The 125,674-nt window shown below is 45.2% G+C and overlaps 7 protein-coding genes and 1 long non-coding RNA gene across 10 annotated transcripts; 4 read left to right on the forward strand and 4 right to left on the reverse strand.

Moving 5' to 3' along the window:
* Positions 1 to 22,597: 22,597 nt before the first annotated feature.
* On the forward strand, positions 22,598 to 24,283 carry rxfp3.3b (relaxin family peptide receptor 3.3b). The gene has a single exon (XM_085464980.1). It carries the CDS (start codon positions 22,727 to 22,729, stop codon positions 23,882 to 23,884), a length of 1,158 nt encoding a protein of 385 aa, XP_085321106.1. The 5' UTR covers positions 22,598 to 22,726; the 3' UTR covers positions 23,885 to 24,283.
* An 80-nt stretch (positions 24,284 to 24,363) lies between these two features.
* On the forward strand, positions 24,364 to 28,824 carry LOC146706766 (uncharacterized). 2 transcript variants are annotated; one of them, XM_085464981.1, is made up of 6 exons: positions 24,364 to 25,668; positions 26,016 to 26,198; positions 26,533 to 26,624; positions 27,003 to 27,197; positions 27,286 to 27,358; positions 27,608 to 28,824. In XM_085464981.1, the coding sequence occupies exons 2-6, from the start codon at positions 26,048 to 26,050 to the stop codon at positions 27,664 to 27,666; spliced, it is 570 nt and encodes a 189-aa protein (XP_085321107.1). In that variant the 5' UTR covers positions 24,364 to 25,668; positions 26,016 to 26,047; the 3' UTR covers positions 27,667 to 28,824. The 2 variants fall into 2 exon arrangements, with proteins under 2 accessions (XP_085321107.1, XP_085321109.1); XM_085464983.1 differs by lacking the exon at positions 26,533 to 26,624 and having other exon boundaries at positions 24,364 to 26,198; positions 27,608 to 28,823.
* Positions 28,825 to 46,029: 17,205 nt separating this feature from the next.
* On the reverse strand, positions 46,030 to 54,598 carry calml4b (calmodulin-like 4b). The gene is made up of 4 exons (XM_085465286.1): positions 54,544 to 54,598; positions 51,700 to 51,840; positions 50,487 to 50,675; positions 46,030 to 46,430 (listed from the first exon to the last, which is right to left on the reverse strand). The coding sequence occupies exons 1-4, from the start codon at positions 54,596 to 54,598 to the stop codon at positions 46,333 to 46,335; spliced, it is 483 nt and encodes a 160-aa protein (XP_085321412.1). The 3' UTR covers positions 46,030 to 46,332.
* Positions 54,599 to 56,022: 1,424 nt separating this feature from the next.
* Positions 56,023 to 62,466, reverse strand: LOC146706768 (ceroid-lipofuscinosis neuronal protein 6 homolog). Its single transcript, XM_085465287.1, has 8 exons — positions 62,299 to 62,466; positions 61,087 to 61,207; positions 60,740 to 60,838; positions 60,463 to 60,651; positions 59,834 to 59,889; positions 59,462 to 59,584; positions 56,841 to 56,969; positions 56,023 to 56,480 (listed from the first exon to the last, which is right to left on the reverse strand). Exons 1-8 carry the CDS (start codon positions 62,376 to 62,378, stop codon positions 56,333 to 56,335), a joined length of 945 nt encoding a protein of 314 aa, XP_085321413.1. The 5' UTR covers positions 62,379 to 62,466; the 3' UTR covers positions 56,023 to 56,332.
* Positions 62,467 to 63,488: 1,022 nt separating this feature from the next.
* On the forward strand, positions 63,489 to 68,756 carry fem1b (fem-1 homolog b). The gene is made up of 2 exons (XM_085464984.1): positions 63,489 to 64,254; positions 66,566 to 68,756. Exons 1-2 carry the CDS (start codon positions 64,007 to 64,009, stop codon positions 68,199 to 68,201), a joined length of 1,884 nt encoding a protein of 627 aa, XP_085321110.1. The 5' UTR covers positions 63,489 to 64,006; the 3' UTR covers positions 68,202 to 68,756.
* A 2,902-nt stretch (positions 68,757 to 71,658) lies between these two features.
* On the reverse strand, positions 71,659 to 107,152 carry LOC146706770 (integrin alpha-11-like). 2 transcript variants are annotated; one of them, XM_085464986.1, is made up of 30 exons: positions 107,010 to 107,152; positions 100,808 to 100,919; positions 94,442 to 94,551; positions 94,003 to 94,094; positions 93,365 to 93,479; positions 93,162 to 93,289; positions 92,657 to 92,805; positions 91,922 to 92,066; positions 91,643 to 91,808; positions 91,388 to 91,458; positions 88,299 to 88,443; positions 87,731 to 87,879; positions 87,468 to 87,611; positions 85,832 to 86,035; positions 85,604 to 85,734; positions 84,817 to 84,989; positions 81,677 to 81,816; positions 81,480 to 81,590; positions 78,582 to 78,667; positions 78,285 to 78,489; positions 78,109 to 78,207; positions 77,377 to 77,453; positions 74,676 to 74,759; positions 74,476 to 74,572; positions 74,283 to 74,396; positions 73,798 to 73,881; positions 73,599 to 73,709; positions 73,350 to 73,445; positions 72,496 to 72,609; positions 71,659 to 72,365 (listed from the first exon to the last, which is right to left on the reverse strand). In XM_085464986.1, the coding sequence occupies exons 1-30, from the start codon at positions 107,056 to 107,058 to the stop codon at positions 72,285 to 72,287; spliced, it is 3,582 nt and encodes a 1,193-aa protein (XP_085321112.1). In that variant the 5' UTR covers positions 107,059 to 107,152; the 3' UTR covers positions 71,659 to 72,284. The 2 variants fall into 2 exon arrangements, with proteins under 2 accessions (XP_085321112.1, XP_085321111.1); XM_085464985.1 differs by having other exon boundaries at positions 73,798 to 73,884.
* On the forward strand, positions 79,712 to 96,226 carry LOC146706771 (uncharacterized). Its single transcript, XR_014921630.1, has 3 exons — positions 79,712 to 79,743; positions 88,393 to 88,526; positions 93,936 to 96,226. It is a non-coding gene; the product is annotated as an uncharacterized LOC146706771 (long non-coding RNA).
* A 9,805-nt stretch (positions 107,153 to 116,957) lies between the features above and the next one.
* LOC146706772 (sperm axonemal maintenance protein CFAP97D1) lies at positions 116,958 to 120,069 on the reverse strand. The gene is made up of 5 exons (XM_085464990.1): positions 119,144 to 120,069; positions 117,824 to 117,904; positions 117,601 to 117,719; positions 117,317 to 117,500; positions 116,958 to 117,144 (listed from the first exon to the last, which is right to left on the reverse strand). The coding sequence occupies exons 1-5, from the start codon at positions 119,234 to 119,236 to the stop codon at positions 117,055 to 117,057; spliced, it is 567 nt and encodes a 188-aa protein (XP_085321116.1). The 5' UTR covers positions 119,237 to 120,069; the 3' UTR covers positions 116,958 to 117,054.
* Between the last annotated feature and the right edge of the window lie 5,605 nt (positions 120,070 to 125,674).

A 125,674-nucleotide genomic window follows, 5' to 3' on the forward strand; every position in this document is an offset into this window, starting at 1 on the left:
ATGCAGCCGTCGTTCTGCGGCACAAAACCTTTGATTATTTTCCCATTCTCTCCTTTCTGTCTCTTGGACTCTTCCTCTGCCAGCTGCTTCTTTCTCTTCTCAGCCTTGGCCGCCTGTTCTGTCCGAGTTTTGTTTTCCTTCAGCGCCTTGATGAAGAGTCCTCGGAAAGTCCTGATGGTACCGAAGAGTTCCTCCAGTGACAGCTGATTGGCATCTTCACGTAAATAGACAGCCAGTTCACCCTTTTTCGTCTCAATCGTGGCGAATCTCTCGTTTAATTCTCCGAACAACTCCAGATTTGCCTCGAGAACTTTTGCATACTGCTCCTTCACAATAAACGGCAACGGTCAGAAAACTGTTGCTCCACGTCCTGCTTACTTGCCTAAGCTTTCATCGCCCCCACATGTGGGCAAATACACACCCCCTTTACGACATCTACCAACACTTTACAACAACACAAAAGACAACAAAGCAGGATCAATTTATGGAGCACAGCATATTACATTATAACATAAAATAATGAATATTATAACTAGAAAGTCAAATTAAAGATCACAGCAAAATGTTGGCCTAAACTGTCTAAGCTCCACCACTGGCCTCCAGAGCTGCAAATATGCTACATTTGTTACAAGTATCATTACTGCTAAAGGAGGCCGAGGAGTAACTAAACATCTGACACAATGAGCAGGAAAGTGCAGGAGGGACAGGTGAAGAGGCCATGCTGCTAGCGAGTTGGCTATGAGCTAAGCTAGCGTACAGACACAGTAACTGAATACTTTGGCTATAAATTAGGTAGTGAATACACAGAAATGTGCTTCGGATGAAACACGTGAGGATTATACTATGAAAACAGAAGTTATAGTTAACAGAAGTTTTTAATTAAATTGCTATGCAGATAAGCTACTCAAAAACAGCACTGTGTATTGGAACAGGAAGTAATACTCTACTGCTCGCCTCTGTCAGTGCGCTCCAAGGGTGGTTGTGGCTACAATGTAGCTGCCATCACCAGTGTGTGAATGGGTGGATGACTGGATGTGTAAAGCGCTTTGGGGTCCTTAGGGGCTAGTAAAGCGCTATATAAATACAGGCCATTTACCATTTGCAGAGAGATGTGTTTGTGGTTGCATAGGGAAACGGGTGATCCATGCAGTGAAAGAAGGGCCGGGGACAAGGACAAGGGTGTGCTGGAGGGATGAAAGAAAACTGAGATGGGGATAAAAATGTAAAAAATAAACTGGGAATATTGTAGTTAACGTATTAGAAGAGAGTGACTGTGTTTTAGCTGTTATGGCATCACATTGCATTAGCAATTTGACATAATCTATTGTTAATCAATTGCAAATGTTAATGCAAGAGTGTCAGAGCAAGAGAAAGGAAAAAGGGGAGTGAAGTGGATTCTTTTCTGGAGTGAAGAAAACTGACTATGGTTACCGGTCTGTCTGCAGTGTACAGGGTGAAGAGGAAAGGGGCGAGCACTGTTCCTTGTGGGGCCCCCGTGCTGCAGACTACCACCTCAGACACACAGTCCCACAGCCTCACATACTGGGGTCTACTGGTGAGGTAGTCAATAATCAACGAGGACAGCTGATGGTCCACTCCTGCTCCCTGCATCTTCTCCCTTAGCACTTAAGGTTGGATTGTATTCAAGGCACTGGAGAAATAACAGCGCACCTGGTGCTCTCCAGATGAGAGAAGCCCCCAATGCAGCAGGTAGGTGACAGCGTCATGGGTACAGATGGTTTGTACCGTGTCTTCCACTCTTGACACTTAGCTCCAGCTCTACAGCCCCGTCTCCTCCGCCGTAACTCCCTGGGGATCTCTGGTCTTTCTCTGGGGTGAATCAGCTGGTTGCTAAGGGCTAACAGCTGATCCCGGGTGTAAACAATGGAGCCGATGTTTGAGATTGCTCTCCACATACTGGGGTTAAACAGTCTGTATATGATCAAATAACACAGAAATAACTTCAAGCTGTTTCTGGCTAGCATTCTTGTGACAGGTTACATGGAAAAAGTGAAAAAAGCAAGGAAAAGAAATTAAATAATTTAAAAGAACAGAAGTTGGTCAGAGCTCCTGTAACTGTAAGCCTCTCCCAAGGTGCCATCAGGGACAGCCTCGAATTGAAACTGGACAATCGCTTGTTGATTGACTCCAGGATGTCAGTAAAGTGGCAGGTGATGATGTGCCGAGGGAGTTTGCCTGGCGACATCTTTTCGATGACTGCGTCTCAATTTTGGCCGTGGAAGATGCGCTCTGGGTCATCATCACTCTGTCCTGGAAGCACTGATTGATGAAACCGTGGAGAGCGTCTAAACCAGGGGTCAGCAACCTTTAACACCCAAAGAGCCATTTGGACGCGCGTCCAGTGTTTTAATGTCTCTGGTTTTATTGCTTGAACGTAGGTAAAATGGTAGATTTGTGTGGTTAAAATCGCACATTACACCCACAAACATAAACGGGCTTCGATTCAGGTCTGCTGTCACCGAGCTGATGATGTGTTGGGGGAAAACTCTGTAAAAAACCCAGGAGAAATAAAGACACAATGAGACAAAGTTACTTTCTTTATCAAACGTGTACACGGGTGAGCTGCTAAGAACAACTCACACCATGCACAGTGGCTTGGTAATTTTTATAGGCACAGAGCACAGAGACAGTGAGAACAGGATAACAAATAATAAACAGATAAAATAAAACAACTCCATATATGGTGCTAGTCTCGTCAGCAGAGGGCTAGGGAAGATAAAACAATCTAAAACAATATGTCCCAGAAACAAGATGTGTTTGCTGGGAAAGTCTAAAAAGATAATTCTAAACTAATCTAACCATAGGGAGAGGGCAGACAAAAGGCATCTTTATACATTTAAAAGAAGGTAAAGAAACAGAATCATTTTTCCTGTAACATTCCCTCCTGTTTTAACTTATTTTAAATGTATACAACAATTGTCTGTGAAGGTTATTTATTAAGTATCTTAAGCAATTTTTTAATTTTCAAAATGTCAGCATAGCAGAAATGGAAGTCATCTGGTCTAAAGAATAAAACAAAAGAAAATAATAAAAAGAAAAACATAGTAAATGAAAATCATAGTAAATGAAATAACAAGTGGAATAAACAAGAAAAAATAATAAAACTAAAACTACAAAAAATAAAAGATAAACCTTATATTTTAAAACGAAAACTACAAAAAATAAAAGGATGAAAACTAAAATGAAAACTTTGTATTTAAAAATGATGAAAACTTCATATGTAAAATGAAAACTTCAAAAAAAATACAAGGATGAAAACCTTATACTTAAAATGATGCAAACCTTAAATTGAAAACTTTATATGTAAAATAATGAAAACTTCATATTTAAAATGAAAACTTCAAAAAATAAAGGATGAGAACTTCAAAAAATAAAAGGGTGAAAACCTTATATTGTACCTGCATAAACTACTAATGTGTTAATCAGTGCATGATCACTTGAAAAAGGCAGAAGTCATTTTTAATCACCACGTCATTCATTAGCAGTTATTACAAGTTCTCCTCTAACAGAATTGCAACGGGATGCTGTTCTTCTTTAGGCACGGCAACATAAGCAGTCATTGTAGTTGTTATCATCTTTGAAATCATTACTCTTAGACATGGCGGTGTAGCTGCTCCAGATGTGTGGTCAGTGACATATTTTTGCAGAATGGAAAAATTCTGCAAAGTTTCATAAATGTCTCCTCCAGTTTCGTATCCATCAGGGATAAAAGTGCAACATGTTTCCCCGATCAGCTTGCAAACTCCTCCTTGTGATGCTGTTAGCAGGTCTAGTGTCAGTCTGTTCTGCAGCACCATCGTTCTGATGGCCTGCTGTTCTCCTGCTAAGGCGGTTCCCAGGGTCTTAGTCAAGTTGATGTGTCGTAGCAGAGCATATCGGTTGATTTCCACATGATCCCGCACCTCGGCAACTCCAATGCCGGGGATCAAGCTCTGTAAGAATTTCACTCCTCCTCAGATGCGAAACTCTGGTTCCTTTACTGCTTGGTGCCGTCCGTGCACATCCTGTCTGGTAATGAGTCTTTGTTTGTAGTATCATTCGGTAGCTGTAGTTGGAGCGACAGTTGAGGCTCATCAGTGTCGCGTTACTGGCACAGGTTTCGTTGAGTGAACAGTCCATACACTTCCTCTCGTTCCTTGGTGGGCAGAAAGTGTATATGTATTTGCATAGCAGTCAGTTTTATTATTCCAGTAAGCTGTAGTGTTCATAAACTGCCACCAGAAATTAGTGGCATAGCCATGGGGAAACTTGGTGTACTTTCCTTTGTCATACAGTGTCTGCCTTTTCTCCATATAACGTGACTTGTTGTCCCTCACGGAAGCAAAGGTGAGGAGCCCGGCCATGGTCAGGGCCGCTGCAGTTGTTAAGAGCCACCACCTCATGACGACGGGACACACCCTCCTGTCGCGAGTAGACCCCCCCGGCCAGGAAAGCTGACCCCTCCACCGGGCGAGATCACAACAAGTGGGCAAGCCTGCCGTCAGCTGTGTTTAGATGGCTTCACTTACTGGCTCTGATGGATGCAAGATGGTCGTTCCGCTATTTTGCAAGCTCCAGTTTTTCCTTTGGAGCACCTTGATCAGAACCCAGTCACCGGGCTGTGATCTGCAAGACACTTGATAGACATCATTACATTCTTCGTCATTTACAATCATCTCTTTATTTTCCTACAACTTAGACATACATTTTGCTACTGAAATTGTATCTGCCTTTTTCACTGGGTAGATTTCTGGCCACTTTGAGAATACATCTATAACCACTAGGGTGTATTTTTACCCTTGGCATTCATTTAGCTCAAAGTCCATATGGATTGTGTGGTCTCAGGTTTCCCTGAGCATTATATTTTTGACACGTCATGCACGTTCTGACAAATTGTTTTGCTGAGGTTTCAAAATTTACAGTGTAGAATTTACAGTGTAGAAATGAGAGTTGACAATACTGGTCAGTCCCCCCGTTGACAAATGCGTACAGCCATGAGTCACTAATGCCGCCATTTTGTGGAGGAATTTTGGCAACACTAGCTTGCCATAACACATCATTAAGTCGTTTGTCAGAACTGCACCGTGTTTTAGCCATTTTGCCTGCTCTGCTGTGCTTGCTGCTTTTGTTCATTTTTCAACACATCCAGTGGAATCTGATGTGTGTTTACTGCCATCAATGTGATGTTTGCCTGTTGTGCCGCCTATTTTGCTGCTCTGTCAGCAAAATTGTTGCCTGTAGTAATGAAAGAGTCAGTAGGCGTTGTAAGAGGTTGGCATGCTGGTTTGCCAGTTGGTGTAATCATTCCTCTGGTTTTCCAGATTTTTTGCAAAATGATGCACAGCAGAGAAAACATACTGGCTGTCTATATAAATGGTTATTTGTTTATCTTTGTGTATTTCACATGCGCAACAATCTCGTGTGAAGTGACCTTCCTCTCCACGGTTCTAGCAGGCGTTGTCTCTGTGTTATCTGCTGTTTCTGCGTGGCTGTCTGCGGCCTTGGTGTTTGTGACTTTGCTCGCCTCTCTGTTCCTGATAGCCACCTGCGAATTAGTGTTTTAGTCTGTTGTCAACAGTCAGCCTTATTTTTAAGTTACAGAATGCTTCTCCCTTTTTTTGTTTTTTGTTTTTTTGTTTGGGAGAATAGATGCAACTCTACATCTTCACTTAAGGCAGTTTTAGATAATTTCTAGTTCTTCAAACAATGCATGGATCTCACACATTTCAAACTTTCAAGTTAGGGTTGTTTCCCATTTATACAAATATATATATTTAACTTTGCATTGCTCACAGCTCATAGCTCACAGCTCTAAACCTAGGCATTTTTCAATCATATGCCTAATCACTATGTGTCACTGTGATTCTCAAGTATGGTCACAAGTTCGTTTAAATTCGTTTCCAAAACCAACAAAATAATCAAACAAAACCAAAAAACATAAACGTGTCAGGACACAAAAGAAAAAAGAAAAATGCTGCCACCCGAACAAGGCAGAAGTCTGCATATGTTGGCTTTTAATAGCATGCAGCTTGTAACATGGTAGACTAATGTGCCTGTGTTAATTCAGCTCCATATTATTGTGTGAAGTTGCACTGGGTTGGGAGTGGTTTTGTGTGTGTCACATTTTTGGTGAGCCAATGGCTGGAATGGGGTTGGACTAATTAGAGGCAGGTGTACTTGATTGCACTGATACACTGGTCTACTTATAGCCCACACTACAACCACTGCTGTGTTGTTTTGTCTCTCTGTGCAGGCCAGGGCCTATTATATGCCACAGCCTAAAGGCAGCAGGGTTGCAGAGGCTTGAGTGACCACTGACTATATGCTTGCAGGGTGGTGGGTCTCCAAGGACAACTTCTAACCCTGTTAAAGGCAACATGTGGAGTGCAACTTGGCCGTGTGGCATAGCTGGCTCTGGCCTTGGGACTGTGTGTTTTTATACAATTCATAAGTGGGACACTGGACTGTTTTATCTTTTATCTCTTGATATATTTTTCATCAATAAATTATCTTTTAGAATTTTATTGACTGACATCTTTTTGCCCACGACTGAGACGGTTGGTCAGACCTAGAGTCTTTCTTTGGGTGTGTTACAGCAGCTTCTGCTCTAAAAGAAACAAATAAAGAAAAAGAAAAGAAAATGTGTAACATGCTCATCAGCTTAGCAGTGTCTACATATTTAATTCAGCTTCTCAATCCTGTAGTTGTAGCTGTTGTCTACAGGGTTTTGCTTATTGGTTGTTATTATAGGTGTGCTCTATCTCAGCAATGTGTCATTCTAGGATGATAAGTTTCAAGCTGGTCAAGTGCCTCTATGCACTTCATTAGTTTAGTTATTCTCTGTATTGTCTTCATCTCACATGTCATTACACTGAGTTTCAGCAAACCTTAAGCTTGATGCAGACTACTGCTTAACAATTATCCACCTCACATCATAACCGATTAAGGTGCCTCTTCATATTAATATTATGTCATTGTTAATATTATACCCTTTGTCTTATATAACAGCAATAGCATATTATAATATTTTATCAGTGTGTACCACTATACTACTACTGAGCCAATTTGATAGTTAGGATCATCTTATTCAGCAAACAGATAATTTAGAATTCATCCAATCTGCGGTCACATTTGTTCTCTCTGTTGCATGGCGGACCAGGCAGTTCTATTATAATATTATTTATATTTTATTTTGTATCCATCAAGGGCTTCAGATGACCTGCAGAATCATCCTTTTCCCAGGGTGGAGACAGTTACCTTTTCACACACTGTCCTTGGCTGAACAATGACACAGCCTTAATATACCTTATTTATTTTATTAAAATATTTTCGTGTGAATTATTTGCTTTATATTCATTTTATACATGCTGGGCATGGTCATCATGCCAACTGTGTTTCATTGTTAATATCACTTTACAGGTTGTTATCCTTGCTATTATTAATTTCAAATACTCTAAAGATCATTTCTACTGTAATTTTCCCTTTGTTTATCTTTATTTCGTACTCTGTTCTCCCGACTGTTTATATTTTGTTTTCTTAAATCTCTCAGTTTACAGACACTGTTTTTGTCCGGCGTCTGGACTTTTCTTTTCTCACCACTGCTCGTCAGCAGGAATGAGTTTTAATTTCACTTGCTTGATTACCCGTCTTATTTATGTATTTACTTATTTTTGTTTAAGTAATATATACACAATACAGCTGCTATCACCTTCGCTTGTATTAGAGACGAGAGTGGTTGCTCACACGCCCTTCTACTTTCGGACTATTTCCAAAAGCGGTGTGAACTTTACGAGACGGAACTCGACCGTTCTCTCAACTCACCAGCACGTCAGTGAATAGCAGTAAAAGAAAAACACAGTAGGAGCAGCTCAGTCTCTTATTGGACCGTGAAAATTCAGCTTGCTCCGTTAATTAAAACAATACACACACACACATTCACATTCACACCTATTCGCGCAATCGGAACCCTTATAATAAGGGGAGCTGCCAGTCTTTCTGTAGACGAGCTACTTATTCCCTAGACCCTGTCTAGACCCAGCTGGGGGAGCTACCCAGAGCTCCAAACCTAACCCACAGAAGTGGGGAGCTTCCAGTCGACGAGCTCCAAGCTACCAGCCGATGAGCTACTTTAAACCCACAGAGGTGGGGAGCTTCCAGTCGCGACGAGCTACTTTCGCTATTTTAAATTCCCTGAATTTAAAATACGCTTTTACGCAAGATTGTGTCAGTGTGTCTGTATCTACCTGGTCGGTGTCGCCGGGTCTGGTCCACCTCGATCGGGCCCCACCACCGTGGGTCGCTTTCTAAGACGTTGGCCAAGACCCGAATTTAACGCTCTTGGTCTTTTTCCACACACCTGGTGTGTGGGCTGTCGACAGGCGAACAACGTGGACTGGTCACGGAGATGGGACACGATGGAGGCGCTCCGGCTCCGAAGGACCAAGAAATGTTGGGGGAAAACTCTGTAAAAAACCCAGGAGAAATAAAGACACAATGAGACAAAGTTACTTTCTTTATCAAACGTGTACACGGGTGAGCTGCTAAGAACAACTCACACCATGCACAGTGGCTTGGTAATTTAAATAGGCACAGAGCACAGAGACAGTGAGAACAGGATAACAAATAATAAACAGATAAAATAAAACAACTCCATATATGGTGCTAGTCTCGTCAGCAGAGAGCTAGGGAAGATAAAACAATCTAAAACAATATGTCCCAGAAACAAGATGTGTTTGCTGGGAAAGTCTAAAAAGATAATTCTAAACTAATCTAACCATAGGGAGAGGGCAGACAAAAGGCATCTTTGTACATTTAAAAGAAGGTAAAGAAACATAGAATCATTTTTCCTGTAACATGATGTCATTCACCTTGGGCGATTTAAACAATGATAATTATGACAAGGGGAACCTCTCGCAGTAAATAATACAGTTCAAGACTCACTGCTAACAGTTCAATGTGTGTATTGCACACATCCGGGGTCCCAGTCTGCTCTCACACACCTGGTCCAGGAACTTTTTTTATGCAGCGTTTCATGTCCTTGTTGGCGTCGCAAGCTCGTCCATCTTATTCACCAGCAATCTGACGTTACCAGTCACTACTGACAGGAGAGCAGGACGAAATCTTTTCCTCTCCAGTCATCCTGCTTTCCCGGCTCTGCAGCCGTGGTAGTTCCTCTTGATCATCGTGGGGATGACGTGCTGAACGCCAGCACGGCTATGCCATCTGAGTCCCAGCAGCTGTAGCCAAAGGAGCAGAATGGCGTCGCAGTCATCACAGAGGAGTTGTAGTTTTAGGAGAACTGCGTTTCCAAGTGAATAAAAGATTACTTGACTGTGCAAGAAGTATGAACTAAGTAGTGGAAAACAAAGAATAAATAAAAGGAACAAAAAAGAGTGAAGTAGCTTTAAAAAGCAGAGAGCATGCCAGACAGGCTGCCGTCCGAGACGAGTGAAATTCTGTTCAGTGCTCAGTTTCATCTGGAGCTGCAAAATGCAGTCGAAGCCTGGCCTGTCATCGTGGAAAATGATAAGATTCTTATATAGCGCTTTTCTACTCTCCCGGAGTACTCAAAGCACTGTATACAACATGCCACCTTCACACCCATTCTCGCAAGCACTTTCTCTATACTTAGTGCTTTCTAAGAACATTCACACACATTCATACTCCGATAAATACATCGGAGAGCAACTTGAGGTCTTGCCCAAGGATACTTGACATGCAGACTGGAGGAGCCAATGATCGAACCACCAACCTTCCAGTTATCAGTAGGTGACCTGCTCTACCTCCTGAGCTACAGCCACACCAATGCGGTAGGCACAGTGAACAGTGTGCTGTGGAGCGGGCCACACACTCGGACATATTATTAGATCTGGCTGTGTAAGCTGTCGATCCAGCCAAGTATTCTTGTCTGTTTCTTCTGGTGAGGTAATACTCAGGTACTTTAGTAAAGGGTCATTAGGTAATTTGAGCATTTGTTCAGGTGTAATGAAAGTGGGAGTGGCCTCGGTTTGTGGTTTGAAGTTGACACATGGTGCAGTTTGACCTTTATTGTACCCACTGTCTGTTCCTGTCTGATCGACTCCTATGATGAAATAAAAGGATGCTTGGTCTGCTGAAGAATGGGTTTTGAGTTTTAATAGTCAGTAGTAATGGGTTCAGACCAGTACCAGTCCCCAACTGGGGCCTAATAAAAGAAACTATTACTAATCTTTACCTTACCAGCTGTTGGTTTTGTTTGTGGGTCCCAGTACGCTGGCTGGAAATGACCAAAAGTTATGAGTTGCTGCCCTACGTTGAGGAAGGTCTTGTTCACAAGTGAGCAAGAGGGGAATGAGAGATCGACGGATGGATTGGGACTGGAGCTGCAGTGATGAGCCGCTGTACCAGTCCATCATGGTGAAGTCATTCAAGAGGGGCTCAGAGTAGAACTGCTACTCGTCCACATCGAAAGGAGCCAGATGAGCTGGTTCGGGCATCTCGGAAGGATGCCTCCTGGATGAGGTGTTGCGGGCATGTCCCAGGACCAGGACACACTGGAATTCCCCTGGATAAGCTAGAAGAGCGAGGTCTGAGGTTTTCTGCTCAGGCTGGCAGCCTCCACGACCCAGCTGCAGATAAGTGGGAGAAAATGGATGGTATAATTGTTTATATCAAATTTACAGTATTGTTTTGGTAATAGTGCGATAATGCAGCTCGATTGTCTAACTTGAGGTCTGTTCTGTAGCAAATCCAGAAGAAATATGTTGTGGAAAGGAAATCGTTTGCTTGGAGGACACCAGGAGTTCAGTGAAGATGGTCACCTGCAGGTTCAAGCTCATTGCATCTCCAACCCACGTCCACTCAAGGGAAGTTAAAGACTTTCTTCTGCACTTACTTTTGGATCACAAAAATCCATGACAGTCATTCAGGCAGTAATTCCTGGACTGGAAACAAGCCATCCTTAAGATATTACAGCATGCCAGCTCCTGTGTTTGAATGCAAAACAAATGTGTAGTTTACTCTAGAGACAACCCATATGGAAAAAACCTTATAAAAGACTTCCGTCAGATGTGGCCTACTTCATATAGTGAATCATATAAGGCTTCTATGATCTACTCATGAAAGTGGCCACTTTCTCATCACTTTCATATATTGTTTTAGGAAGTATCCAAAACATACAAGTTTCATTTATATAATTTTTCAAGGGGTCTTATATCTGTTTTCACTCTTATATGCTTTTCATACAAGTTTCACACAAGACGGATAAAAACTTTATAAGATTTATATAAATCTTTTCCATATGGGAATAAATACTCGTGTGTGTGTGTGTGTGTGTGTGTGTGAGAGAGAGAGAGATTAAAAATAACAGTACAAGTAACTGAACAAACTGTAAGCGGCCTGGGAGATAAGAGGTAAACAAGGCGAGTGCTGTACCACTGATGCCAATAGATGCTTATCTGTGGAGAAGGATGCGGTGGGAGCAGCTGTGAGGTCAAGGAGAATCAGCTGCAAGCAGAGGATCATTAGTGATTTTTACTAGAGTTGTTTCTGTACCGTGAAATAAACGGAAGCTGAACTAAAACTGTCCATACAGGTTATTTCCAGTGAGATGATGATGATGATGAACCTGTGCAGCCACTATTTTTTCCAGAACTTTGGCTAAGAAAGGCAGATGTGAAATTGTCCTGAAATTGGTTCACAACCTTCCAATCTAAACATTCTTTTTCAGTATTGGGGTTATTATTGCAGTTTTAAGAGAAGATGGAACAGAACCAGATATAAGAGAGGAATGTATTGGCAATCAGTGGACCAAGAGAGGGGAGTGAGAGTTTAGTAAGATTAGTGGATCAAGTTTACACAATGACTTTAACTTAGTAATTATGGAAGATGGCTGAATTATTGTAGGAAGTTCAAATTTGGATAGAGAGGATGACAGTTGAGTAGGACAAAAAAATGCAGATAGAACAATTGACTATATCACAGGACGAGGCCAAGTGTTGGTGAAGAATCTCAGAAGCTGCTGTGGAAATATATTTGTTTGTTGTTCAGCAGAACAGTGTCCAGTATGTTGGCTGATAGACTTTTTGCATTTGCAAATAAAAGTTGGGCTGATTTTAACTCATTTACAGGATTTGTTGTTAATTATTCTGTTTGAATCATACCTACATACATAGTGTTTTGGGGTTTTTTTTTTTCCTGTCCCGTTTGGCTCTTTTGCCATCAGAATTATTGTCTAAAGGCAAAGAAAGATGCCCAATGGATTTACTTTACCAAATTGACCATCCCAGCCTTGCCATAATGGTCCATTTGATTCACCTTTTATTGTTTATTTTATTTATTATTTTCACTTGCTAGATACGGGACAGACTTGACTGGGGGAAAGAGAGGAAAAGAAAAACAGCTGAGAAGAGGGACGGGGGAGAAGGGCAAAAAACAAAAACCAACAGAATAAGCAGAGAAAAAAAATGCATATATTGATCACCTGTTGAGAAAGGGGGAAAAAAGCAAGCAGAAGAAAACGAGAGCAATACAATAAACAACATCACAATGATATATGGGAATATGACAGTAAATACTAAATGTTAAACATTATTGTGCAGCACATAAGATCAACAGAACACAGTGTGCTTTGAGGTAGGAGCCAAAAAGGGTGTAGTTTGTGGGTGTGATCACCCGTGTGTACACCTGTGAGCATGGACGCGCTTGTTTTTTGTTTTTTAAAAGGTTTCTCCATGTAATGATCTGCTAGAGGGTGTGGGGGGGCCACAGCCCCGTCCTCCAGGGTATGAAGCAGGTATGGAGGAGATCAAAACTCCAGACATCCAGAGGCCCCCAGAACACAAGAGACCAAGGAAGACCAACAGAGGGGCAGCCGCGCCACTGTCCCAGTAAGAGCTGAGGAGAGTCCCAGATGAGGGCTCACTCAGCAGCCGCGGAGCAGAAGCCAGGGGGAGTTGCAGTGACGCGCCCGTGAGCTCCGCCGGCAGCCAGCCGTGCCTGAGTGACCGAGCCCCAGGCCGAGAGGCCGGGGGCACCCCACCTCCGAAGTGGCCCGAGCGAGCCCCAGGCTCCAGGCCCCAACAAGCGGCCGCCAAGGAGTGAGCCGGTGTGTACCTGGACGCCCATCCCCGGACACAAAGAACCACCAACGCACCGATGTCTGAGGGAGTCCGCCACTGGCAGGGGGAGTGGTGGTGGGTGGAGATAGGCCTCCAAACCTTGGAGGGCCTGAGATGTCCCCAGAGAGGTGGCGCCTGACACCCAACCTGACATATAGACACAGACATACAGGCACACACAGACACAAACATCCATTCCCACCCTCATGCTCTCATATGTACTTACTCCACACTCAACCAACGTGGAGACAGACATAAAGAGACGTTGTACACACGATCACACTCCCCAAGCGTACTCTACAAACCGGGTCTAGGTGCCCCCGCCCCTGGAGGGGGGAACTGCACCCAGACCCAGGTGGTGTTTCCCTTTTCCCTGCGGTGGGGGGAGGCAGACCGCCCCGACTCCGCAGCAGCAGGAAGGCTCCACACCCCAGACCGCAGTCGGACGGCCAACTCCTCCTCCTAGCCCTCCCGCTCCAGCAGGCCGCAGAGAATGGGGGTGAGAGAAGACTCCAAACCTCCCTCCACCCGCTCATTGTAGTGTTGATGCATGTTTGTTCTAAGGTGCAATTAAAACCCAGGAGGGCATGGAGCTACCTGCCAGAGAGCAGCAGGTAAGCGCATAGTCCCTCCTGATAGCCCTCAATGTCTAAGTGTATTTAACATTGAGAGGTGGGCAACGACGCCAGGGGTGGGGTGTACACCCTGATGGTACTTTGGACTCCGTGATTGTGCCCACCCCCAAGATCCTATATGTATGTGTAATGAGAGTGTGAGTAATGTGAATGTCTAAGTTGTGGGATAAAATTGAGGCAGAGGCAGCCAGAAGGGGACAGAGGGGAGGGGGGGGTAGCCTCCTCTGCACCCTGGTGACATACCCCTACTCCAAGGCCCTGCATGTGTGGGTGGTTGTGGTGGAGCGGGAGGAGGGAGGCAGCTGGAGATGGGGAGGGAAGGAAGGGAGGAGCAAGTGACTCCTCCCTGGGGCCAGCTCCCCCGCTGACCCCAGTAGGCACTCCCACACTCCGCGACCCGCCAGGGAAAGGGGGCCCAGGCCCATCCAGACCGGGGCCCAGTGCAGCAGCGCCTCCCGGCCCCACAGAGCCCGGGACAGTCCACCCAACCCCACCACAGAGGAAACTGCACCCACCCCACCATCCACTCATCTTCCAGACTACATGAGACAATAGATGACCAGGCTGAGATCTTCCTCCACCTCTCCTGTATCTCCCCCTCCTGCAGAGAGAGTTCCTGAAGACAGACACTTCACAGTGTCCTCCGGCAGCTTCAGGTGGGTTTTGATGAAGCTTTTTACCGTGGTCTCCGCGTCCTCTCCAGCGGCTTCTGGAATACCAGAAAATACCAGATTATCACGCATGCTACGAGCTTGTAGATCGATAACTGTTTCTTTTATTTTTTTATTTTCTCTATTGAGCTGGGTAACATTATCTGTGAGACATTTCACCGACTCCCTTAGCGTGGCATTTTCAGCAGCGAGCGTTTCCACCTGCTGCTGGCTGAACTCCAGGGATTCTCGCAAGCATTTAAATTCTCGGTGAAGAATCTCCACCAAGGACAGCCTTGCGTCAAAACTGGACAATCGCTTGTCGATTGACTCCAGTATGTCAGCAATATCTTTGCCGGCTGGCGATGTTGTGCCGGGGGAATCTGCCGGGCGTTGTCTTTTCGACGACGGCGTCTCAGATTTGGCCGGGGAAGCTGCACACGGGGTCTTCTTCATCACGAGATCCTGAAAGCACTGATCAATATAATCTTGGAGAGTCTCTAAACTCTCCCCGTTGTTCTCCAGGGTGTTGGAGATTATTTAGACAAATATTGTTAGTTATGAGACAATTGATAAGTGTATTTGGTAAAATTGAAGCTTAAATGAATTTGTTCAGATCTAAACTACCATTTGCTTTAATTTTCCGCCAAAATCTCCGGCGTCTGACGTCAGTTACAACATGAGTCGCTTACCTTGTCCGTCACTTCCGCTTACCTGTCTCTCCTTCCTCCTCACACAGTGTTTCTATTAAGTGTTGTACCAGAAATATAAGAAAAATCATAATTTGATTTTAGTTGCATTTCTTTTGTGTGTAAGCAAAATTAAAAACGTTAATTTACCACAAATTGTTAATAAAATATGAAATGTTTCAGTGGGTATTGCACCCCAGAAAAATCAAGGCAATGAGTATGCATAATCATCATCAACAGCCTGATCATCAGGAGAGTTCACTCGTGACATAAACAAGTCTGACACAGAGCAGGCTTAATGGCTCCGCTGTCACTGTGAAATGAAGTTCATGACTCCAAATTTGAACAACGGGAACTGTTTAAAGTGGCCCTCAAAGTCCAAGCTGTGCATTTCTGATGAAGCAGAGACTTTGGGCCCTGCTGTCAGTAACTTCCCATTTTGACAAATGCTTGTTGGATCCAGAAAAAAACAATTCTGATGGCTCAAACTTTCACACAAGCTTTAAGAAATAAAACTTGCTTCAAGGGTCTCCGTCTGCAGAAGTTCTTACTTTGATATAAAAAAATCTCAAGCTTTTGCATACAATTGATTTCACTTCACTTTGGTTTTATTACCTCTAACGTACCCCGTATTAGTCTTTTATGAGACTTCGTGGACAGAATGGTTTCTTTATTCGGCTGCTCTTGCAGAGCCACACTGACCCTGTGCACGTCGATCTCTGAATAAATTTCCTCAGAATTTAGCCTCCGGTAACTGAAAATGCCAGAAAACTGATTACAACCAGCAGTTTGAGATGATGGGAATATAAACTAAAGACAAAGGCTGTTTAAATGAGCGTGACATGTGTTCATGCTAAAGCCTTGTTTTTGCTCACGTGTTCAGAAACCCACTTTCTCTGTTGCATTTGCAGCATTCTTGCCCTCACTCTGCAGCACCAAACAACCAGGCAGCCAAGAAACTGAGAGTGTACTCTGTAAATTGCATTGTTCTGAGGGGGAGTGTCCTTTCTATTAGCACAGGAGCTCCATAGCAGACTAAATAAAAGTCAACAGCCATAAGAAGACACTTTAAAACTCCAACACAGGCTGCAGGCTTTAAAAACACTCCCTTCCTCATTTGTAATTCAGCAGCAGACTAATGAGCTGAAATACGTCCAGTTAGATTCCCTCCTGACGCAGCAGATCGCCTTTTAAAACCTCTGTTTGTTCAGTGTCCAGCATCGCATCCCTTTGTTGCTTTAGTGGCCTGATCTTCCCGCCAGCGACCGTTAAAGTTGCACTTATCCCGGATCAGAGTCTTCAACTGCACCTTGGGCGTCTTTCGGGATAAGAGGTGTTTTATTAACCCTCATTTAAAGGAGCCGGCGCCGAGTGCCTGCAGGCAGAGCAGAACCCAGGTTTAGAGATGTCCCTTACCTGCACTACATGCAGGTAGTTGTACTGGGTGTTTGAAGAAGGCTAAGCATGCTACAAATGTGGTTGTGCTGAACGGACTGTAGAAAAGCTGCTGGGTCAGGACATAAGCCCCGCCCCCAAGATGATTTACTCATCACATGCTACCTCACCTTTGGGAAGGCTCTCTGTAAACCTTGTTCTAGTTCATCCCAAAGCTGTTGTGAGGTCATGTACAGGTTTCTATTGTAAGGAAAACAAACGAAAGTGGAACTTCCACCATAAATGTGGAAATTCGTTGTTTATAAAAGGGCTCAAGACAAAGCAACCAGATTGTTCTCCACATAAGGACTGAGAGGAAATCTCCTCGTGTCCTACTGCAAAATCAGCCTGAGTCAGTATTTATTCCAGAGGTTGAAGAGCGGGACAGGAGGCGTCTGACACCCACTGAACACGCTTTGTGTGTCAGTGTTAAACTCTTCCTGTTCAGCAGACGAGTGGGCAGCGAAGCAAGCGGAACACGCTGATACCTCATTAAAACGGGGACACAGGGTTCATCGGGTGAAGAGCTGCTCTAATAATCCAGAGTCAATGATCCAAATGCACAAATCCCTAATTACTGATTTTTAATTTGAACATTTTCATATGCTCTCCAAAACACCAGGAAGCCAATCTGAGGAGATTTAATTGGCAGCTGTGACAAAAAAAACAGTTTGAGGAAAAAGGACAACTCGGTTGTTTTTGTTTGGATTTTTCTTTGGGGGGGGGGGTCAAACTACATCACAGACTTTATAAAACATTATGTGAAATTTTGACCTATTCACTTTAAGGAGATGATATAAAAAATAGTTAATTACATTCTAACAGATATCAACTGATCTTGATAAGCCTGATATTTAAGTGTGAATCAAAGTTAGAGTCAGGGTACGAATCACAGTTTGGACATGTTGTTAAATGCACATATTTCCCATTACATATAAATAAATATCCCAAATGTTACTTGAGACCAGTATGTTTTTCTACCTGCAACTGTTTCCTGGATCGAAGCTATGAAAACATTTAAGGAATAGCTTCATTTTGAGTAAAATGAATTGAACTTCCATGACTGACCAACAGGTGGCAGTGTTACGGGCTATAATAAAACGTGCATATACAAGAAAACAGCTTTTGAATAACTGCATGAAAGAGCTGAAGTCACATGAGGCCGTCTAGCTAAAACTTCTCCACAGTGAGGTGAGAAACCGAAGCATCACTGTGGCCTGTGAAGGCTCTCAGTCATCCACGTCATTGTAGGAAGGAGCTTGGAAAGGAAAGCGTCCGGACTTCTTTAAGTTTCCTTGAAAACGTTTCATCCGAGAAGCTTCTTCAGTTGTCAGAGGTGTGCAGCCGGTGGTGGAGGGTCCCAGATTAAAACGCTGTGGGTGTGTCCCCCCCAAGTGGGTCACAATCAGCCAAGGTTTCAGGTGAACCCACTCTGAAGCCTAGCCCCACCCTATCATGTGATTTCCACTCACCCAGGCTGTGAGTGGCCTTTAGTCCGGACACTTTTCTTTCCAAGCTCCTCAGATCACCGCAGCTTATTGCTGCTGAAGAAGCTTCTGAATGGACTCTGTTATTCCATAAACTTTCTCGTGAAAAACACGAAGCTCCGCCCCTTCTATAAAGGGAGCTACAGAGCTCATATTTCACAGTAAACTGAAGCAGGTCCAGTGTTCATGCATACTTACTTACTTGCAAACTTCCAGGCTGTGCGGTCGGATAAACGTCATCCTCGGCTGTGTCAGACCCTCCCCGAGGAGACGAACCTCCTGAACTGGTGCCTGGATGCTTCCGCACAGAAACATGAAATGTGCATAAACTACGTACAGTAGGACTGTTTGCCAGAACACCGGGCTAATGTGAATAACGAAACGATCATGTGTACATGTAATGGTGACCGTTCAATGAACAGCACTCACCGACGCATCACCCTCCCTACCCCGGATCCAACGCCACCTCCAACGCTTACCTCCCCCATGATGTGGACATCGGGTCAGCTGGAGGCGCAGTCAAAGATTGCAGCGGTCCCAGATCAGATGTACACACTGGAACTCTTTGCCATGTTGCTGTCTGTGTTTATTGTGCTATGGTGTGTTGTATCTGTGCATTCCTGTATTATCCTTCTGTGTTACACATTTCGATGTTTTTTCCTCGCTACCTGGCCTGACCTGTCTCCCCAATGTGATGTTTGTGTATTGTATGTACGGTCGGAGGTCTGTCATCTCGGCTGTGGGCAAAAGACCTGCAACTGACAAATAAAGGCTATCTCATCATCATCACTGTGGGGCGAGGGTGTAAACACGTGGATTCAACTCTGGAGTCAGAAGTTGGTCTCAAGTCTTTTCTTTTAACATAACGTACATTATGGGATAAAGGAGAATCCGATCAATGGCCATCTTTGTTGTGGCTGTCTGTTGCATTATCATTTCCTGCTCAGTGTTTTGTTCTCTTGATTTTTCACTGAAATAAAGCTGCAGCAGATAGGGATGGGTATCGAAAACCTGTTCTTGTTGAGAACCGGTTCCCACTGTTTCACTTCCTTGGAATCGTTTGCCATTTTTGCAAACTATTCCCTTATCGATTCCAGTCGCCCCGAATGACGTCATCATGTTGCGGAGCGTCATTTACCTGGCAGGAAACACGGCGCCTAACACTCAAAAGTTTGGTCATACTTTACGAGAGATATTTCATTTAAGGGAGGAAACACTACGAATATGCAAAAGCGTTTGCTCACCTGGGGGGCTCTTCAACTGGTGGGGGAGATTGTCACATCTTGCAGGAGCTTTCCTCTCTTCAGGAACTCTCTCTGCAGGAGGGGGAGATACAGGAGAGGTGGAGGAAGATCTCAGCCTGGGTGTTTATTGTCTTATGTAGTCTGGAAGATGAGTGGATGGTGGGGTGGGTGCAGTTTTCTCTGTGGTGGGGTTGGGTGGACTGTCCCGGGCTCTGTGGGGCCGGGCGGCGCTGCTGCACTGGGCCCGGTCTGGATGGGCCTGGGCCCCCTTTCCCTGGCGGATCGCGGAGTATGGGGGTGCCTACTGGGGTCAGCGGGGGAGCTGGCCCCAGGGAGGGGTCACTTGCCCCTCCCTTCCTTCCCTCCCCATCTCCAGCTGCCTCCCTCTTCCCGCTCCACCACAACCACCCACACATGCAGGGCCTTGGAGTAGGGGTATGTCACCAGGGTGCAGAGGAGGCCACCCCCCCCCCCTGTCCCCTTCTGGCTGCCTCTGCCTCAATTTTATCCCACATGAAGGAACCTTTAAAAAAACAAAAAACAAGCACGTCCATGCTCACAGGTGTACACACGGGTGATCACACCCACAAACTACACCCTTTTTGGCTCCTACCTCAAAGCACACTGTGTTCTGTTGATCTTATGTGCTGCACAATAATGTTTAACATTTAGTATTTACTGTCATATTCCCATATATCATTGTGATGTTGTTTATTCTATTACTCTTGTTCTCTTCTGCTTGCTTTCTTTTTTCTTTCTCAGCAGGTGATCCAGGTGATTGGTATATGCATTTTTTTTTCTCTGCCCGTTCTGTTGGTTTTTGTCTTTTGCCCTTCTCCCCATCCCTCTTCTCAGCTGTTTCTCTTTCCCTCTTTCTTTCTCCCCTTCTTTCCCCCAGTCAAGTCTGTCCCGTATTCAGTAAGTGAAAATAAAATAAACAATAAAAGGTGAATCAAATGGACCATTATGGCAAGGCTGGGATGGTCAGTTTGGTAAAGTAAATCCGTTGGGCATCTTTCTTTGCCTTTAGACAACAATTCTGATGCAAAAGAGCCAAACGGGACAGGCAAAAAAAAACAAAAAAAAAAAAGCATTTGCTCACAAACACGCGATGACCTTAAATGAATGTCGTGTTTTTAATTCCGCTCCGGACTCGTGAATCTCAACCCAGCAGCAGCGGTAACGTTTGCACGTCCTCTCCCGTTAATGCGGCAGGTAAATAATCAACTAACAGCATATTATGTTAGCGCGATCTGCCTTATTACAAACCTGCCATTACTGTGCATTTAGTGACCATGATGAGAGAGACAGAGTCTGGCTCAGATGCTGGCAGTTCTCGCTGCAGTCTGCCGGTAGCGTCTCCTTTCAGGCCGGGATAGACGAATGTCACCGAGCAGTGACTCAGTTTGTGGTCAAAGGTTTGCACCCGTTTGCCACAGCAGATGATTTTCAGTAAGTGAATGTGTTTAATTGTAGGCAGGGACATTACTGAATATTCTTGTGTAATTGCTACAGAATAATTGATGTTATACTTTGTTATTGCTACAGAAGAATATTTATTTTATTATTTTACATTTACATTTTTTTTCCTGGGGACCCTGTGACACCCATTGAAGAGCCGTAGGCTGGATCTCTTAAGATCTCACTGTTGGGTTTGTAAGGCCATGTTACTCCTAAATGTCTGTCTTGTCCAAAGAGAAGATATAAAACAAAGTCCTAAGCTAATCAACCTTAGTGTTCTCCTTTTTTTTAAAAGAATCGAATCGTTAAACAGAATCGAAACTGGAATCGGAATCATGAAAATCTTATCAATACCCATCCCTAGCAGCAGAGCTGGTGACGTTCCTCTGAGTGTTCATGCCGGGCTGTTAAATCCTCCTGTGTGTGTGGGGGGGGAAGCAAAGCTCCCACAATCTGGGGTGAAATCGATGAAGCCTGCTGGCACCGAGCAGCTGGATCACAGGAGCATGATGGGAAAATGTTGCTGTGTGCCAGCTGGCTCGCTGGACCCTCATCTTATCTATGCGTGGATTCATTAACTGATGAACATGTGTCAGGTAAGTGAGCCACTTAACCGCATGTAAGCCAGGAAGTGGTTTATTTATGGCAGCTTTTATTGGCTGCTGAGCACGTCCTGCATCATCCCGTTACAGTAACCATCGGACCCGTAACGGGCAGGTTTGGAAGGACTTGGAGCGCAGAGCACATGGACAGATAGGGTGGCATCGAGTCATTTCAGTAACACAAATTTACGCAAAAATGTACACATCGAACACGCGCCTCCTTCGTCTTAAACAACAACGTTTCAAATAATTATTCAAATCCATTCAGGCTGAATAATGAATGAATTTCGAGTTTGTACAACTCTGCCGACAAAGTTTGGAAGCTGAAATTTTAAATTAGAACAGAATGCAGTCATTTGTAAATTATCTGAAATTATCTGACTTGAAATGAAATGCTGAAAGGCAGAAAATGTGACATTTATGAAGATGTTACTGGGATGAGTGTCTGGAAAACTTTCTCTGGTTCGTCATAAATCATCAGGACTGACTTCACGCCAACACGAAGCTGTCTAAAGAACCAGCGGAGGAACCACGTCGGTCCGTCTGAAAGGTTACAGAGACAGAAAACATGTGCTCAACCTTCCCAGGACCGACCAGCCAACAGCAAAGACCTGCAGGCCGTTTGAGTCTCGTCACATCTGCATCAGACGAACAGCGTTTCATAAAGAGAGCGTCCAGCAGCAGCCGCGGCGGTGGTGCTGTGATGGTCTGGGCTGCTCTGCTGCTTTAATGAATTAAATCTGATTCATAAGAAGTGTCGGCTCAGAGACGGCGACAGCTGCGCGTTTCATGTTCGTCCTAGAAGACGCGCTGGAGAGGAAGTCAGTGTCTCTGCTCGGAGACTGGATGGACGTTTTTTCCTCTCACTGAGCTTTTTAACCTCCGTGAAACTTTGCCTCATCTTAGCTTGAAACAAAAATAACTCATTGGCTGCTGTAGCAGGAGTTTAAAGTGATTTTCTTCTCGAGGTTTTACTGTCATAACGCATTCAGAATAAGAACTAATAACTCAGGACGATGAAAATAATATACTGCCAATAGTGTGTGTGTGTGTGTGTGTGTGTGTGTGTGTGTGTGTGTGTGTGTGTGTGTGTGTGTGTCACCCCACCGTGAGCCTCGTGCACCTGCTGACAGCTAACAGCGCATCAGTTTGTTTGTTTTTTTTAGTTGTTGTTTTTGTTTGGGAGGAAGCTAAAAAAACACTGAGCGCGCGTCTCTCTCTCTCTCTCTCTCTCTCTCTCTCTCTCATATAAATATCAGGAACCGCCTCCGCGGGCACCAGCAGCATTTAAAGCGCGTTGCGCGCACACGGCCCGCCAGTCTACCCTCGGCGGCCGTCGGGACCATGCGCACGAGGAGCTCCGGGCAGCTCGCCGCGCCGGCACCCCGTCTTGTGCCCTCGCGCGGGACGTGACGCTCACAGGCGGCATGGCGGAGCCGTGGAACCAGAGCGCCGCGTGGAACCGCTCCTCGGCGGGCACGAGCCGTTTCAGCAGCCTGGACGACATCGACGTGCCCGCGGACGGCTCCCCGGCGCTGCGCATTCTCATCTCGGCAGTGTACTCGCTGGTGTGCGCCGCGGGGCTGTTGGGAAACTTGCTCGTCTTCTTCCTGATGAAGGCGCGCGGCGGCCGGAAGAAGCGCTCCAGCATCAACCTGTTCATCCTCAACCTGGCCGTCACGGACTTCCAGTTCGTGCTCACGCTGCCGTTCTGGGCCGTGGACACTGCGCTGGACTTCAGCTGGCCGTTCGGCAGCGCCATGTGTAAGATAGTGCTGACAGTCACCGTCATGAACATGTACGCGAGCGTCTTTTTCCTCACGGCTATGAGTGTCACGCGCTACTGGTCGGTGGCCTCGGCGCTGAAGGACCGGACCCGGCGGCGTGTGTGCCCGGTGCGGTGGGTTATCGCCGCGCTATGGCTGTCCGCGGCGCTCGCGTCCCTGCCCACGGCGATCTTCTCCACGGTGAAGAGCGTTGCCGGCGAGCGCCTGTGCCTGCTCGCCTTCCCGGATGGCCAGGCGTGGCTCGCGCTGCACCACCTGCAGAAGATCCTCGTGGCCTTTGTGTTCCCCATGCTCATCGTCAGCGCGTGCTACCTGCTGCTGTTGCGCTTCGTGCGTCTGCGCAGCATGAACAACAACCAGGTGAAGCGCAGGTCCAGGGTCACGCGGTCCGTCACCATCGTGGTCCTGTCGTTCTTCGTGTGCTGGATGCCGAACCACGCCATCACCTTCTGGGGCGTGCTGGTAAAGTTCAACGTGGTCAACTGGGACAAGACCTTCTACATGGTGCATACATACGTGCACCCGGTGACCGTGTGCCTCGCGCACACCAACAGCTGCCTGAACCCGGTGCTGTACTGCCTCATGCGCCGGGAGTTCCGGAAGAAAATGAAGGACCTCTTCTGGAGGATCTCCTCTCCCTCGGGGCCGAGCACGTGCCACCTGCGGCCGTTCTCGGGGACGGTAAGGGCGGAGCCGGATGACACGCAGGTGGCCATCCCGCTGAACAACGTGGAGACGGAGAACTGCCGCCTGTCGGTGCTCACGGACCAGTGCGCCACGGACGCGATGCGCAGGTGAAGAGATGGATGGACCGCGCCGGGCTGCAGAGGACGTGACGTGTTTTGCTCGACGGGCGGCTCCGGACTTTTGTGACTTTGCATCAAAGGGATTTATAAACGCTCACAGTCTGAAGCTGTGGCGTGGACAGAGAGCGGGGCCGTGCGTAAATACGCGGCGGCGCGTAAAAGCGCACAGAACCATCTCTGTCCTGAGACGTGTTCAGGATCAGTTCTCTGTGCAGACTTGATGCTGGGGGTTGTCGGGTGAGGGTCATGCTGCTTCTGCTGCTTCACGCGTTCTTCTCTGGAGTGTTTTTGGCGCTCGTGGCTGCTGTGTGTTCTGTAACTACATGAATGTAAAAAAAAAAATCTAAAGAAACCTTAAAAACATGTTTCAGAATAAAAGTATTAGTGTTGGCATCAGTGTCGTTGCTGTTTGGTGACCGCGGACAGGCAGGGGAGGGGTCCGGTCCACTGACTGCTTGCTCGCTCACATGACTCACAGGCGCGCGCTTGCAGTTCCTCTCTCTCCATCTCGGCAGTGTTCATGGAGAGGAACCAGGGAAACGTCGGAAACGCTGATAAACGACCGCGCTGTGGACTTTCTGTGACCCCGCATATGTTTTATAGTGTGGATAGTTTCCTTTGCCGGTGACGGCAGCAGTAATTAAAACCTGATGTCTGGATCCATCAGCGCGCACAGCCTCTGCTCTCCACACGGAAAAGTACTCAGGATGTTTTCCTCTCAGAACCCACGGGAGCTGGGAGGTACTGGATCCTGAGTTTAGAAGCGTCAGATTTTCTGCCGAACCGGGGATCATGTTCTCTGTCCGTGTTTTCGCTCCGTCCGGTCCTAGAAGTCCTCGTTCGCTGTGAATGCGCGGAAGGTTTTGGACCTGAGCAGAAATCTTACTGAAGCGCATCACATTAAAATCTGGAGCTTAATTTCAGGTAACATACACAAGAAAGGCACAGACGTGACATGAATTTAACCGTGTAGATCACAGCCAGCAGAGAAAGATCGGGTCGTAAATATGGAAAATCAAATTCACATATACACATGAGTCTCAAATAAATGATTTTCATTATAATTGACCATAAAAATGACGCGTGTGACCTGATGTCCAAATGTGCTTGTTTACAATGTAACATTTGCTCGTGTTGGGCTCTTTGCTGTCTCGGCCCCTCTGCTCACTGAGATGATGCTCAGTGTTACTGATAACCTCAGCTGCCTCATTTAACCTGTTGTTAGTGAACTCTTCTCTTCCCGGAGAAGCAGTAAGCATGTGAAAGCTTCAGAATCAAACGTGAGGCGTCTGCTTGGGATCATTGATGTTGCCGATCAAAACACGAGTGTTTCTAAAGCCGGGCTGAGTCCCACACTTTGTTTCAAGCATTTAACCCCCGATGTCTGAACTCTAATACAGTGAAGCTCTCAGACTTTACTGCACACACACACACACACACACACACACACACACACACACACACACACACACACACACACACACACACACACACACACACCGCCTGGTTTCAGATATGGGGCTAACTGTGGATCTTTAGTTTAAACGTGTTTGAATGATCGCTCCTGGACTTTACCCACTCAGATGTGTTTCAGGTAGATTTCTGCTCATGTCCACACACACCTGTCCTTCAAAGATGCTTTCTGTCACTTCCTTTAAAAGATGTTTAAAACCTTCCAGATGAACTAAAGCTGTGAACAGAACCCGAAGAAACGACTGCTGTGACTTTTGAGCTCATATCTCAGATTTGAACAGAGTTTCTCTTCAGAGCAGCGAGGTGAGCGGATCGATCCAAGTATCTATAGCACTAATACCAACGCTGGTATCAGATCAGTATTTTTTATTTTAACACTGCCACTTGATGTTCATTTGATTTTAAATGAAAAGTGATCACCAAGCCTGCGGTATGAAACACATCTGAAGCTTCCTAAAGGCCTGTTTTACTGTGTGAACTCACACTGTGTTACGAATTTTCAGATTCATGACGATCCAGCTCATAAATCATGACTCTGCCTTATAAAGGCAGCTGTAGGGAGAGCACTGAGCTACTGGGATCTGTCATACTGTGTGTCGCATCAAAGCCAGAATGGACTACTTGCACTAACACTTCCGCGTTCTATGTAGTCCTGCTCCAGTGCTTCCGGTGCGGTTAAACCATGGCGACGTTCTACACTCGATGCCTACAAGAGCTCCCAAAATTGAACATCACCGATGTTCATCGGATTTGCAGAGTGACGACTACCCCCGCCAGCAAATTAGATAAAGGATTTAAGTTATATGCTGCATCATATATACACAACTACGAAGGTAAGAAAACGTAAATTAACCGACAAAGAAACGCTAGCTAACGTCAAATGCAAACACTACGTTACTCCGCTATGTCCTTCATTTGATGTCAGTTCTCTACATTACATGTTTTCTTAAACGGTGTTTTATGTCGTCCTAAACTATAGTTGAGGTTTTCTTAACTAATGTCACTTTTGTAGTTAGACACTGTTATAATGGCGTTAGGTAGTTGGCTAACTATGGAGGTAGTTAACTACCTAATGCTACTCTTGCTAAGTGTAAAATATATATGTTTAAGACATGCTGAAATGAGTAATACAGAAATAATGCTAATGGTACTTGTATCTTTATTCAGTGTCCAATAAAGACAGGTTGTCAGGGGAGGTCGGTGTGAGAGCCCTGTGCTACAGGTCGATGAGGAAGAGTGAGGCACCACACAGACTAAGTGTAGGCAGGAAGCTGTGTAAAGTTGTTAATCCCCGTTCTGTGGGGTTCAGTTCATTTAAGCATTAGTTAAGTTCATTCCTAAAGGCCCATCAACTTGAATGTTTTCCTTGTCTCCCTGCTTTATCACTCCTAATTTGACTAGTCAGATAGTTAAATCAACGTGTGTTTGGGTGATCAGAAACATTTGACAACAAGTTAATACTGCAAATATACACAATCTAAGTTATTACAGTTATCAAGCATGGTTAAGTTGTTTTAATAGGGAGAGAAGGAAACACTAAGCATTCAGGAGGGTGCGTAACCATAACACTGAACTATGTTCCTGTTCGGCTCTTCCATGATGATGTTACATTTTTAATTTTCGTTCTTTCTTCTTAGATTAAGCTTCTGGATTCATCGCCGGTGATACTGACACATAGCCAGGGCTCCTGTGTGGCAGGCGCTGTTATGTGCAATCACACAGTGGCACTGCTCTTCCAAACAGCACACTACTCACAACTCAGAGTGCCGGTTGTCCCCCCTGTGCATAGCTGCACGGAATCTGAACAGCAATGGCACAAGCCACGGACAGTGGTAATTTAAATGAGGTTAAAGTTTTTGAATTAGTCCATGTTTACATATGAACAGCAACACCATCCATAGTAAATGTGTCTTCTGTTAGGGTGTGAGGCCAGGACCCATCAACTCCATGATCTTCACTAAGCCAGTACCAGGACGGCCCAGACTGGAGTACGGTAATTAGATTTGTAAAATTTGGTTTCACGTGTTACAAATGTATGTTGCTATTTTTTTCATACATACATGTGTCAGAATAGGTATTAATTTACATACAACATTACACTTTCTGAAGACGGCTAACTCAGTCATGTACATATACATCCCAGTCTCTAACGTATGCACCACTGTTTTACACCTTTTAGTTTAGTTGTTGTTCAGTATAACAACCTTCTTCCTTACATTATTGTCATTGATGTTTTCTTTAGGAGTGGCTTCTACAGAGGCATGGTGGGTCCGTTACCAGATCCCTGCTTGTTCAGAATAACGGAGGCATATGCAAAATTTAATAATGAGGACAGGCCACTTGTGACCACAATGAACATGAGACCTGACAAGCCCCTTGTGGAAAGTGCCTTTGGGCTGGTGCAGGAGGGCAGTGTTCTGTCATATCAGCAGCCGGTTTTGACAACCCGGTACATCACGCTACACCGCGATGCACCACCAACACCACACTTGCCTCTGGAGGGGTATGACATCTTGCCATCAGATTGTGTGTTTGTGTGCTCAGAAGAAGAGCTTCTGCATCTGAAAAGCTTGTCTGTAACTCTGGAAATGGCTCACAAAATAGAGGAAGCTACACGTGAGCAAAGCTCTTCGTCTGAGTGGCATCAGCTCCGCAGGCCCAGAGTGACTGCCTCTAGGTTTCGGGAGGTGTGTCACGTCAGAGGCCAGAGCTCGGCCGAGTCACTAGCAGAGCGTATATTGAAGGGAACAAGGCAGACAGCAGACATGAGGAGAGGAACTGAGATGGAGCCTGCAATAGCAGCAGAGTATAGTAGGCTAATGAATGTTAACTACTCACCCTGTGGTCTGGTCATTCACCCCATTGCTTGCTGCATCTCCTGATGGTGTTGTTTTTGACCCCAATGAATACCCCCAGTTTGGCTTCGTCGAATTCAAATGTCCCAATGTACAAAACTTTATTGACTGCAAATATGTGCAGATGGAATGTGGTACCCCTAAACTAAAAAAGAGCCACGCATATTACTGGCAAGTGCAAGGACAACTGCTCATCAGTGGGATGCAGTGGTGTGACTTTGTTGTGTGGGCACAAGAGGACTACCTAGTGCAAAGAATATACATGGATACAGATGTGCACAATGCAATCAGAGAAAAGGCAGACTATTTCTTTTTTTACATATATATGCCAAGATACCTGTGTTTGAAAAAATGAACAGTGAAAACATAGCAAAAAGAAAAACAGATCCTTCAGGCTGGCTGGAACAAAATAACTGATGTTTTATTTTCAATATATTTCATGAATTCTTTTGTTGTTACCTTTATGTGACATCAATAAACTGTTATTTAAGCAATGGCATCAATTTAATTTTTAAAAACACACATTAAAACGTTGAATTTGTGCAGAACTTATTTACATGGTAAGTATTTAAAACTCCATGCCTAGCATACTGATATACATTTAGACAATAACTGAACTGTAGAAAATGACAAATGGTATTTTTGATGTTCCAAAAGCTCAATGTCACTTATGATTTTAAAACGATTTAGTGATTTACTTTATAATTTTGATAAATAGTTTTGTTGAATCTGAATAGTAACATAGTAGTATAATTAAACAGTATTATTAACATTAAACATTTGCAATGAATTTGAATTATCAATAACTGAAACTCAACTATCAGCACTCAAGTACCAGTTCTGTAATCAAGTATTGTCAGCTGAGAAGGAAGAAATGCAACTGTAGTGGCCTCAGCTGCAGGTCATTTTCCATAAGTTACTGGCACTGGTGTCTTGGGAAAAATCCATCTTGTCTCACTTAACCCATTTTTTAACTAATGCTGTGTTCTGGTAATTTGACAGCATACATGCCACTGCAAACAGTTGGTTGATATTATAAACATGTGACATGGTAATGATGCTATCAAAAAGTTTGTTCTGTTTGATCCTCCTAATGACTCGCTCCACATGTACCCTGAGTCTGGCTATGGCCTGCGTCTCCTTAACCTGGTATGCTGGCATCTGCTTCTGCTTAGATAGAAACGGTGGGCAGTACACTTTGCATTTACAACAATCAGTGATTAGGAAGCCCTTATCTACCATCACTGCCATGTCTTCAGTCAACTTCTCAGCAATGCCTGATTGTTTGAATAGTTCCTTGTCACTAACCGAACCAGCATACAGATTAGAGATAAAAGTAAATATCTATTTTGTTTTCATTAAGACTGGAAAAACTTTCGAAATTTAACTGATGGTGACCTTGGTATATTTTAAACAGTTAGCTTGAATAGAACTTAGATGTACCTGGTATAGAATCGGATGTCAGTGTCGGAGCCAGCAAAACGCTGTAACCCAAATTCTCGCTGGACACGTAACTCCTGTATTTCCTTCCTCAGAGTCTCCACGTCTTTGGACAGGTCTTCTGCAGCTGATGCAGATATGTCCAATGCAGACGGCTCAGGGACTGAGCAGTAGTCATGATCTCTTGTAAGACTTTGCTCTTCTTGATCGTCAGGAGGAACTAGTTCAGGGCGTCGCTCCGTTCTCTCCCAAACACTACGCCGCGGTGGTTCAACTTTATAGCCATTCCACTCAAAAAGTGTTGGTACAGCACCTTTAATAAGCCTCCTTCGACCATCGAGGGTTGTTGGCTCTATGAGTTGATCACTGGCAAAGTGTCTGCAGCAGACCCTGGTGTGAGAGGTGATCGTGAAATGATCCCGGCGTATGTTTACCGGCCATTGTCTTCTCAAGTCGGAATGGGTCGGAAAGGCATGAAAACTTAGTATGCCGTTAAATTTGGCTGAAGCCGAACAAAATAAGACACAGCAATGCTCGGAGTATTTCTTCTCCTGTTTTTGAAAATGTTCTGTTTTAAATACTTTCCTTTTTATACTCATTCTGAAGCGACATTAGCATAGCTACCGATAGATAAGCAAACGTACCGGAAACGCACAAGCGGTACTATTTGGAAACGGAAATACGTCACATGCCCTAGTGCAAGTAGTCTATTTGCAGTAGCACACAGCCTGCAGGTTCCAACAGAGGAAATGTGTGAAATGTGGACGGGCGATGTGAAAATTGGGACACTGACAGGATTTCTAACGATGTAAGTTTCTGATCGTTCATTGTTTTGTGCTCTGAGAGAAAGCTACTCTCATACTTTCTCTTTTAGTCCAGCAAACCTTCTGTTTTTTTCTTTCTTTCTCTTTTGTTCTTGTTCAAAGTACAGCTGACAGCTGTTTGGAGGTAAAGTCACAGACGTTAGTTCTTCACATTCTGCTGACACAGTAACTGAAGCTCTTCTCAAACAGGAACCGTGACGAGTATGTCTGTGGTTTTATACGTCCTCAGCTATAAACTGAGATCAGAACACTCAGAGAGACTCAGTAGTGGGATGAAATTCATTCACTGGGACGAACAAAGAAGACCCGATGAAGCAAGCGGTCCACCACAAAGATCCAAAGCATGGAGGAGGTTTTAAAAAAGGAACACATGCAGTAAATGTATTCCTACAGATAGAAGCTGGGGTGGTGTCATAATTTAAAGAAGAAAAACTCGTGCTTAAACTTCTCAGCATATTGAAACACTGACGTCTGAGCCGCCTCCACCTGCTCTGATTTCAGGCCTGTCTCCCAGGAGGCCGGCACGTAGTGTCGCGCTGATCTGTTAAATATTCTTCATTTTAACATCCGAAAATGTGGATTTTTATCCAAACTGTTGGCCTTACTGAGCGGGCTCTGCTAATCATTAACAGTGGTGGTTAAACAGTGAGTAGTTTGGGAGCTGAGATCATTAAAGAAGTCGTGACTGAAGGTGTTAAATTTTGCCTTTACTTGAACTCCTCCTCTGACACAGACAATTTATTTTGCCAGGAACATTTGAATCTCAAGAACAAAATGTTCTTTTGCAAGTGTCCTGATGACAATTGGCAGAGCTCCATTAGGTTAGTGATTACATAAACTAACCAGTGAGATAAAGAATCTGGATGCTTTCTCATTCTGGGTCTGGTCTCGGTGGTCTCAGGCTTCACCTGTGGACAGTTTTCTGATTCCAGCCAGAAGGAGCTTTGAACTTTGAACGACCGTGTCAAAGATGATCATGAGCTTTAGTGACAGCTCGAAGAAATAAGTCTCAGAGCTGAAGAAGGTAACTTGTTCTGACTTTTATAACTTAAATCGGATATTATAGTTGTAAGCTGCCCTAGAGCTCCCTCTAGTGGCTGCTTTGGGTTCGGTTACTTTGGGAAAGGAAAAAATGAGAACGTGAAGAAGAAATAAAAGATGGCGGAAAGTGATACCGTAATGTTATCGTTCTAAGCTGATACGGACCTTAAAATGTTGTTGCCTTGGACAAGATATGTCTGTAAGTATGAGTGTCGATAAAATAACTATTATCTTTTGTTTTGTGTAAAAATGGTACGATAATTTGTACATTTGAACGTTTTATCTTGTTAGCTTGCAGTAAGAGTGTAACAAGCTAGTTTACAATGTTAGTTAGCTAATACAGTATTTTGTACTTTCAGTTTTACGACGGTCAAAGAGAAGGCAATGGTCAGAGGCCATTCTTCAATAAATCAGCGCAAAAAGGAAAATAAGTCTGGTTATTGGAGCATCGTTATCTCGCTGTCTAGCTGGTGAAACCAAGAGACTCAGGGCGAGGACAGCACATAACTTCTGTAGACCTCCGACTTAGGATTGTATCAAGCACAGAAAAGGTCCCAGTGAGCACAGCGGCCTCCGTCATCCAGAATGGGGATAAGAGATAAGGGCTTTAGTCAGGGAGGTGATGGCCACTCTGACCGAGCTCCAGCATCGCTCCTTAGAAAGAGGGGAACCTTCTTGAAGAACAATCATTTCTGCAGTACTCCACCAATCAGGCCTGTCTGGTAGGGTGGTCAGATGGAAGTCACTCCTCAGTAAAAAAAACACATGACAGCCCACCTGGAGCTTACCAAGAGCCACCTGAAGGACTCTCGGAGCGCGAGAAACAAAATTCTGGTGTGACGAGACTGAGATTGAATGCCGAGCATCGTGTCTGAAGGAAACCAGGCAGAGCTCATCACGGCACCAACAGGGAAACACGGTGGTGGCAGCATCATGCTGCGGGGATGTTTTTCTGCAGCAAGAACGAAGAGACTCGTCAGGGTCAAAGGAAAGATGAACACAGTAATCTGCAGAGATGTGCTTTCACCGTTCACCTGACTTTATCTGAGTAAACTAAAGAAACTCTTAAATACTCTGGAGACAATTTCCTGCATTATCAGGTGACGCATTTGCACAGGCGAGCAGCCTAAAGTAGCGTGATAACTGTCATGGCTGAGTAGCAGGTGTGTTTGTGGTAAGGACCCGAGGGTGATGAGGGAAGTGGAAACACCTGGAAACACAGCTGACACAAATGCACCTGAACGCCGCAGGGGAAGTACAACTAAACACACTGAACATGGACACACAAGACTTTCAAAATAAAACAGGAAATATAGTGGAACGTAGACATGCTGTCCCTTCCGGGCGATCGTGGCTCAAGAGTTGGCAGTTCGTCTTGTAATCGGAAGGTTGCCGGTTCGAGCCCCGGCTTGGACAGTCTCGGTCGTTGTGTCCTTGGGCGAGACACTTCACCCGTTGCCTACTGGTGGTGGTCAGAGGGCCCGGTGGCGCCAGTGTCCGGCAGCCTCGCCTCTGTCAGTGCGCCCCAGGGTGGCTGTGGCTACAATGTAGCTGCCATGTGTGTGAATGTGTGGATGACTGGGTGTGTAAAGCTCTGTACAGATACAGACCATTTACCATTTACATGACGACACATGACAGACTGCACAGGGAAAGACTCGTAAATCAGGAGACAAAGAAGAAACAGAAACTAGACTAAAGCTCAACTAAACTCTTCAGCCTTAAATGAGTAAGCTTCAGTACTTTCCACGTTACCCTGTGACTGCTGCTGCTCGCTCGTCTCTGTCATAATCCTACAGACTTTCTAAACAACTTGTTTGTTCTTGATGTAAATCCTCATAAATGATGGATTGGTATTTCTAAATAAAGTATAAAAATGTCGTAAAATCTCGGTGTCGGTAATAAAGTGCAGATGATGAAACAGATATTTGAATGTTTGTTTTATGGTTGAGACGTGCAGCGCTAGGATGTCAGCTGATTGGCTTAGTGTGCTGTTACATAATGATGGTGATGACGTTTGTGCAGCGAGCTCCAGGACGTTACTGTTTCTATGTTTCTACGTGAGCTCCGCCCACCCCGGCCAAAGTGGTTCGCTATCTTCACCCCAACACATGTCACATTTCCCTCGAGCCGTTGGGCAAACTGAACCCCGCCCCCTCTCGGTGACCTCGGCGATCCAAACCCTCCACGGGGCGTCTCAATGCCTTTTTATATTCACAACACGGCGCGAGGAGAAGCTCTTTCATCAGAGTGATTCACAAACACCAGCGCTTCGTTAACACCGCGCTGATGCATGAAGCTCGCGCTCTCATCCATCTCCATCTGCTGAGCTTCAGCTCATCCCTCACTGCAAAGTGCTTTCAGCTGCTGGAGCCTAATCACTTCTAAAGCACCAAATGATTATTACAACACCATGTTTCATTTCTTTGTAGCCCAGAGCAACGTCTCAGCCTTCACCAGTCATTGATGCTGCACGTCAGGTTGATGTGGTGGCTTTCCAGCTAAAGCACTTCAAGACAGACATAAGAAGTTTTTTGAAGGAAAATGATGAAGGCGTGGGTGAAGAGGAGGCGGAAAAGGACTTCACAAAGTCAGGATGCTGAATCAGAGACTGTGAGAGCTTCTAGCATGTTCATCGTGACAGATTCACTCCCGCTCGCCACTTTCTCGTCAAACTGAAAAATAAACTCATTGTTTTAACGATGTTATAAAAACGGGGAAATATCCACAAATCTGTCGCGCTGCGGCAGAAAACCAGGCTTAAACAGCAGCACGCCGATTGGCTCTCCCTCTCATTGATGTGTATGTTGAGTAATATCCTCACTTACATTTTGTTGTGCTTCCCAGAGACACGTCTGTCAGTCGGCCATAAAGAAGATGTTTAGAGGCTCGTGCACTTTGTTATGTTCATATTTTACTGCACAGACGGGTTTGTGTGAGCAGAGGAGGATTATTAAAAGACTCAAAGAAAATAACAAGCGAATGATGAAGGAGGTGATGCTGCGAAGGCAGGTGGGAGCAGCTCTGTATCCAGCAGCGACGCAGCACAACACCTGTCTGCAGGTGTTAGCCTGCAGCTAACAGCCAACAGTGACCCACGATGACTGTGTGACGGGCGTCTGTGTGGCGACAGGATGTAGATGCAAACACAAGTAACTCAACACGGAAACGAAATTACAAACAGGAACGGGAAAAGCAAATACTGGAAAACATGGAAGAAGAGAACATTTAAACTTCCATCCATTCGCTTCCGCTTATCCTTTTCAGGGTCACGGGGGGCGCTGGAGCCTATCCCAGCTGTCACAGGGCGAGAGGCGGGGTATGTCCTGGACAGGTCGCCAGTCTGTCGCAGGGCCAACACACAGGGACAGACAACCATTCACACTCACACCTAGTGGCACTTTGGATTATCCAATTAACCTATCCCCACAAGCTGCATGTCTTTGGACGGTGGGAGGAAGCCGGAGTACCCGGAGGGAACCCACGCAAACACGGGGAGAACATGCAAACTCCACACAGAAAGACCCCGGCCTGATGTTGGAATTGAACTCAGGACCTTCTTGCTGTGCGGCAACAGTGCTAACCACCGCGCCACCGTACTGTTCATTTAAACTTTATTAGCTTAAATGAACAGAAAACTGAGGTGATTGTGTTTGGTCCCTGTGACCACTGCAACTTTGGCCCTTTAGAAATGTATTTTCTTTAAAAAGCCTTTGTGAGGAACATAGGAGTGATCTCTGGCTCTAATCTAACGTTTGATAAACAGATTAACGCTGTAATCAAGTCCAGTTTCTTTCATCTTTGGCTACTTGCAAAGTGAAACCATGTTTCAGAGACTCTGAGAGAGCTGTTCATGCCTCGACTGCTGTCTTTACTCTGGTAAGATAAGATAAGATAAGATAAGATAAGATAAGATAAGATAGAACTTTATTAATCCCTCGGGTGGGTTCCTCTGGGAAATTCGATTTCCAAAAAAGCACAGCACCGACAGAAGTTACAGAGTTATACACACACACATATATATAAATACAGAGACAATATAAATAAAATATACGAAGGGGATAAATAGAATAAATAGGAATAAAAATAAAAATACAAGTGAATTGCACATTTCAAGTATTGAGTCTATTGCACCGTTGACTATTTACAAAAAGTATTGTACAGTGAGGTGAAGAGGCACTACAGCTTAGTTGTTCCCTCCTTTGTCCTCCTGTCTCCCCTCCCTCTCCCCTCCAGAGAGGAGTTAAACAGTCTGATGGCGTGTGGGACAAAGGAGTTTTTAAGTCTGTTAGTTCTTGTCTTGGGGAGAAGCAACCTGTCACTGAACAGACTCTTCTGATTGTTAATGGCCGTGTGCAGAGGATGCCCAGCATTGTTCATAATGTCCAGCAGTTTCTTTAATGTCCTTTTCTCTGCCACTGTCACCAGAGTGTCCAGCTTCATGCCGACCACAGAGCTAGCCCTCCTGATCAGTTTCTCCAGCCTGGATGAGTCCTTCTTTGCTGTGCTGCTCCCCCAGCACACCACAGCATAGAAAAGTACTCCAGCAACCACCGACTGGTAAAACATCCTCAGGAGCTTCCTGCAGATGTTAAAAGACCTCAGCCTCCTGAGGAAGTACAGTCGGCTTTGGGCTTTTTTATACAGGTGCTCTGTGTTGCATGACCAGTCCAGTTTATTGTCCACCCACAGCCCGAGGTACTTGTACTTGTTGACCACCTCCACCTCCTCCCCCTCTATCTGAACCGGCAGTGGACCTTCTCTGGACCTCCCGAAGTCCACAACCAGTTCCTTAGTCTTTGAGGTGTTGAGTTGCAGGTGGTTTGTGTGACTCCATGCGACAAAGTTCCTCACCAGACTTCTGTACTCCTCTTCCTGATCATCCCAGATACACCCCATGATGGCTGTGTCGTCTGCAAACTTCTGAATGTGGCATAATTCAGAGTTGTAGCAGAAGTCAGAGGTGTACAGGGTGAAGAGCAGAGGGGACAGCACAGTTCCCTGTGGTGCTCCTGTGCTGCTGACCACAGTGTCAGACGTGATGTCCTTCAGCCTGACGTACTGTGGTCTGTCGGTGAGGTAGTCGGAGATCCAAGCCACCAGGCAGGGGTCCACCTCCATCCTGTTCAGTTTTTCCTGAAGCATACAGGGCCGGATGGTATTAAAGGCACTGGAAAAGTCAAGAAACAGGATCCTGACTGTGCCTTTTCCCCCATCCAGGTGTGAGTGGGCTCTGTGTAGGAGGTACAGGATGGCATCCTCCACTCCGACACCCGCCTTGTATGCAAACTGTAGTGGGTCCTGGGCATGTTGTACCTGTGGTCGGAGGAGGTTGAGGAAGAGCCGCTCTAGAGTCTTCATAAGATGTGACGTCAGTGCCACCGGTCGGAAGTCATTCAGCTCATTGGGCCGGTTCCTTTTGGGGACCGGGACGATGCAGGATGTCTTCCATAGGGCGGGCACTCTCCCCAGTCGCAGACTGAGGTTGAAGACTCGTTGTAGCGGCTCCCCAAGTTCAGCAGCACACGCCTTTAGCATCCTAGGACACACCTTGTCTGGGCCTGCTGCCTTTCTGGGGCGAAGCTTCCTCAGTTGTCTCCTGACCTGATCCACTGTGACACTGGCAGATGATTGGGAGGAGGGGAGGGGGGGAGATGTCTTGCTGCTGAGAGAGGGATTGGAGGAGGGGGGTGTCATGGTGTCAGGAAGGGGGGGAAGCGAGGGAGGTAGGAGAGTGGGGAGAGGACTCTGTAGTGAAGGTGAGGGTGGGGGGGTTGTGGGCTGGTCAAACCTGTTGAAGAAGTTGTTGAGTTCGTTTGCCTTCTCCACAGTCCCCCCCACTGTGCTTTTCTTGGTGTTGTGGCCTGTGATGGTTTTCACACCATTCCAGACCTCCCTCATGTTGTTCCTCTCCAACTTCTGCTCCACCTTCCTCCTGTAGGTGTCCTTTGCTTCCCTCAGGCAGCGTTTCACCTCCCGCTGTGCTGCCTTCATCTCCTCCTTCACTTTGCTCCTGAAAGCCTTCTTCTTCATGTTGAGGACAGCTGGTGTCAGCCTGCCATCAGTTAGCCATCTGCAGCTGGTCCAAAATGCTGCAGCACAGTTACTAACTGGTACACGCAAGCAAGAACACATATCTCCCACACTGGCATCATTACACTGGCTGCCAGTTAGTTTTCCATTTGATTTTAAGATTTAATTATTTGTTTTTAAGGCGTTGCACGGGTTAGCACCCTCATACCTTTCTGATGTTTTGAATTGGTACACTCCTGCAAGATCGCTCAGGTCTGCAGGTCAAAGCTGTCCTGAGGTCCAGATTAAAGCACAGAGACCAGGTCTTTGCTGGGACTGATCCTAAACTGTGGAACAAACTGCTCCTTCACATCAGACACTTTCAAAACCCGTCTGAAAACCTGCTTTTACTCCTTGGGTTTAAAACAAAATGAGTTTGTACGACTTTTATTTGTCTTACTTCTCACTGACATCTTCTCATTTTATTCTCCTTTTCCTACTTTGATCAACAGAGAATAATTCATCATAATCCAGACCCGTGACATCACCTCTCACATCACGAGACAGCGCATTAATATTTTGTTTTTCTGATCGCTGATATGTATTGATAAAGTATTATAAAATAAATGGATGAATAACTTAATAATCACATGAAAAATGAGAGATCTGGAGGTAATTTGATTGACACATGTAGATTATATTATGTTTACAAGACAGGAGGGAGGAGAGGTGGAGCAGAGAGGAGCATTTCACAGAAGGACAGTTTCCATCCGTCGATCGTCTTCAGCCCGGGCAGGTGGCCAGTCCCACAGGAGCTGAAGCTCTGAGAGCAGAAAAGGTCAAACACCGAACCGAATATTGGAAACATGCAGTCTCACATATGACTAATGCAAAAACACGAAGGTCTGAATTTTCCTCAGATTGATCATTCTGGTCAAAAACAGCCGAAAGACGCCTGATTTCACATGCAAACGATGAAAACATCAGCTCAGCGGCTGATCCATAAATCAGTGGGAGAAGATTTATTATTATGCATCGTACTGCTTTCAGGCCGGAGAGCAAACTGTGCACGACACTGTGAGAGTCCAGCGCTGATGTAAAGCCCGGCGCAGACGCCGCACGCCTAATGTTCCTGCTTCAGCACCGGCGTTTTAATGCCCTCAGAGCGCATTAACGCCCCTCAGCTTCATCAGCACGTCAGCAGCGTTGAATCCTGCTGCTGAGGCCGCCAAAGCTGCTGCAGGCCGATGATGGATGAACAGTCTGAGGTCAGGAACGCATCACGGCGCCGGCACGCTGAGACCAATCAGAATCACCGAGCCGGAGAGTCTTCCTTCAGCCGCGTCATCAGCCTCCTGCGTCTGTAGTGAAACACTCTGTGTGTCGTTCTCATAAACCACATGGGCGCTGTTATTTGCATTTACCATGTCAGACCTTTTGACAAACAAAATTCTAATGAAAGTGAGAACATGTAAACTGTTACATCTTTCAGAAAATGTTTTGAAATTGTGGTGCACAGTTCAGAATAAATGTTTTTCAAGAACCATTGCATCTTTTTAGTAAATGTTTATTTCCAAAAGAAATTTCTAGAAGTTCAGAACAGTAAAATTCCCGCTTTTTAGAATGAATTAGAAGATAACTCTTACGTAGTTAAACTAAAATACTCTTTGAGAGTTAATATATAAACTCTTAACACCAAGTGTTAAATTATCAACTCCAGACAGATTTGGTGTTTAACACTAAATCAGAGTTAACGTACCAACTCTCCAAAAAGAGTTAAATTAACACTCTCTGGTGTGGACCCATATAGACACTTTAATAGTGTTGAAATCAAATCCGACAGTGTTAATTTGGACATGCTGGATTTGCTGTGTAGAAGTGAAAAAACATTTTCGTTAACAGAAATAAAAATAAAAACAAAAAAAGGAAAACTAACTAAAACTGTAATGTGTGTTCACAAAACTAAAATTAACTGAATTTATAGCAAAAATGTGTTTAGTTTTCATTGATGTGTGCGTGTCCTACAATAGTCGAGGGTGAAAATGAAGTTTAGTTCCCAGATTTTTTCTTGCTGTGTCTCATTGTGCCAGCAGGTGGCAGCACGTTAGTCGAGTCGTCTGTGTTGCTCCGTCCACGCGCAGAATCATGTCAGGAGAAAGCGCCAGAGTCCAATTTGGGATTACTTTGAATATGACTGTGTTTTGGATAAAGCAAGTGTCTTGTAGTGGAAAGAGACAAATTATGAGGGACATTTCTAAAGGGAAAAAATCCCACAAACCTTAAAGTGAACTTGAAAAGCTCACACAAGAAGGCTAACCTAGCTTACCTTGAGAAGGGAGCACACTCAACCCTCATCCCAGAAACAGAAGCTAACCCAGGCAAGGCAGCGTGATGCATCCCGAGACAACAGGACGGGGACATCTACACAACTGTGAGTCAATCACCTTCAAAAAGTTTATCAATTCACTTGAACCAAAATTAGGAACACCCGGTGCTGCGAGAGTTAATAGTCTCATTGGGGCCAATATATACATTTTATAGTTGCCTGGTATCAATGGTTGTTCATCTGCCCTAATTTATTTATTTATTTATTTATTTATTTAAAGAACCCATAGGTGGGAATGTGAGTTGTCTGTCTCTGCGTGTTAGCCCTGCGACAGACAGGCGACCTGTGCAGGGTGCAGGGTATGGTAGCTGGAATAGCAACATACCCAAGGATGAGCAGAAGAGCATGACTGATATGATGAAACTGGGATTTTGTTGGACTTAATTTTTGCAAACAACTAAAACTATAACTGAAACTAATCAAAACTAAACTGAAACTAAGGATTTTCAAAAAAAATAAAAACTAAACTAGCAAACAAATGGTAAAAACTAATTAAAACTAATATAAAATTGAAAATCTGAAGTCAAAACGAAATAAAAATAAAAACTAATGAAAATTGCAAAACTATTAAAACCCTGGTTGTTGCCTTCCGGCTGCCGTTGTAGAGTACCTCCAAGGAAGACTAAAAGACTCCAGGTTTCTTTTATCCCCACTGCATCCTGTCACCTTAATGGCAAACAAGTGTCCTGTGACTTTCTATCACTATTATTGTCATTATTATTTAATATTATTGTTCTGTTTACTTTTATCCTGCTGCTAAACTAATTTCCCCTTGTTGGACAATAAAGAATCTGAATTGAATTAAATTAAATTGAATTGGGAGGTGAAGAGGTGAGGGAGGTGAGGGAGGGGCGCTTTATCAGGAGGATTTGCTGCTTCTGGAGCCACAGAGCAGAAGATGCGATCCCCCGACTTACCTGACAGACACTTTTCAGCGCACTGACGCCGCCTGTGCCTCGTGCAAACATGCTGACAGTAACACACACAGTGAGGTTTTGTGCAGATATTTGGGTCATATTTGGAAATAGCTGCGTCACGCTGACGTCACTGGATGGAAGGCTCCGTATTGCGTTCTTCTTTGCATGTAATCTTGCAGATGAATGTAATGTGCGAGTTGTCTGTTGTTACACCATGTTCGGACTGTTCTGTGACCACGGCAGATACAGAGCTGAGAATATTCATGAAGACAAGCTGGTGAAAGCCTGCAGACTGCTGCTGTGTGACCTCGCTGCAGAGTTAAAGGTTGTGTGAATTTATTTCACATTCTTACTTTGAATGATTTCTTTGACGTTTTCTCTTTCCAGGGTGGAATGATTGTACAGTATACATCTTTAATGAAAAACAAGAAGTGTGTATAAGAAATTGAATTTATTTCTCTGCTGTCAAACGCAAACTGTCATGGCGAGTGAGGTGAGCCGTGTGGAGGAAATGAAGGAGGATCCAAATGCAGGCAGTCGTGAAGGTGTAAAGGTGGTTTATTGAACATGAAAGTAAATACAAACGGCAAATGGAGCTGGAACTAAACTATACTGGGATCAACTAAACTACAGAGCACAAACCTTAACGAGAACAACCAGAAGAGACTAACGGCGGACAGCAGGGAGAACACACGGGTGAGACATGGTAGATACACAGATGAGGCAGGGTGGAATACACAGACGGCCCAGCAACTACAATGACGGAGGACATGACTTAAATACACCCAGAGAAACACAGGAAAATTACACACAGGTGGTGGACACAGCTGGGAATGATCAACAAGACGAGACAGAGGTAAAACTGAACACACTCACATGAGACCCAGACCTTCACAATAAAACAGGAAATGAGAACACCACACCAAGACGCAGACCTGACACTGAGAGACAGACAGAATGACACATGGAACCTGAACTAAACCAAACGTGAGATACAACCGAGAACAAATCCTTAAACATGAAACTCAAATAGTAAACATCATAATCATCATCATAAACACAACAAGAGAACAAGAAAACAATCCCTGATGCAAACTAAAACCAAAACATAATAACCTCAAACATGGAATAACAAAAACATGAAACTCCACATACTGGGTCCAACGGACCCAGACCCGTGACACAAACAGGCTCAAATATTCACAAACACTCACTTTCATCTTTAATAAATGGAGCTGAAGGTTCTACGGTGTCGGTTAACTTCTCGTAGGTGATCGTGGTTGACACTTTAAATTAAAAGCATTTGTTTGACAGCACTCGTCGGAAGGACTCGGATCTTCTCTGAGGTTCTTGGAGTCGTTCTAAGAAGATGAACTGCGCATTTCCACAAGTTGTGAAGGTCTGTGAATCATTTCTGAACAAGTTATTCAGATGTGCCACTTTATGAAAGGAAGAAGACCCAAACTGTCACACCGTCACAGTGGCGCTTCCACAGTGAAGCCAGTCTCACATCTCCATGGACTGACTAAGAAAGAAGCTCCTGCTCCAAAATCAACGAGCTCATGTGGACGAGCCAAAAGTTTGATGGTCAGACGAGACAAAGATGGAGCTGATTGGAGGAGCAAAGGTGAGGCTTTCAACCCTGAGAACACTGCAGCTGTGACGCATGGCGGTGGCAGCATCACGCTCTGGGCCGTGGTTCTGGAGTGATGAAGGAGGACGGACTCCAAAATCTGCAATTACACCTCAGATCAGCAGCTGGACACAGGCGGGTGTTCCAGCAGGACAATGACCCCAAACACACATCAGAGCTGGTTTTGGATAAAGCAGCTTAGCATTAAGCTTCTGGAAGGTCTTTTCAAAAGTTTATGGACTACACTTAAAGTCGGGTCGGTACCAGGAAACCAACTCATCTAAATGAATCCTGAAAAAGAAATCATTAAAAAAAATGACATTCATGCCCACGATGAGTGACCACAGCTGTGTGCACCATGTGCTGCTGCAGTGTGACAGCTGTGCAGCTGGTGAACATCAGCAAAAATAAATGGAACTCAGTCCGAGACCAAAATAACTGAAAGTGCTGGGAAACACAGTTTTGTTCATGCATCACTCGATGCCTGACTAGTATCACCTTTCGTGCGAGCTATGCTTAGGCTAGCCCCTCACCCAGGACTGATTTGGCTTTGTAGATCCAACCAGGGGCAAACGGCCCCAACAGCAAAGCTCCTGGGAAGACTCGGGCACAAACACCTGGAGCAGGTGGATGGAAGACGGACATCTGGGCAGATCTGCTGGGAAAAGTCCGTCTAATTAACTACAGTAATTTACTTAAGGACCACAAGCAAGAGAAGCCATACTGTCCCTCACCTCCATAAATAAAACTGAATTTAATCCATTCACACAATTGAAACATGTTCTCACAGCGTTGGCTTTTCAGCTCGACTCAACTGTGATTTTAAAATCCACTCGATTCTACAAACCTGCGCCCTCCGGTGACTGCAGCATGAGCCGAGCTTCGTCACACGATAGGGAGGAATGCAGCGCAGAGAGCGGCCGAGCGCCTGTGTGGGTGAACTGTCTGATAATCAGTATTAATGAGGGCAGAGACAGCAGGCCGGTGAGGCCTCGACGTGACCGTTAGTGCTGAAAGTTATTCAGCCCCGCTGCAGACAATTTGTGGGTCAGAGTGAATAACAGCAGGCGTGCAGTACGATGCAGATCCAGCACTTCTGGAGACAGAAGAGTGGAAAGGAAAGTCGAGCGCCGTCATCCAAACATCCGTCACAAACCGGCTCCAAAGGACTCTGACAGAGCAATGCTTTCAAACCTGTGTCCTCCTCCAGCGATTATATAAGAAATGTCACTGTGAATTACTAGAGGACGGTTACGCAGGTTTGTCTCGACTGCAGCCAAACCTGCCTGATGGGTTTTCCATACATAAAACTCTGCTAACAGGAAATGACAGGACGGTTTAGTGTGGAATATTCTCCTGAGGAAGATGATTGAAGCAGTGCGCTGAGTCTGGGACTGTGTCACAGCTGAATTAGCCTTTGATTACCGAGCACCAACCTCCAGGGTGCAGAAGTAAAGCAGCAAAAGCTGCACTTCCTCTAGTGTTTGAGTTTCACTGCTTTTTTCACAGAAATCTTTCTTTGTCAGGATTTAAATCCCGAAGGACTTCCTGTTCACAAACACACTGATGTGGGAAAAACAAGCAACAATGTGCCGAAACCTGCCGTCTGTCTGAGGTCACCGTACGACAAAACAGTTTAAATACTGTTGGGTTTATGTTCGAATACTTTGTTATCACGTCTTTATCTTTATGCCGTGTTCTTCTTATTACCATCTCGCTCAGTCCCTCACTCAGCACCTGACGTCCAATCAGCCTGCAGCCAGTCGTACCTGCCCCGGCTTCTGCTCCACTTTGACCAAATAACCAATTAAAGGATCTGTTTGTCTGATTGTAACCCACTTCCTGCAGCCCTCGACCTCCTTAACACCGATCCTCAGTAATCTGCCTCGCTCATCCGTCTGCATCAGCCTGCTGGCATCTGGCAGCCAGACGACTCAGCTCAGCTACACCCTGCTCTCTGATCCAAATCGGTTTCTTCTGCCTGGCTCTGATATTCTCTGATTTCTCCCTCTGAGTTTCTTGTCTTTTTTGGCTCGTTGTGCCTGTAAAAGAACTTTATAGTGTCAAAAATATGAGTCAAGACCAATAAGCAGTTATAACATCAGGCAAGTTCACTTTGTGTGCTGGAGTTACAGAAATACTCAAACAGGCAGCCCGAGTAACACCGGCCGCTACAAACACACCTCGGTGACCCCTGCACAGGCGTCCTCTCTGTCAGCTGTTTCCAGGACCTCACATTCTCACATTCAGAGCCGACTTCACGTCCCTGTTAGAGATGTTCCTCTGACTATTAAACTCTGGCTGAATCGATGCTGATTAACTGATAAAGTCTTTACAACAAAACAAAATCAGGGGCAGTCCAGGATAGAGACATGGAATGGAATAACTTCCTCTGAGCGGAATAATCTCCCAGCTTGACTCCATTTAGTTTTTCTTTTTAAAAATAAATACACGAAAAGATGAAAAGGTTTTCTGTTTCGTGCCTCATCATCCTCTTCATTTGATACTGACATGAGAAATGATCACAGCTGATGTTTATCTTCTCTCTTTGATGTAGGCCTATTAAACGTCTCGATATCTTTACAAAATATTAATCAAAGTCCCTCTGCTCATCAGTACTTCTCCTGACAGCCTGTTTGCAGCTTCTTGACTTTTCTGCACAAGTGTCACCTGATCACTCACTTTTACATAATCCAGCAGCAGCCGTGCTGCTCTGGTTCAGGTCTGGAGCTCTTCCTGAGTTATTCTCAGACTGAAATTTGGGGTTTGGTGCCATCTCTGCGTCGGCCAGCCTCTCCGGACAGGTGGAGGCTGCTGACATCAGTGGGTTTTTTTTTGTTTCATTTATATTTATTGTTAGAGTGGATACAGTGACGGGTGAAGTGAATGCACTGGTTATCTCCTGTTTGCAGGTGTCAGGGAGCAAGAACCTCAAAGCTGATGTTAGAAGGCGGCGTCCAGATTCCCGGGTCTCAGTCCAATCGTGCATGTGTGAGACGTGCTGGACAAAAACCTCGCAGCTTACAGGAGGTGAAGCATCTGTCGGTGCAGATACCACAGCACACCCTCAGCGTCCACGCCTCAACAGGTCGGCTCACCAAAGTGTCATCGTTTATTTTCCAGTCGTCTTGGTTTTTTCTCCCAGGTCCTCGTGGAAAATGTGGAACACACCATCTGTAAGTTTGACGGTATCAGTCTGGCAGCGGACTCACTCTCTTTGTCCCCAACGAATCAACTCTTTGTTTGTTCCAATTATAAACTATTTTGAGTTTTGTGGGGGGGGGGGGTTTAAACTTGTAGTTACAAAAAAATTATAATAAATTGGGAAAACTGATAAAAGTTAATGGGGCCAGTCAAAGGTGTCAGTTTTACCATCCCATCCCAGTTCCTGCTCCGTTCCAGTGTAAGAGCAGGAACACCCGGAGTGAGGGAACAGACTCTCCTCTGACTGATGTCAGTTTGTGCAAACACAGCGACCTGAGATGATGATGGTGATGGTCTCTACGATGAGACACTTGGCTGCCAGTTCATGTGAAGTTAAAGTAAAGCTTGAAGTATAGCAACAATAATCAAAGGAGGCAGCATGTTCTGAACAAAAGGTTTTATTTTTACTGTGTGTTGTGCGTCAGATGGTCCCTTTGTTTTCTTTCTCTTCTAATAGAAATAAGGCGGCTGCTCTTCCAGCTGCAAATATTCCTTCTCACCAGTCAAGCCTTTTATTTGTCACATGCAAAGTTTGCAGCTGCAGTGAAAGACGGACCTGCCTCCAAACGTCTGACTTTATCTACACTCTGACTACGTGGAGACGCTTGAGCACAGTGTCGTTGTTTCGACAGCAGAGAGGATGTCAGTTGTGACGTCAGTGCTTTCTGTGGCAGCGTGTCGCTACTTTAGCGAACTGCTCGCAGTGGACCCGCCCATCTGCTCCAACACCCGCCTCCTGCAGCAGCTCGTCCACTGAAAACACAGACACAGCTATCAATCACAGTTAACTCATTTGTTCCAGATGTAATAGAAACCTGTAGAAAGTGTGTATCCATTCTTCTCCCTGTCAGCAGCTCCAGTTTTAGAAAAGCAAACCAATCATCAGCTTTTGTCTGTGATTAGAAGGAAATTCTGATATTTAGTTTTATATTCTGTTTCAGGGCCATAAGTGTGTGCATTCATGTCACATGAATGAAGCATATTTATTCTGATCATTCAGGTTGTCCTGAATAAAATGATGGAAATTAGATGCCAATTTCTTTAAATAAAGTTCTCATTAAAACCCTTTACAGAGAATTTCACAGGTCCCACATGACGGCGGGTGACAGGGTATCAGTATAAACTCAGCCTCCTACAACATTTCCAAGAACCTCGCCACCATGCTAGCTCCCCACCAACTCTACCAACACGGTCCAGAAACTTGCACTGGATCCAGATGAAACCATTGTGTCCTCTGATGTGGTCTCAGTCTTGTATCCCTACAACCGAGGCAGCAGAGACTGTCAGGAAACAACTGCAGACAGAAAACAGAACCAGCTTCACCCTGATACACCTCCACAACGAGGGTTTTTACAGACACAAACATGGATGTGCCATGGGCTCCCTGGTGTGTCCAACCTTTGAAATGGTAAATGGTCTGTATTTGCATAGAGCTTCACAAGTCGGGACTCGAACCGGCAACCTTCAGATTACAAGGCGAACTCCCAACTCTTGAGCCACGATCGCCCGTCGTTTACATGCAGGAAGGGACAGCACCTAGCCGATGATACCGATACATGGACGACACCTGGGTCAAAATCAAAACCCAAGAAGTGGAATCAAATCTGGATAGAAACATCAAATACACCAGGGAAGACACAAAGATAACAGTGCCATGAACACTGAGGACAATGGAAACCTCAACACTGAAGTTTACAGAAGCCCACACACATGGACCAGTACCTCCTCTCTGACTCCCATCACCCTCTGGAACACAGACTTGGAGTAACAGGACCCAACACCAGGCAGAACATGTTCCCTCTAAGCCTGAAGGGAGAAAGAAGGAACGCACACGTAAAGGAAGCATGTGTAACATGTGGCTCTCATCAAATCAGCAAAGATGCAGAAAAAAGAAGATCAGACACCAGCTATGGAGGATGAGAAGGGCAAACAGAACAACGCTTCATCCCTGATGTAGCAGGTTTATCAGAGAAACTCAGGAGAGTCTCAACATCCCAGTGCACTTCAGACCACGCTACACACTCAGACACAAACTAAACAGCGTAGTGTAGCAGTGCAGTGAGGAGTGCTCAGACACTGGAGACACCAAACAGCCTCTCGATAAAGCCGTGGCATTTATGAAGAAGTCTTCACAAACTAAAGGACGTCATGTTTCCTTCTTTTTTCCAGCTCCAGGACCTGAATGACTGTGAACCTACATGGATGTAAAGACATGAAGAGTGGCTCGAGATTTTTGCAAAGCGCTACACAACATATGTTTGACATTGAGTAATAGATCCTTTCATTGAGTTTTCATAGAAAGTCATATCTGTTCATAAATGTTGCCTTACAGCCTGTGTTGGGTTTTTTGGCATCGCAGATGAAACTGATAACAGCCGAGTGCTTGAACACCACCACAGGAGAAGCTGAAGCTGCTACGTTATTCAGCAAAAATAAATATTAATGTAATATGCTGTTAAAAAAGTAACAGCACAGCCAGGCCAAATGCTGAAGTTCTCCAAATTCATCAGTTACAAAAAGTATTTGAAGGTTTTCTATGATGTCTTTTTCTTCCCTCGGTGGGATTTTGGGGCTCTTGGTGTTTCATAACCTCCATCTCTTCTTTCTGAGCCATTCCTTGGTGTATTTGTTAGCGTGCTGAGCATCATTATTACTTTCAAAGTTGGACTTTTGTTTTAACTTTCGGACAGATAGCCTCACGCTAGCTTCAAGCACTCTTTGATATGAAAGAGCATTTCTTCCATCGGGCTCCACAGTTGTTTTTGGATTTCAGCGCCTTTAGTCTGCGCTAAAAACATCGATGGTCTGTTTCAGCCAAACAAGTCTATCTTTAATTAGTCGTGCAGAGCGCTTTCTTCCAAAGAGGCGGCTCTTTGGAAGCACAGTGTGCTCAGTGCAAAATAGTTTTGCAGTAATATTCTTCTAAATGAGGACAGGCTTCATTTGTTTCTCTTTTATTTGAAGTATCACAAAACATGCTCTCCTCAGTCGGGTCAATGGTCCTGGACGACTCATGACTCTTCTTACAGTGGACTCGTCCATTTCTAATAACTGGGAGCATTTTTAAATCTCTTTCCTGCTTCTCAACCTTCTCTTTAGAGAGCCTCAGAGAGCTACTTAGATCAAGAAATGATGACATAAAATACTTTAATTACCAATAAGACCGACATGTTTCATGAGCTTTTTGACTGAACTTAAACTAAACCAGCCATTTCTGTAGTTTTTATATTAAACGTTTCAATAACTATTAGCATTTTTTTAAGTTAAATTGCATTTTAGCGTTGCACTTTTTTGACCCGTCAGTGACTTGGTGGATGTGTTGATCAAACATGGCAGTTCTACTAACAGGCCAATCATTTAAACAGAGATGCAGCCAGTTTGTTTCAGTAATGATGAAAGCAACAGAAAGAAAGAAGGATGGATTAGTGTAAGGTGTTCCCTCTCTCTGGAAACGACACAATCATTCAGATGGATTAGACGCGTCCTCAGGGAAATGACGTGTTCTGATAGGAGCTCCTTAAACGACCTTTTATCAGCAGTTAAAGTGGAGAATGGGAACCAGTCAGACGAGTGCAAACCAAAACCCTGCAGGATGTGGAGAAGAACACAAAATATTATGAACCTCCTTATTGCGGCTCCTCCAACCAACGGCCGCGGCAGGCTAAACATGAGGACACAGATGACGCGCAACAGGAAACACATGAGATGCACTTCTGTACTATTTGCTCCTTTTATTCCACATGGTACTGTCCACTATACGAATCAGCACATGGGATCAAACTATTAAACAAATGCACAGACTGCACAAACAAAATAACTGCAACTCACAAAAAATTCCCCCAATTACTACACCAAACTACAACATCGGCCTGTGGCATAAATTAGTGCATAAACCATACATCAAGTTACAGTCAAGCTGACTCAAGCTGCGGTCGACAGAAGGTTTCCCCTCATGCTCACCCTACTTTTCTGCTCATCAACATCAGGTGCGGTGAACAGGTGAGTGCAACCACATTTACCACCTAACACACCCATGAGTCACGCCCGTGCACCAGTACAGTGATTGCATTTAAACCAACCCACTTAATCAAAAAAGGAACAACTCATATGGCTCCTACACTCCTCGTGTTCATTCCACATGCATAACAGCACGCATTCTTCTTGCTATGTGAGGCTTCAGGTATTAAAGTCTACAGAAACAATCTCGCTCAGCCATCTGTGGGCAACAAAGAAGCAAAATGCTGAGTTGTTGGTTTGTGATGCTGCAGAGCTCTGTTTTCACTGTCACCAACTTCTGTGTAGAAATGGATTAAAAGTCTGAAATGCTGAAAACTGCAGAGCTCAATGAGCAGTAACTTTGCTGCCTGTAACAACACCGTGCACGAGGATTCACTTCCACTTGTCAAAAGCATGTCTTTGTCCTGTCTTCCTTATATCACAGCAGATGGCCCCGCCCCTCCCTGAACCTGGTTCTGTTGGAGGTTTCTTCCTGTTAAAAGGGAGTTTTTCCTTCCCACTGTCGCCAAAGTGCTTGCTCATAGGGGGTCATTGTTGGGTATATCTCTCTATGTACTATTGTGGGTCTACCTTACAATATAAAGCACCTTGAGGCGACTGGATTAACCCTCTCAGGCTCAAATTAAGTTTTTGTTGCTAATGCACAAGAGAATACCTGCAGTGGTACTTCTGAGTAAAAAAAACTCATAAAACATGTATGTGGGGTAATCGGGTTGTTAGTTTTTAACTGTTGCAAATCTGCAACGCCTGCCTCGAGAGGGTTAAATGTGAGTGGTTTTAGGAGACACTCACCCTCTTTGTCTGTCAGTTTCTCTCCCAGCCCGGTGAGTTTGGCTCGCAGCTCAGAGGCCAGGATGAAGCCTTTCTGCTCCTTGTCGGCCATCCTCATGGCCTCCAAAATCTCCTGCTCTGGCGCCTCCTGCTGGAGCTGCCGGTGCATGATGCTCAGGAAGGTGGAGAAGTCCAGCTCTCCTTCCCGGCCTGTGAGCAGAAAGAAAACAGAGATCTGCTTTTACTGGCACAAAGAAATGAGGCCACTGCAGGAGAAGGGAAGGGCGGGGGAGAAAGTACCACACAGTGTATATGAAATGAGCAAACACTAAAGCAATAAAAGCAAATGTAAAGAGTGTGGCTGTGAGGTAGCTGCTGACGATATGCAGTTAATTAACCAGAACACACACAGCTTCCTCCAGGCTGATCTCAGTGTGTATGAGAGAAACAAGGAAAAACAAATATCACCTCCTTTATGGAAACAGACACAAATATCAAAACTACAGCAAATTTAAAATTACTCCTCAAACTTTCGCAGCTTTCCAGGAAATCTACGGTTCAGGGGCGCTGACATGGAAACAGGAGCTTCGTTCAGGCTTGCTGTCTTCTTACAACAATGACTGAATAACTTTTTCTTGATCTCAGGATATTAAAATCTTTATCTTCAGGTAAATCCATTAATCTGTCCACATTGGATTATTTATCTCAGCCCCTTCTGTCAAACATGATGGAAATACCAGCCCAATCTTGCATATCAGGGTCTCATTCCTCTGCCACGTCCTCCACCTGACCCAGCTGAGAGACCTGATCTCAGGGATCTGCCCCGGGGTCTCCAGTCTTTGGAAAATAAGGTGAACATTATCCAAACAGTAACACTCTCCTCCAGGACCTCCACAGCCTCTCGTGAGCATACGGGGGAAAGTGGAGGCCGAGAGAATCAATCATCTGCGTCTCCGACAACTTTTCACATGTTTTTGACTCCGTTGGTGCGGTGAGGAAGATGAAGGCAACACAGGGGACAAAGCAAGCAGGTCAGGTTTGATAAACACAAATGGAGCCATTAAGATCACATGAGGTGATAAATGCTTGGTTTGCTCACTGAAATAGCTGCGCTGCTCGTGGGCTGGTGAGCTGAACTGTTTCATTTCAGCACTTTCCCTGATTTGAGTTATTACTGCGTCACCTCAGAAATCAGAAATAAGGAGTCGGAAGGATGATTTCGGGAATACTCTACCCATGTTGTGGCTCAGGAGGTGGCGCTGGACCTCGGAAGGGGTGGGGCTCGACCCAAGGCATCGCATCACTGTTATCAGCTCCTTGGCTTCGATCTTGCCTTTCCGCTGGCGGTCGTACAGCGAGAAACACTCCTTAAACTCTGCGGACACATGAACACGTTATACACATGTGCAGGAGTCCACATTGTTGCTTTGTCATGTGGACAGAGCAGGATCAGTGATGTCAGCAGGTCTCAGCCTGAGTGCGTCACCTGCTGGGAGAAGGTGGATGATGCTAACAAGGTGCAAAGGAAACTAAAGAGCAACTTCAGCCTTCACTCCTGAGACAAACGTGTTAAACTTCACTCACAGCTCCTCCAGAGGCAGCGAGACCGATCGGACACGCGTGCCCGTCCCATCTGCTGCAAATGAGCCTCAAAGGCGCCTTTATCTTTCTGTACCAAGGTTACATCTGTTCACATACTACAGTGGATGCAAAAGTATTCGGCCCCCTTGAACTTGCCCACAAAGAGTGTGGCTGTGAGGTAGCCCCACTTTGCAGTTATTTATTTGTACAAAATGTATGATTTGTGTTCCATTTCTCACGTGTGCACCACTTTGTGTTGGTCTTTCACCTGGAATTCCAATAACATTGATTCATGTTTGTGGCTGTAATGTGACAAAATGTGGAAAAGTTCAAGGGGGCCGAATACTTTTGCAAGCCACTGTACATACTATGTAATACACAGCCGTGCTTCACAGGACTCTGCATTCACTCCAGCCGAAGAACCTGTTTTAGCACCAATAACGTGCAGTGATGTCTTTATCTGCCTCATCACTGTGGAGGAGTTTTAGTTGCGTCGCCTCATTGAGGTTTGCAACATCCGCTCATGCACAGCTCTCTGAGCTCTGCAGCAGCTCCATTCTTTCCTTCTTCAGTCGTTCTGTTGCAGACCTGCTGCTGTGCTGGGATCTTTGTCCTGTTGATGAGCCGGTTTGGTCCAAGCTTCAGCTGTGGGACACACGGCCTCACACTGACTCTACAGAGGAGCTCATGGTCCACTCAGATCATCGTCCCTCCTCCACCGTGCTGACGGCTGTATGAGGTCTTTGGTTTCTTCAAGCTGCTGAAGTCTTGTTCTTTGTTTACATGCAGCTTTGATTCAATTCAATTTTATTCATATAGTGCCAACAACAGTCACCTCAAGGCGAAGATCAAGATGAAGAACAACATCACAGCGATGTGTTGTATCAGAGTTATTTCTTGTTAAATCATATTTCTCATTCAGTTCAGTTTTATTTATACAAATCACAACAACAGTCGCCTCAAGGAGCTTTATACTGTAAGGTCGACCCTACAATAACACATACAGAGGAAACCCAACAATCATATGACCCCCTATGAGCAGCACTTTGGCGACAGTGGGAAGGAAAAACTCCCTTTTAACAGGAAGAAACCTCCAGCAGAACCAGGCTCAGGGAGGGGCGGGGCCATCTGCTGTGATTGGTTGGGGTGAGAGAAGGAAGACAGGATAAAGACATGCTGTGGAAGAGAGACAGAGATTAATAACAGATATGATTCAATGCAGAGAGGTCTGTTAATACATAGTGAGTGAGAAAGGTGACTGGAAAGGAAAAACTCAATGCATCATGGGAATCCCCCGGCAGCCTACGTCTATTGCAGCATAACTAAGGGAGGATTCAGGGTCACCTGGTCCAGCCCTAACTATATGCTTTAGCAAAAAGGAAAGTTTGAAGCCTAATCTTGAAAGTAGAGATAGTGTCTGTCTCCTGAATCCAAACTGGAAGCTGGTTCCACAGAAGAGGGGCCTGAAAACTGAAGGCTCTGCCTCCCATTCTACTTTTAAATACTCTAGGAACAACAAGTAGGCCTGCAGAGCGAGAGCGAAGTGCTCTAATAGGGTGATATGGTACTACAAGGTCATTAAGATAAGATGGGGCCTGATTATTTAAGACCTTGTATGTGAGGAGCAGGATTTTAGGCTTTGAAAAACTAAAACGTGCTGCCTTGTTCTTTTTAGAGAGACGAGTCTTGTTTGTTCAGTCTGTTTCTAGCTGCACTGTCACAGATTTTAACCTTTAACCTGCTAACTGAGGTCTGCAGAGTCTGAGATGGAGCTCTTGGGACTTTTGGTGTTTCACAGGCTGGATGCACATCGAGAACACATCCTGTGACCTCAGCTGAGATATTTCCAGTCCACTCTTCCATCCTGTCAAACTGTTTGACACTTAAAGACATTTTAATGATTTTAACAACTCAAACAAGAAAAGCCACTTCTTCCCTTTCCATTGTTGTGTTTGGAACATCAGGGAAATCTCACGATCTTCATCTTTTAATGACTCTTCCCAGCTGATTCGACTGTCATCCACGCAGACACTAAGTTTGCTGAAAACACTAAACTGATTGTAAAATGAGTGAATAAAAGCTGCATCTGTGCATGTTCGCCTGTGTCAGAATAAACTTGTGTCCCGTGGGAAGCCCTGACGGCAGTTTAACAGACTGGAAGATGAGAAACCACCAAACACAAGCAGACTGAAAATCAGTGTTTGGATGCAATACCTCCTCATTAGCAAACACTGCGCTCGGACCCTCGCTGTCTGATCGCGTTAGCGGGTCAGGGAGGTCAGCTGAACTGGAACAAGCGCTGCTTTGTGCCGCAGCGGCCACACAAGACTCTTCTGTCTGATTAAAGTCCTGCTGCCTGTGGCTGAAATAATAACCTGTCCTTCCTGCTGCACAGAGACCATCACGGTCAACGCTTCGTCATCTGAATGCATCAGTTTAAGTTCCAGCAGTAAGCAGCTGTGTCAGGACAGCAAGGGCACACGTGTCAGCATCTTACCGTTAATCTGATCCTGAGTCAGGAACTTTGCCTGGAATGAAAGCAGGAACAGCATTAACAGAAATCTGGACGACAGCGTGAAGCTTCAGCGGGGACGTTATCTCACCATTGTGTCTGCTGTTGTGACGAAGCAGCCGGCTGTCAGCGCTCAGGAAAACTGATCCACGCTCTGAAAGATGAGGAATGTAACGGGAGCGGACGGCGGATGCTGGCTGGGACAGCCAGGCTCATCCCTCTGCTGCTGAGGTGTCGCGTTTATGTTTGAAAGCATATATATTTAATATCACACATGCTGCACATACGAGCAGCTGAAAGCCTCCTACACACCTCTGTTCACCTCTGACCCACGTGACCAGGGTCAGAGGTGAACAGTCAACACTGGAGGACTCCTGAACGCCTAAAAACTGCTGCAAAATCAACAATTATTTGAAACAAAATTCAGTTTTCATTAGATGGAGCAGATACTCTCAGAGAGTCGATGCACAGGAGCAGAAAAGGATTAAAGGTTAATATTATTTCTAGAGCTACACATATTTTTTTTTATCTTAAATCTGTAAAATGCTGTTTAGTTGGAAACCTGTGAATTCTTCTGTCTAAAGACAGACTCGGTGAATCGCTCACTGTAGGTTATTTAAAAGTAGAATGGGAGGCAGAGCCTTCAGTTTTCAGGCCCCTCTTCTGTGGAACCAGCTTCCAGTTTGGATTCAGGAGACAGACACTATCTCTACTTTCAAGATTAGGCTTCAAACTTTCCTTTTTGCTAAAGCATATAGTTAGGGCTGGACCAGGTGACCCTGAATCCTCCCTTAGTTATGCTGCAATAGACGTAGGCTGCCGGGGGATTCCCATGATGCATTGAGTTTTTCCTTTCCAGTCACCTTTCTCACTCACTATGTATTAACAGACCTCTCTGCATTGAATCATATCTGTTATTAACCTCTGTCTCTCTTCCACAGCATGTCTTTATCCTGTCTTCTTTCTCTCACCCCAACCAATCACAGCAGATGGCCCCGCCCCTCCCTGAGCCTGGTTCTGCCGGAGGTTTCTTCCTGTTAAAAGGGAGTTTTTCCTTCCCACTGTCGCCAAAGTGCTGCTCATAGGGGGTCATATGATTGTTGGGTTTTTCTCTGTATGTGTTATTGTAGGGTCGACCTTACAGTATAAAGCTCCTTGAGGCGACTGTTGTTGTGATTTGTATAAATAAAACTGAACTGAATGAGAAATATGATTTAACAAGAAATAACTCTGATACAACACATCGCTGTGACGTTGTTCTTCGTCTTTATCGGAGCTCTTATCGCGGTGTGCTCGTATAAACCATACTCTGAGCCTGAAGCCTCTCTCTACATGAACTGAGGTTGTATTAGAGCACGCTGCTGAATTTAATACATTGAGGATGTTTTTGAGGCATAACTCCTCCAAATTAAATTAAAAAGAAGGTTAAATTAAAAGATCTGAGAACTGAGACTTTGGGTATTCAGATACATTTACTTGGTTCAGTTTTATTCACATATATATCCACGCATATTTAAACAAATATTTGATTTTATATATTTCAGCTGCATTTTTCATGTTTCTTAGGGAAAATCCTTGAGCGTGAGCTGAGGAGAATGAATATTTTTGGTGGTTTGTGAGCTGCTTTCAGTTTTTGTATCCCAGTAATAAACAGGTGGAAAAGTGTGGATGCTGTGAGGCTGTATTTCTAATATCCAGTGAAAACCATAAACAGTTTCATCATGGCGTTCCTGTGATTCTGCGACAGATCCTCATTCTTCTCCTTCTAACTCCGTCATATGTGGCTCATCTGGTGGAGGTGGAGCGTGTAGACGGTGCAGGGCCGTGGGATGTAGATCAGTCCGGGGACTGTCGTCCTCAGGATGCTGTCGTTCCACAGACAGGCCACCCAGATCGCCACCAGGATCAGAGCTGCAGAGAAACTATCAGCACAGAGTCAAACAAAGGACGTCTTATTTGCAGTTTGCAGGAAGGCAGCAACCACTCAACAAGCAGTTGGGAAATGCTCATTTTCCCCAGCGTGTCACCAAACAGTCGCCTGTGTGAGCGGAGCTTTGGGCCCACAGATGGAGAAGAAAAGGGTGGAGGACAGTGAAAACGAGCCGTCTGCGTTAATGATGTGAGATGTTGTTTTAACTATTATTGATCCTGAGAGCCTGAATGAGTCGGTGTATTACCAACTTAACCTTGAACCTTTAATGTTGGTCGACTAAAAACCTGAAAACATAATTATTTATGTTTCCCAGTTTGCTCATTCGCTGCGTTTTCTCTTTTTTTTTTACCTGTAGAACATGAAAAGCCCATCACTGTTGAGAAACAAGCCCCGCCTCCTCTGATGCATCACTGTAGTGGTCATGGCGAAGAAGGTGAAGGTGAAGAGGATGAAGGTCTGTCCTTCTGTGATTAAATACCTGTCGCCAGGGACAAAGAGAAGCATAACCAATCAGCTCAGTGGCTCCATCAGGTGGCCGGTGGGTGAAGTCGCCCTGCAAACGTCCACTGGTGTAAGCAGACCAAGCCGCTTCAGGGATCATTTCAGGGGAGGAGCCAGTCGCTGTTTTTCTATAGGTGAGTGTGAGGAAGCTTCCTGCCATGTTAAAAATGTGTTTTCCACTCAGTTTCAGTGTAATTCTAACTGACCAGAGTGCAACATAAGTGCACATCGGGCAGTTTTCCACCGTGTGTGTTTCAGTAAGGTGACCGTATTTTGATTTTCAATAAATAGGACACTTGGACCAGTCATGAAGAACTTTAATAACACTGTTTCATATTTAAACTATGCTTTCTCTGTACGGTTAATGAATGGTGACATAAAAAAGGTCATATAGGCTTTTACAAGTCAACGAGTGCAAAAAAAGAGGACGGTCGGTCACCGTAGTTACAGTGAATCACAATCGTTTGAAACTTCCTGCATCCGCCAGCAACCTTTTGCTATCCAGCTGCAGAACGCACTTTGTCTCCGTCACACTCAGAGGTCTGAGGCTTTCACTATTTGTGTGTCAGAAAAATGATGAATTTTAGGTTTGTGTGTGAAAACAGCCATTCACCTGTTTGATGCGTTTATGTTGAAGGGAGCAGTGAACTGAAAAAGTTGCTTTAATTTAACAGCAGAGAACGAGCAAAGGTTTAAAAACTGCAACCAGCAGAAGCACAAAGTAAAACACTCGTTTGGTATTTAAAGGTCTGAGTCGACCTTCACTCGCTTCTTGAATTCTGTCCTCACTGCATAAACCAGGAAGTCAGCAACACCTGAGAAGCAGCTAATCAATTATTACTAACAGCTGGAGGTGATCACACACACGCACACACACAGCCTCAGGTGGTCGGGTATTGTTCTTCAACTATTTACAGGTGAGTTCAGCTGTTACCTGGTGGGAGGACAGCCAGCAGATTAAAGCAAAACTTTCAAATGTCTGAAATTCAACATAATGAAGATTTAACTTATAAGAGTTCTAATTACTGATATTTCTTTATTAAAACTCAAAATATCCACGATTATCTGTGACTTCAGCTGTGACCTGTGATTAAAACAAATATTTAAAAAATGATAATATTATTTTATCACTTAGCTTCAGTCCAACTCGGCCACCACAAAGGTCATTTTTGTCCATAAAGAAGCAAATATGGCGTCTTAAACCAAAAATAAAAACATGCTTTTATTTTATACTCACGCACTAGTCAAAATTCATTCTGTATATTTTTCACGTCCACGCGTCTAAACTGTGTGTGTGCCGCTGTGATTGTATACTGGGAGAATATTTCATGCTCTGTAACTTCAAAGCTTCTCCGTTGTGTTCGTTGTTTCTGCTGCTGGGAGCCACCTGACCCCTGAGCTCTTTAGATCTTCTTAATTATGAATGAATTTAATTTTGTTCTGCCTGGCTGGCTGTGTGAGTGAGTGTCTCAAAAATATGGAAATGTCCTGGAGTAAAGTCGAGAATGAGCCTCTGCACGTCTGACTCTCACACAATACACAAACCTCTCACTGCAGACTAAATGCAGATTTATGTACCTGCTGCTGGACTTTTTTAATTACTACTTTCAGCCAACACAGGTTTCACTTGGTGCCTCCATCTGTTAGCTACTTTGGGTTTAAATAGAAAACTCTGTGGTTAATGTTCCTCTGAGATGAAAATAACAGCTTATTTGATGCTCAGTCATCCAGGTAAGGAAATCCCAGAAAGCCCACTGAAGACGCTACGTCCAGTTTTCAGTGGGAGAAACGGTCCGTCACTCATCCAGGTGACCTCTTGGTGTTGAAACATGTACCTACAGGCCAGTGGCCACGCCTTCAATGATGAGGATGTAACATCCTGGACAGGGAGGAACGCTGGTTTGAAGGCGGAGTCAAGGAGGCCATTTATGTGAAAAGGGTAGAGACCATCTCTGAATGGAGGAGGGGGCCTAAGGGTACATCTGTCACCATCTTACAATGCTGGCCATTGATTGGTGGTCAAGACAGTTTGCATATTATTGATCAAGGAAGTGACCTCACAGCCCATTGTTCCTTCAGTGGGCTGGTTTCAGTCATTATGCAAATGTCCTGTTTCTAAGGTTGGAAAGCTGCAGTCAGCTGAGACTGAAGACGTCACCTGATGATGACGAAGCGTTGATGATGTGTTTTCGATGTCTTGGCTCTCACAGGGCAGACGGACGCATTTCATCAAAACTGGCAATTATTATTCCAAGTTGCTCTTTTTCTTTAAAACTCTGGATTAACGTTGCTGCACGTCTGTAAGCTGCTTTGCAACCCACCTCCAGCCCTTCACATGCTGTTTATGAGCTAAATTAGTATCAGTAAAACCTAAAAGTAAGTTTTGTTCTTCCCTCAGATATTTGCAGGGACTGAACTTTAAGCACGGACAGAGCATGTGCAGAGGATGTTGTAGTAAAGCAGACTGACCAGTAGTAGGCAGCGTTTGGAGCGAGTAGCATCCACGCTGACGGTGGCATCCTCTCCTCCTGCTCCCTGCGACTGAAACAACCATTGAAGAAGAGCACGAGGACGAGGAAGAAAGGGACGTACCTAAGGAGGAAAACGATCCTCGTTACAAGAATAAATGTCAAACATCGACATCGTCTGCTCTTTTGTTGAAAAATCGCTTTTCCTTTAAATTCAAAGGAAAAGCGATTTTTCAACAAAAGAGCAGACGATGCATTTGTTTTTGTCTGTTTTGCAACATTTTTCTGCACTTGTGCTTAATTATAATTATACATTTTTGTCCGCATGTGGAGTCATCGCTTAACACAACACAACAGCTTTTTCTCTTCTTACCACATCATGTGACCAACAGTGTCATCGTAGTGAAACAGCAGCTCAAAGACGTCGACCTGAAAAACACAAAAACTTTATGAACACGAATCAATTTTATTCATTTATTTGTTTTATTTCTCAAATAGCAGATGATGCATCAGTCATTCAACTGTTTCCCCAAGTTCAGATTCACATGTGTCCTCGGGTCTGCGGCGCTGTTCGTCCATCTGGAAGGTTTTGGTGTCAGCTGTCAGATTTCTGCTGCCTTCTGTATGAAGATCAGTGGAGGTTTCTTACATTCTACTTTCTCTGAACCACACTTCACTCACCAGCTTAGACTGAAGGATCAGAATCAATGTGTCAGAAACAGACCTGGAGTCCTTTAAATTCTCACTGTGTTGTTGTGCATTCAGTTCAGATTGTAATGGGGACGAGCTGAACTCTGTATCAGGAGAACAAGTGTTCAGCTTCCGTTTCACTAAATCTGACTCACACCGAGGGAGGATGAGGAGGAGGAGGAGCGGTTCGGTTCTTACAGAAGGATCTCAGCTCAAGGACCCCCTCCTGAGCTCAGATGTATATTTTCCCACCGTTCACGGTCCGGGGTCCTCTCACTGTTTGTTATTCGGTCTTTCGAGTGCAGCACCTACCAGGGCCGAAGGTTTGAGGTTCCTCATTATTGGATTCTCTCTAACAGGCAGGTGCAGCTGGTAACCAATCAGCAGCAGGCGTCTCGTGATGGAGTCTGCCACCAAGTGAAGGGTGGTTCCCATGGAAACGGCGATGATGCCAAGGCGGACGGCGAGGCCCGGGAGCATCCAGGGGCTGCGTTCAAGCATCTGAGACGGAGCAAAGTCAATTAAAACTCAGAAAATCGACACCAAAGGAGTTCGTCATGTGGGATAGCCTGAGGCGCGTCACAGTTACTTTGAGAAGTATGAGCGGAGCCGTGACGTTGTACAGGAAGTGGAGATGGTCTGCAACCCCAGGATGCTGCAGAGGGAGCCAATCGGCAGGGAGGACGAGCTGCCAAAAACAAGACACTTCATGGTTAGGTTTTCCCAACATTATTCCACTAATGCTTTATTATTATAATAATAATTATTATTATTCCAATGCAGATGAGCGAGGTGGCGTCTTAATGAAAATATAGCGACGACTGAAAGCGATCACGTTTCAGCAGCAGAACAAAACAGATGCTGAATGTCCTGTTAGGCTCCCTCTGGGTGAAAATAGAAAGTCCCGAAATTAAGCGCTAGTCATCGTTTTGTTACCATGACGACAGGACGGCCAACATCCAGGATCCAATTCTGGAAGGTGAAGCTGAGCCAGAGGTCTAGGTGGAAGCGAGGCCTCGGCAGAACCGCCTCCACCTGCGTGGAACCGGCCGAGCGGCTGCAGGACACAGAGACGAGCGGAGGAACGTAAACGCACCGTTAACACAGAAAAAACATAGAAGCAGCTGAAACAGGAAGACGGGAAAATGGGAGCTCGGTGATTGCAAAAGGTGAAAAATGTCTCCAGCCTTCACAGGTTACGGACGTCAGGAGGTCTGAAACAACAGCACAGAGCCTGTTTGAAGGGAGGCTGCAGTGGACTCTGACTCTCAGACTTATACGAGCTTATACTGACTAGTTTAAGAGAATGGGTCGTATGAATAAAAAGAGCTTGTCTTCCATTGAAGTTAAATTGATATTCAGACCTGTCTGAAATCTCACAGAGCCCTCGTCTGGGCGCACATGCTGGACTGATCTCAGGAGCTGAGTTATGGATGTGGAGCGGGCTCCTGAGGTAAACTGGTCCTGGATGAGGGCCCAGAGGGCCACACAGAAGAAATCAAGTGCCCTGACCCTGGAGCCAGGACTGGGGAGGAGGGGCCACCTTTCTCTGGGCCAGGGGTGTCAAACAAAAGGTCTGGGGGCCAAAAGTGGCCCAGCAAAGACCCAAATCTGGTCAAATGAACAGCTCTGGATGTGTTAAAGCAGACGTAAGTGTTGGTTTTAAACATTTTTTACAAGTTTTACAGAAACAGACAATCAACTAACAGAAGTTCCTGTTTTTTCACAATCGAAGAAGTTTATTATTTTCATCATGAGGCACAGTTAAAAATGTAGTTTATTTCTCACACGTTTTAGAGTTGTGCTGATAGATATTTCTTTCATTTACTACAGCAGCGTTTCTTTATCATGAGGTGTTTTCAGGAAAGTCGGACTAACAGGAGGCCCTGAGCTGAATCTGGAATACTTTTATGAGCCCTGAGGAGAACTCAAGGACATGGACGAATAGATGGATGCAAGGATGGATGGCACAGTTTAGAGGTTAAAATTTTCATCTAATCTCATGAATTAATTAGTAAATAAATAAATTAGATGTTTCTGTAGAGGCGTCTGCAGATGTCTTTTAATCATTGGTCCAAAGCTGTGACATTAATTAAAGGTGAATAACTGATTATGGGTGGGAATTATGAGAAATTGAACTGCACAAACCTGCACATGAAAGCTGCTGCACGCAGAGCTGGGTTCTCTCTCTTCCTCGTGGACGTCTTCGTGTCTGTCCGTAAAGTCATATTCTCTGCGTTATTGTCCTTTTCATTCCCACCGAGGTGTCAGTCCCACAGCGAGCACCGGTGCTCCAGAAACGGTTTCTCTTCATCTGAAATAAATCAAAGCAAATGATTTCACCAGCACAAACACAGAGCTTCTACAGGAAGTCCATCCATCAGGTTAATCTGTCAGCAGATTAGCATTAATCTGCACAAACCCCCCTCCCAGTTTTTATTAGATTAATCTGGTTTAGATGAGCTGATCTCAGAGCTTATGGTCCTGGAGTTCAGTGTAAAGAGATAAAACCTCAAAAACATGTTTTCATTTTACTGAAAAGGAAAAAATGAACCTGCAGCATCTGACTGAGCAGAGCTCAGACTGAGCTTGCTCTGCTGAAAGTCAGCACTTTGTAGTTTGAACTGCTTTCAGGTGACATCAGGCTGACTGGGACAGTACAGCTATAGCTCATCTTTTCACCTGCCGAGTGAAAGTAAAAAACCCAAACTTTGAAACCACATAATCACAACTACATTTTTTAAGCAGTCAAACAGTCTCAAAATGAATCTGCCTGAAATGCAGCATAAAATCAGGGAATGTACAGAACATAACGGATTAATGGCCTCTCAAGAAAAACACCACACTCACACTTTAATAAGTGTTAGAGAAAAAAACTGTATGGCAATTAATAAGAAAGAAATTGATTAATGACACATATCAAAAATTAATAATATAAAAATTGCAAATTTACCACAACTTGACACAAAAATTTAAAATAAGCAAAAGAAAAACTGGAAGATTTCCTTTTTAAAAATGTGAAAAATAATAATAATAATAATAATAATAATAATAATAATAATAATAATAATAATAATAATAATAATAACAATAATAATAACAATAATAATAATAATAAATTATAGGCAATTTAAAAAACAAACTACGAAATATATGAAATATTTAGACAAATTTCAAAATAATCTGAAGCTTGGGAAATTAATGGCAAAAAATATCTATATAATTTTTTTTTTTAATCTTAATTTAAAATTCAAGTTAAAGTCATTATTTTATACTAAACCAATTCAAATGGATATCTCGTGATTATCCTGACGGTTTTTGTTTTGATGAGCAGATGCAGTAATTGACCCGGACCAGAGGGTGGCGCTGCAGTGCAGGCCCTCTCGCGGTGAGCAGCAGAAGAAGAGGCGGGAACAGAAGTTGCTGGAGAACGTTCCTGTCGGAGGTGTTTTAAAGCGGAAACTTCCGTGAACGCTGAAATCAGCTGTTTGTTTCTGAGTGTTTGACGCTGCGGGACGTCGTTTTTATTTTCAGCAACAACAGGAGGTGTCATTTATCTGACCTTTGACCTCAGACACGCTTTGGAAGCCGCTCGCTGACGTTAGCAGTTAGCCGTCGGAGCTAACCGGTCCACTCGCTCTGCTGCTGCCCGGAGACGCACACCCAGAGTCCAGTGCTTATAGTCAAACCAGCCGGGACCTCTGAACGTTTCCTCCGGGGCTGTAGGTAGGACAGAGCCGTTTCATGTCACCCCCGGGGCCGGTGTGGACTCTTTAATGGGAGGCGGATCGCTCCGGGGGAGTGGACGCTGTCAGTTTGGAAGAACGCGGAGCTCCTGGCTTCCTCTCGGGCTCTCATGGAGTCTCTGGCCGGGTATGTGTACAAGGCTGCCAGCGAGGGCCGAGTCCTGACCCTGGCCGCGCTGCTGCTGAACCACTCCGAGGCGGAGACGCAGTTCCTGCTGAGCTACGTGACCCACCTGAGCGGCCAGAGGTCCACCCCGCTGATCATCGCGGCGCGGAACGGCCACGACAAGGTGGTCCGGCTCCTCCTGGACCACTACAAGGTGGACACCGAGCAGACCGGCACGGTTCGGTTTGACGGGTACGAGCTCACCCGAGGCTACCTGCGCTCCACAGCCAGGTTTATTACTCAGATATCACCAGTTTCATGAAGTCAGGCAGGACAGAGGTCACGCAAAACTCAAAGTGTTTGTTAAAAGAAAAACCGAGTTTACAGAAATTCGTCTGATGTAGTTTGACTGGTCCTCACCTGCTAACCTGCTGCACCAGCTTATGTCCACAGCAGCTTTCATATAGTGCCCTAAATAAGTGTCAATCAAACTAATCTTGGGAAATGAATAAACTTAACAGAAGTTAACAGAAACAAAACTGGTGCATTTGTGAAAAAAGGGTCAGAGGTTAAAAATGGAAAAAGTCTGACATGATGATGGAGAACTAATAAGACATTTTTGTTGGAAACAGTTTTAGAGGATGTTTAAAAAGGACAATTATTACATTTTACAGCTGTTAGCTGCTGTTAGTCTGCATTAGTGAAACTGTTTGAAATGGATCTGTCGTTGTTGGAGGAGGAGAGCGGGATGATGAAGGCGTACATGTGTGAAAGTCATAGTATGGTCTGACAGCGGTTTGTGGTGTTTGGGGATAAGTCGTACTCTGTGCGGGCGTCTCTGATCACATACATAAAATGTGATCAGGTGAAAAGACGATTTCCATCTCGGCCACTGTATTCCACTTCCACACGCTGCGAACCATATATACCGTATATTTTAATGGATTAATTCTAAGTTGATTCAAATTCAAATTTTATTTGTCACGTACACAGTCATACACAGTACGATATGCAGTGAAATGCTTGGACAACTGCTCGTGACCTAAAGAAAACAAAAAAGGAAAAGGCTATGAATAAGATAGGAAATAAATATGAAAAATTAAAAAGGGTAAATTTAACTAGGAAGGAATAAAATATAAATTAAGGTTAAAAATGAAATAACTGTACAACACAAATTAGAATGAAGGGTAAATTTAACTGGGAGAATAAGATAAAATATATAAATTAAAGTTGAAAATAAAATAACTGTACAACAAAATACACAATATAGAACTATATAAGAATGTATGAAGAAATATAAATATATATATACACAATAACAGCAGCTGTACAAGTATTAACTGGAAATGAAGAATATAGTGTCCAGTGTTGTGCGATCCACATTATGTCTTGTGCAGTGCAAATATGCTTAAAGTGATTTAAGTGATGAAGTGAAAACAATGTCCAGAAAGTCCAGTGTGTGTAAGAACTGTATGTGTGGGTCAGTACTGTGTGGTGGTGTGATTGAGAGACCGTATCGCCTGCGGGAAGAAGCTCCTCCTCAGTCTCTCTGTGTTGGTCTTCAGGGAGCGGAATCGCTTTCCTGACCTCAGCAGAGAGAACAGTCTGTTGTTGGGATGGCTGAGGTCCTTCACCATCTTCCTGGCCTTGGTCCAGCACCGCCTGCTGTAGAATGAGTGCAGGTCAGGGAGGGGTGATGCGAACACATCAAGAGGATATATATGAATACTATAATCTGGTTTCTATCAAATACTCTAAAAAAATGAGGTACTGTATGTTTACCGTTATATAAGCGATCTGTTTCACTTCAGCGAGGTCTGCCTGTAAACGTGCTGTTAAATGTTCTTCAGTGCTTTACGTGATGAGGCTGAAGGCTCGGTTAGATAATCAGAGCACCTTTGAAGTGATAAGAGAATCCGGATCACGGGGAAAGACCAGGTTTCTGTTTCATTTTAAAAGCATTGAAACCAAAAGCTTCATTCAGCGGCTCTTTACCTCAGCAGAAGGTGTTTGCTTTTTAAATTATTCCTCGTTTAATGAGCAGTTTGTCAGGAAACAGATGAGCAGCCTGAGGGGTCGACATGCTGCAGGTCTGCTGCCGCTATCCAAACGTGACGGTTCAGAGTCTCCGTGGAACGGCACAAAGACCGCGGCGTTTTATCTCTGATGGTTCAAACATCTCGTGGAGGTCGACAGATGTATTCAAAGCATGTCTGTGTCCTCTGGTCCTCAGTCATCAACGTCACAGTCAGTCCCACTGTGTGCTCTCTGCAGTAAAGGAAGAGGGCGCGCTTGATTCATAACCAGACAAAAGAGAGCTTGAATTTTACTGAGATTGTTCTGTTTTCATGAGTTTTGGTAAACTGACACCTGCTCTACGTAAACGGCTTTCATTTAGAAAACACTGAATGGGTGAAGGACAGAACTCCTGAAAATTACAATTCAACCAACAGTTGAATCTGTTTTTATTGTTCTTGTAGTCGTTACTGTCGTTGTTGTTTGAATCGTGACCATTTAACCGGAGGATGATGACACGTTAACGTTTGTTGTCTCTGGCCTGCAGCTACGTCATCGACGGTGCCACGGCGCTGTGGTGTGCAGCCGGCGCAGGACACTTCGAGGTGGTGCGTCTTCTGGTGAGTCACCACGCCAACGTCAACCACACCACCATCACAAACTCCACCCCCCTGCGAGCCGCCTGCTTCGACGGGCGTCTGGACATCGTTCGCTACCTGGTGGAGCACAACGCCGACATCAGCATCACCAACAAGTTCAACAACACCTGTCTGATGATTGCCGCCTACAAAGGCCACACGGAGGTGGTGAGGTTCCTGTTGGAGAAGGGGGCGGACCCCAACGCCAAGGCCCACTGCGGGGCCTCCGCGCTGCACTTTGCAGCTGAGGCAGGACATCTGGACATTGTCAAAGAGCTGATGCAATGCCAGGCATCCATGGTGGTGAACGGGCACGGCATGACGCCGCTGAAAGTGGCGGCGGAGAGCTGCAAGGCTGACGTGGTGGAGCTGCTGCTGGCGCACGCCGACTGCGACCCTCACAGCCGCATCGAGGCCCTGGAGCTGCTGGGCGCCTCGTTCGCCAACGACAGGGAGAACTACGACATACAGAGGACGTACCACTACCTCCACGCGGCCATGATGGAGCGCTACCGCGATCCAGACAACAACATCACCAAGGAACTGTTCCCAGCCGTCGAGGCTTACGGAGGGCGCCGCGAGTGTCAAACGCTGCAGGACCTGGAGGCCATCAGGGTGGACCGCGACGCCCTGCACATGGAGGGACTGATGATCCGAGAGCGGATCCTGGGCTCGGACAATATCGACGTGTCGCATCCGATAATCTACCGTGGCGCCGTCTACGCTGACAACATGGAGTTTGAACAGTGCATCAAGCTGTGGCTGCACGCCCTCCGCCTGCGGCAGAAAGGAAACCGCAACACGCACAAGGACCTGCTGCGCTTTGCCCAGGTGTTCTCGCAGATGGTCCACCTGAAGGAGCACGTGTCAGCCGCCGCTGTCGAGCAGGTGCTGAGTTGCAGCGTTCTGGAGATTCAGCGCAGCATGGTTCGCGTGGAGGCCGCCGCTGAATCCGAGCTGCCACAGGCCATGGAGAGTTACGAGTCCAACGTCTTCACCTTCCTGTACCTGGCGTGCATCTCCACTAAAACCACCTGCAGCGACGCGCAGCGCGCCGCCATCAACAAGCACATCTACGACCTGATCCAGCTAGATCCGCGGTCACGCGAGGGCGCCTCGCTGCTCCACCTCGCCATCAGCTCCACCACGCCGGTGGATGACTTCCACACCAACGATGTGTGCAGCTTCCCCAACACGCAGGTCACCAAGCTGCTGATCGACTGCGGCGCGCAGGTCAATGCCATCGACAACGAGGGCAACACGCCGCTGCACGTCATCGTCCAGTACAACCGGCCCATCAGCGACTTCCTCACGCTGCACGCCATCATCATCAACCTAGTGGAGGCCGGCGCGCACACGGATATGACCAACAAGCAGAACAAGACGCCGCTGGACAAGAGCACGACGGGCGTGTCCGAGATCCTGCTGAAGACGCAGATGAAGATGAGCCTCAAGTGCCTGGCGGCGCGCGCCGTCCGGCAGCACCAGATCACGTATCGCAACCAGATCCCCAAAACGCTCGAAGAGTTCGTGGAGTTCCACTGACGCCGGACGATTTTTAAAAACGTTTTTCTAACAGTTCACACGGTGCTGAGGTTGGCAGCTCAGATCGTTTTTTGAGCATTTTTTTATAAAAAAAATCTTTTTTTTCTTTTCGGCAGCACCAGGCAGCTTCCTGTTTTGCCTTACCTCTCTGCCAGGAAGCTGCCGCCACGTCGCCGCGATTGTGTAAGAAGAAATGATCGGACCGAAGGAACGAGTGCCTGAAGAGACGCCGCCGGACGACCGAGCTCAACCACCAATCAGCCGTCGCGCAGAGGATTATTTTTTAATTGGAGAGAAGTTTTTATTGGGGTTGTTCCTGACTGTGGCGGGTCGAGGCTGAATTCAGACGTCTGCTTCATCACGTTTGAGTTCAACTTTTTCTTCTGGCTCTAAAGAAACTGTGCGGACACTCCTGCTCTGAATCCTTCCACGCCCTTTTATTTATAGTTGTGGGTATTTATTTGGGCAGCGTTCAGCCTTTTTCTCATCAGCTGTGTCGGGTTTTGTTTTTGTTGTTTTTTTAATGAGATTTCTGATAAAATAACTGCAAATGAGCTGCTTTGACTTCCTCTCACTGTCTGAGAAATTCTAAAAAGAAACAGCATAAAAAATGTCAAAGTTTAGTGTTAGAAAGAAAACAGACGACCTTTACACGGAGTTTCATCAGATTTGTCTGAATGCAGATTTTATGTCCCGATAAAGTTAGTTTTTTTTTTAGTTAATGGTTAAGTACGTGCCAAAAAGCCTCCGCCGAGGGTCGAACTGAGTCTTGAAGCCCAGATTCAGTTGAAGTGTTCAAACCGACGTCTCTCCTGCTGTTGTAGAAATCAGCAGGAGTTACACTTTGATGCCATAACGTGACAAAGTTTTATTTTATTCTAACTTTTGACACCAGGATGTGAAAAGTGAGCCAACAAAAGGCTCGTCAGTCGGTCTCTTACGGTTTAGATAACGAGCACATCTCAAGCTCGCCGTGATGGATGTTTCTCCACGCTGACTCTTGGGAAGCTGCGAGCGTTTCGGGGGCGGGGGACTCGACTGCCGGCGGCCTTCCGACTGACACGTGGGGAGCTGGTGCGGCGTCGCCTGGGCGTTAATGACCATATCTGCGTCACCCTTGCGCACTCGCAGACTTGAAAATTGACCGAGGCGTTGGGGATCTGCAGAACCGCCCGTGGAATTTACTGTAATGTTTTGGCGTTTGTTGAAAGCCTCTCGTGTTGGTGAACGCCCCGCTGCAAGAATCAAAGATTTTAAAACTGGATCTGAAACCAAACAAGGAAAAGAAATCAGTTTTGAGTGCAGGTTTCAGATTTCTGCATCGTAGGCGTCACCTCACCGGGATCAGCAGTGCCTTTAAGTAAAACGTCCGGATAATCCCGACTCGCATCCAGTCTGATGGGCCGTTTCTGGCTTTAAGTTTTAATATGAGCGTCGTTAAAGTGAGTGGTTGAGAAATAAATGGTAATCTTACTCGGTGCTATCGTTTAGCGGTGTGAGACTGGAGTCGGCGGATTAATTTTCCAGATCTGGAGCAGGATCCTCCAGGAGGGACGTTAGAGGATGAAGGTTTTGATCGATGCTCTGCGGGCGTTTTTTGCATTCCTGCCGGATGTTGAATATCGACGCCGCGGCGTTTTATTTATCTGGGAGCAGGTCCGACTCTTCTCACATCCCTCCCCTACTGAAGCTGCCTGTCACTTTATAAACACCTTTAACCCAAACGTCACGTTCGTGAACATTTGTGCTCAGGTCGTTGAGCTTTAGATGCTCGCTAAGGCCCGGCCTGTTTGGTCCAAAGTGAGGATGAGACGTTTGAGAGCAAAGCTGTGGATGCTCCAGCAGAGGCCCGCTCTTATTTTCCACACAGGTGCCAAATCTCACCTGCTCTCATGTTTATTGCAATAATATGATGTTCAAATGTAGACCTGAGGTGGGAATGGTGTGAGATTTAGAAAAGTTTCCTGCTGATGTTTCCTCCTGTGTTTAACATCAGACTTTATTATAACACTTGGGAGGACGGCCAAGCGTTCGGGTTGTTTTACTCTGTTTGGGAGCGCTCGCACCTCAATTGACCGTTAAACATCAGGTTTAACAAGCCGATCATGGTGGAAACTTTCTCGAGGCTCTTCTTGGGCCACCGTTTGGCGTCCTGTAATCAGGTGTTGGAGAGCGTTTGCTCTCCTAATAAAACTCCAGCTTTTATTACCCATGTGCTCACAGGGCATTAGTCTGTGCCATCCACAGAGCTCGTTCTGTTTAATTCATTTTTAATTTCTTACAACTATCATTGCAGGAGTGTTTGTGTCCTGGTGGGACCTTTTTTTTCATTAAAAGCAGGTTTCTGTGGCTGAGATGAAGCCAAAGATGCTCAGTGTGCCAGGAAAACGTAAGAGATGTCAGCTGATGGGTACTTCCTGCGGGGTGAATGCTGTTAAATTAAAGTCTTCTGTCTGAGCTCAGCTGCTGTGTCCTGTTGTTGATTTCTTTTCCGTCTTTGAAATTGAAACTGCCAAAATTCAGATGAGTAAAGTGTCCAGGTTCAGGACTGCGGGGTTCCCAGCAACCACCTCAACGTGAGGAGGAAGAGCGGCTGAACGCCGAGCTCTTCAGCCTGTCTGAGGAGGAGCCTTGTGTCTGCGATGGCCGCCTTATTTCTGCCACTGGGCGGGAAAATGCAAACCACGAGTAAGATTGGAAACGATTCTGCAATCATTCAAACGTCGGGTGTTTCAAACTTTCAAGCTGCTTCTTTATAAGATTTCCAAATGTTTAAGTCGGAACTTCATTGCACATCGACGTGCGGGAGAACGTGACACAATCCCAAATTTCAAGGATCAGAACCTCCAGATGTGTGGGTGTGTTTTGTGAAAACATATAAAAAACTGATCCTGGAGTCGAAGCTTTGGTCCGTGTTTCAGGACTCAGTCGAGCACTGAGAGGCGGGACCACACCTGAGGATGCAGACCGACCTGGAGCGGCAGCCAGCGGTGTGTCGGGCGTCACACGTGACTGTTTTACTAGTTTTATATTCAGTAGCGGTGTGCGTTTGAGCTACGAGTAAGAAAATGCAGTGATCTGATTGGTCAGATCTGAAAAACTGAGCTTGATTAAAAAATAATAACTGCCATAAATGTGTCTGGTCAAGTTACACGTCCCTGTAAAGGCTGTTACTTTTCAAAGTTTGAGTTGGGCGTCTCAAAATTTCAATTTTCGTCTAAATAAGTCGAAATTTGAGATTCTGAATTTAGAATTTCAATTTATCTCAAAGTGACAAGAACACGGATGGATGGGTACAACAAACAGACTCGGGAGGAACTTGAAATTTCAGGATCTCTGATTCAAACTTTTAAAATATTTACTCAAACTTTTGAGATTTATCCAGAAAATTTAAAGAAAATTTTGAATGATCTCAACATTTCAGGTTATTAAAGAGTCCAAATTTCAGACAAAGAAGGTAAACGTGAGCGAACAGACGGACACGACTTTTATATTTCTCGTCTTTATTCTGACATTAACAGGCAGAGCGGAAACCGCTTCGACGGTGACGCCTCGGCCCTCATTCGTCATACATGTGAATATTTACACAAGTTCAAGTTTGACTTTTAAACAAAAGTGCATCAGCTACAATATATAAGCATTAATAGGATATATTTACAATTTAAGAAGATGAAATCAGACGAATGTTAGGTAGTTTTCTTTCTGCCCCGTCAGCCTCCGTTTAAATATTTACTCCATCGCTCTCCGTTGTCACGAGGCCTCCGTCACACCTGTGAAGTTCTCACATGAAAGGCAGACGTCGGCGACGCTGAAGAATCCTAACCCTTCGATGTTTCTAATGCTGACTCCGTCTTTTATATACAGTCTGTGGGTAGCTTCAATCGCACATCGCGTGGACGAAGAGGCGGGTTTAAGGTGAGGGTCGCAGTCCCTGAGTGACGGGTGGAGGCACGTGATGCGTTCAGGTGACCCATGTGAGGTCGTCAGATTTTCTCAGTGTCTTTAAGGTTAAATTTCATCGGGAACATTAATTTAAGACTTTGCAGGCCGGCGAGGAATGATGCGGCGGTGATGTCAGCCACGTTATAGCTCCTGTGCCGTCTTCCCATTGGCCACAGGCTGCTCCTCTTCCTCCTTTCTTCTCCGTCTGTTAAAGAAGCCGAGCTGAAGAGAAAACAAGGATTTACGGTTTGTGACGGACAGTAGAGCCGTTTGATCCAGACGTCCACTGTAGAGCAGAGCTCAGAACAGAGGAGTACTCTGATGATGTTCGAGGCTCCGTGTGTGTTTTTACCTTCCACAGAGCGAGGACCAGTAAGGCCAGCAGCAGCAAACCTCCCAGTGAGCTTCCCACTATGATCCAGATGGGGATGGAGTGATCCTCCTCCTTCCTCAGGTCCAGAATGATCTGCAGTTACAGCACAAACCACCTGAGTGTGTGTGAAACCAGTGTTTGACAGATTTCTGTTTTTATGTCAGGCGGTCTAATGAAGTCCTCAAACACGGAGTATAATTTAACATAGAAATATGGAGTCAAACTTAAATAATGTTGACTGAAAATGATGAGTTCAGGTGTTTCTGAGGTTTTCTTCCCTTTTCCACCATTTTTAAATGTAAACTCAGAGACACGATCGTTGCTTCATGTGTAACAAAGAAATGTTTGAAGAAATGCAAAAATGAAACAAGATACAATAAAGAAAATACATTTGAAAAAATATGCAGAAATAGAAAATTAAAGAGACGTACATTATTGGAGAAATTACACAGGATGTAAATAGAGGAACCAATTAAAAGGAAATAATATCAGAAATAAGGTTTTATCTTCATTTAGATTCCGACATAATTAAGGACTAGTTTCTTTTTATATTTTATTCGTTGCATTTTGGCACCTTTGGTCCTCCGTACTCCATGTGGCTCAATGTGTTTTTAATGTAAAGCAAAAGGGTGTAATAGTTCCTGACAGCAGGTGGCAGCACCGCTCTGTGTGTGTGAGGCGCTGATGATCAGGTGATTTAAAACGTTGGCGTGAACGTTGTGGTCAGCTGATAGAAGGCCACTGGGTTCAGTCACAAAGAGTTGGGAGGTTAAACCTGTTTATCCCAGAGTGACCTCTGTCCTCCAATGGGAGAGCGATGCTGATGGGCTCACCTGTCTGACAGGTCGGTCCTCCTGGAGGAAAATGGGACTAGACGCTTCCAGCTGGATGGAGGCGGCGGTCAGCAGCTCCAGAGACCTGAACTTCACCTGAAAGAGTTAAACAGGTAGTGAGCGCCACCTGTGCTTTCTCCTGCGGCTAATCTGAGTTTCACTAAACTGAGCCTGTTTCTGGTTAGTCGGGAATTTGATGGACTTCCTGTTTCCTGAGCTTTATGAAAACGACAGATGGGAGGAACTCACGGCGAGCAGAGCAGCGAGCTGAAGGCTTCCTGTGAGCGTCACCTTCACCTCTCGGGAGGGCGGGAGGTTCAGTTGGCACCGGACCTCCATGTTCGCGCTGTTACTGTGGTTCTGCGCACACACACACACACACACTCTGGGAAACACTGTTGTTTAACTCCACTGTTATCCTGACTCTAACAGGCTCCTTCAGCCTTACCAGCTGTGACAGGTGAGTCAGATCCTCAGGTGTGACAGGACTGCTCATTCTAACGTGAGGCAGCGTGCAGCGGGATCCCGCTGCCTGCTGGGAGGAAGAGGAGGACTCCGTTATAATGGTAACCTCTAGCTTTGATTGCTGCTTCGCCAATCTGGGCCAAAACATTAAAAAAGCAGCTGAGCACAGTAAGTCAGAAACACGGCGACAGGACAGAAAAAGAGAAACCCTCCGTTTGCAGTAGATATGTGACAGGCAGGTGGCGCTGCTGTCACTCACGCTCCTCACAGTTTAGTGAATAAGTGATGCCTGTACAGTGAAAGCTGAGGGCTTTGCAGCAACAAAGGCGGGAGTTTCATTTTAAATCGATTTAATCCTTCATTAAGGGTAAAACCTGAAAGTACAGGGAAGGCTCATTCAAGCGAGCCATCTGTTCCTGCAGCGTCGGTGAACAGAGATAACCACAGCACAAAGATTTCCAGCGTCACCTGTTCGATGCTGACGTCCGTAATGTTCAGCAGCTGGTTTCCTCTCATGGTCACAGCCCAGACATCAGCCCCGAACAGGACGCCCTGCACCGAGAACAGGCCCAGGTTCTGGATCTGCACACACGGGAGAACCGCATCAGAACGTCTTTATGAGCAAACATCTGCAAACATGCACACAGTTTGTTTCACTCACGTAATAGGAGAGGTTGAAGGTGTGAGAGCTGCTGTCTGATTGGTCCCAGGACGAAGAGGAGGAGGAGTCAGCTCTGATTACAAAACGAGGAGGGTCTCTGTCCAGAGAAGGAAGAAAGCAGACACACGTGAACTCTTCTGAATGCGCAGATGCAACTTTTTAAACTTTCAAATCACAAAAAGCTCAAAAGCTTCAGCCACCTGGTGAAGAGGAGCTCGGTTTGGTATTTCAGGGGGAGAAAGATGTCATTGGTGTTGTCGTCCGGGTAACCCTCGTCCCCCTCACTGAGTAACACACAGATAAGCACGCTTAAAAGGACGAAAGCTTGAAAGTTCAACGTAACACTTTACAATACAGCCCACGGCGAAGGGCATAATTAATCTGTGATTACAAATAATTCAAAGTATTTTATTTATATTTACTTACAAATACTCAACCAAACACTCCAGGCTGTGTTACCACCAAAATAAATGAAAGGTTTAAACTTTGTCCAAGATGAGCAGGAGAGAATCGCGCTCGTCCCACCACGTGTCCATAAATTATGACATACATCTGGCTCCATCTGACCAATCAGATGCATCCAGGTGTTTCTTTGGTCGCACCAATCATCGAGCCTTCGCCATCACAGTCAAACCTCCCACAGGAAGCGATTCTTTTATTTGGAGCAAACTTCCTCTTTCCTCCTTTAAACAAAACATTTAGAAACCAAACCTGTATGGACTGGGTTTCTTAAAATCAAGTTTTTATCGTCTTTTTTACTGTTTCCGTCTTTAAATCATATCATCTGTTTTCTGGTTGTTTCTTCTGCTTCATGAAGCTGAACAGCGATACCTGAGTCCCTGGATCTGGATTCATCTGTGAGTAATCACCAAAACACCATCACACACGCTCAGGTAGGAATTCACCTGGTCTCCTGTCGAAGTTTCTAATGTTCTCCTGTCTCGCAGCCATAAATGATCCTTCTGGAAATTCCTGGATCCAGATCCAGATGTTAATCGACTCCAAAAGTTAATCACTTCGCTACCTCTGGGAACACTTTCATGCAAATCCATCCATAACTTTTAATCTAATCCTGCAGCAGTCAGGACAGAAAACTCACATAACCTCATTCTTTCCTCTTTAATAAACACGGCACAGATTCCCAGCTGATGTTTTATGAAACTGGATCAGGGATTAAATAATTATTTGTCATTGACCACGAAGAACTAGCTAGTTACTTACATCTCTGTGCTACGGTTAAAATACGACCTAATCAGAATAGTATTAATATAATAAAATATTATATAAAATATCATATAATAAATGTTACAATAAATACGATAAAGACTCATTACAATAACAAGTCAGTTAAAAATATACTGCTCAAACATTTCTCCTGCTATATTTAGGTTGTCAGTTTTCTGTGTCTGCCTGTCCTCGTCAGGTTCAGATGTACACTCTTCATCTCACCTGTTCCCGATGAGCTGATTCCGTCAGCAACTGCTTCCCTGCAGCTTTCCAGTGATTCCCAGTGTTCCACATGCTTCTCATTTGGTTCGCACATTCCTACTCAGGACCCTGATAATCATATTTTAGGCTGCTTTCACCTGCTGCTGCTGTCAGCCTCTCTGCAACCCACCTCCACTCCAGCTGTCTCATTTCATATCTATTCTTCATGATGTTCTCCCCAACGGACGTCAAGGTGTCAGGGTCCTGGGTCTCCTGACCCAGCATGTTTAGTTCTTTGTGATGTTTGTATTATCGTACTTGTGTGAGTTATTCTATGGTTTCTAGTTTCGATCCCCTGCCCTTCATGTGTCTCTGTGTCCCCTCTGTTCTGTCTGCATGTTTGAGTTTCCCTCTGTGGCTTTCGGTTCTTAGAGTCCTCTGCATTATGGTTTATGTCTCTGTGTTTCTTAGTTGCTGTCTCCACCGTGTCAAGTTCGCGTCTCTGTGTCATACTTCCTGTTTTACTTTGAAGGTCCGTGTCTTATGTGAATGTGTCCTGCTTTGCTTGTCTCGTCAGTCCTGATTTCTCCCAGCTGTGCCCTCCTTCTGTGTCTCATTCCCCTCGTTACTTCCCAGTGTATTTAAACCCTGTGTTTCTCTGAGTCAGTGTCGCGTTGTCCCTCATGCTGTGTGGATCTCCCTGTGTCTCTCTGTGGGTTTAGTTTACTTTTGTATGACTTTTTCCTGCCAGCAAATAAAGCCGAGTTCTTCGTGTTTAAACCTCGTGCCTGAGTGCCTGCATTTTGGGTCCAACTCCTTCCTGCCGCACAGCGACTCATGACACAAGGAGGTCCCAGAACACAGCGGTACCACTAAGTTTACCTCTCTGAGGTCAAACAGCTCATCCTACCCCGATCGCCCCAATCACCCCGATCGCCCTGATCCTACCCCGATAACCCTGATCCTACCCCGATCGCCCCAATCCTACCCCGATCACCCCGATCACCCCAATCCTACCCCGATAACCCTGATCCTACCCCGATCGCCCCAATCCTACCCCGATCGCCCCAATCACCCCAATCGCCCCGATCACCCCGATCCTACCCCGGTCGCCCCGATCACCCTGATTGCCCTGATCCTACCCCGATCACCCTGATCCTACCCCGATCCTACCCCGATCCTACCCCGATCGCCCTGATCCTACCCCGAACGCCCTGATCCTACCCCGATCGCCCTGATCCTACCCCGATCCTACCCCGATCGCCCCGATCCTACCCCGATCGCCCCGATCCTACCCCGATCCTACCCCGATCGCCCCGATCCTACCCCGATCGCCCCGATCCTACCCTGTGAATCACAGGATGGAGTTTTTGTTCTCCTTAATATTGTTGTATAAAATCTCGTCAGAGGACAGAAAATAATAATCGTGATTTACTTCTGTGACATCACGTTACACATGTTCAGTTGTCTTACCTGGTAGTTACCATGACCACATGTACGTAATCCAGGAAGATGTAGCGGCTGAACTCAAACTCCACATTGAAAGTTACCTGGACAGGAAAGAAGCAGGTGCAAATTCATCCTCTCAGGATCAAAAGCATTTAATCGTCTCCTTCTCCTGGCCTAACATCCTTAATTAGAACATTTTAGTCAGAATGTTAAATGTCTGCTCCATCACATCATCGTGTGAAGCTTCTTTGTTTTCTGTTTTTTATTTATTTTATTTTCCACTGCAGCCTGTCGTCGTCTGCGGCTGAACCCGTTTTCCCTCCGGCTGTGTTCTCCCCCCAACCAGCAGCCGGAGCCTTTTTAACAGGAAGCTGGAAATAATCTCCAGCACAGTCTTATTCACACAGCAGCCCTGAGGGGCCTCACAGTGAGGGGTGGGGATCACGGTCATGTTTACAGGGACACTCGTTAAGGTAATGAAGGATTTTAGTCAGCAGCTATCATTGGCAGCATATTTCTGCCCAGTTTAATCACTGTTATTAGTCTGGCTGTATAACAGCGGTATGATGAGCTAATAACCTGTTTATCTGTGATGTTCAAACCTGTCCACATATTTAGGAGGAAGAAGAAGCTCCATCACCCTAAACAAAGGGCTGTTGTATCAGGGCAACAATAATAACCAATGAGGAAACTGCAGGTGGTCGATCCTTTTTTCATCCCAAAATCATAATTTGAATGAAAATAGCTCTGCCCTACCTGAGACAGCGACTTCATGAATGGCACGCTGATGTTGCAGATCCTCTGGGTTGCCAGTCTGTCCTCAGAGGAGCACTCAATCTGGATATCTGATTGGTCCTGAGGGAAGAGGCGGCATAACATGAATCCAGCATGCACTTTGACCTTTTTAGGATGAGAAAAGAAAGTTTGAGTACCTTCACTAAGAGGCTGGAGAAGATCAGGTTGGAGGAGGTGGAGATGTGGATGGCAGCTCCGTATGCGTTCTCTCCCTGGTTCTCCAGTCGGGCGAACACCACCATCCTCCTTCGCTCGGACTCCACGACAAACGGCTGCCTCTCAGGCGCCCCCTGGTGGCTGCAGATGGAGCTGGCAGCCCATCGGTTTGACCTGCAGAACTGCCTACAGGTGAACCAAAGAAATAATTACCAGTCTCTTAATAATTTACACGGATAGACGTGAGGGATTAGTTTAGTGGAGACCGGGTTACTCACTGAGCACTCATCAGGTCCGTGTGACTATGGAGGATGAGGTCAGGAACGCAGGTGTCTTCCTGCTCACATCCGTTCCAGAAGTGAATCTACAGGGGAAAAAAGATGATTAACGCATTTATCCATTTGTTGCAGGACATAAACACTGAAGGGAGAATTCTGAGATACTTCCAGTACAGACGACAGGCTTACAAAAGTATTCGGCCCCCTTGAACTTTCCCACATTTTGTCACATTACAGCCACAAACATGAATCAGTTTTATTGGAATTCCAGGTGAAAGACCAACACAAAGTGGTGCACACGTGAGAAGTGGAACAAAAATCATACATGATTGCAAACATTTTTTACAAATAAATAACTGCAAAGTGGGGTGTGTGTAATTATTCAGCCCCCTGAGTCAATACTTTGTAGAACCAGCTTTTGCTGCAGTTCCAGCTGCCAGTCTTTTAGGGTCTGTCTCTACCAGCTTTGCACATCTACAGACTGAAATCTTTGCCCATTCTTCTTTGCAAAACAGCTCCAGCTCAGTCAGATTAGACGGACAGCGTTTGTGAACAGCAGTTTTCAGATCTTGCCACAGATTCTGGATTGGATTTAGACACCAGACAGGTCAGGGATAAAGTTATTGAATAATTACGCATACTTTTGCAAGGCTGAATACTTTTGCAAGCTACCGTATGTATGTGTGTGTGTGTATGTATACATATGTGTATATATATATATATATATATATATATATATATATATATATATATATATATATATATATATATATATATATATATATATATATATATATATATATATATTAGGGGTGCAACGATATTCGTATCGATATTGAACCGTTCGATACAGTGCTTTCGGTTCGGTACGCATATGTATCGAACAATACAACATTTGTAATTTATTTTATCAACTTTCCTTCTGACGATGCTGTCTGTGTTGAGCGCTCAGTGGATCTGTGTTCGACTACTCCGCCTAGGCTGCACTGTCGAGCGCAGATCCACTGAGCGCTCAACACAGACAGCATCATCAGAAGGAAGAGCGCAGGGCAAGCTAGCGAGACAGAAGTTAAGCTCTCCTTGCAACATGGACCTCCCCCACCCTCATTCAGATCTGGCGTTTGGAATTATTTTGGTTTTCATGTGACGTATGACCCTGAAGGTAAGCGAGTCATGGACTGAAGTAAAACAGTATGTTGGATGTGCCACGCAATGCTCAATTACATGGGTGGGAGCTAGTGTGTTAGCGCAGTTAGCTCGTTAACGTGTTGGCCGTCTAGCCCCATGCACGGGGCGATCGGCGGTAGCTCGTTAACGGAGATTTGCCGTGTTGTGGCGTTAAGGTCATTTCAACGAGATTAACCTGAAAGCACTAGTGGGAACACAACGAATATGACTGCACATTTACACCGACATCATCCTAGTGCAAAGACAAAAACAACAAGCATGCTACTAACTTTAGCCGAGTCATTTAGACAGCTGTTAGCACATGATTCTCCTTATGCTGCTGAGAATATAGCCCAGAAGAAGCGGATAGTATAGCTTTTATTTTGGAAAGAGCCATTTCTCTGTAATAAACTCTCTTTTCCAAAGATGAGTGATTCCTCAATCAGATACAGGGCTCGCAAAATCGCTAGCCCGACGTCCCGGAGCTAGCGATTTTTTCAGTCGGGCTACCAAAATCTATCTCTTCCCTGCCCGTCGGGCTATTGTAGGAAAAATATATGTCAATGCTTTTGCATTCTTTCAGAAATGTAGCTGGGTAATTATGTCATTGGCATCGGTGAGCCACTGTCAATATGTGACATATTGAAGTCGCGTTTGAATTTGCGCTTGTTTTTTTGCTTTCACTTTGCAATCGTGCGAACTGTGTATAGAGAGCGACAGCACTGATCTGTGAGTGATGATAATTTGTGCACCAATTCCTCTGACATCGTCTTATTAATCGTTAGCTTACTATGCAAACATGACAAGTGAAATCTCCTGCAGCTTAAACATGTGAGAGGTTGATCGCGCAGAGAATCGCTGAGCTTATGTGAGTGCGTGTGTAAAAGCAGCAGGATATATATTTTAGTTCTGCTGAGCCAAATAAGACAGGTCAGGGTGAAGAAGTGACAGCCAAAGAAAAGCTTACCACAAAACGGAGAAGTTATGACAAATCAGACTATAAGGCAAAAAGAAAGTGCAGCTTTATGGTTTCATGGACAAAATTATTTCTGTGGCTGCAATATGACGAGCTAAATAACCAGGGCTGCACATAAGTGGTCCGCAGGTGCGCATTCGCTGTCAAAATAAAAAACACGCACAAGGGTTAGGGTTAAATTTAAAAACTGTACTTTTGAGTTAAAATATATATTTATAATTTTAATAAATGACAAATTAAAAATGCATGAACATTTTTTTGTATCGAAAAAATATCGAACCGTGACACCAAAGTATCGAACCGAACCGAACCGTGAATTTTGTGTATCGTTGCACCCCTAATATATATATATAGCAATTCTAAGTGTACCCCGCCCTCCAGGGAAGAGCCTGATTAGTTGCCCAACGTCCCTGAACTGGCTCTTCTTGACATAAAGTTGGAGCCAACTTCGAGCTCCGTCAGGATGTCTGACCTCTTCACCTTTCAGAGGAAACTCAGAGGAGCTGACCTCATACTTCAGGCTGTTACCCAGATCGTGACCACAAGGGCGGGTTTAAGATTGACCAGTAAATCCAAAGCTTTCAGATTATCATCTTCCCATCAGAAAATACATCTCAGAGAAGCTGACTCTGGTCTGCTCTGAACAACAACTTCTTTCTTACCTTTTTTCACTTTATAAAAAGTGTCCTGTGCAAAAAAAATTTCTCTGCTCTGAAGCTAATCAGGCAGTTCAAACCCGTGTTCGAAGCTCTCACCTCGGTTCTTTGGGTGCTCTGCCAGTCCGGGTCCAACACCGGCCCCTCGTCTGGGTTCTGCAATCCTGTCTCCAGGACGACAACTATGGGACGCCCGTAATCTGTCGTCTCCTGTTTGTCGTATTACATTTTCGTGTTTAAGGACTCACACATAATGGGAATCATTTGACCGTGATTGTGCCCGGGCTGTTTCTGACCTGGACGGAGAAGCCAAGGCGTTTGCATATCTGACTTCCTGTCTGGAGAAACAAACTTCGGGGCTGCTGTCGATCCGATTCGTCCAGCACTGCCCGGGGAGGGAAACGCCTCTCATCCAACAGCAGACTGTACCAGACCGCTGAAGAGGAGGAGGAGAAGGAAAATGTGAGCTGAAACAGAGGCTTAATGTGGCACAATGAGACTGTAAATACAAGCAGACTTTTACAGGTCCTTCAGAGGATATGAAAGGAAGTGATGTCATCTTTTGTAGTCGTTAGTCCGAACTGCTCCACTTATGCTTCCAAAAATGTTTTGGAATAAATTAGAAACAAGTCCACCGACTATTGTTTCACAACATAATCAAGTACCAGCTTTACAGCTTCCTGTAAAGAGGGAACTGTACACTGTAATATTCATTCAGCAGTCGCCTCAAAGGTACTTTATATGAAAGTAAAGAACCTACAGTGTTAGGGAGAAAACCACAACAGTCAGATGCTTATCAATGGTCACCACTTAGCAACACTGGGGAGGGAGAACTCAAGATTAGGGAGGGGCAGAAGAGAACACATAGTGACCATGAAAAATAAAAGAAATTGTGTAATATAAACACATTGGGAGGGACAAGAGGGGGTCACCTGGTCCAGCCCTAACTATATGCTTTAGCAAAAAGGAAAGTTTGAAGCCTAATCTTAAAAGTAGAGATAGTGTCTGTCTCCTGAATCCAAACTGGAAGCTGGTTCCACAGAAGAGGGGCCTGAAAACTGAAGGCTCTGCCTCCCATTCTACTTTTAAATACTCTAGGAACAACAAGTAGGCCTGCAGAGCGAGAGCGAAGTGCTCTAATAGGGTGATATGGTACTACAAGGTCATTAAGATAAGGTGGGGCCTGATTATTTAAGACCTTGTATGTGAGGAGCAGGATTTTGAATTCTGGATTTAACAGGAAGCCAAAACAGGAGAAATCTGCTCTCTTTCTAGTCCCTGTCAGGACTCTTGCTGCAGCATTTTGGATCAGCTGAAGGCTTTTCAGGGAGTTTTTAGGACTTCCTGATAATAATGAATCACAGTCGTCCAGCCTGGAAGTAATAAATGCATGAACTAGTTTTTCAGCGTCACTCTGAGACAGGATATTTCTAACTTTAGAGATGTTGCACAAATGGAAGAAAGCAGTCTTACATATTTGTTTAATATGTGCGTTGAAGGACATGTCCTGGTCAAAAATGACTCCAAGGTTCCTCACAGCGTTACTGGAGGCCAAGGTAATGCCATCCAGAGTAAGAATCTGGATCCTGCAAACTAGCAGGTAGCTGCCTCTCCCTGATCCTGGGTCTGATTCAGGTTCTTCATTAAGTCATCAAAACAATACCTGTGAAGGTTGAACTCGGATGTGGTTGTATTACTGAAGTTTCAGTGCTGTGCTGATGTTTGTTTTTATGTCCGGGACTCGTCGTGCTTTCAGGCTAAACTAAAGCAGATCCTAATAAATAAATATGTTGACAATGCAGCTGGTGTCAGTCCGTTATCTGGACCTTCGTGAGCTTTCACAAACACGTTGCCGGTGTGTGTTCTTCATCTCCGTGTGCAGCTAATGTCTGAAACGGCATGCAGCCAAACTGTTCTTCAGTCTGAGAGCCTTTAGAAACTTTCATAATAGCAACGCACGCGTAAAATACAGCAACTACTTCTTAGTGCTTGATCTACAGTAATGAAGTGACGCATTTCCTGCGTCCTTATTAGTTGCTGGATGCAGCAGCCTACAGTGTAACTGCAGAGCTCGTGTTCATCTGTTTAACAACTGAGTTTGATTTATGAGAGCACGGAGAGCCGAGGTAAGCTGCTGCTCAGCTGGTGTCAGAAACGCCACGTCCACACTGACAAAAACGGGTCGATATTTGGTCCAATCAAACAGAGGTTCAGCCTGTGGCTCAGATCTTCGATCTGTTGAGCCACGCTCGTGTTCGTGTTTCTGTAAACGTCCAATCCAGGCTGGACGCTTAGGGAGGCGGGTGGGCAATAAGGAGCTCGAGGAGAGGGAGACGTGAAGAAGGTCTGAGGTGACGGAGAGAGAAGCAGCGACACAGTTAAACAGCTGGCTGGCGTTAGCATGTTAGGGAGGTTTCCATGCAGCCGGCCCAAACATCTGGAGCTGGTTACACAGAGACACGACAACAGCGTGGGCCTCTGCGACCACGACAAGCTTCCCTCCACACAGACAGAAAACAGCTGCGTCCACTCAGCTGCAACACTGCACAGCTGTTAGCAGAAGAAGAAGAATTCATATTTCTCTTCTTTTGAATGACACGTAAACTCGGCCGGTTCAGAGAGAGACTGGATGAGCTATTCCAGGATGATCTCATACTGTGACATCACAACAGCAGATTAGCTGCTACCTTTTTCCTTCGGACACAAATTTGGCTTTTGTTAGCGGCCGACCTCATTTCCAGGAAAGTGTGAATGCTGCCAAATGTAAAAACAGAAGGAAGCGATTTGTAACTCATAACAAACACTAAAGACAGAATCACGCCAACCTCCCGTTCAAAGTCATCTTCTCCTTCACCCCTGGACCTCGTCCAGCTTTGCTGCTAGGCTCAGGTCTCTAGGCACAAGTCCTAGGATGTACATTTTCCTCTCAGATGGGTGCTGCGTCTCCTCTGGGCCAGGTTCCAGAGATAAGATGATGCACCATAGTTACCTCCGGTGAGGGAACTAGTGGTGTCGAGGTGTAGAGCGGGGTCATGTCAACAATCCATTAAACTTTGACTTCCATCCACCGAGATCTTCAAGGTCGCCTTCATGATTTGTCAGTGGAAAGTTAACAAAAATCCTCAGAACTTAGAAACTATAATCATTACAACTGTGCTGTGTGTTGTCAACATATAGAAAGTACCACTGCATTTGAAATATGTCACATTTGACCTCTGACCTCTCCTTCAATCAGAGGTGTCAAAGTGATAATAATGTTTCTGGATCTTTGAACTCTATGTGTGGATCCAGTTTTTTGATTTGATTCAAAAGCTCATTTGAGATTGATTTAAATGTCATTTCTGAGGAAAACGTGCCTGAACCTGAGGCAGGACCTTTCAGTGTGGTGATCAGATCCCACGCAGGTGAATAAGCAGACATGTTTGTGTACTCCTACCAACATCTTTCCTGGTCTTCGTCCTGGTCTTTGTCCTGAAGTCCAGACTCAGACAGACGATCACGGACATGCAGGTGACCTCCTTCCCTCCTCGCTGGCAGTCCTTGTTAAAGATGTTGACCTTCTCGGGTTCAAAGGTTAGTTTAGCCTGAATCTGCACCACACCACGTGACCTGCAGGGATGAAGCATTCTTATTATGAGTGTTTGTGCGTATTGGAGTTCCAAACTGTGGAGAGTCAGGTCCCGCATACCTCGGTTTTACTGGATGTACTTAAACTAGGGTTTGGTTTCACAAAGACTCCTCAGTGAGTGCAATGCCCTCCAATCTGATAGGAAGAGTCTATCTGTCTATAGTTTCCTATGGACCACATTGATCCCTCATAGGTGGTGGTGACTCATCGTGAGTCTGGTTGCTGTAACTGCAACAACCTCATACAGGCTCAATCTGAGGGCCTGAGTTTTTCAGAAGGAAAAAACACCTATTGGGAGGTGACTTGTCAAACACAAGTTAGCCACGCCCTAAATTATCCCCTGCTTTCTGACCCTTGTTTACTGAACAGACATCATGTGTTGAAGATGCTTTGAACACAGTCATTAAAGCTTAAACTCATCACAAGTGTTTAGGTCAGTATTTAAGTGAGCTGGAGGCTCATTTTCTCATAAACTGCTACAGCCAGACTTCAGAGGAGTCGCCCCCTGCTGGCCTTTAGAAAGAACGCCGATTTGATTCGTTTTTCCAGCCTTACAGGGTCAAATCATCTGTCAGTTTATGAATGAGGCTCTGACCAGACAATGACAGCAGCTCCCAGCGCTCCCACTGCGAGGTCGACAAGTCCGTCTGCATTGATGTCCAAGACGCCATGAAGGCTTTGGCCAAAATACTGAAGACCTGCAGAAAAACCAGCCGCAGACAGACGCTGGAGAAGCAAAGCGAGAGAAGATTAAAACTCTCTGGGTTCTCTGATGCTGCATTATCTCTTCCAGCTAAGGTCCCTTAGCATCCGGACTGGTTACCTGTCTGTACTGAAGCTGGATGGTTTTGTCTTTGCCATGGAAGACGTAGACTGCCCCCTGGTGGTCATCCTCCAGTGGTGCTCCCACAATAAGCTCTTTGAACCCGTCTCCATTCATGTCAGGTACCTGAGCCAACGCTGAGCCCAGACGGGAGTTTTGGGAGTGGTCAGACACTTCCAGCACCCCCTGCAGGACAAACGACGTCTGGACAGAAACAAAACATTCTTTGGTTCAGGTTTTGTTCTTTTTTAATCAAGGTTTCATTTAAAAAAGTAATTTCAATCCAGTCGTGGACAGATTACTGAACAGGCCTAACAGCACACAGATGGGGCATGAACAAGGCTTTGTTTGAAGTCATAGTTCACATTTGGCCAAAGGAGCTTGGAAAGAAAAGCGTCTGGACTTCTTTAAGTTGCTTGAAGACGTTTCACCTCTCATCCGAGAAGCTTCTTCAGTTCTAAGGTCAAATGGTGGAGAGTCCCAGATATAAACCTAGTGGGAGTTTCCCCCCACAGAGGGACAAAAGGACCCCCTGATGATCCTCTAATCGCCTGAGCCAAGGTGTGAAACTGGGTGTGGGTCCCAATCAGCCAGAGTTTCGGGTGTGTTCATTGTGAAACCTGGCGCAACCTTATCATGCGAATTCCTGAGGTCAGATGGCCCAGGATGTGAGTGGACGTTAAAGCGTCTGGGAAGGGATCTCAAAACTGGATTATAGATGGCAGAGAGTTGGTGTCGTAAACCCCGCCTCTTTTCAAAGATGGTCGCTCACAGTGGACATAGATGGCTTCTTTCACTCCTCTTTCAAACCATCTGTCCTCTCTGTCCAAAATGTGAACATTGGCATCCTCGAAAGAGTGACCTTTGACCTTTAGATGCAGATGGACTGCTGAGTCTTGTCCTGTGGAGGTGGCTCTTCTGTGTTGTGCCATGCGCTTGTGAAGTGGCTGTTTGGTCTCTCCAATGTAGAGGTCCCACTCCCACTAGGTTTATATCTGGGACTCTCCACCATTTGACCTTAGAACTGAAGAAGCTTCTCGGATGAGAGGTGAAACGTCTACAAGTAACTTAAAGAAGTCCAGACGCTTTTCTTTGCAAGCTCCTTTGACTACGATGACCTGGATGACTGAGAACCTTCACAGACATAGTTCACATTAGGTGATGGAAGGTCAGTCACACAAACAATCACAAAGCGACAGATAATTCTGCAACTCTTTTTCACCGTTTTAAAACAAGTGAAAAACATTCAAAACGACACAGAAACCAATCAGGAGGAGAGAGAAGCTCAAAATAATCACGAAAACCAGCAAACTGACCACTAGTTGAACCTCTGTGGCTCTCAGTCATCCAGGTCATGCTAGTTTTAAGAGCTTGAAAAAGAAGACAGCTGGACACCTTTAGGTTTGAGCCTAAAGAAGTCTGCCTGCCTTCTTTTTTGAGAGCCTGAAGAGATAAAACCAGATAAAGCTGTCAGTGGGGGTTGAGGTACTTTTACCAATCTGTGCACAGGACCTTTTGTCTCATAATTTGTCCATGACTCTTGTGTGGGGTTATCATCTTGTGACAACTTCTTCTGCTATAATGACAGTTACAGAGAAATTGGTTGCTCCTTTGTAGCAGTACGTGGTTTTTATACCTGCGGTGTAACAGAGTAGATGTAAACCTTGCCTCTCTCCCAGCCATGGCTGTAGTACATGGGTGCTGCCACCAGGAGGACATCAGTCTGTCCGTCACTGTCAATGTCCATCGATAGCAACTCACAGCCAAAGTATGACCCAATCTAGACAAAAACACAAATAAACCATAGAAACTAAACAAGATATTACACCAAGGAAGAGATACCTGAATGTCCACCAGGTTTGATTCATTCAAATATGGTCACAGTGGATTAAAACACACCTGCTCTCCCAGCAGTGCATGCCAGATGGTCAGGTCTCCACTGTTCTTCAGGGTGAATATGATCACCTTTCCAGTGTGGTTGAATCTTGGAGCTCCAGCTACATAAAGCTGAGAGCCGCGGGATGAAATGAGTGAACCCACCGAGTAGCCTGAAAGAAGATGAAAAACTGATTCGTTTGACTTGCACACATTGACCGTTCCATTTTGTTAGACCTATTTCCTCGGATTCTTCCAAGGTAAGAAAGCTTAAAGTAGACCGACTCTGCATTTTCTTATTTCCTGTCATATGTTTCCTGTTCCAAAGGGGGATGTTCCCATTAAACCTGACTAAAGTTTCTAGTAATGTGACCAGAATGGGCCAAACACACACTTTAGACTGCTCTAAACAGTCAGTTTATCATGTTTTATTTCTACTACTGAATCTGTATGACATCATAGAGGGCATAGCCTTAGAGTGATCTCATGTATCGCAGCTATACAACCCCTGTGCTCACCATTCCTTCTGAAGACCCACAGACTACAGGCTGGTATATCACATATCATGTTGTACACTTTATATCAATATTACCCAGATAGGCTGCATGGTTCTTCAGCTCCTCTGGAAACTCATCCTGGTAGGATGATTTCGGTGGAACAATTTTCCCGTGTTTGCTTTCTTTCAGCACGGCACCATTCCAGTCATAGGCGCCCACCGCTCCGAGAAGAACACCATCCTAAAGGAAAACATGGATTTAAAGGGAAGGCACTACCACCCACTATGTTTGAGGACTCCCAGAGGCGACCCTAGAAACTCTAGGTACCCACTCTAACCCTGACTGTATGTCCAGATATTAAAGTTGTTACTGAGTCATCGGACAGCATTGAATGACCAAACCTTTGGGAAAAGCACAGAGTCCCATCTGGGAGGTCTGAGTTGGCCCTGACTGATTTTGGCACTGCACTTCCCCATTAAAGGCCCTTTAGTCACTCGTGACCAGAGATGGGCAGTAACGCGTAATCCGATTACTTTTTTCAAGTAACGAGTAAAGTAAGGGATTACTATTGCAAAAACGGTAATTAGATTACCGTTACTTTCCCGTAGGAACGCTGCGTTACTGCGTTACTAAAACCGTGATTTTTTGCGAGAATGTCTCACGACAGTGACGTAAGCGAGTGCGCCGTTCGTGACAACAGCTGTGTGCAGATCAACAATGGATCACATATCGAGTGCAGAGAGAGTATGAGCGTGCAGCGTTTAAAGCGTGGAAGCACTGACCTTACTTTGAGTTTGATTCCATAAAAAGTGACAAAAACATTAGTGTCCGCTGTGCGTGGGAAGAAAACTTCTTTTTACAGCGAAAAAACCCCTAAACTTCCAACAAGCACCGAGTAGCTACGACGTAATGGGAAACTCACAGAGAAACTCGCGGATTCTTCCACTGACCGCGGCACACCTGCACCAGGGTAAACCTCCACCTACCGCACTCCTGCTTTACAGGTGAAAATAGAGCAACAGGACCGCTGAGTCTTTGACTTTATTTATTTTCTGCTGTGTTTTACTTGCATCTATTTGAAAGACTGAGTGTAAACACAAAAAATATTTTATTTTATGAGCTGGAATGTGCAGAAAATAGGTTTAAATGTTAAACTAATTTATTCCAGTCAGAGAATGTTGCAGATAATTAAATCTCTGCTTGATGCATAAAGTTAAAAGATTAAAACTAATAAAACAAGTTTTAAAAAGAGACTTTTCCATTTGATTACATTTTGTATGATGGATTATGCAGAAAAAGTAGAATTGGGCTGAAAGATCTATCACTTTATCACCTACTCAGGTTGTAAATCGTGTTTTTAAAAAGTAACTAAGTAACTAAGTAATTAATTACTTTTGAAAATAAGTAATCAGTAAAGTAACAGGATTACCTTTTTGGGGAAGTAATCAGTAATTAGTTACTGATTACTTTTTTCAAGTAACTTGACCAACACTGCTCGTGACTCCTGTACTGTACTTGAGTACAGTAACATCATCAGGTGGCTGGTGAAACGCCTGGGTTAGTTAGGTTGTATTTTAGCCACGTTAAACAACTGTTATTTGAAAAGAAAACTCTGGGAAATGTCGCTTTCTAAATGAAACCTTGCAGTTTTATATGATTTCCATCTTGAGAAGAACTGGATAGAAAGACCATATAAGGGCGTGTATGAGGACGTAGGCCCTAAACAGTTCACAAGTGACAAGATGTTACACAGGGAAACTTATTGAGCTCTGAGCTGCAAACCTGAAGACCCCACGATGAAAAAACCTGCTGGCAATGTTGGAACTGAAATGGTTTCTGAATCGTCCTTAAACTCAGTTGAACTGTCTCAACACACGTGTGAGCAGCCAGGCCGTCGTAAAGTCCAGATATGAACGTTTTTAAATCTTTGAGTCATCGTCTCTCCGGGACAGAAAGTCGAGGACGGCAGTGAGTGACCAAATTTTTGGCAGTGCCAGCGCCACAAAGTGTCCCGCCTGCAGGACCTGAGCTGCTGAGCCCTGCATGAGTAAACCTGAGCTGAGGATGGTTTTCCTGCAGGCAGAGATGATGCTATGATGCCTGTTTTCCTCATCAGTCTACCTCATTTTACCTTTTTAATCCAAAAACTTAAGAGCAGAAACACTTTGCATATTTGTCTGTGTGCAGTCAGTGTGTGTGTGTGTGTGTGTGTGTGTGTGTGTGTGTGTGTGTGTGTGTGTGTGTGTGTGTGTGTGTGTGTGTGTGTGTGTGTGTGTGCAGATTTGCATCTATTCTCCAATGAGTTCGTGCCTGCAGCTTTACGTTCAGGAAAACCATCTGTTCTCTGTTACACACACACACAGTTTCCACCTCACATTTTCACTCCCTGACGCTGGGATACGATTTTCCCTGGATGAGAAACAACAGAAATATTTCTCGAAGCTTCTCATCCTGCAGCTTTAGATATTTGTCAGGACCAGAACCAGGCTGGTGATGGATGTTCGAGGACGATACCGATACCAGCATTTAAGTTTCTGTTGGCAAAACCGCCGCTCTGCTCCTGTCTTCTTTCTGGGTTCAGCTTTAGTGAAGAAAACTTGAGGAAATTGAATAATTGATACTTTGCCAAGTCCCTTTTTATGCAGAAGAAGTAGATGAAGATGTTTTTCAGCAGTAATTTAATGGAAGTTATTATTTTTTCTGTCCAGAGTGGACAGATCTTTGAAATCTAATCCTAAAATGGAAAATCCACAGATCTTCTTTTCCATTTTACTTCACAAATTCTTGTATCGCTTTATCCAAGTTAAACTTCTATCACTTAAAAAGTAATACTTGTCCTTTGATTTTCTCAGTCAATAAAAACCATGTGCCGTCCAAATATCCCATCACTAAGTCGTGTGTTACTTCGTATTTCTTTTAAAACATGAACTCGTCCTCTAAAAGCTGTATTTACTCTGTTATCTGTCTACTGTTAGCATTTGTTTGATGATCTGAAACACATCAGTGTGACAAATATGTACCTGCACCTGTTTCTGCACTCAGTGCTCTGCGTGTTGAATGTAACAGAGTGGGTCAACAGGAAAACCATTTTCCTATCATAGACAGATTTGTGGAAGCTTTTGAAAGCGCTTCATTTATCACACATCACTACCACTGTGTAAGAATGCAGCTGTGAGTCACTCACTTTGACTAAATGTGAGGAGAAACCGGCCTGAGCCATCTGCAGACCGAACCCTCGACCCTGACTGCTGGTTCCTGCAAACCGGACAAACAACAAAGACGACTTAACTTTTCCCTCCAGACCCTCCAGTCCTCCTGTTACACTTTAATGAATATCATTAGATAACACTTTTCAGAGTTAATTGTGAAATGCTCGTTAGTACGATGGATTCCGCTTTTCTGTAAATACTACAGTTTAACAGGATAAATGTTAGCTGACCTTCCAGAGAGAAAATCCTCTCTCCCAGGGCGTCCACAATGTCCTTCAGCGCAGATTCATCTGTCACGTTGAAGAAGTGCATCTCATCAGGGTCACTGGCAATAAACTTGATTTCCTTTAGAAAGGCTTCGGGGTTGATTCCCCGGCGGTTGTAATAACCCAGAACCTGCAGGAGATGCAGAGGAAACAGGATGTTAGTCAGAGCTTCGTAAGTCCAGAAACAACCAATAGAAACAGAGTTCGATGGGTGGGGGTGGGGGGTCTGGGGCTAAGACTCACAGCGATGGCATACATGGTGATGTTGTCTCTCTCGCTGTCTGTGACGGCCTGCACCAGGTGAGGACTGTCATGTGATTCACCGTCTGTAATCACAATCATCACCTTCTGAGCTCCCGGCCGGCCGCCGCGCTGGAACGCCTCGGATCTGCACAGGAACATCGGATGAAGTTCAGAAGATTCAAAGCTCTGAACGCTTGTTCTGGCTAATCTTAGCTAGCTGCTTAATGTACCTGCTGGTGTAGCTTGGTTGCTAACATTATCTCTATCTAAGTCCTCTGTGAAGGCACTTTGTTAGTTTTCATCCAGAGCTTGCTTTGGACTTTTCTTGGTAGTCGTCTCAGAGAGACTCAAACATCTTTTGGAAATCCTTGGCCTTTAGCTACGAGGCCAAGAAAAAGAAACAGGAGCTACGGCCTCCAGAAGCTGATGGGGAAAGAAAAACTTGCTTTGGCTGAAAAATGCTGGAGATGCTTCATCTGTGGGTTCATGTTTGAGAACTTTTATACTTTGCCATATGGAAGTAATTAATGTTCTGACTGGTTTAATTTTGGTAGGTTTAGTAAATTATACACTAGGAAACTTTGGTTCAATCCATTTTCCCAACATGAGTAAATGACTGGAACTCTCAGGGTTGCTCAGAGTAGGTGGGTAATGGTATCAGACCAATAACTATTTAAGGGTAAGTTTGTGTGGGCCCAGCACATTTTTGTTTGGGGTCATAATTTGGTGTCGTACCGGGCCACGTTGATTCCCAATGCCGTCCTCGTTTCCTCACCACCTCTTTGGTCGATGCGCCTGGCAGCGTCCACTACGTCCTCCACCGTCTGATACTCATCCAGTGTGAACTCGTGGACAACCGAAGAGCCGTACTGAATGACTCCCACCTGCAGCCAAAATACAGCTCTGTCCACATGAACAATAAACCACTCATGCAGCACCTGTCACCTTCAAACTATGAACAGATGAACTCTAAGATCAGTGGTAACCCAACATTTCGGAGAAGGTCAAAATTGACTTTTTGGGGGAAATGTGAATAGTTTTGGTGTTCCTTGTTCCCGGACTGGAAAAACTTGGCACGACAATATAATTAAAACAAGAATTGCATATTCTGACTGTGTGGGGTTTAGAGCCGGGCACTGATGATGACTCAGACCTCAGAGGGTTAAAAGCACTACAGTCTTTGTGTGCAGATAGGGCAGGATGCTCACTTTATCTGGTTCTGATCAAGAGATAAACTAACCTGTGTCTGACCTGGTCCGATGTAGAACTTGTGCAGGATGTTTATGAGGAAGTCTTGAACTTCATACCAGGGGTAGATGGAGTTGGAACCATCCAGAACAATCACAATGTCCATGAACGTCTCACACCCTACAAGATTGTAAAGGAACGTTAGAAACTGGATGGACAGATGGACGGATAGGTGGATGGAAGTGTGCTGATTACTCTGCAGGGCAGGTGCGATGGTGTTGGACAGCTTGAAGTTTCGGCCGACTCTGGAGCAGATCCCAGTGCTGTACAGGGAACTTCCACATTCGTGAGACCAGAGCGGACCGCAGGTCTGAGGCAGCACACACACCGAGTGGACAAACACAAGAGGAAGGAAGAAAATCAAAGCTTAATGACTTGGTGTGACGTGCAGAAACACATGAAATAAAACAAAACCAGTGACAACAGCAGAAGCTCTGCACGGTGTTTGTGCTGTTGGTGCTTTTTAGTGGCTCAGGAGGTAGAGCGGGTTGTCTACTAATCAGAAGGTTATGGGTTCGATCCTCAGCTCCTCTAGCCTGCATGTTAAAGTTTCCTTGACTGTAAATGTTAGGTGAAAAGCACTTTAGGGAAAGGTTGACTAAGCTTTGGAGTAAGAGAGTACTAAGTACTCAAAGTTCTATGTAAATATGAGTCGTTTACCATTTTTTGACCATTTTTACTACAAGTATGTTGTAAAATCTATAAGTGCTGAGCAGTTAAAACAATGGTGACTGTTTGTTTTCACTTCCCTCTGCTCTGTTCTTAGAGGCCTCTACCTTAGCTTTGATTCTGGCGGTGACTTTATCGTGATGAACTCTTTCGGTGGGACTCACCACAAAGCTGCTGTCTTTGGGGTTGGAGGTCAGCGTCATTCCCAGCCTCATCTTGTCCTTCCTCTCAGACACGTTGTTCAGAGTGAGTCTCCCTGATCACAGCCAGAGCAGATGCTTTGTGATTTTAAGTTGAATGTTTTAGTGTGTTTTCCTGTGAAAGTCCTGAATCTTCCTTCCTGTAGCAGTTCCTGCTGTCTGAAACATCTAACGGAAGCATTCCTACATGCAGCAGCATTTCCACTTTAAAGGGCCGACAAAGCAGTGAGCCTGAGGTGGCAACAAACCGACATGAAACCTGAGGCCAAGGCGATGACACCATGGTGAAAATGTCTTCACCATGAGGTCCACGACCTTCCCCCTGCAGGTTTTACTCTGACCTCTGTGACAGTTTACACACCTGAAAGCACCTGATCATCAATATTCATGCACTGCTGCTCACCCAGGTTGAGTCGGCTGCAGTTTGCAGAGTTCTTGCTGTCCAGCGGGCATCGGTACACATCGCCAGTCTGCTTCTTCCCCGTGGACTCAAAGGGAGCTCCAACCAGCAACCTGCAACCACGCACACAGTTTGAATCACAAACTTTATTTATAATGCAAAAGTCACAAATTCTAGAAAAAGAGGGACTCGTCTTTGAGGCTCGAACGCCGTATCGGACTGGTTTTATATGGTTAGATGTCCAAAGCCGAGCTGTTGGACTGCTGCACGTACACTTTATAATACAGCTCACAAAGCTCATGACTTTTAAGTATTTGTGGGTAAATATAATGACCTTATAATTCTAAATAAAATATATTATTACACCCTTAGTTGCGAGCTGTATTATGTCACCAACTGAACTTAAGTGTGTGTAACCTGAAGCATTATGTCATTGTCTTTGTCCAGGCTCAAAGCAAAGAGGAGGGTTTGCTAGGATTAGCCCGAGCGTTCAGGAGCTGTGAAAGACAGAACAGGAGGTTTCTGCACCATCACTCACAGCCTCCACTCCACTCAGAGCTACAACAGCCTACAGTGTGTGTCTGATATGAAAACGTTATGTTTTGTGGTCTGTTAATCCTTTCATTGGAGTGCTCTTGGTTGGGTTCTGGCCCAGTATGAGCTGCGTTTAAATCACAGACCTTCTTGGCATTTTTCTGCACGTACAGAAACTTTTTCACTTCCCCTCCTCAGAGGTCAGTCCTCGTGGCAGCGGTCATGTTAGACACAGATCCTGCTGCCACAGTTACACTCAGCAGGCGGGTCATTAGTGTTAACCGGCGTAAACGCCACCACATGTGGCCTCAGTGGCGGTTCTGGGAAGAGGGCTGACTCACATACCAGAGGAGCTGCTGCGGCAGAGCGCTAACCCTCAATCTGCTAAAGTGTCTCCTGTCCACATCAAACGGCGGAAAAGCAGGGCTGACAAACCACATCCCAGAACGCAGGCGGCCCGGGTTCACATCCTGCAGACAGAAGCACGCCTCCGAGCCTCTGACATCATCCCGCCATGCTGATCACTTCCTGAGCAGGTGATGTTGTTTAGCTTTCGGTGAAACTTCAAACTGCACGGGCTCTTCTGCTGCTGCTTTACGGGACTCTTTGTCATTTAATTGATGATCTCCGGGATGTTTTCCCCGAAACCAACAGCTCGAAGGTGAAGCCTGATAAATCTACCGGCGTAGACGCTGCTGGAGTTAAAAGTGGTGATCTTCTATCAGACAATTACAGTGTTGCAGACTTTCTGGAGTAATCCGATTACAAGTCAACCAAAGCTTTCCTCTCACAGGTTTGATTGCTTTTATGACCTCAGCCTTGTTCCTGCACAAACATCCCAGCTGACCACCGCCGAAGAGCCCAAACCAGCCTGTGTGGAAGACAGCGTCAGCCATGCCTCCAGCATCTCTTCTTCTTTCGATGCCACTCGTTCCCCGATGACGATGACCTCACGTCACAGCTTTTATGATCAGTTTATATGAAAACAAGTGTTCATTTATTCCAATATCTTTACTTGGTGATGCCACTTTTAGGCCATCGCTTGTGTTTCTTAGCGTTGTCTTTCTCCTCGAGTTCTCCATTCGTCACTTCCTGTTTTATTTTGGTAACAGCCTGTGTACATCCTGTCCTGCCCAACATAGATAATTTAATTACATGTAAATTTTGTTAAAAGTAACAAACTTTCACTGTTTAAAACATTGAATTTAATCGAGTGTGGTCAAATAAAGTGTACGTGGCATGGTAGAGATTCATACTAAGCTCATTTTCCTTAATAATTAATTATTTAAATACAAAAAAAATTAAATAATAATCAGTTCCTGCGATTTTATTTTGGATTTGTGATGAACTTGTTTTTATTTTTGCCTGCATCTGCTCGTCTCCTGCAGCACCTTTTGTTGCTCTTTCACATTTAGCTTCATTAGAGTAGATGTCTTACAGCTGGCTGTTACTGAAGGAACGCAAGTCAGAGCCTCTGGTAGCAGCTCGGCCTGATGGTGCACACACACACACACACACACACACACACACACACACACACACACACGGACAGCAGCTTGAATCCTGGCTGAGGAAACGCACAGCGGGAGGTTTGACCTCAGATGTAACTGAGGTCACCACAGGTCCTTCGGCGGCGACTCTGAGCCGTCGCTCTCACAGATGTAACCGAGGCAGATGTTTGCTCTCTGTTACTTTCAACAACCTGATGAGCAACACATCTGCTGTCTAAGTGGAGCGACACTCGATTGTGTTGCAGTTTTGCAGACGCAGCACCTGAACCAATCGTGAGTGAGTAATCAGTCCTCACTCGTACTTCGAGGGAATCACAGACTGCAGATCAGATTAATGCAGAACAAAGAAGGGGAAACAGGGATGACCAATCTCTGATTACACTGCGATTTATGCGCTTTGGGACTATGATGAGGAAAAAGTGAAACTCGTGTTGCACACGGTTAAACAAAACCAGATAAATATCCAAACCAGGACACGCAGGACAAATAGAGTCGATAAGAGATGCATGAGGACATTTCCTCTAATGTTACAGACTCAGCTGACCTTTATCAGCAAACAGTTTCTGCTTCAACATATTTGAAAGGTTTCACACAATCCACCGAAATCGATATCGGGGATCATTCGTCTTAGAGACGTTTAAAGGAAGAGTCAAACTAATGAAGCCACTTTAAAACGATGAAAACAGCTTCATGATCAAAGCGGGCTCGTCCTCACTCTCATGGCAGCTCTCTGCGCAGTGAGCGAGGCACTGAGGAACATGGAGCTGCTAGTGAGGAGACCACAGCTTCTCTTCATGGTCATTGGCCAGAGGGGCCGATGGCGCGATATGGCAGCCTCGCCTCTGTCAGTCTGCCCCAGGGCAGCTGTGGCTCAACCGTAGCTGCCTCCACCAGTGTGTGAATGTGAGAGTGAATGAATAGTGGCATTGTAAAGCGCTTTGGGTGCCTTGAAAAGCGCTATATAAATCCAATCCATTATTGTCTCAACCCTGCATGTGGACAGTTCACTCCTGTGGGTACCCGCTGCATTAAAATGCGACCTAACACAATTGCGACCGACCCACGCTGAGCTTCGAGAGCGCTCCAGCTGAGCCGTCCACAGAGGAGAGGAACGCTCCGGGGTTCCTACAGCCTTTTCTCCCAAAATAATCTGACGTGTTTATGCTGCTACACGAATACGTTCAAAGGACAACCTCTGACCAAAGCCTCGCTCTTGTGTGACCGACCTCCAGCAGAGAAGGTGAAATGGTCAGCATTCAGGTCAGAGCAGCATCCCTGAGATCTATCCATACAACATCTGTTTGACAGAAAGTCTTTCCCATTTCCTTTATATTGGGCTGCCTGTAGATCAGGAAGCAGACCAGATGATCATCTGTTAGCCTGAAGGTTGACGGTTCGATCCCTGGCTGCTCCAGTCTGCACGCTAATGTGTTTGTGAAGCTCAGGTACTCCCGATGAGTCCATTGGAGTGTGAGTGTTAGATAGAAAGTACGCAGGTGTAGAGGAAGTGCTTGTGTGAATGAGACATGTAGTATAAAGCGTCCAGTGGACCGCGTCCAGCTGCAGACAGCCACCCACTGAAAACATCTGGAGCTTCATGAAACCAAAATAATAATTGTCATTTCTATGAAAAGGAGTACCGCAATCTTTTTATTAGCCTGAACAAACAGGACTTTAAACCTCATCAATGTACAGAGCAGGAATGAGAAAGACGACTGATCGCGGCTGAAACAGGAAGCAGGCGGCAGTCGCAGAGCCTGACGGTTTATTGGTACAAAGAATTCTCCCATGAACTCAGGAATATTGAGGATAACTGGGAAGACAGAAGGCGAGGATTATGCCTCTGTGCCGAGTGTCAAACACCTGAAATGCAGATATCACCGTGCAGAAAAACAATCCAGCTGAATTACCGTGTCAGATCCCCTTTACAACACGCACACGCACACACACACGCACACACGGTGGCGAGCGGCGTGATGGGCTTCACAGAGGGAGGCTGGGGAATAACAAACCACAACACATAGTTTCCAGATCCGGCGCTCCGCCTCCAGATGCAGGAGAGACTGCTCGCAAGACAAATGCAAATACTTTCCACTTGTTTACCTGAGACTTCAAAAGGAAGAGCGATTCTGTAATCCTGGAGGATCGCGAGGTATGCGTCACGGCTGAAAGAGTTTCCAGATAACAAAAAAACTGTTGGACAATCTCACCTGCAACCGCAGACAGAGGCTGAGAGGAAAACAACAGCGTAACCTCCTGATAATTAACTAAGTGCTCACAGGTTTCTGCTGTTTCATTTTCTGCCCTTCTGATTCCCAGGTGACGAACAAACACTCGCTGACGCTGCCAAACGTTTCATTCTTTCCACTGATTCTGAACTTTATTTAAAAGATTTCAAACAGCAGCGCATCATGCCAAGATCTAAAGAACCAAAGTCAGCGACGTCATCAGTCTGAAAGGTTACAGGCTTTGGGAGTGCAGCGAACCACAGCGAGAGCCGTTATCCACACGTGGAGGAAAACTGGAGCAGAGCTGAACCTTCACAGGAGCGGCTTCAACGGCTCATCCAGAGGCCGCAGAACAACATCGACTCTGCTCGGTTAAGGTCAGAGGTCATGATTCAACAATGAGAAAAACACGGGGCAAAAATGACCTCCGTGAGAGTTCAAGGCTCATCTCACATCTGCCAGAAAACATCTGGATGATCCCAGAGAGGGTTTGAGCCCCGTCACATCTGATGAGACGCCATCACGGCAGCAGCAGACATGGTGGTGGTCTGGGCTGCTCTGCTGCTCCAGGAGGATGTCCTCCCATCAGTTCATGCCATGAAGCTCAAGAGCACTCAGGCAGCAGGACAATGATCCAAATGAAGGTCTCGGAGTGGACCTTAAACAGCTGTTCATCCTGGAAAAACCTCCAACATGTCTGAATTCAAACAATCCTCCAAAGATGAGTCGACCAAAGTTTCTCCACAGTGACGTGAAAGACTCACTGAAGGCATCACAAACACAGCACTGCTGTTTCTGCTGGTGGAACAACCAGTTACCAGGTGTAGGGGCAGTTACTTTTGCACACAGGGCAGGTAGGTTTGATCACTTTGTTCCCTTAATGAATGAAATCGTTGGTTTTGTGGTTTCCTTTGTCTGATATCAGATACTTTCCCACAGCTCTGTGCAGAGTTTTTGTCACCAAGACTTGATCAGTTTCTCAGTGTTCCTAATATCTCGTTTTTATTCTGAAGCTTCTTCGTATTTTCATATTTCTTTCTAAAGTCGTCTTCTTTCATCCCACTTTAACACACCTCATCTCCTCTGAAGGCCCGCTGAGAGTCCACGAAGGCTGAAAATATAAAGATGAAGGATGGGAGAGCAGACTGAGCGGGGAGCCAAGGACAAACTGTACAGGAACGAGTGTTTGCACGAGAGCGCGAGAGTGACGACCTGCGTTATGAAATCTGGATTTTCAGCAGTAAGAACTATAAATAATGTCCACATGCTCTGCAGAGAAATGTTCCACGTTTCAGTCTCGTTGGTGGAAAATGTGTCATCCTAACATGATCTTGACATCTCGACATAATTCACGGCCACGCTGCAGAGGGAGGACGGAAACAGACGAGCGGCGTTCCAAGTCGAAGGTATTTCAGCTCCATGGCCCAGAACATACAAACCTGCTGGCTTCAGACGGGCCGCGGCCTCCAGTAAATCCCAGCACCCCGCCATTATCTTTCATCCTCAACCAGACACGCAGACACCATCTATTCTGTCCTCACCTGGAGGAGATGTTCAGCTTGAGCTGAGCCTCCCCGAGGAGACGAGAACATTTTCCTAGAACTCTCTCCAGTTTTGAACGTGTTGGAAGCCTCGAGATGGAGCGCTTCGACATCGCCGGCCGGACACGACGAGCAAGAAACCGAGAGATGTGGCCCCGCCCTGAGTCCTCGCCTGCGTCAAAACGGACATCACGTTTAATTCAGGCCTGAAACTCACGAGGGAAGACTTCACTGAGCCCTGCAGGCTCATCTTCACATAAACCTCCTTCAGTCAGACTTTACAGGTGTCGCCCCCTGCTGGCTGTTACAGTAATGCAGGTTTAAGGCTTGGTTTTGTAAGCTGCTGCCATCTTTTCACTTCAGCCTACACCTGACTGCACCTGTCAGCCGTGTGCCATCCTGCTAACGCCAGCGGGTTAAACTTTGCTGTAACCATTGGACTCTCAGTGGAGTCTCGGAGCTACTTGGACCCTGAAACAGTTCATGAACAGGTGGGTTAAAGTAAACCAAGGAATCTATAAGAACGGGTTCGGGACGCGACGCCGGGATTCTCACCACTGCTGTCCTCCCGCCTCGTGCTGCTGCACCGTGTACCCGAACTGAGCTTCTTTAGACCCAGCGAAGATCTTGAAGTTCTTCGTGTCAAAGTTGAAACAGAGCTGAAGATCTGAAAGACAGAAAAAGGTTTGTTTTTATTCACCACCCATTAAAACCAGTCCACAGTGAGTCCTGCAGCCACGTGAGCTGGGAACGGCCCAACAAAGTGAAAGCAGCTGTAACGCAGGCTGCTATCGCTCTCAGAAGCTGTGCTATCAACCTAACATCATCAAGCTGCTGACGTAGACGGTATCTCTGCAGTCCAGACTTTATTCACGTATCACCAAATCACAGCAACAATCACTTCAAGATGCTTCATGTTGCAAGGAAAAACCCAACAATCATATGACCCCTATGAGCAGCACTCTGGAGACAGTGGGAAGGAAAAACTCCCTCTTAATAGGAAGAAACCTCCAGCAGAAAATGGGAAATACTATTTTCACACTGCTAAAAATGACTTGTGCTGTACTTAAATTTACTTAATTTATCATTTGTGTTTCCTTTCCTGTAAAAACCTGACGCGTGTTCCTGCCTTTAAGTGTTTGCAGGTAAACATATAATACTTACACATATATATATATATTATCATAATTATAATACACTGACATTCCTTTTAATCACAGGGGAATTCTGCCTTTAGTCGTGGGCCGTATCTTAAAGTGTTACGGAGCGTTTTATTGTTATTTTAGTTTTCGTTATTTTAGTTTCGTCTCCCTCTGTCTCCCTCTGTCGCCACGACCGCCGGGGTGATCGTGGCTCAAGAGTTGGGAGTTCGCCTTGTAATCTGAAGGTTGCCGGTTCGAGCCCCGGCTTGGACAGTCTTGGTCGTTGTGTCCTTGGGCGAGACACTTCACCCGTTGCCTACTGGTGGTGGTCAGAGGGCCCGGTGGCGCCAGTGTCCGGCAGCCTCGCCTCTGTCGGTGCCCCAGAGTAGCTGTGGCTACTGTAGCTGCCATCACCAGTGTGTGGATGTGTGGATGACTGGATATGCAAAGCGCTTTGGGGTCCTTAGGGACTAATAAAGCTATACAAATACAGACCATTTGGTAGTCTCATCTCTTTGTGTGCCTTTTACTTCCTGATTGTGCCTGTTGCCTGCTCAGACCCCAGCGTGTACATACAGTTGGTCCTGTCCTGTTATTTTGATCTAATCCCATAACTCATCCATGCCGTGGTGGATCTGATGTCATCACTGGTTGGTTTTGTGTCTTTCCTCCTGCTCCGATGACGTAATCAGCTCTCAGCTTTCTCACTGAGAGCGTTTCTGGTTACGGGATCATCTGATTGGCTGATATGTCATTCACCAGGTTTAAAATGCATATGGCATTCATTCACAACCTTTTGATCTCAGTGTGACCTTTTGACCATTTGCTTTTTGTCCGTATGCTGCTGAAGTATTTCCTGAGCACTCCGGTTTGCTTCTCCCAGCTGTGGCGCGATTGGAAAACTGGGCACGCTGCCGGGATCGTTGGCCAGCAGTGGTGATGAGTTTGGCTGCTGAGGACAAAAGTGAAAGACGCTGGAAGCCAGAAGAGTCGTGTTTGTTTGCTCGTGGCTCAGAGGAATCTGCCCCTGTTTGAGCTGGGCCAGGAATCCGGGCAGGGATCGATCCGGGTCTGACGGTCGCTGATGTGGACGATCCTCCCGACCTGTGGTCAGTGACAGGTTTTTCTATGTGCGTCTCATAATTGAAGGCAGATTAGAATCCAGATTGAGTATCAGCTGTGAGATTAGTTTTGTTCCTGTTTCCACAGAAATCTCCACTTTTTTTAGAACAGTTCAAAGACGGGAGCGTTTCATGATCACTGCTCGACGAGCTGCCAAAGCCCGTCTGTGCCGCTTCCTGCATCAAACTAACAGCATTTCATAAAGAGAACGTCACACGGTGGAGGTGTGATGGTCTGGGCTGCTCTCCAGCTTCAGGACGACTCGCTGTAAGTGAGGAAACCGTGAGTTCTGCTCTCTACCAGAAAGCCCTGAAGGCAGCAGGACAATGAGCAGAAATGCATGTCCACCTCTGATTGGCTCAAACAACAAAATGACGTTTTGGAGCAGCCAGTATTAAATGAGCGTTCATGCTGGAAAACCCTCCATTGGTCCGAATTCAAACAATCCTCCACAGTGACGTGAAAGACCCACTGAAGGCATCGCAACACTGGACTGCAGTTCTCACTGCTGAGGCTGGAACAATGAGTTACCAGGTGTAGGGGGCAGTTACTTTTGCACACAGGGCAGGTAGATTTGATCACTTAATGAATGAAATCGTCATTTAAAAAGTGCACTGAGTTTACTCTACAGATATCTCCAAAATACACAAACAGCACCACGAGCTCCACAAACACTTCACTATCTTCGTCCGAGACGTTCTATCAGACCTTTGTCTGTTTTTAAATATCTTCAAAAACATCACTTTTTCCAGTTTGCTTCAAAGTTTCTGCTTACATAAGACGACACGTATCAAAGATCATGCTGATCATCATCCAGAGCAGGCCGAGCTGCTCCCAGAGCTGGCTGCGCCGTTAATACCTCTGCTTTCTTTAGTTATATAAAAGTTTTCTATGTATCAGAAGAGTTTCAGGCTGTTCTGTGCCTGAAGCAGACAAAATCACAGCAGCATGTCTGTGGTTTCTGTAAAACGCCAAAACCAGCAGAAACACGAGAAGCTTTTCAACTTTCAGTTTGTTTGGTTACTGTGGCTGGAGGTGGGTGTAGAGCAGTGCTCCCTCTAAGCTGCCCACTGCTGGCACAGAAAATCTGCGATGCGCACAAAAAAAATCTGACCTGCACTGAAATTAAAATTAAACTTTAACAATTCTGTTCTGCAGTGTCAGTCAGTGACTGGCTGCTCCCGTGTGGGATCAGAACGATGCCGCCTTATCCCACAGTCCAGCCAATGATGCGATTCGCATTCGTATCCAATCAGCGTGGTTTACAGGCTCTGCAGCGTCCTTATGTGCGACACCGGTGTTTTAGCAAAGCAGCTGATGTGGAGTGAAGCCACGTTAATGCCAACGTGTACAACCATTGGAGATGTGAGCAGGACAGACGGAACAACTGACGGACAAAGTGTGGACTTTATACCAGTTTTTAAATTGTGTTGATCGACCACGTAAAACCAGAGTTATGATAAAATATCTGCAATGTTTGGTTTTCTTCCTGAATACTGTCGTTGTTTATATTTACTGCAGGAAGAAACGGTAAAAACGGCGTTTTATAAGGAAAACGCTCGAAAGCCTGTGAACAAAAACAACACCAAACCCCTCCCCCTGCCCTTTCCTATTGGTGGAAAAATGTACCATGTTGACCAATCAAAAAATGATATGGCAACATGGCCTTTAGTTGTTTAGGGAGGGGGACGTTTTAGGAGTGACGGCGTGTTTGAGATGTGAGAGATTTGAGACGTTTAGCACAAATCTTGTGTAGTTAGTGTGTAGTTAGAGTGTAGTTAGTGTGTAGTTAGTGTGTAGTTAGAGTGTAGTTAGAGTGTAGTTAGTGTGTAGTTATAGTGTAGTTAGTGTGTAGTTAGAGTGTAGTTAGTGTGTAGTTAGTGTGTAGTTAGAGTGTAGTTAGTGTGTAGTTAGAGTGTAGTCAGTGTGTAGTTAGTGTGTAGTTAGTGTGTAGTGTAGTCAGTAGTGTTGTTGTGTGTCAGAACAATGAGGCGCCTGCTGATTGTTACAGGTGTTACAGCAGTGACACGTCTGCTGCTGTCAGGCCTGCAGGTATCAGGCTGTTGTTCTCCTTCATCTCATAATAGAAATTATTTTTTGTGACACAAATAATTTGTGTGGCATCAGATTTGATGCAGAACAGCTGATTGTTCTGTAAATAGTTTGAAATGTTTGTTTAAGAAACACCTTGGCTGCATTTTTAGGTAAACAGCTGCAAAAACACTTGTTTGCAAAACTCAGTTACTTTTTGAAGAAGTAACTAAATAATTAATTACCCAACATTGGTCATTATTTACTGTATGTTGCAGACAGAGTTACAGACTCTCTCCCAGACCACAGACTCATAATACAGTCAGAGCTTTATTGGAGTTCAAGTTATTTTTGCTTCCAATAGTGTTAACATGCTGCACATGAACAAGATTGTTTTAATTTTCATTGTAAGTGGGTTAAAGCAGTTAATTAAAAGTCGTCTAACATAAATGCTGTAATTTGATTACTTTAGTAAACATGTAACTTGGATGCTGGCGTGACCACAGTGCACACGTCTGCTGGCGCTCACAGTGGTCCAGGGGACGCTCAGGGAGTTTGTGTGTTCGCTCAGACACGTGGAACATTAGAACGCTGGTGTAGAGACAGCTCTGAGCGGCAGGTTAATCGGTTTGCAGATGAGGTGAAATCAGATTCAAACAGCACAGGAACGAGTTCTCAGAGCACCTGTCGAGGAGGGTGTGGTAACTAATGACTTCCTGTTTGGTGCAACCAACCACAAACTGAGGAGCAGCAACAACAGCGAGAGCGTAACGATCTGCCTAAAAGCCACGGCGTGCTGTTAAATCGTTTTATCCTCTGACATCCTGCAGAAAACCTCATCGCCCTGCAGACCGCCGAACCTCCGGGGACAACAGCCTGATCCTCCAGCCATCACACCAAACTGCACTGATGCAATAAAGAGGAGAGGGACGGCTTCAGTGTGAGGAAACAGTTTAAACAGAAGAAATCAGGAAAAATGGTTCCTGCGACCGTCCGCTGGGACTGAGGAGGGCCAGTCTGTAATCCTACACCGCAGTGCTGCAGAGGATGGAGACATCAGCAGCGCCAACACGGCCTCGCATGCTTTCCAACAGATGTCACAAAATCAAATGATGTTCCTGTTATTTCCTGTTTTATTTTGAAGTTACTCCGTTTACATCTTACTGCGCTCAGCTTCCTGCCTTTGTTGTTTTCCCACACAGGTGGTCAGCTGATCGCTCTGCACAGCAGGGATGCTGCTTCCTGCTCGCTCAGTTTTCTTTTCCTACTTTGTACGTTTGTTTCCTCGCACTCCCGCTTTCCCTGATGGACTGCCCAGCCTGGACTGAAACACCAGGGTTTCATTTGGGTCTTTCTACCTGGGAATTCTTGCCTTGTAGTACCATCAGGTCATTTTTTACCATGATAAATAAGCATGGCACCTTTTTAATGGATTTTGGAATATTCCAGTTTAGTCTGAAAGTTGTTGGTGAAGCTTCAGTGCTCCCTGTCTTCACCAAGTTAAATGCAAAACCAACATAAACCTCTTGAACATCCTCTCTGAGACCTCGATCTTTAAAGACTCTGCAGTTCCTCTGACGTCCAGCAGAGGCAGCAGTGAGTCAGTCCCCATAGACTTCTGTGTTAACCCTCTCAGGCTCAAATTAAGTTTTTTGTTGCTAATGCACAACCAAGTCCTGCAGTGGTACTTCTGAGTAAAAAAACTCATAAAATATGTATGTGGGGTGATCAGGTTGTTAGTTTTTAACTGTTGCAAATCTGCAACGTCTGCCTGGAGAGGGTTAAAACGTTACAGCAGAAATAAACATGTTTGCAGCCTGACACACAAACTTCACACCAACTCTATTGAAGTTTGAATTTCGCATTAAGGAGCTTGAGCCAGAAACCGCAGTCGGCCGGCTACATCCACTTTTGCACACTGCTCTCCACACACCTGAGTGTCTGAAGCAGCCATTACTCCAATTTAAAATCTTCCTTCTCATCTGGGAACTCTCTGCTGCGCCTCAGCAGCAAAACACAAGCCTGCCGTCGGAGAGCTGCATGTGACGTCCTTGTTTTGCCTCATCTGCGCATGCGGGTCTCTTCGGGACCGCAGAAGGCTTCATGTTAAACTAATCTGAACACCTGCACTAAACAAAAAGGATCTGTGTGCACTCATGCTCACGAAGGCTCACTGTCTCTCGAAAATGTTAGAAAGTCTGACAGAGGCTGATAAATGTCAGGATCTAAGAACTTTTAACAAACCAGAGCGAAATGAATTTTGGGAAGAGAAAGAAAAGTCCAAATGTTGAAGGAGCTGCAGCCTGTCTGCAGTTTCAGAGAGGAAACAGTCCACATCCAAAAGCTTTCTATCCAGATTTTGGACCTGGACTCAAAGTCCTCATCTTGCTGGTGGACCATCAGCAGCACCTGTCTGATGTGACCTCTCTGACCTGCTCTGTGTTACCTGTTGCATCGCTCACCTGGCAGGAAGCTGTAGGTCCACAGCAGCAGAAGGTGGTGATAATCCATGAGTGCGTCTGAGAGAGAAATAAACAGAGTGTGAGTGAGTGAGTCCCGGCTCTGCTGCTCTGATGTGTGAAGAAGAGAGGAGGAGGAGGAGTAAATGCACCTCCTCCTGCCTCATGTGTCTGATTTTTTAAAGAGCCTCTTAAAGGTCACCTTTTCTTTTCACAGCAGGAGCTTTAATGTCTCAGTCGCTGCACAAACAGGAAATGCCTCCATGTGAGTCTGTGATTCCACACGGTGCTGAAGCCCAGATGTGAACATCTGCCCAAAACTCCCCGGGAGCACCGGGATAATGGATAAACAGTCAGGAAGTGCATCCAACCACAGAGCGGTGCAGTTTTAAATACATCTGTAAGTACACGTGTCCATAAGCGCACTTGATCATTTTGAATTGTTTTGTTTCAAACCTGCTAACAAAAAAAGCTACACAAAGCCTGCAGTTCCTCTCACGCCCACTCCAGGCTCCAAAAACTGTATATAAAAGATGGACATAGTCACCATGACGCCGCCTGTTGGTTTTGGACGTAACGTAATTTTAGGATTGTGAGCGTGACCGCGTTACGTATTTGTTTGGAGCGAGAAGTGACCACGAGTGGGATAGAAGTGATACGGTATCAGCTAATACTGCAAACTTTACACGTTAATACGATTAAACACGTGAGTAATACAAACATCCTCCCTCGTTCAGGGAGAAATTAAGAGGTTTGTGTATCAGGATGTAAACGTGTTTGTTCCTGCTTGCTCACAGGGGCCATGTGATTGTTGAGTTTCCTCTGTATGTGTTATTGTAGGGTCTACCGTACAACACAAAGCGCCTCGAGGTGATGTTGTTGTGATTTGACGCTGTATAAATAAAGTTTAAGTTTGAGGAATTATTCATCTGGCCCGTGACAGGAAGTTTACTTCCACATGTTGAACCTGAAGCTGAGCTTATTGTCCTTGGATGGGACGAAACTCCACAGTGTGACTGTGTCAGCACACTTTCCACTCTGTTAATCATACTCACACTCACAGACGCTCCCTCCCCATCAATAAAAAGATGCTGGCGTGCAGCGAGCTGGACGGCGGCATGCTGCTGTCACTCTGTCTGGAAAAACAAGTGGAAACTGGGAGTGAAAGCAGCAGAATTAAAGCGAAACAGATGGACGAGCAGCCGAGGGTCGGTCAGCGAGCGCGGCTCCCTGCGTGACACCGATTATGTCCTGGTTCACTTTCACTCAGCCTCTGTTAGCTTCAGCTCTCGCTGCAGGAAAAGCAAACAAAGCTTATATTTATATTTCCCTGAGGATCGTACAATTATTTCTATCACACAGCAGGAATCAAATCTGAGGTGAAAGATGGAGAATTTTCAGTTCTTTTTGCGTCAGTGTTATTTTATAACCCATCATAATTTATGTGACATGAGGCGGCAGAGAGGAAGATTTTAAGCTTTCAGCTCAGGTAGAGGTGGATGTCTGATACAAAAAGGACCGAGTGTCTCTTTAACCGTGCCCCGGTCCAAACGCATTTCCTGAAATCACCTGAACATCCGCACTGAAACCGAGCCGGCCTGAGAGCGATTCTTTCCTGGGGCATTCAGACGGCTCATGTCGGAGCCCCCGTGAGCCCGTGGGCTGCAGTTACACCCTGAGCTGCTCATCAAAGCTGCAGAGGCCAAGAGTGAGGAAGAGGGCTCACGGTCGTTGCATCAGACACCAACATACTGTTTTCAGGGTTCTGAGTCTCAGTGACAGAGACCTGCAGCCTGTCACGTGTCTGTCAGAAAGACTCGTTTCTGGGTAAAACAGTCTGCTGGACAGTTGTCATGTTGTGTTTGTGTCCTCTGTCATGGACGTGTTGTACAAAGTTGTATTTTTCCAGTACTTAGCTGAGCTTACTGGGAGTGAGGAAATTAAAGAGCTCGGTTTAAAGGCTCGGTGGCAGAGTTATGAGTCTGCTCTGTGGTTATTTCTGTGGATGAAATGATCTCAGAGCGCTGTGGTGTTTTCAGTCTGTATTTGTCACCCTGTTGGTGGTTCTCGTGTCAGAGCTTCATGTTATTCTGGTCTGTTTCGACCTCTCTGGTTACACTTACGTCCCCGTCTGTGGTTTTCTGCTTTCGAGCGCACCCGCATCATGAATCAAACACCTGCTTGAATGTTTGATGCACCTTCAACCTGTTTTTAATCATCAGGTTTTTCTCTCTTCAGTAATCAGACAGGAATGTGTACTTACAGAGAACACGTTGAAACGGAGATCAGTGTAGTTTACTGAATGCTAACCATCACAGTTCAACTTCACTCAAAGCTCTTAAGCATCTTACATTAAATGGAAAACAGTGCATCCAGTAAGTATGTTGTTTTTTGTTTATTAATTAGAATAAAATGATAGATTTTGCTCCAGTAGAATAAAGTAGTCTGTATTCTAACAGTCTAATTCCAGACCAACTTGGTCATGATTGGCTCCTCTCACTGAAATTTACTGACAGCCATCCAATCAGGTCAGACTGCAGCTTTAGCAAAATAAGTCATACCTGACATCGGGGGGGAATGGAAGACGGTTAACACTGATCTGACTCCATGGAGCAGACATGACCATTGTTAATCAGCTGTTCTCACATGTGATGAAGGTGCTGGGAGTGTTGGGCCCTCCTCAGGTCACAGGTGAGACCATCTCTTGGTCCTCGGGAGTGGATGGTGCTGTAACAGCTGCACACTCGCCTCCTCTCATTGCTCAAGTGCATTTAACACAATGTCATGACATTCAGATTTAGTGTAGATGTAGGTGGGTGTAAAACAGGAAACTAACTTCATTAAAGGCAAAGAAAAGTCCAGAACACACAAAGTCCACAAGGAGGAAATTAAAAAACAGACGTCCAGCAAGAGAACTGATTGTAAACACATGGAGACAAAGAACAGAAGCAAGACGGCACAGGACGAATGAGGGGGGACACAGGTGATCACACAAGGGAAGTCACAATAAATGCAAAACAACAGTGACAAGTAACTATCAAAATAAAACAGGAAGTGAGAACCATAACTAAACTGGTGAACAGACACATGGATGAACTTAACCTGAGGGAGCTGACACAGAAGGATGGAACAGGAAACACCGAGGAAACGCTGATGTGGACCCTCAGCCTCCGTGGACCCTCGGCCTCTGTGGAACCTTGGCCTCCGTGGACCCTCGGCCTCCGTGGACCCTCGGCCTCTGTGGACCCTCGGCCTCCGTGGACCCTCGGCCTCCGTGGACCCTCGGCCTCTGTGGAATCTTGGCCTCCGTGGACCCTCGGCCTCCGTGGAACCTCGGCCTCCGTGGACCCTCGGCCTCCGTGGACCCTCGGCCTCTGTGGAACTTCGGCCTCTGTGGAACCTCGGCCTCCGTGGAACCTCGGCCTCCGTGGAACTTCGGCCTCCGTGGAACCTCGGCTTCCGTGGAACCTCGGCCTCCATGGAACCTCGGCCTCCGTGGACCCTCGGCCTCTGTGGAACTTCGGCCTCTGTGGAACCTCGGCCTCTGTGGAACTTCGGCCTCCGTGGAACTTCGGCCTCCGTGGAACCTCGGCCTCCGTGGAACCTCGGCCTCTGTGGAACTTCGGCCTCCGTGGAACTTCGGCCTCCGTGGAACCTCGGCTTCCGTGGAACCTCGGCCTCCGTGGACCCTCGGCCTCCGTGGACCCTCGGCCTCCGTGGAACTTCGGCCTCTGTGGAACCTCGGCTTCCGTGGAACCTCGGCCTCTGTGGAACCTCGGCCTCCGTGGAACCTCGGCCTCCGTGGACCCTCGGCCTCCGTGGAACTTCGGCCTCTGTGGAACCTCGGCCTGCGTGGAACCTCGGCCTCCGTGGACCCTCGGCCTCCGTGGACCCTCGGCCTCTGTGGAACTTCGGCCTCTGTGGAACCTCGGCTTCCGTGGAACCTCGGCCTCCGTGGAACCTCGGCCTCCGTGGAACCGGCACTCTATGGAGACCACGCATGATTTATATGTAAGTGACAGTTTTTCGCTTTGGTGCTGTTCTCAGATCAGAATGAAAACTCTCAAAACCATTAGTGCAACCTCCACAACATTTAGTCATTTGTGAGCATCATAGTGTCGCCTTCCTCTGAACAAACTGCAAATGCTCTTGGACGTATATCAGTTGCTTTCAAACAATTCTCTGCTGTAATCTGCTTTACTCTGTGTAGTTTCATGCAGTACAATGGCAATTCAGTGTATATACTCACAGAACATACAAAATGCATTATGTTACACAAGAAACGTTCTTACATTTCTCTCTGTAAAGTGTGGAGCTGGAAGCCAGAGCACCACTGCACACATTCATATACATTGTTGAGGTGGTTTCAGTCTGGCCAAAGGCAGAAGGCGTGGAAGAAATCGCACTGACAGAGAGCAACCACTGATGTCCCAGGCCGTTTTCCAGTTTGCACCAGTTTTGAGAAATACACAAACTGCTGTGCAAATGTTAATAGTGATGTGAGAAAACTGTAATAAACAAATAAAACACCGTGTATGTGTGAAGATGGCTGATCCAACAAAACATGGAGGTGGACACGGCGGTGTAGAGCAGTCGGCAGCATTTCCAGAACACTTTCCTCAAACATCTCTGATTGGATAAAAGTTTTATGGTAGAAAGATTGAAAGGTTGAATGTATATTTATAGATAGATAGATAGATAGATAGATAGATAGATAGATAGATAGATAGATAGATAGATAGATAGATAGATAGATAGATAGATAGATAATGTTAAGAAATATACTCTAAAACACTTCTTCAGTAAAGACTCAGAGAAGAGAAACACATAGAACTTCTTGCTAGCAAGGGCAGCCTCCAAACTGAGGCTCGCGCTGAGGACTGCCCCGGTCTTTATTTATACTTCAGTGTGTGTGTGTGTGTGTGTGTGTGTGTGTGTGTGTGTGTGTGTGTGGGGGGGGGGGGGGGGGGGGGGGGGTCCTGCTGATCAAAGGGTCGTATAACATGAAAGCACAAAAGGTACATCCTTGGTCATAAAGAGGGTAGTCTCCCCCTCACCCTAGATGGTTCATCCTAGATAACACAGTGAAGAAGTCCAGCAGTTCATCTAAACAAAAGGCACTTAGACTATAACAGACATAGCTACGTTAAAACAATAAAACAAGGTACGACCTCTCCCCATGCTCCCAGGATGTGGGGGTGGACGCTAAAACACCTTGAAGTGTTACAGGCCCCCTAGGATGAGACTTTCTTTCAATATGTCACCAACTGTATACTTCTACACACAAATGATTACATGCAGCATTCTACCATATGCAAACTTATATCACTAAAAGATTATACTGACTACTAAGTACAATTTTCCTATTAACAGATAGATAGTATTGTAAATCCCATTGTCCTTCTCTCACCCCAACCAATCACAGCAGATGGCCCCGCCCCTCCCTGAGCCTGGTCCTGCTGGAGGTTTCTTCCTGTTAAAAGGGAGTTTTTCCTTCACTGTCACCAGTGTTGTTCATAGGGGGTCATATGATTGCTGGGTTTTCTCTGTATGTATATTTTTAGGGTCGACCTTACAGTATAAAGCACCTTGAGGCGACTGTTGTTGTGATTTGGCGCTGTGTGAATAACACTGAATTGAACTAAAATATGAACAAAATGAATGCAGTCCTGTAAAGCCCGATATGTGAGCACACACTAATACAAACACAAATCTCACTGCAAAAATCAACCAGTGACAATATTCAATTACAATTTTATATATAACATGAAATTCTTAGTCTCAAAATGAAGAAAATGCTGTTTTCATTCAGCTTTCATGCTGGATTGAGCAAATATGACGTTTTATCTGACAAACTAAAATATCAGTAGATAGTCTGATCTGAACAGAACTGACAACTGGAGTTTCCATATGGCACACTAATTATAACAGAGAAATTAGCCAAGACTCAGACATTTTGTAATGTATCTGTCCCAAACTGTACTGATTGGTTTGGATGGTAACAAAGACCAGTGAAAACATCAGGATTTTATCTTTCTGAGACATTTTAATGTGGCCTGAAAGTCAGTTGGACAGTCCTTCTTCTTTTAAAATAAATAAATATAAAAAATCATCATATATGTTCAAACTTTGTACCATAAAATCTGCATGTAAATCGTCCCGTGTTGACCTGTGATGGAACGACCCTGTTAGTAATATCTCATCATTATCACGTCGACTGCTGTAACAGAAGAGGAGCGGTCCAGTGTCTCGTGTACTTTTGCAACCCAGGGTCCTCCTGATACTCCTTCTGTGGGCTCCTTAAACAGTGCTGGCTGCTGGTTGGAGGCCCGGCTGCTCTGCATTAAGATTCAAGGCAGCGTTCCCGACAATCTGCCAATTTTGATAAACGGCTCAACATTTTCTCCAAATCCAGGACGGCTGAAGTCTACCCTCTCTTCCAGAGGGGATGAATCCGGCATGCTGACGATCTGACTGTTTTTGGTTTTTGTCAGAGATGAAAGTGAAAAGTAGGGAAATTTGGGAAATTTTCACCCTTTTTGTAGCTCAAGAAGGAAAGACGCTGAATTCAAGGAATGCAGTTAATAACAATAATAATAATAATAATAATAATAATAATAATAATAACAATAACAATAATAACAACATTAACAACAATAACAACAATAACAACAATGATAATAATAATAACAATAACAATAACAATAATAATAATAATAATAATAGCAACAACTTTATTTTTAAAGCGCTTTCAAACAAAGTGCTGTACAACTATTTGAAGCTAAAAAGATAAATAAAATAAAAGCGATACAGGTTAGACATTAAACTGTCATTATGTTGTTGTTATTATTATGTTACTATGTAGATTATAAATTAAAATAACACTGCAATTAAAACTGCTGAAACAGAATCAGAAACATGTCTGAGAGATGTTTCTGATTTCACCCTTATCCCTTCCTCCACCCACGACCAGTTCTAGGTTCCCTCCTGCACGCCCCACCACTCTAAAAATCCTATTAACGGCCCTGCAAAGGCCAGGACGTGGACAGAGAGCAGCTTCCCACGCGAAAGGCCCATTTTTAACGTTTTCATGGTTGTGGTTTTACACTGTCAGCCGAGGTTAACGTCAGGGAAAGACTGTGGTCCGATTTAATCCAGAAGAATGGGACTTTATCAGCATTTAGACAAAACCGCCTTCTTTCCATAACTTTACTTAAAGTGCTTTCATTTCCTAACCGCAGATCAGATTGTGGAATATGAATCGTGGTCTCGGGCGTGCAAACATCTCTCTGACCTTTACCCAGCGGCTCCTTTTACTGCCTCGGTGTAACCGTGAGAACAGCGACTCTGCTGCTCCTCTGGGGAACATCAGGCCCGAGATGTGATGAAGCAGGTCTGAGTGCTGCTGCTTCTGATCTTAATAAAGTGGAGTGCTGTAAAACACTGAAGCTACAGCCGCTCTCCAATAAGTGCCATGCTGGATTTTCAAGAAATCATCCTGCACATGCACATCTTTAGGCAGGAATATTTCAGCTCAACATTTAAAGGAGAGAGTCACTCAATCATTTCTGATCATTTAATGTTGCTTTTGTTGCCGGGAGAATTGCCCGGACCTGCTTTACGGTTACAGACGCCGTTAACTGTTCCCAGATGGCCCGCAGAGGTTCAGGTCCAGCCAGGGATCGGGACAGGCGCACAGCGTTAAAGGGCTTTTCCACAAACAGGTGAAGCTCTCACAGCGGCGCAGAGCTTCAGCTTAACCTGGATATCTGTTTCTTATCTGGCTTCGCTCACCCTAAAATCATCGGTGAGGCTGAGACGTCTCATGGAGGTGCTTATCAGCTCGATAAATTAACCCCAGGTTTCCCACTCTCTGTGTGTGTGTGTGTGTGTGTGTGTGTGTGTGTGTGTGTGTGTGTGTGTGTGTGTGTGTGTGTGTGTGTGTGATAAGATGAAGTCTTTTTAGTTGAAAACTGCTACATGGATAACGTCTATTTAAAGCCTGAAAACACAAATCTGTCAGGGCACAGAGGTCCAGCTCATCATCGTGCATTCCTTTACAGTAAAGTGTAGACGTGTGTGCAAGACCATTTTACCCAGCTGACGTGTCTGACAGCAAATACAGAGCAAATTAATGTTTTATAATAAGTCAACAAATACGAGGCTTAGGCGCCCTGGTTTGCATTATATCACTGTGTGAGCTCAGTGCGGCTCCAGCGTGAGTCTGTAATCTTTTCCAGAGACGCGCTTTCTGAAATTTCCATCGCTGCTCATCGCTGAGCAGAGACGAGTGTCTGCTGCCTCCTAGTGGAGAAATCAGGGGACAAGCTGAGACGTTGTCCGGTCCATACATGACCTCAGCAGAAATGTGCCCTAATTTATAATGAATTACTCCAGGGCTGTGTTCATATGGCGTTATTTTTGTGCCTCTGAGCGCACGTAAAAAAACGTTTGCAGGTGCAAGTGTTGCATTTTGAGGAGAAATTTATTTTGAGCGAAGAAAAGCTGAATCTGAGTGAACAAAATTCATTGCTGCGTATTTCAGTGTTTGCTATGTGTTTTGTGGCACAAATATAACGGTGTAGAGAAAGAGTTGAGCGCGCACGGGCAGAAATGTTGAGAGCGCGAGCAACACATCGTGAGCGAGCGCAAATGCAAAAACTGAGCGAGAGGAGCTGCTGTTGTGTGTGTGTGCGTGTGTGTGTGTGCGTGTGCATGAATGTGTGTGTGCGCGCGCGCGCATGTGTGTGTGCGTGTGTATGTGTGTGTGTGCGGGGATAACAGCAAACACTGAAATACAGTTTTTGCACGCAGCAATGACTTTTGTTCACTCAAATTTCTCCTCAAAATGCAACACTTGCACCTGCAATTTTTTTTTTACGTGCGCTCAGAGGCACAAAAATAACGCCATATGTTCATGAGCTCATACACAGGTGTGCAAAAGTGGAACCCCTTCACTCCAGGAGAGTGACGGGGTTAATAACAGAAGGATACCCGAAGTTCAGCATCTTTCATTTACAGTCAGCGACTCCTTCAGTCAAATATGAAAATATTTCATTCAAGTCCATCATGGGCAGAAACTAGCAGCTAGTTAACAGTGAAGGTCAGCAGGCTGACTAAACTAACCTTCACCCCTTTAAGTTCAATATCATTGCTAAATTAGTTTAATACTAAATGATCTACTCATGAGTGAGTGAAGCCTCAAAAGCTGACTTAATAACTGAAGCTCCTTTTAATTCTGCTAGTTAGGCTCAAAGTGGTTAACTAACTCATTAATTAGGCAGAACCAAAGTATCCACTAGTTACGAGTTTTGACTTTAAAGGTGAGATTTTACTTCATTACAGCAAATAAATCCAAGTAGGTAACTAGTAAAGGTAAAAATGATGAGCAACGAACTAGTTGAGCTCTTTTTTCACTTACCAGTAAAGTAGCAAGAAAAGTAAGGCTCAAAGTGTGTAGTTCACTGGAAAGGCCACTAGTTAATTAGTGAAGATCCCTAAGCTGATTAACTTGTTACTCTTTTAGTTTGATCTTTTAGATTACATACTACTTAACCTACAGTTAACTAGTATCTTTAGTACAACTTTGAGACAAATTGTGACTTTGTTCCCTAACTTGTCAAAATGCAGATCAGCTAACCGTGAAGGCAGCTATGTTAATTAGTGAGACGAGTGAGACCCAGATGTCCACTTGTTGCGCTCGCACATATGAGGAACACCAGGAACAGGGTTTTTCATACTTTGTACCATCTCCACATTTACTTTTTAGTGAAGCTCAGAGAACATTGATGAACCTGTTTGGTGCACAGCGCCACCTGCAGGTACCGTCACTAACCCTTTGGGGTAGAGTGGTAGGAAGGATGTGCAGGTACAGAAATGGACTTTTGTAAAACCTCTGAAATGAATCAGCCTTTGTGTGGAACAACGTGACCATGCACAGTTTGTGAAGAGAGGCAGAAACGTGATCATGCTCGGACCCTTTTATTATGGGACAGGACAGATGGTCTGGTTGGAGACAGACGGTTGTGTTTGTGTTTCAGGAGGTTTCTCAGTCGGTGCTGTCAGTGTTGGAGTCTCTGCAGCTCGCAGACGGCTCGCTGCTCTCCACGGCGGCAAACTTCACCTTTCTGCTCGGCCTCTGTGGACACAGAGACACCAGTGATCATCATCATCATCTACAGGGTTCCAGTATCCAGGGAACCTGGGAGTGCTGAGTGTGCACTGAAGAGCATTTTGTGAAGAGTTCTTACATTCAGCATCTTTGAACACCAGGATGTATCAGGACACCTGAGCTCCCTCCGTCAACTCACCTGTTTGTCTGCTGGCTTTCTCGGGTAACGAGAAATGTTGTCCAGACGACGCTCCGTCCTCTCCCAGTCATCCAACCACAGCTGGCGGCGATACTCTGACTGGCGAGATGTGATTCGTTGGTAGATGGCCTGATTCTGATGGGTGACCAACAGAAGCTCGTGCTTCCTCTTGTTCGCATTCAGACTGGAAAAGATGAGAAATCAAAAGAGAAAACATGACACAGACACGCTGCTGTACGGAAACCCAGATACCCGTGAACGGCTTCATCATGAACACACCTTACCTCCTCAGGTGGTACTGGTTCCTGTGGTCCACGAGGCCTTTGGAGGAGAAGATGTCGGCTAGTTTGGAGGCCAGGAGGTGATTGTCTCTGTCGACGACTGACAGACGCTCATCCTGCAGCTGAAGCACAGAAGCAGATCCCAGTCCCTCAAACACAAGGTGTGTGTGTGTGTGTGTGTGTGTGTGTGTGTGTGTGTGTGTGTGTGTGTGTGTGTGTGTGTGACCTGCAGTTTTTTCAGCTTGAGCTGGATGTGAGCTGGTGTCCTGTTGCCCTTGGTGTCCACTGCAGGCAGGGCGGAGTTCACCTGAAAAGGTAAACCCAGGTCACTGTGACTCACCGGTTTATAGTTTTGTTTTTATTGTGAAGGACAATAAAACCAGTTTTTATTGGCACATCATCCTGGGGGAGGTGTAGGTGTTTTAGCATCCCCGAGTTTTTCCTTTTTTCTTTAGAGTCTTTAATTCTTCATCGTTCTGGTCGTCCTTGTCCAGACTTGTTATCAGAGTCCTCTCTTCTTGCTGACGACCTGGTTTCTCTTCATAGTCATTCATATTTAATTCCTGCCTCCTGTGACTCGTTAAGTCTCTGTCACCTTTATCTTGTACTCTGTGTTTAGTTTTACTTCCCGCTCGTCTCGTTGTCTTGATTGTGTCCAGCTGTGTTTCCCTGGTTACCTCACGCGTGTTGAACCCCTCGGCCTGTGTCTGTTGCTGTGTCCTGTTTCTCTGTGTTACTGGAGTTTTGTCTGCTTCTGTTCAGAGATGTCTTCTATCATTTCTATAATCTAACACATTAGTGTTAACGTTTGTCAGAAGCTTCTGCATCATCTCTCAGATTGAAGCTCTGTAAAATAAAAGCTGTGGCCTGTGGCCCCACCTCCTCCACCCAAGTTTCTGATTAATGTGCCATCTACATTTTAGCTGTTTTTGGTTGAAAATGTGAAGGTCAGTTGATACGAGCTAATATTATGATAGGAACATGTGCAGACATTTAATGTCAATTACAAAAATTAAACCAGTCAATGTTCACTTTGCACCAAAACCAACTCTGTTAACGAGCGAGCATTTGGCTGGAGTGTGGGGCCTCCCTGCTGCTGCGAGTCGGGGCGGCCTGCTTCTCCCCACCGCAGGGAAAAGGGTAACACCACCTGGGTCTGGGTGCAGTTCCCCCCTCCAGGGGCAAGGGTACGTAGACCCGGTTCTTAGAGTACGAGAAACTTTTGCGAGATCCCGAGGGCTCCACACTGAGTCAGTCCCCATAGACTTTCATGTTGAAACTTTACAGCAGGAATAACCGTGTTTATATCCTGATACCGAGCCCTAGTTTGGCCTCTAATCTAAACCAGTTTCCACCCGTCCTTCATTATCACCTCCAACTGTAGCTCCTTCAGTCCCACCTCACCTGAATCCAGCTCTGATGGAAAACCAGCACAGAGCCCTGTGTGTACCAGTGGCACCTTCCACCGTTCATCCTCCACCCTTCAGCCTCACCACCATTCATCCTCCACCCTTCAGCCTCACCACCGTTCATCCTCCACCCTTACCTTCCTGCGGTGGTTTTCGTAGTTTATCTGGTCCCATCGCTGCTGCAGGTAACGGTTGGTGACGGGTTTCAGAGGCTGGTATGACTTGTGCATGTTTCTCTCAACTGGTGATAACCTGCAGCTCTATCACATCCATCCACCTCAGCAGGAGGTGTGTGTGTGTGTGTGTGTGTGTGTGTGTGTGTGTGTGTGTGTGTGTGTGTGTGTGTGTGTGTGTGTTTGCAGGCTGTCACCATGGAGATGTACCCCTTTGTGCCATTGCAGCCAGGTAAGTTTCCTATTAATTATTACTGAGCTTATCCTCGAAACTATGCTGAGCACACACACACCTGGGATGACCATGCTTACTTACACCAGCTGAGTTGTCTTTTAACTTTGTGTCTGAACACACGTCACGCTTTTGCATTTTGTTTATGCTTCATTTTGTGATTTCTGCTCACTCGGCTCTGGTCCTGACTTTGTCTGGTTTCCTTCCTTTTTCTCCAAGTGGTTGCAGTAAGTTTGTTAATGGGGTATCACAAGAAAATGAGCCTATCATAAATAAGAACCAAACAAAGTCAGTCATGGACTACCTTAAAATTCATTGAGTTTTTAATGCAGACAGAGCTTCATATGCAGAGGAAGGAGAAAGGAGGATGAAGATGGGGCTGCCAGGCAAGAGGAAAAGAAGAAGATCTCAAGGAGGTTTGTAGATGTAGTGAAGGAGGACTGGCAGCAGGTTGGCTGCTGGGATAGGAGGAGATGGAGGCAGATGATCTCCTGTAGCGACCTCTAAAGAGAGCAGCTGGGAGAAGAAGTGGCTCAAACCACTGTGAGGCATCTTACAGGGGAGTCGGCTTGAATGGCTAAACATGGATTGTTGTTCATGTTCATCTAAAATCTGCACAAAAGGTTAGAGCAGGGGTCGGCAACCTGCGGCTCTTTAGTACGGAGCCCCGCAGGGGACATGGGAGAAAAAAAATTAGGGAGAAAAAAAAAATTAAGACGGACTTTTGCGAGATCTCGCAAAAGTCCGTCTTAATTTTTTTTTTCTCCCATGTCCCCTGCGGGGCTCCGTACTTTAGTCCTTTTAGTGGTTTAGGAAAATAAATTATTTTTTTAAGTATTTAGCTGAAGTGTATTTTATTTATATTAGTTCTTTTTTAACTTGTAGTTCTAAATTGGAAGATTATTGTGATATTGACATATAAAAATAAAATTATATTTTATTATTTTTTCATCGCTCAAAATAAGCGTCACACGCCGGCACGTGCAGAGGGGGGGGAGGGGGGCTAGAGGGGCTTGAGCACCCGCCCCTTTCCTGATGGGTGCCCAAAGAGCCCTTTTGTTGAGGCAACTTTCTAAAAAAAATTATTATTATTATTTTTAATGTGTGTGTGCGTGCGGAGTCCTGTCTGTGCCCCTCAACAATTATATTTAACTATTAATCACAGTTTTGCTAAATAAAAGGATCTGGCTTGCATCAGTCACATGATCACATTTAACCAATGATCGCCCTTGACGGCAGAACGCGCTGGTTACGAGCCGGGAACGAGCTCACAAAGAGCACGCGTATTTTTAGCGGTCCGGAGCTGCAGGAGAAACACAAGTTAACTCAGAGACACAGACTGATGCGACAAAACCAGTAAGTAGGTGTACAGCGTACACTGTAGTGTGTAGCACCCAGGAGTATCAGCTTATTACGTACACGTTGGTAAGTTGTCTTGTTGCAACTGACGAACTGAAACAAACGAGCGTGCTGTGTGTGCAACAGCGCGACAAACATTACCTGTCCTTTTATTAACTGCACAGGTAGTGCTGGTCACAGCTGCTGGCTACCTGTGTAAGGCTGTCATGGGTCTGTAGCTCTGTCACCGTTTTAGGGAACATATTTAGTTTTAAAGTAAGTTTCCGGGCTTTTCCTGCCTTTCTGGAGGGATTATATTTCACTAAAAAACGATCTAATATGCATGTCCACATAATTATGCATTATTATAATTATAATATATTAAAACACACGCTGTATTTTAAAGAACATACATTAAGAAGCAGATTATATTAGATTTATATTTTAAATAAGACAAAATGTGGATTTTACAGCAGTAAAATGATTGTATCTCTACAGTTTAAACATGTAATAAGCTTTGCCCCTGCACAGAGTGGATAGTGAAACACATGGAATCATCATAATGACATTATTTCATATTTATTACTTCCCCCTCCTCATTGCTTTATTATTGTAGCTCTAGTAATAAATATGTAAGGATTCTGGATCAGCACCGTGATGCCCATAGTATATACAGTATTCTGAAGAAGGTCTAAAATGTCACTGTGTGTGCATGTGTGTGTTTTATGTATATGGATTTAAAAAAATATATTACTGATGATATAACATTGTCCAGACATGGCTGGTAAGGACATGAGGAGGAAACAGTAGGAGCTGTGTGAGGCTACTAAAGGCAGGGCTATAACATTTTTCTGTCATCATTTTATTTTAGATTAAGTGCTGGAGTTGTTAGGTGTGGATAATTAGATTATAGTTTATTGCAATAGCAAGTTGTGCCTTGTTCTCAGATAGACAGCAAGTGGAGAGTGATATATGAAATGATGGGATGGAAGGAAGAAGAGAAGCAAAGAGTGATTCACAGGCAGAGCCTAAATTATTTCTCACAGTTTTTTGTTGCCTTATGGTTCCAAGCGCTGTCACCAATCTTTGCATTTTGTTATTATCTCATGACACAGCTACCATCTCTCCTATGGACTTTTTAATGTTTACAGTCTCAGATCAACACAGCCCTGCCCTCCCATATTAGATTCTTGATGAATGTGTGTTGTTGTTATTCAGCCTGGTTCAATGTGCCCCTTTTTAACTTTGAGCACCCGCCCCTTTAAACCTCTCTGCACGGCCCTGGTCACACTCGTGGAAGCCGGTGTAGCCGCCGAAACGCCTGCATTTATCGAGACTTTCAGCCCCAGGTAGGCCAATTATGGATCTTCGGATCCACATTTTGTCAGCAGCTCCACCGTGAACTGTGTTAAAGACAAACACGCTCACGCCTCACAGACGACAGCTTACAGTCCTGTAAAGATGAAAGTGACTTCGTACAGCCCCGACCTGCAGACGCTGTGCGCAGAGGTTCAGGAGCAGAAGTCTTATTGTAAGCATACCACGGCAGACCCCACGATGTTTGCATGAACCCGCTTTTCACACACGGTTGCTGACGCACACAGCCGGCTGTAGCTTTGCAGCTCACAGCCCGACACACACCAACACAACAGCATAGATGTTAAGGCGGCGAGGCGTGATTGCGGGTAGTGATGCGCGAATCATGAACGAATCGTTCAATACTCGAGAATTACTTTACTGACTCATGAATCATGATTCACAAGCCCAACTGACTCACTGACTCATCCCTGTTGCTGTTAGCAGCAATGTATTAGCTTATAATTAAAATTGTGGAGAAAAACAACATCCAGTATCGTAACAAAAAGATTTCTGCTCTGAACTGGAAGAAAAAACCCTGAGTAGAAGCTCACATCAAGACAATAGCTCCTCGGTTCACAGTAGCATCGCTCTGCTAACATGCTAACAGCACATTTGAGCTACTCACCCCCTCCCTCCTGGCTCACAGCTTCTTCTTCTTCTTGGTTGGCAACCAATGTTAAGGCGCATTACCGCCCCCTGGCTCACAGCTCAGTGGACATTTCGATGAGAAAATATATATTTGACACATTTAAGGAAAATACTAATAAAATAAAAATAAACAAAATAAATGTTTATTAAGCAATTTTGATAGGAAATTGCTTAATTTTAGAAATGTTTTTGCTCTTTTTTGCTCTATAAAATAGTTGTTTTCTTTTAGAATCACTCATCTTAGCAGTAGGATTTACATGAAAAGAGAAACAAATTAAGTTTGAGTGAAAATGTACATTTTTTGCACTCTCTGGTCGACTGACTCAGTGAATCAAATGACTCAAAAACCGATTCACTTTGGTGAGTGACTCATTAACACTCGATTCAGTAAAAAGAATCAAATCTACCATCACTAGTTGCGGGTGCCGCTCAGTTACGCCCCGCCACACACATTAACCAGGTAAAATACATATTTAGGCAGAATTTTGCAAATATCTATTTTTCATTTTCAATTATTTTTTTTAAAAGTCAGGTCAAGGCTCCAAAAGCCCAAAGGCGATATAACAGTTTTTGTTTCTGGATCATTTTAGTTCAGCTGGGTGTCTTTGCTTTGGTTATATTTCTTTAAGAGTTCAAAATGTATTAATTACAAAAATAAAATGTAATTTTCTCTGTAGCACTTCATGGATTTCATAAGCAGCACACCTTAGTTGTTCACACAAAGCACAAAGGTAAAAAACAATATATACAGTGTTATCTTCATTTTAGGTGTAAAAAAGTATTTGCGGCTCCCAGTGTTTTTTTTTTTGCGTGGAAATCGCGTCCAAATGGCTCTCTGGGTGTTAAAGGTTTCTGACCCCTGGGTTAGAGGATATGGAACTACATCATGTAACATCTGTCCATTTTAAGTCACTGATCTGGGTCGTGTGGGCAGCAGGGATGCGCTGAGATACATAACCTCTCCATCATGTCCTGAAATCACCCTGGAGTGTCGTCCGGGTAGGACATGCCCAGAGCCCCTCACCCAGCAGGCATCCTGGTCAGCTCCAATCAGTAACAAAGAGCAGCAGCTGTGCTCTGAATGACTGGGGTCCTCACTGACTCCACGACTGCTGAATCCTCTGGAAGAAACCCGTCTATGCTGCTTCCATCCTCCAGACTCACATCGATGCCTCTGTCAAGCTCCTGCTCGTCTTTCCCCTCAGTCATGAATAGGACCTGAGATACTTAAACTCCAGGCATCCGCTCATCCCCAACACGAGCTGCCCATCCTTCTCTCTCAGAACCAAGCATGACCTCAGAAATGGTGGTTACTGTCCTCACCCCTGCACACACGTCTTCAACCCACCCAAGCTTGCGGTCATCACTTGATGAAGCCAGAAAGACCAGATCATCTGTAAAAAGCAGACCCTGAGATCACCAAGCCCGACACCTTTCACCTTGCACCGAGAAATTCTGTCCTCAGAAATTAGGACATGATGACGAACAGCAGCCCTGAATAGCAGCGCCTTTGGCTCCCACACAGACTCAAGTCTCTCTGATACTGAGCTGACCACAAGTGACCACAGCTCTGACAGCCTGGCTGACCTGTGTTCTTCTTCTTAAAGAGGGGAACCACCACCCCGGTTAGATAATCCAGCGGCACTGTTCCCGACGTTTAGAGCCGTAAAGAACATCCAGGCCAGGGGCTCAGTCACAGGTAGTTCTGCATCTTTGATGATGCAAACACAGAGGACTGGAGGTCCTTTTGGCTGCTTTACAACAGGAAGCGCGCAATTGTGGCTTCACTGGATCCAGACTTCCTGGGACTCTCCACAGTGCACGGTTTGGTTCACCTTTAACTTCTGCAGCCCATCTGAGTGTTTGGAGCGACCCCTGCTGGTCAGAGAAATGCCTCCTGGCCTCTTAGCTCCGGGCTTTAATAAGTTTCCCTTCCATTCACCTGTTTCTCTCAGCGGTCAGCTTTAGAAACCTGCTGCACAGCCGCGAGCAGATCGGGATGTAAAGCATGAGCAGAGCTGGAGTTTAAACTCTGAGGAGATAATGTGGATCCCTCCGCGGACTGCAGCCCAGAGACAGCACGGAAATAATGACGGCAGACAAACAGCTCTCTCCTTTTATTGAGCCGTCAGCTCCAGTTAAGCTGAAGGGGGAAAGTGTGCACCGGCCAGCGCTCTGCCTCTGAAGAGGATTGTGTTTCTTGGCTGGTGCGGCTGCTATGAAACCAGAACCTCAGTCATCTATTTCACAGCCGCCGTAGCTGATGCTCTTCTCAAATCTGTGAGAACATAACAGTGCAGTTAACTCTGCTGCAGCATCACTTGTGTAGGAAGAGGCCTTTTTAATGAGCTGAAGCTTTGTAAGGAGGAGCAGCAGGTTTATTATCAACAAGTCTGACAAGAAAATCGACGACTTTATGAAAGTGCCTCTTACAGTGGAGCTTACGGCCACCTGTTTTCACTCAGCCTTCACGATGGATGGATTTGGTTTGGAGTTTCCCTCACGAAGCCCCCGCAGAGCTCCGTATCAGCTCCACGGGCTTTATCTGTTCACTCTACTTCTAATTCGCCACGCTGGCAGACTGTCACTCCGAATCACCACGCAAACATAATCCTGATTGATTCACAGTCTAATTTCAGGTGGCACGTGATTAACTCATCAATCACGTCTTCCCACACACTCCAAACACCCCGCCGAGGGGCAGAAGGATGCGGAAGCAGTTTTTTTTTCTCGCCCTTTATTTAGTCTGATGCCTGCCAGGTGAGGTGAATCTGTGGACTCAAATATGAACAATTTGCCGCTGTTATCAACGACAAAACTGCAAACGAATAATCAAAACAACTAAATAATTGATGCTAAATAACTGTTGCTCCTGAACTTGTGGTTCAGGAGCAACTGAAGTATTTGTTTGAAGTATT

This window comes from Copadichromis virginalis, linkage group LG7, assembly GCF_057382275.1.
Source record: "Copadichromis virginalis isolate Kocher_CV1m ecotype Utaka linkage group LG7, C_Virginalis_male_GT1.1, whole genome shotgun sequence".
Classification (NCBI taxonomy): Eukaryota; Metazoa; Chordata; class Actinopteri; order Cichliformes; family Cichlidae; genus Copadichromis; species Copadichromis virginalis.

Bases quoted from the DNA above. Each gene is read 5' to 3' on its own strand.
- LOC146706766 (XM_085464981.1), top strand. From the start codon at position 26,048: ATGGCGACGTTCTACACTCGATGCCTACAAGAGCTCCCAAAATTGAAC. The intron at 26,625-27,002 runs GTAGGCAGGAAG...CTTTCTTCTTAG, and splicing joins AGGCACCACACAGACTAAGT to ATTAAGCTTCTGGATTCATC. The intron at 27,198-27,285 runs GTAATTTAAATG...GTCTTCTGTTAG, and splicing joins GGCACAAGCCACGGACAGTG to GGTGTGAGGCCAGGACCCAT.
- LOC146706768 (XM_085465287.1), bottom strand. From the start codon at position 62,378: ATGACTTTACGGACAGACACGAAGACGTCCACGAGGAAGAGAGAGAAC. The intron at 60,839-61,086 runs GTAACAAAACGA...TGTTTTTGGCAG, and splicing joins TTGGCCGTCCTGTCGTCATG to CTCGTCCTCCCTGCCGATTG. The intron at 60,652-60,739 runs GTAACTGTGACG...GCTCCGTCTCAG, and splicing joins CTCCGCTCATACTTCTCAAA to ATGCTTGAACGCAGCCCCTG.
- LOC146706772 (XM_085464990.1), bottom strand. From the start codon at position 119,236: ATGCACAAGTCATACCAGCCTCTGAAACCCGTCACCAACCGTTACCTG. The intron at 117,720-117,823 runs GTCACACACACA...TCTGTGCTTCAG, and splicing joins TCAAGCTGAAAAAACTGCAG to CTGCAGGATGAGCGTCTGTC. The intron at 117,145-117,316 runs GTGAGTTGACGG...CTGTGTCCACAG, and splicing joins GAAAGCCAGCAGACAAACAG to AGGCCGAGCAGAAAGGTGAA.
- LOC146706770 (XM_085464985.1), bottom strand. From the start codon at position 107,058: ATGGATTATCACCACCTTCTGCTGCTGTGGACCTACAGCTTCCTGCCA. The intron at 94,552-100,807 runs GTGAGAATCCCG...GCGTGGTTGCAG, and splicing joins GAGGCGGGAGGACAGCAGTG to GTTGCTGGTTGGAGCTCCCT. The intron at 74,573-74,675 runs GTGGCTGAAGCT...TTCTCTGGACAG, and splicing joins ACCGAGCTCCTCTTCACCAG to AGACCCTCCTCGTTTTGTAA.
- rxfp3.3b (XM_085464980.1), top strand. From the start codon at position 22,727: ATGGCGGAGCCGTGGAACCAGAGCGCCGCGTGGAACCGCTCCTCGGCG.
- calml4b (XM_085465286.1), bottom strand. From the start codon at position 54,598: ATGCTGTTCCTGCTTTCATTCCAGGCAAAGTTCCTGACTCAGGATCAG. The intron at 51,841-54,543 runs GTAAGATGCTGA...ATGTGTCCGCAG, and splicing joins GACTCAGGATCAGATTAACG to AGTTTAAGGAGTGTTTCTCG. The intron at 50,676-51,699 runs GTAGAGTATTCC...TTCTGCTCACAG, and splicing joins CCTCCTGAGCCACAACATGG to GCCGGGAAGGAGAGCTGGAC.
- fem1b (XM_085464984.1), top strand. From the start codon at position 64,007: ATGGAGTCTCTGGCCGGGTATGTGTACAAGGCTGCCAGCGAGGGCCGA. The intron at 64,255-66,565 runs GTACGAGCTCAC...TCTGGCCTGCAG, and splicing joins GGCACGGTTCGGTTTGACGG to CTACGTCATCGACGGTGCCA.